At 46.7% G+C, this 134,493-nt stretch overlaps 6 protein-coding genes across 14 annotated transcripts in view; 2 read left to right on the top strand and 4 right to left on the bottom strand.

Annotated features, from left to right (window-relative positions):
* LOC110496962 (vacuolar protein sorting-associated protein 8 homolog) overlaps positions 1-27,813 on the bottom strand; it is a 118,858-nt gene extending 91,045 nt beyond the window's left edge. For 5 of the 8 annotated variants that reach the window (XM_036981974.1, XM_036981978.1, XM_036981977.1 and 2 more), the window contains exons 1-16: positions 27,629-27,813; positions 27,188-27,256; positions 26,870-27,000; positions 26,079-26,175; positions 25,839-25,871; positions 24,940-24,994; positions 24,736-24,741; positions 23,783-23,994; positions 23,611-23,678; positions 15,674-15,827; positions 8,858-8,917; positions 5,252-5,359; positions 5,048-5,128; positions 2,405-2,575; positions 1,495-1,569; positions 1,342-1,377 (exon numbers count right to left, since the gene is read on the bottom strand). In XM_036981974.1, coding sequence (XP_036837869.1) covers positions 1,342-1,377; positions 1,495-1,569; positions 2,405-2,575; positions 5,048-5,128; positions 5,252-5,359; positions 8,858-8,917; positions 15,674-15,827; positions 23,611-23,678; positions 23,783-23,994; positions 24,736-24,741; positions 24,940-24,994; positions 25,839-25,871; positions 26,079-26,175; positions 26,870-27,000; positions 27,188-27,256; positions 27,629-27,700 — 1,428 coding nt within the window. In that variant the 5' untranslated portion in view covers positions 27,701-27,813. The remainder of the gene's footprint in view (positions 1-1,341; positions 1,378-1,494; positions 1,570-2,404; positions 2,576-5,047; positions 5,129-5,251; positions 5,360-8,857; positions 8,918-15,673; positions 15,828-23,610; positions 23,679-23,782; positions 23,995-24,735; positions 24,742-24,939; positions 24,995-25,838; positions 25,872-26,078; positions 26,176-26,869; positions 27,001-27,187; positions 27,257-27,628) is intronic. The other 3 variants (XM_036981975.1, XM_036981980.1, XM_036981976.1) reach the window with 2 other exon arrangements.
* A 1,827-nt stretch (positions 27,814-29,640) lies between these two features.
* LOC110518202 lies at positions 29,641-30,943 on the bottom strand. Its single transcript, XM_021595879.2, has 3 exons — positions 30,811-30,943; positions 30,412-30,517; positions 29,641-30,324 (listed from the first exon to the last, which is right to left on the bottom strand). The coding sequence occupies exon 3, from the start codon at positions 30,292-30,294 to the stop codon at positions 29,737-29,739; it is 558 nt and encodes a 185-aa protein (XP_021451554.1). The 5' UTR covers positions 30,295-30,324; positions 30,412-30,517; positions 30,811-30,943; the 3' UTR covers positions 29,641-29,736.
* Positions 30,944-33,330: 2,387 nt separating this feature from the next.
* LOC110517159 (E3 ubiquitin-protein ligase MARCHF4) lies at positions 33,331-46,547 on the top strand. Of its 2 annotated transcripts, XM_036981973.1 has the most exons (5): positions 33,331-34,490; positions 34,708-35,080; positions 44,730-44,885; positions 45,529-45,721; positions 46,037-46,547. In XM_036981973.1, the coding sequence occupies exons 2-5, from the start codon at positions 34,745-34,747 to the stop codon at positions 46,525-46,527; spliced, it is 1,176 nt and encodes a 391-aa protein (XP_036837868.1). In that variant the 5' UTR covers positions 33,331-34,490; positions 34,708-34,744; the 3' UTR covers positions 46,528-46,547. The 2 variants fall into 2 exon arrangements, with proteins under 2 accessions (XP_036837868.1, XP_036837867.1); XM_036981972.1 differs by having other exon boundaries at positions 33,332-35,080.
* Positions 46,548-57,576: 11,029 nt separating this feature from the next.
* Positions 57,577-107,907, bottom strand: LOC110495360 (propionyl-CoA carboxylase subunit alpha). The gene is made up of 21 exons (XM_036981971.1): positions 107,839-107,907; positions 107,121-107,198; positions 103,608-103,655; positions 103,330-103,398; positions 97,156-97,269; positions 96,988-97,041; positions 79,375-79,506; positions 77,706-77,742; positions 77,328-77,406; positions 76,954-77,151; positions 76,527-76,677; positions 76,230-76,373; positions 75,942-76,016; positions 72,971-73,039; positions 72,791-72,866; positions 72,386-72,599; positions 70,397-70,499; positions 67,112-67,264; positions 61,786-61,926; positions 60,229-60,306; positions 57,577-58,172 (listed from the first exon to the last, which is right to left on the bottom strand). The coding sequence occupies exons 1-21, from the start codon at positions 107,890-107,892 to the stop codon at positions 58,104-58,106; spliced, it is 2,136 nt and encodes a 711-aa protein (XP_036837866.1). The 5' UTR covers positions 107,893-107,907; the 3' UTR covers positions 57,577-58,103.
* Positions 107,908-109,050: 1,143 nt separating this feature from the next.
* LOC110495358 (zinc finger protein ZIC 2) lies at positions 109,051-112,141 on the bottom strand. Its single transcript, XM_021570582.2, has 3 exons — positions 110,556-112,141; positions 109,896-110,059; positions 109,051-109,757 (listed from the first exon to the last, which is right to left on the bottom strand). The coding sequence occupies exons 1-3, from the start codon at positions 111,412-111,414 to the stop codon at positions 109,575-109,577; spliced, it is 1,206 nt and encodes a 401-aa protein (XP_021426257.2). The 5' UTR covers positions 111,415-112,141; the 3' UTR covers positions 109,051-109,574.
* Positions 112,142-113,142: 1,001 nt separating this feature from the next.
* LOC110495363 (zinc finger protein ZIC 5) lies at positions 113,143-118,209 on the top strand. The gene is made up of 2 exons (XM_021570589.2): positions 113,143-113,908; positions 116,048-118,209. Exons 1-2 carry the CDS (start codon positions 113,434-113,436, stop codon positions 116,491-116,493), a joined length of 921 nt encoding a protein of 306 aa, XP_021426264.1. The 5' UTR covers positions 113,143-113,433; the 3' UTR covers positions 116,494-118,209.
* The last annotated feature ends 16,284 nt before the right edge of the window (positions 118,210-134,493 follow it).

Here is a 134,493-nt window from a genome sequence, read left to right as displayed (position 1 = left end):
AAAGAGTTAGAGCACTGAATGTCTCCAGCAGCACAGATCCAATAAATCCCCCTCAGAGAGACACAGGTCCATTAAATCCCCCTCAGAGAGACACAGGTCCATTAAATCCCCCTCAGAGAAACAGGTCCATTAAATCCCCCTCAGAGAGACACAGGTCCATTAAATCCCCCTCAGAGAAACAGGTCCATTAAATCCCCCTCAGAGACACAGGTCCATTAAACCCCCCTCAGAGATACACAGGTCCATTAAGTTCCCCTCAGAGACACACAGGTCCATTAAGTTCCCCTCAGAGATACACAGGTCCATTAAGTTCCCCTCAGAGACACACAGGTCCATTAAGTTCCCCTCAGAGACACAGGTCCATTAAACCACCCTCAGAGACACAGGTCCATTAAACCACCCTCAGAGACACAGGTCCATTAAACCCCCCTCAGAGACACAGGTCCATTAAACCCCCCTCAGAGACACAGGTCCATTAAGTTCCCCTCAGAGACACACAGGTCCATTAAGTTCCCCTCAGAGAGACACAGGTCCATTAAGTTCCCCTCAGAGACACACAGGTCCATTAAGTTCCCCTCAGAGACACACAGGTCCATTAAACCCCCCTCAGATACACAGGTCCATTAAACCCCCCTCAGACACACAGGTCCTTTAAACCCCCCTCAGAGACACAGGTCCATTAAACCCCCCTCAGAGACACAGGTCCATTAAACCCCCCTCAGAGACACAGGTCCATTAAACCCCCCTCAGAGACACAGGTCCATTAAACCCCCCTCAGAGACACAGGTCCATTAAACCCCCCTCAGAGACACACAGGTCCATTAAGTTCCCCTCAGAGAGACACAGGTCCATTAATTTCCCCTCAGAGACACACAGGTCCATTAAGTTCCCCTCAGAGACACACAGGTCCATTAAGTTCCCCTCAGAGACACACAGGTCCATTAAACCCCCCTCAGATACACAGGTCCATTAAACCCCCCTCAGACACACAGGTCCTTTAAACCCCCCTCAGAGACACAGGTCCATTAAACCCCCCTCAGATACACAGGTCCATTAAACCCCCCTCAGATACACAGGTCCATTAAACCCCCCTCAGAGACACAGGTCCATTAAACCCCCCTCAGAGACACAGGTCCATTAAACCCCCCTCAGAGACACAGGTCCATTAAACCCCCCTCAGAGACACAGGTCCATTAAACCCCCCTCAGAGACACAGGTCCATTAAACCCCCCTCAGAGACACAGGTCCATTAAACCCCCCTCAGAGACACACAGGTAGAAAGATATAATAGATAACCTTTAGTTTTAGACTGGTATGGTGGCAAGTCAGAGACAAACTTACCTCCCTCCAGTTCCTCAGAGTCAGGATGTGGGCTGACTGGAGGAGAGAAGGACTCAATTAGACAACGCTTGTGTTTCTACTTCAACTGTACACACACACACACACACACACACACACACACACACACACACACACACACACACACACATCTACCTTGGTCCCCAGTAACACCATCTGTCCTGTGTAGCTGCAGACAGACTGGTAGCAGGCCTTCTCTCCTACTAGGGCCTAAAACACAACACTGTTAGTCTGGAGAGCAGAGGTCAAAGGCCAGGACACTGTTATTCAGAGTGAAAATCAACCATGACTGCTAATTTCTCAATAATACTTTTAGATACAAATGTGGCAAATATATGCCAAGAATCCCGAACAAGACCTTCGTACGGATTCAATTATTATTTCAGGAAGATCCCAAACATCATGGTTATGATTGGTTCATGTTGACTCTGAATGACTCCATGTAGAGGTATGGGAGACAGGTGGGAGGGAATCACTGGTGACCCCCCTGCTCCTTGATTGGACAGCTTCAGTCCCCCTGAAGAGACGCTCTCCTCTCTGGCTGCTTCTGATCCAGTGACGAGGACGTTGGTCCTGTGTGATTGGACAGAGCCAGCTGCTCTACAACGGGTTAGAACTGGTGATTAAAAGGTTTCATTCCAGGTAGTGGTTTGTAACCTTCCTAGCTGGTTTCAACAGTTTGGTGTTTAGTAGTTAAGGTAGCGGAGACTGATTCTTCAGGGGGATAAATTACCTTGTGCAACCTTTTCCCACTAGCCAGCCTAGTCCTGTACTGTCTGACCCTGCTCCATAACCCTTAACCTTTGACCCATAAAACTTACCTGACACCCTCTACTACCACTGACCTCTAACCCCTCACCTGTGACCTTTGCCAATGCCAGGTGATGCCTTCCCCTCTACAGCTACTGACCTATGACCCCTTTTCCATGCCCTTTCACCCCTACCCTACCATTACTTCTCAACCCTCACTATCTATCCTACCCACCGCAACTTCTCTACCGTCACCTCTGACATCTGACCCTGACCCCTGACCCCTGACCCTCACCAGTGCCTGGCTGACGTTTCCCCCCGTTGCCAGCGATTTAAAATGGCTGCTGTTGTAGACCAGCTGCACCTCAGCCACGTCCAAGCTCTCCAGCTCCTCCTGGCTGGGTCGGTCCACCACACGCAGCTTCTCCCCGCTGTCCATCACCACCAGGGTACGACTGTTGATCCACTGTGGAGGGGGAGGGGAAACACAATAGGTGAGTGGGTGTGAAAGAGCAAGAGAGACACAGGGAGAGAGACAAAGGGAGGCAGGGGGTGAAGGAGAGGGATAATAACAGAGAGGCAGGGTGTGAAGGAGAGGGATAATAACAGAGAGGCAGGGTGTGAAGGAGAGGGATAATAACAGAGAGGCAGGGGGTGAAGGAGAGGGATAATAACAGAGAGGCAGGGGGTGAAGGAGAGGGATAATAACAGAGAGGCAGGGTGTGAAGGAGAGGGATAATAACAGAGAGGCAGGGGGTGAAGGAGAGGGATAATAACAGAGGGGCAGGGGGTGAAGGAGAGGGATAATAACAGAGAGGCAGGGGGTGAAGGAGAGGGATAATAACAGAGGGGCAGGGGGTGAAGGAGAGGGATAATAACAGAGGGGCAGGAGGTGAAGGAGAGGGATAATAACAGAGAGGCAGGGGGTGAAGGAGAGGGATAATAACAGAGAGGCAGGGTGTGAAGGAGAGGGATAATAACAGAGAGGCAGGGGGTGAAGGAGAGGGATAATAACAGAGAGGCAGGGGGTGAAGGAGAGGGATAATAACAGAGAGGCAGGGGGTGAAGGAGAGGGATAATAACAGAGGCAGGGGGTGAAGGAGAGGGATAATAACAGAGAGGCAGGGGGTGAAGGAGAGGGATAATAACAGAGAGGCAGGGTGTGAAGGAGAGGGATAATAACAGAGGCAGGGGGTGAAGGAGAGGGATAATAACAGAGGCAGGGGGTGAAGGAGAGGGATAATAACAGAGAGGCAGGGGGTGAAGGAGAGGGATAATAACAGAGAGGCAGGGGGTGAAGGAGAGGGATAATAACAGAGAGGCAGGGTGTGAAGGAGAGGGATAATAACAGAGGCAGGGGGTGAAGGAGAGGGATAATAACAGAGGCAGGGGGTGAAGGAGAGGGATAATAACAGAGAGGCAGGGGGTGAAGGAGAGGGATAATAACAGAGAGGCAGGGGGTGAAGGAGAGGGATAATAACAGAGAGGCAGGGGGTGAAGGAGAGGGATAATAACAGAGAGGCAGGGGGTGAAGGAGAGGGATAATAACAGAGAGGCAGGGGGTGAAGGAGAGGGATAATAACAGAGGCAGGGGGTGAAGGAGAGGGATAATAACAGAGAGGCAGGGGGTGAAGGAGAGGGATAATAACAGAGAGGCAGGGTGTGAAGGAGAGGGATAATAACAGAGAGGCAGGGTGTGAAGGAGAGGGATAATAACAGAGAGGCAGGGGGTGAAGGAGAGGGATAGTAACAGAGAGGCAGGGGGTGAAGGAGAGGGATAATAACAGAGAGGCAGGGTGTGAAGGACAGGGATAATAACAGAGGCAGGGGGTGAAGGAGAGAGATAATAACAGAGGCAGGGGGTGAAGGAGAGGGATAATAACAGAGGGGCAGGGGGTGAAGGAGAGGGATAATAACAGAGAGGCAGGGGGTGAAGGAGAGGGATAATAACAGAGAGGCAGGGGGTGAAGGAGAGGGATAGTAACAGAGAGGCAGGGGGTGAAGGAGAGGGATAGTAACAGAGAGGCAGGGGGTGAAGGAGAGGGATAATAACAGAGAGGCAGGGTGTGAAGGAGAGGGATAGTAACAGAGAGGCAGGGGGTGAAGGAGAGGGATAATAACAGAGAGGCAGGGTGTGAAGGAGAGGGATAATAACAGAGAGGCAGGGGGTGAAGGAGAGGGATAATAACAGAGAGGCAGGGTGTGAAGGAGAGGGATAATAACAGAGAGGCAGGGGGTGAAGGAGAGGGATAGTAACAGAGAGGCAGGGGGTGAAGGAGAGGGATAATAACAGAGAGGCAGGGGGTGAAGGAGAGGGATAGTAACAGAGAGGCAGGGGGTGAAGGAGAGGGATAATAACAGAGAGGCAGGGTGTGAAGGAGAGGGATAATAACAGAGAGGCAGGAGGTGAAGGAGAGGGATAATAACAGAGGCAGGGGGTGAAGGAGAGAGATAATAACAGAGGCAGGGGGTGAAGGAGAGGGATAATAACAGAGGGGCAGGGGGTGAAGGAGAGGGATAATAACAGAGAGGCAGGGTGTGAAGGAGAGGGATAATAACAGAGAGGCAGGGGGTGAAGGAAAGGGATAGTAACAGAGAGGCAGGGGGTGAAGGAGCGGAATAATAACAGAGAGGCAGAGCCAGAGCCAGAAAGCGCAACAGAACAAGGCGACAGAGAGAGACCTTGGCTGTGTTCAAAACCGTGACGTATATCATGAGTAAATTGTGACTGTCTGACAAATAATATCGAGTAGTTATTTATAATGCAAGGTTCTTTGTAGATCAGTCAGTCTTGACTAAAAATGTCAAATCAGCTGCGACGTCAAACACGCCCATTCAGTAAGGATGAGAGGAAGGAACGGAGAAGGGCAGAGGGTTAAAAAGAGAAGAGATGTGGCCTGTAAAGAAAGATCCTGAAGTGACATCATGCGGCACTTACATTCAGACTGATGATGTCACAGTTCAGCTGCAGCTGTCTTTGCTTGATGACATGGATGGTTCCGGTCTCATCCTTCTTCACCTGGACACAAACAGTCAGTCAGTCAACAGGACAGTAGGTTAACAACAACAACAAATCTATTGTTATTGTTTAGTAAACAAGGAATAATGGTAACCAGGAAGTAAACAGGAAGTGAGGTGTTACCAGCAGGAAGTGTACGGTGTCTCCTCTGCAGAATGCCAGGACGGGGTTGACCACCTTCTGAACGGGGACAAACTGCCAGGCCAGCTGGGGAACACTGGTCGGGTCTGTCTGCAACAACAACAATAGACAGGTCTTATTCATCAGTGTCCCAAATGGCACCCTATTCCCTATATAGTGCACTACTGTAGACCAGGTTAAATGGCACCCTATTCCCTATATAGTGCACTACTGTAGACCAGGTTAAATGGCACCCTATTCCCTATATAGTGCACTACTGTAGACCAGGTTAAATGGCACCCTATTCCCTATATAGTGCACTACTTTAGACCAGGGCAAATGACACCCTATTCCCTTTATAGTGCACTACTGTAGACCAGGGCCCTATTCCCTATATAGTGCACTACTTTAGACCAGGGTGCCATTTCTAGCCGTTCCAATAGGGCAGCCAATGCACGGTGAGTACTGTGGTGTATAAAATGGTTGCCAGGGTGTAGTGTGTATCAGCGAGGTGGGTGCTACAGACTGGTGGAGGATGAGGTGAATAACCCTCATACGAAGAACCTAAACAAATGCCCAGGGGCGACGGCTAGGGGCCCAGGGGCGACGGCTAGGGGCCCAGGGGCGACGGCTAGGGGCCCAGGGGCGACGGCTTAGGACCAAGGGTTTGTTGGAAAAATATGTCCTCCAGCATTTACAAAATCAGCGTCCTTTATATTCTCTCTGCCTGCTGTATGTGAACAAAACCTTATTACCGGCACTACCACAGAGTATGATGAAGACTGATGTACTTTAATCAGTTCAGCAAATAGCTGAATCTTTATTCAATGAATAGAAATTACAGGGCCTTTCTCCTGCTCTGTTCCTAGCCAGGCAGCGTCTATTGTGCACCCCCCAAGCCTCCAATCTCCTGTTCTGTTCCTAGCCAGGCAGCGTCTATAGTGCCCCCCCCCCCCCAGCCTCCAATCTCCTGTTCTGTTCCCAGCCAGGCAGCATCTATTCCCCCCCCCCCCCTCCAATCTCCTGCTCTGTTCCTAGCAGTAGCGAGACATGTTATGATTGTGACATTCAATAAAGGGTTAGAGATGCGTTTATAAAAACATTATGGGTCTTTAGCGCCGTTCTACAGTGAGGCAAGAGCCCATTAGCGCAAACAACAGGGATAAGGTCACAGAGAGGGTGGGAAGGAGAGCGGGAGAGGGGGAAGAGAGGTCAGAGAAGGATAACGAGAGAGAGAAGAAGGGTTGTACGGGGGAAGAGAGGTCAGAGAAGGATAACGAGAGGAAGGGTTGTGAGGGAGAAGAGAGGTCAGAGAAGGATAATGAGAGAGAGGAAGGGTTGTGAGGGAGAAGAGAGGTCAGAGAAGGATAATGAGAGAGAGGAAGGGTTGTGAGGGAGAAGAGAGGTCAGAGAAGGATAACGAGAGAGAGGAAGGGTTGTGAGGGGGAAGAGAGGTCAGAGAAGGATAACGAGAGAGAGGAAGGGTTGTGAGGGGGAAGAGAGGTCAGAGAAGGATAACGAGAGAGAGGAAGGGTTGTGAGGGAGAAGAGAGGTCAGAGAAGGATAACGAGAGAGAGGGTTGAGGGAGAAGAGAGGTCAGAGAAGGATAACGAGAGAGAGAGGAAGGATAACGAGAGAGAGGAAGGGTTGAGGGAGAAGAGAGGTCAGAGAAGGATAACGAGAGAGAGAGGAAGGATAACGAGAGAGAGAGGAAGGGTTGAGGGAGAAGAAAGGTCAGAGAAGGATAACGAGAGAGAGGAAGGGTTGAGGGAGAAGAGAGGTCAGAGAAGGATAACGAGAGAGAGAGGAAGGGGTGAGGGAGAAGAGAGGTCAGAGAAGGATAATGAGAGAGAGGGAGGGTTGTGAGGGAGAAGAGAGGTCAGAGAAGGATAACGAGAGAGAGGAAGGGTTGTGAGGGAGAAGAGAGGTCAGAGAAGGATAATGAGAGAGAGGGAGGGTTGTGAGGGAGAAGAGAGGTCAGAAGGATAACGAGAGAGAGGGAGGGTTGTGAAGGAGAAGAGAGGTCAGAGAAGGATAACGAGAGAGAGGAAGGGTTGTGAGGGAGAGGGAGAAGAGAGGTCAGAGAAGGAAAACGAGAGAGAGTGGAAGGGTTGTGAGGGAGAGGGAGAAGAGAGGTCAGAGAAGGATAACGAGAGAGAGAGGAAGGGTTGTGAGGGAGAAGAGAGGTCAGAGAAGGATAACGAGAGAGAGAGGAAGGGTTGTGAGGGAGAGGGAGAAGAGAGGTCAGAGAAGGAAAACGAGAGAGAGGGGAAGGGTTGTGAGGGAGAAGAGAGGTCAGAGAAGGATAACGAGAGAGAGAGGAAGGGTTGTGAGGGAGCGGGAGAAGAGAGGTCAGAGAAGGAAAACGAGAGAGAGGGGAAGGGTTGTGAGGGAGAAGAGAGCTCAGAGAAGGATAACGAGAGAGAGAAGAAGGGTTGAGGGAGAAGAGAGGTCAGAGAAGGATAACGAGAGAGAGAGGAAGGGTTGTGAGGGAGAGGGAGAAGAGAGGTCAGAGAAGGAAAACGAGAGAGAGAGGAAGGGTTGAGGGAGAAGAGAGGTCAGAGAAGGATAACGAGAGAGAGAGGAAGGGTTGTGAGGGGGAAGAGAGGTCAGAGAAGGATAACGAGAGAGAGAGGAAGGGTTGTGAGGGAGAAGAGAGGTCAGAGAAGGATAACGAGAGAGAGAGGAAGGGTTGAGGGAGAAGAGAGGTCAGAGAAGGATAACGAGAGAGAGAGGAAGGGTTGTGAGGGAGAAGAGAGGTCAGAGAAGGATAATGAGAGAGGTGAAGGGTTGTGAGGGAGAAGAGAGGTCAGAGAAGGATAACGAGAGAGAGGAAGGGTTGAGGGAGAAGAGAGGTCAGAGAAGGATAACGAGAGAGAGGTGAAGGGTTGTGAAGGAGAAGAGAGGTCAGAGAAGGATAATGAGAGAGGTGAAGGGTTGTGAGGGAGAAGAGAGGTCAGAGAAGGATAATGAGAGAGGTGAAGGGTTGTGAGGGAGAAGAGAGGTCAGAGAAGGATAATGAGAGAGGTGAAGGGTTGTGAGGGAGAAGAGAGGTCAGAGAAGGATAACGAGAGAGAGGTGAAGGGTTGTGAAGGAGAAGAGAGGTCAGAGAAGGATAATGAGAGAGGTGAAGGGTTGTGAGGGAGAGGGAGAAGAGAGGTCAGAGAAGGAAAACGAGAGAGAGGGGAAGGGTTGTGAGGGAGAGGGAGAAGAGAGGTCAGAGAAGGAAAACGAGAGAGAGGGGAAGGGTTGTGAGGGAGAGGGAGAAGAGAGGTCAGAGAAGGATAACGAGAGAGGTGAAGGGTTGTGAGGGGGAAGAGAGGTCAGAGAAGGATAACAAGAGAGAGGTGAAGGGTTGTGAGGGAGAGGGAGAAGAGAGGTCAGAGAAGGATAACGAGAGAGAGAGGAAGGGTTGTGAGGGAGAAGAGAGGTCAGAGAAGGATAACGAGAGAGAGGTGAAGGGTTGTGAGGGAGAAGAGAGGTCAGAGAAGGATAACGAGAGAGAGGTGAAGGGTTGTGAGGGGGAAGAGAGGTCAGAGAAGGATAACGAGAGAGAGAGAGGAAGGGTTGTGAGGGGGAGGGGGAAGACCTAGATGAGAGAAGAGGTACCTTGCCATAGGGAAATGTCATCCACACTTTGAGAGAAGGCTTCAGTCCGATCACTAGAATCTGAAAGGAACAAACTCGTGTTGGATTGAAAACAGACAAATATTCTCAGTGGAATTGAAGAGTAAGACAAAAATAACATTAACAATGTTAACTGTAGGGTGTCAATGTAGTGTGTAGTGTATAGGGTGGAGTGTATAGGGTGGAGGGTGGAGTGTATAGTGTATAGGGTGGAGTGTATAGGGTGGAGTGTATAGTGTGGAGTGTATAGGGTGGAGTGTATAGTGTGGAGTGTGGAGTGTATAGGGTGGAGTGTATAGGGTGGAGTGTATAGTGTATAGTGTGTAGTGTATAGGGTGGAGTGTATAGTGTGGAGTGTGGAGTGTATAGGGTGGAGTGTATAGGGTGGAGTGTGGAGTGTATAGGGTATAGTGTATAGTGTGTAGTGTATAGGGTGGAGTGTATAGGGTGGAGTGTATAGGGTGGAGTGTATAGGGTGGAGTGTATAGTGTGGAGTGTATAGGGTGGAGTGTATAGGGTGGAGTGTGGAGTGTATAGGGTGGAGTGTATAGGGTGGAGTGTGGAGTGTATAGGGTGGAGTGTATAGGGTGGAGTGTATAGTGTATAGTGTGTAGTGTATAGGGTGGAGTGTATAGGGTGTAATGTATAGTGTATAGTGTATAGTGTGGAGTGTATAGTGTATAGGGTGGAGTGTATAGGGTATAGGGTGGAGTGTATAGGGTATAGGGTGGAGTGTATAGGGTGGAGTGTGGAGTGTATAGGGTGGAGTGTATAGGGTATAGTGTGGAGTGTATAGGGTATAGTGTGTAGTGTATAGTGTATAGTGTGGAGTGTATAGGGTATAGTGTGTAGGGTGTAGTGTATAGGGTATAGTGTATAGTGTATAGGTTGTAGGGTATAGTGTGTAGTGTGTAGCGTGTAGGGTGTAGGGCACATATGTCAGAGTCAAGGCCCGCGGGCCACATCCGGCCCGCAAGAAGGTTTTTTACGGCCCCTGGGATGATCTTGATTTATTATTAGAACCGGCCCGCAGCAAGCCGGCAGCCCGCAGATCTTTTACACGCACCAATACTACATTTCCCACAATGCAAAGGTGACGCACCGAGCAGTAGGCTGCTTCATTTCAATATTTATTGGCACAGCAGTCGTCAGCATCACAGTAAAATTAACTTTCAGATACCCATCAAAAATGGCAAAACGGAAGGTGGATACTGAGAACCGGGGGTTTCAAACAAGGTGGGAGTCGGAGTATATGTTCACGAAGGTAGCTGGAAAACCTGTGTGTCTTCTGTGTGGAGAAAGTGTGGCGGTACTGAAAGAGTATAATCTGAGACGACATTATGAAACGAAACACGCGGACAAAAACAAGAATATGGACATGGAACAAAGGCTACAAAAGGCAGAGGAATTAAAACGAGGCCTCAAATCTCGACAGGCTCTGTTCAAAAAAGCCAAATCACAAGGCCAGGCTGCTGTCAAGGCCAGTTTTATTTTGGCAGAAGAGATCGCTAAATCAGCCCGGCCATTTACGGAGGGGGATTTCATCAAAAACTGCATGATTAAAGTTTGTGACGAAGTTTGCCCAGAAAAAAGGCAACTCTTTTTAAATGTGAGTCTGAGCAGAAACACCATTGCCGAGAGAGTAGACCAGTTGTCCATCAATCTAAAAGAGCAGCTTGTGAAAAAGGGAAAAGATTTTATTGCATATTCCTTGGCTGTGGATGAGAGCACCGACATTTCTGACATTGCCCAGTTGTCAATTTTCATCCGCGGAGTGGACTCCAACCTAAGCGTGACAGAGGAGTTTTTGGCTTTACGTCCTATGCATGGCACAACTACGGGGCATGATTTGTATGAAGAGGTGTCAAGATGTGTAAATGAGATGGAGCTGCCTTGGGAAAAACTTGTGGGTTTGACAACCGACGGAGCACCTGCGATGTGTGGACACAGGAGCGGACTGGTGGCGAAGATACGGGAAAAGATGCAAGAGGAAAACGCGACAGGTGAGCTGACAGCTTATCATTGTATCATACACCAGGAAGCGTTGTGCGGTAAAGCCTTGAAAATGGAGCATGTAATGAGCATCATCACGCGCACAGTTAACTTTATCAGAGCCAAAGGTTTGAATCACCGCCAGTTCAAGGCATTTCTGACGGAGTTAGAAACGGAGCATGGTGATTTGCCTTATCACACAGAGGTGCGATGGCTAAGCCAGGGAAAGGTGCTTCAAAGATGTTTCGAGCTTCGTGAGGAGATTTGTCTGTTCTTGGACAGCAAAGGGAAAGACACAACACAACTCCGAGACGAAATGTTTCTGTGTGAAATGGCTTTTCTGTGTGACATTACGAGTCATCTGAATGCAATAAACTTGCAGCTGCAGGGTCGGGATCGTGTCATCTCTGATATGTACAGTACAGTGAAGGCATTTAAAACCAAACTGACTCTGTGGGAGACGCAGATGCGGAAAGAAAATTTGAGCCACTTTCCCAGCTGCCAGACCATGAAAGAGAAGCTCTCTACCAGTGCGTTCCCGAGCACACAGTTGGCTGATAAAATAGGTATGCTTGCCGCTGACTTTCGACGCCGATTTGCTGACTTTGAAGCACAAAAAAGCAGGTTGGAACTGCTCGGTAACCCATTTGCTGTTGACGTGGAAAGCTCACCACCAAACCTCCAAATGGAGTTGATTGACCTCCAATGCAATGATGCACTGAGGGCAAAATATGCGGCAGTGGGTGCTGCGGAGTTCGCCCGTTTCCTCCCCGGCACAATGCCCCAGCTGCGCATCCAGGCTGCTCAAACGTTGTCTATGTTTGGCAGCACATACCTGTGTGAACAACTGTTTTCTTTGATGAACCTGAACAAAACATCACACAGAAGTCGACTTACTGCTGAACACCTCCACTCAATTCTGAGGATTTCTTCAGCTCAGAGCCTTACCCCGAACATTGATGAACTTGTGGAAAAGATGGGACACCACCAAGTATCACCCTCAACCTCAAACAAGTGAACATTACTGTGCAATCACATATTTAGAGTTTTTACTCAGTTCAAGTTTAAAAGTTAAAATTTAATATTTGTTTTCACTGCATGTTACTTCTCCTTAAACAAAGTGTTGTTTTTGATTAATAGATTTTTGCACTTTATTTTTTTGTATTTCAATCCAATTATATTTTAAAAATATTTCAGTTGAGTGGATGATAGAAAATTGCTATTATTGTTTTTTCTTTAAAGTAAATTTAGCCCACTTTTGCTAAAATAGAAAATATAGTCTACTGATGGTGCCTTGAATACCGGTTTCTTTCATTTAATGTTCATGTTATGGGGATATTTATATAAAGGAAATTTGTCTTTTGTGTCTGTTGAAAATTAAAGATTACTGACAGAGCCATAAGAAAATATTGCTTTATTTATCTGATCATATTGTAATATATTTGTTAGGTTTTCAGTAGGTTCAATTAGGTTCACTAGACTATATGCGTCATTTAAAAAATTTTCAATGAACATTCGAACAGTCCGGCCCTCGTCTTGTAGCTGATTTTTTTATTTGGCCCTCCGTCCATTTGACTTTGACACCCCTGGTGTAGGGTGTAGTGTGTAGGGTGTATGGTGTAGTGTGTAGTGTGTAGTGTATAGTGTTTAGGGTATAGGGTATAGTGTGTAGTGTATAGGGTATAGGGTGTAGTGTATAGCGTGTAGGGTGTAGTGTGTAGCGTGTAGGGTGTAGTGTATAGTGTGTAGGGGGTAGTGTATAGTGTATAGTGTATAGGGTATAGTGTGTAGTGTGTAGCGTGTAGTGTGTAGGGTGTATGGTGTAGTGTATGGTGTAGTGTATAGTGTGTAGTGTATAGGGTATAGGGTGTAGTGTATAGTGTATAGTGTGTAGTGTATAGTGTGTAGGGTGTAGTGTGTAGGGTGTATGGTGTAGTGTGTATGGTGTAGTGTATAGTGTATAGTGTATAGTGTATAGTGTGTAGGGTATAGTGTGTAGGGTATAGTGTGTAGTGTGTAGCGTGTAGGGTGTAGGGTGTAGTGTGTAGGGTATAGGGTGTAGTGTATAGCGTATAGGGTATAGCGTGTAGGGTGTAGTGTGTAGGGTGTAGGGTATAGTGTATAGTGTGTAGTGTGTAGTGTATAGTGTGTAGTGTATAGTGTGTAGGGTGTAGTGTATAGTGTGTAGTGTATAGTGTGTAGGGTGTAGTGTATAGTGTGTAGGGTGTAGTGTATAGTGTGTAGGGTATAGTGTATAGTGTGTAGTGTATAGTGTGTAGTGTATAGTGTGTAGGGTGTAGTGTATAGTGTGTAGTGTATAGTGTGTAGTGTATAGTGTGTAGTGTATAGTGTGTAGTGTATAGGGTATAGGGTGTAGTGTATAGCGTGTAGGGTGTAGTGTGTAGCGTGTAGGGTGTAGTGTATAGTGTGTAGGGGGTAGTGTATAGTGTGTAGGGTATAGTGTGTAGGGTATAGTGTGTAGGGTGTAGTGTATAGCGTGTAGTGTGTAGTGTATAGTGTGTAGTGTATAGTGTATAGTGTGTAGTGTATAGTGTGTAGTGTATAGGGTATAGAGTGTAGTGTATAGCGTGTAGGGTGTAGGGTGTAGTGTATAGTGTGTAGGGGGTAGTGTATAGGGTGTAGGATGTAGTGCATAGTGTATAGTGTGTAGTGTGTAGTGTGTAGTGTATAGGGTATAGGGTATAGGGTATAGGGTATAGGGTATAGGGTGTAGTGTGTAGTGTATAGGGTGTAGTGTAGTGTATAGTGTGTAGCGTGTAGTGTGTAGTGTATAGTGTATAGTGTGTCGGGTGTAGTGTGTAGTGTATAGTGTATAGTGTGTAGTGCGTAGTGTGTAGTGTATAGTGTATAGTGTATAGTGTATAGTGTGTAGTGTGTAGCGTGTAGTGTGTAGGGTATAGTGTGTAGGGTGTAGTGTATAGTGTGTCGGGTGTAGTGTGTAGTGTATAGTGTATAGTGTGTAGCGTGTAGTGTATAGTGTGTAGGGTATAGTGTGTAGGGTATAGTGTGTAGGGTGTAGTGTATAGTGTGTAGTGTATAGTGTGTCGGGTGTAGTGTGTAGTGTATAGTGTATAGTGTGTAGCGTGTAGTGTGTAGTGTGAAGTGTGAAGTGTGTAGGGTGAAGGGTGTAGTGTATAGTGTGTACTGTGTAGGATTCAGCTGCAGGGCTGTTAATTCTTTAGCAGATGGTCAGGGGTCCAGAACATAATTACAAATCATTTCTAGACTGCAAATTGACCGCAAGAAGCCCAAACAGATAACATGACTTAAACATAATCATTTCAAACCTTGCTTACATTTTTAATACGATCACGTACACTCTGTGGCCAGTTTATTAGGTAAACCATCTAGTACTGGGTCAGACCCCCCCCTTTGCCTCCAGAACAGCCTGAATTTTCCAGGACATGGAAACATTGCTCAATTGGTATCAAGGGACCCTAACGCGTGGCAGGAATAGGGACCCTAACGCGTGGCAGGAATAGGGACCCTAACGCGTGGCAGGAATAGGGACCCTAACGCGTGGCAGGAATAGGGACCCTAACGCGTGGCAGGAATAGGGACCCTAACGCGTGGCAGGAATAGGGACCCTAACGCGTGGCAGGAATAGGGACCCTAACGCGTGGCAGGAATAGGGACCCTAACGCGTGGCAGGAATAGGGACCCTAACGCGTGGCAGGAATAGGGACCCTAACGCGTGGCAAGAATAGGGACCCTAACGCGTGGCAGGAATAGGGACCCTAACGCGTGGCAGGAATAGGGACCCTAACGCGTGGCAGGAATAGAGACCCTAACGCGTGGCAGGAATAGGGACCCTAACGCGTGGCAGGAATAGGAACCCTAACGCGTGGCAGGAATAGGGACCCTAACGCGTGGCAAGAATAGGGACCCTAACGCGTGGCAGGAATAGGAACCCTAACGCGTGGCAGGAATACACCACCAGTCTTTACCTTTGACCCCAGGCAGAGGTCATGACTGCTTACACCACATCCTGACTGCCATCACCATGGCGAAACATTCATCAGACCAGGCAGTGTTTTTCCACTACTTAACTGTCAGTGTTGGTGATGGCCTGCCCACTGCAGCAGTGTTGGTGATGGCCTGCCCACTGCAGCAGTGTTGGTGATGGCCTGCCCACTGCAGCAGTGTTGGTGATGGCCTGCCCACTGCAGCAGTTTCTCCTTGTTTGTAGCTGATAGGACCCCGGTGTGGTCGTCTGCTGCGATAGCCCATCCGTGACAAGGAGCGATGAGTTGTGTGTTCCGAGAGGCCGTTCAGATGCCATTATTTGCTTGTTTGTGGCCAGCCTGTTAGTTCCCACGATTCTTACCATTCTCCTTCAACGAGCTGTTTTCTCCCACAGGACTTCGGCTGACTGGATGTTTTGTTTGTCACACCATTCCCGGTAAACACTAGAGCGTCGTGCGTGAAAAGCCCAGGAGGCTGTCAGTTTCTGAGAGTTGCTTAGGTCATTTAGACCATTCTAACGTTCAATCCAACAGTAACTGAATGCCTTGATGCCTGCTTTATATACCAAGCCACATGACTAAACTGTCTGTAGGAGCAAACCATTTTGGTGAACGGGGGGGGGGGGTGTACCTAATAAACTAGGGAACATATTTCCAAAATTAAAATCATTTGGAGCTGATTTGCTGGTGATTTTACAGTTTTTTTTGTCCAACAATAAAATATTTTTATAAAAATAAGTTGTATTTTTTTTTGCTCAGAAAACAAGGGGGGGGGGTCAAATAATTGTCGCCAGTTGGGGAAACCTGGTACAGGGTTTACCTTAGTAAGAGAGGCCATGGCCAGGAGAGAGTACTGTGTGATGGGGTGATCCTTCAGGTCCGGGGCGGTGAGGAGAGGCTCCACATTACACACCTCTCCCTTAGAGCCACTGAACAGACAACGAGACTCACATGTACGCATCCCCATCAACCTCCTACACACAGAGAGAGAGAGAGAGAGGAGGGGGGAGAGAGAGGAGGGAGGAGAGAAGAGAGAGGAGGGGGGAGAGAAAGAGAGGAGGGAGGAGAGAAGAGAGAGGAGGGAGGAGAGACAGAGAGAGGAGGGAGAGCGAGAGGAAAGAGGGGGAGAAGAGGGAGGAGGGGAGAGAGAAGAGGGAGGAGGGTAGAGAGAAGAGGGAGGAGGGTAGAGAGAAGAGGGAGGAGGGAAAGGAGAGTGAGAGAGAACAAAACAACTAAAGATATACAAAAACAAGCTCCTCACAGACTAACAAAATAAACATAACTCCAGTCCCAAAGTAGGACTGTGGTTCATTAGAACAATATTGAATATCCTATTTCCCCTAAAGCCCTCACATTCTGACATACACACACGCAGTACAGAACAGAGTGGATGAGTCCCAAACGGCACCCTATGGGCCCTGGTCAGATGTAGTGCACTTTATAGGGAGCCATTTGGGACACAGCCTTAGAGAAGCCAGAAAACCAAAAAAAGTACTTCTCCCCCCATTTCCATTAATCTGACCTGAATAAGAGAGACAGCTTTGTATAATAATGTCAAACAGAGCAGGGGTCATTCTGTCTCACTGTAATACCTCATTACACACACACACACACACACACACACACCCTGTCTCGCTGTAATACCTCATTAAAATAATGTACTGTTAGACTGTGGTTACAGACAGTGACAGGGGTGCTTGAATGTATAGGAAGACCATGTGAGGGTCCAAAATAAACCAACTACAGAGCCTTCAGAAAGTATTCACACCCCTCGACATCCTACCACATTCTGTTGTGTTACAGCCCGAATTTAAAATGGATTGCTTTTAGATGTTTTTGTCACAATACCACATAATGTCAAAGTGGATTTTTATTTTATTTTATTATTTTTATGAATTAATTGAACATGAAAAGCTGAAATGTTTTGAGTCAATAAGTAATCAACCCCTTTGTTATTGCAAGCCGAAATAAGTACTGGAGTAAAAATGTGCTTAAACAAGTCCCATAAGTTGCAATAGTAGTGTGTACCTCATCTCTGTACCCAACTCATACAATTATCTGTAAGGTCCCTTCAGTAGAGCAAAGAATTTCAAACACAGATTCAACCACAAAGACCAGGGAGGTTTTCCAATGTCTCACAAAGAAGGGCACCTATTGGTAGATGGGTAAAAATAAGACATTGACTATTCCTTTCAGCATGGTGAAGTTATTAATTACAATATGGATGGTGTCACTACAAAGATACAGGCGTCCTTCCTAACTCAGTTGCCGGAGAGGAAGGAAACTGCTCATGGATTTCACCATGAGGCCAATGGTGACTTTAAAACGGTTACAGAGTTTAATGGCTGTGTTGGGAGAAAACTGAGGATGGGTCAACAACATCGTAGTTACTCCACAATAATAACCTCATTGAGTGAAAAGGAAGCCTGTACAGAATACAAATATTACAAAACATGCTTCCTGTTTGCAACACGGCACTAAAGTTATACTGCAAAAAAAAGACACATTACCGAGTACCACTCTCCATATTTTAAAGCATAGTGGTGGCTGCATCATGTTATGAGTATGCTTGTCATCTTTCAGGATAAACCCATTCATGTAATGTAGCTAAGCACAGGCAAAATCCAAGAGTAAAACCTGGTTCAGTCTGCTTTCCTCCAGACACTGGGAGATGATTTCCGTCCACAACCGCCCACACCAGACGTTAACCCTAACCTAACCCGACCCCTAACCTAACCCCACCCTAACTTAACCCCAGCCTAACCCCACTCTAACCCAACCCACTCTAACCCCACGCGACCCTAACCTAACCCCACCCTAACCTAACCTCACCCCTAACCCCACATGACCCTAACCTAACCCTAACCACACCCAACCCTAACCCCACCAGACCCTAACCCTAACCACACCCAACCCTAACCCCACACGACCCTAACCCAACCCTAACACGACCCTAACCTAACCCAACACGACCCTAACCCAAAACGACCCTAACCCCACACGACCCTAACCCCACACGACCCTAACCCAACACGACCCTAACCTGACCCTAACCCAACACGACCCTAACCCAACACGACCCTAACCTGACTCTAACCCAACACGACCCTAACCCAACATGACCCTAACCTGACCCTAACCCAACACGACCCTAACCCAACACGACCCTAACCCAACACGACCCTAACCTGACCCTAACCCAACACGACCCTAACCCAACACGACCCTAACCTGACCCTAACCCAACACGACCCTAACCCAACACGACCCTAACCTGACTCTAACCCAACACGACCCTAACCCAACATGACCCTAACCTGACCCTAACCCAACACGACCCTAACCCAACACGACCCTAACCCAACACGACCCTAACCTGACCCTAACCCAACACGACCCTAACCCAACACGACCCTAACCCTAACCCAACACGACCCTGACCCAACCCTAACCTAACCCTAACCCAACACGACCCTAACCCTAACCCAACACGACCCTAACCTGACCCTAACCCAACATGAATATGTAGGCCTGTTGAACAGTAGACTGATGTATTTAGTGAATATGTAGGCCTGTTGAACAGTAGACTGATGTATCTAGTGAATATTTAGGCCTGTTGAACAGTAGACTGTGATGATGTATTTAGTGAATATTTAGGCCTGTTGAACAGTAGACTGATGATGTATCTAGTGAATATTTAGGCCTGTTGAACAGTAGACTGATGTATTTAGTGAATATTTAGGCCTGTTGAACAGTAGACTGATGATGTATCTAGTGAATATTTAGGCCTGTTGAACAGTAGACTGTGATGATGTATTTAGTGAATATTTAGGCCTGTTGAACAGTAGACTGATGATGTATCTAGTGAATATTTAGGCCTGTTGAACAGTAGACTGATGATGTATCTAGTGAATATTTAGGCCTGTTGAACAGTAGACTGTGATGATGTATTTAGTGAATATTTAGGCCTGTTGAACAGTAGACTGATGATGTATTTAGTGAATATTTAGGCCTGTTGAACAGTAGACTGATGATGTATCTAGTGAATATTTAGGCCTGTTGAACAGTAGACTGATGATGTATCTAGTGAATATTTAGGCCTGTTGAACAGTAGACTGATGTATTTAGTGAATATTTAGGCCTGTTGAACAGTAGACTGATGATGTATTTAGTGAATATTTAGGCCTGTTGAACAGTAGACTGATGATGTATTTAGTGAATATTTAGGCCTGTTGAACAGTAGACTGTGATGATGTATTTAGTGAATATTTAGGCCTGTTGAACAGTAGACTGATGATGTATTTAGTGAATATTTAGGCCTGTTGAACAGTAGACTGTGATGATGTATTTAGTGAATATTTAGGCCTGTTGAACAGTAGACTGATGTATCTAGTGAATATTTAGGCCTGTTGAACAGTAGACTGTGATGATGTATTTAGTGAATATTTAGGCCTGTTGAACAGTAGACTGATGTATTTAGTGAATATTTAGACCTGTTGAACAGTAGACTGATGTATCTAGTGAATATTTAGGTCTGTTGAACAGTAGACTGATGTATCTAGTGAATATTTAGGCCTGTTGAACAGTAGACTGATGTATCTAGTGAATATTTAGGCCTGTTGAACAGTAGACTGATGTATCTAGTGAATATTTTAGGCCTGTTGAACAGTAGACTGTGATGTATTTAGTGAATATTTAGGCCTGTTGAACAGTAGACTGATGTATTTAGTGAATATTTAGGCCTGTTGAACAGTAGACTGATGATGTATCTAGTGAATATTTAGGCCTGTTGAACAGTAGACTGATGATGTATTTAGTGAATATTTTAGGCCTGTTGAACAGTAGACTGATGATGTATCTAGTGAATATTTAGGCATGTTGAACAGTAGACTGATGTATTTAGTGAATATTTAGGCCTGTTGAACAGTAGACTGTGATGATGTATCTAGTGAATATTTAGGCCTGTTGAACAGTAGACTGATGATGTATTTAGTGAATATTTAGGCCTGTTGAACAGTAGACTGATGATGTATTTAGTGAATATTTAGGCCTGTTGAACAGTAGACTGATGATGTATTTAGTGAATATTTAGGCCTGTTGAACAGTAGACTGTGATGATGTATCTAGTGAATATTTAGGCCTGTTGAACAGTAGACTGATGATGTATCTAGTGAATATTTAGGCCTGTTGAACAGTAGACTGATGTATTTAGTGAATATTTAGGCCTGTTGAACAGTAGACTGATGATGTATCTAGTGAATATTTAGGCCTGTTGAACAGTAGACTGTGATGATGTATTTAGTGAATATTTAGGCCTGTTGAACAGTAGACTGATGATGTATTTAGTGAATATTTAGGCCTGTTGAACAGTAGACTGATGATGTATTTAGTGAATATTTAGGCCTGTTGAACAGTAGACTGTGATGATGTATCTAGTGAATATTTAGGCCTGTTGAACAGTAGACTGATGATGTATCTAGTGAATATTTAGGCCTGTTGAACAGTAGACTGATGTATTTAGTGAATATTTAGGCCTGTTGAACAGTAGACTGATGATGTATCTAGTGAATATTTAGGCCTGTTGAACAGTAGACTGTGATGATGTATTTAGTGAATATTTAGGCCTGTTGAACAGTAGACTGATGATGTATCTAGTGAATATTTAGGCCTGTTGAACAGTAGACTGATGTATTTAGTGAATATTTAGGCCTGTTGAACAGTAGACTGATGATGTATCTAGTGAATATTTAGGCCTGTTGAACAGTAGACTGTGATGATGTATTTAGTGAATATTTAGGCCTGTTGAACAGTAGACTGATGATGTATCTAGTGAATATTTAGGCCTGTTGAACAGTAGACTGATGATGTATCTAGTGAATATTTAGGCCTGTTGAACAGTAGACTGTGATGATGTATTTAGTGAATATTTAGGCCTGTTGAACAGTAGACTGATGATGTATTTAGTGAATATTTAGGCCTGTTGAACAGTAGACTGATGATGTATCTAGTGAATATTTAGGCCTGTTGAACAGTAGACTGATGATGTATCTAGTGAATATTTAGGCCTGTTGAACAGTAGACTGATGTATTTAGTGAATATTTAGGCCTGTTGAACAGTAGACTGATGATGTATTTAGTGAATATTTAGGCCTGTTGAACAGTAGACTGATGATGTATTTAGTGAATATTTAGGCCTGTTGAACAGTAGACTGATGATGTATCTAGTGAATATTTAGGCCTGTTGAACAGTAGACTGATGATGTATCTAGTGAATATTTAGGCCTGTTGAACAGTAGACTGATGATGTATTTAGTGAATATGTAGGCCTGTTGAACAGTAGACTGATGATGATGTATTTAGTGAATATTTAGGCCTGTTGAACAGTAGACTGTGATGATGTATCTAGTGAATATTTAGGCCTGTTGAACAGTAGACTGTGATGATGTATCTAGTGAATATTTAGGCCTGTTGAACAGTAGACTGATGATGTATTTAGTGAATATTTAGGCCTGTTGAACAGTAGACTGATGATGTATTTAGTGAATATTTAGGCCTGTTGAACAGTAGACTGATGATGTATCTAGTGAATATTTAGGCCTGTTGAACAGTAGACTGATGTATCTAGTGAATATTTAGGCCTGTTGAACAGTAGACTGATGTATCTAGTGAATATTTAGGCCTGTTGAACAGTAGACTGATGATGTATTTAGTGAATATTTAGGCCTGTTGAACAGTAGACTGATGATGTATTTAGTGAATATTTAGGCCTGTTGAACAGTAGACTGATGATGTATTTAGTGAATATTTAGGCCTGTTGAACAGTAGACTGATGATGTATCTAGTGAATATTTAGGCCTGTTGAACAGTAGACTGATGTATCTAGTGAATATTTAGGCCTGTTGAACAGTAGACTGATGATGTATTTAGTGAATATTTAGGCCTGTTGAACAGTAGACTGTGATGATGTATTTAGTGAATATTTAGGCCTGTTGAACAGTAGACTGATGATGTATTTAGTGAATATTTAGGCCTGTTGAACAGTAGACTGATGATGTATTTAGTGAATATTTAGGCCTGTTGAACAGTAGACTGTGATGATGCAGTTCTCTACTGCCCTTTCATCATGTTGAACCACCATTCTCCTGTCACCAAGTAGAATACAAACATTTACATTTCTGGGCCTGTTACAGTCTGGGCCTGTTATAGTCTGTTATAGTCTGGGCCTGTTATAGTCTGGGCCTGCTATAGTTTGTTATAGTCTGGGCCTGTTATAGTCTGGGCCTGCTATAGTTTGTTAAAGTCTGGGCCTGTTATATTCGGGGCATGTTAAAATATTATATTCTGGGCCTGTTACAGTCTGGGCGTGTTACAGACTGGGACTGTTATAGTCTGTTATGGTCTGGGCCTGTTACATTATGGGCCTGGTATAGTCTGTTATGGTCTGGGCCTGTTACATTATGGGCCTGGTATAGTCTGTTATGGTCTGGGCCTGTTACATTATGGGCCTGGTATAGTCTGTTATGGTCTGGGCCTGTTAAAGTCTGGGCCTGTTATAGTCTGGGCCTGTTATAGTCTTGATGTGTTTGTATTTGGTAGACGTTTGGTTGCTTCTGCCTACTATTGTTCTTTATTTTGATGTTTTGTCCCGTTTGTCTTTTGTGGGCGGCAACAGGCTACACAATGTCCCGTTTGTCTTTTGTGGGCGGCAACAGGCTACAGAATGTCCCGTTTGTCTTTTGTGGGCGGCAACAGGCTACAGAATGTCCCGTTTGTCTTTTGTGGGCGGCAACAGGCTACAGAATGTCCCGTTTGTCTTTTGTGGGCGGCAACAGGCTACAGAATGTCCCGTTTGTCTTTTGTGGGCGGCAACAGGCTACAGAATGTCCCGTTTGTCTTTTGTGGGCGGCAACAGGCTACAGAATGTCCCGTTTGTCTTTTGTGGGCGGCAACAGGCTACAGAATGTCCCGTTTGTCTTTTGTGGGCGGCAACAGGCTACAGAATGTCCCGTTTGTCTTTTGTGGGCGGCAACAGGCTACAGAATGTCCCGTTTGTCTTTTGTGGGCGGCAACAGGCTACAGAATGTCCCGTTTGTCTTTTGTGGGCGGCAACAGGCTACAGAATGTCCCGTTTGTCTTTTGTGGGCGGCAACAGGCTACAGAATGTCCCGTTTGTCTTTTGTGGGCGGCAACAGGCTACAGAATGTCCCGTTTGTCTTTTGTGGACGGCAACAGCCTACAGAATGTCCTGTTTGTCTTTTGTGGGCTGCAACAGGCTACAGAATGTCCTGTTTGTCTTTTGTGGGCGGCAACAGGCTACAGAATGTCCTGTTTGCCTCTGTTTCCACCCATTGGTTTAAATATCCACCTACACCATGTTCACCAGAGTGCAGTTGTAGATAAAACCTTCATGTGGTTGTACTGTATTTGGCCCTAAAAGTGACGCTTACACACTAATGCCAGATAAACACAAGGAAAGATAAAACTCAATGTAGCCGATAGATATGCAAACTAATTATACATTTATGGATTGTTTTGATGCATTGTTTTCCCTTTATTCAACCGGCACGCCACCCACCCGCCCTTCATCCACACAATATTACACGGCCCTAAACCCACCCGCCCACAGTGTCCGCGGGGACTGCATGTTGAGTCAACCAGCACATCACTCCTAGTGTCTGCAGAGCAATACTGCCCCCTGTCAGTCACTGCAGGTAACTTCACACACACACAATCTCTGAGGAGACAAATGAGTATTACCTGAAAGCCAGCTCAAACACAGAGCCACCGCTGTCGTTGCACACTGCCAGCGTAGGGTCATCGGTGAACTGAGAGAGAGAGAGAGAGAGAGGGACAACCGAGGAGTTCAATAGAGACGATCTGAGCAGAAGACACGTTTCAATTCAACTTGACTTGTACACAGACAGACTACCTTGACATGTAAGATGGCGGTGCCGGGTGGGTGGGCGTCGGTAATGGTTCGCAGAAGCTTCCCATTGGCCAGATCCCACATGGTGATATGTCCCTTGGCGAAGCCACAGAGCAGGCGGGTGCAGTCGTGGTTGATGCTGAGGGCGGAGACGGCGCCGTACTCCGCCCCTGTCGCCGTGCTTCCCAAGCACAAACGGAGAGCCTGGTTTAGATCTGAAGGAGAAAAAAAACCGCATTACCCATCAGGCACCGCACTGTGGAGCCAAGCACTATGGGAGAGGCCGCTCTTAACTCTTATACTGTCATAGAACAACAACAGACACTGGGACAGTCCGTCTTTATAAACATATGGAGATCAGTCAAAACACATGTTCTGCTGACAGCATGAACCAAAAACATGCTGCACACAGTAGTGAATGACAACCACACTACATACAACAACACATGTCTGGACCAGCCGGATGAACGACACAGACAAACAACCTTATTCAAAAACCACCCGGAGAAATGAAATAGCACGTGCAGACAATATGACAACATGCCGATGTTGAGCCCAATGTCTACAATATGACAACATGCCGATGTTGAGCCCAATGTCTACAATATGACAACATGCCGATGTTGAGCCCAATGTCTACAATATGACTGTACAGAGAGACAGAGAAAGAGAGACAGAGAGACAGAGATCGAGCCTGAGGTTGAGACAGAGAAAGAGAGAGAGACTGAGACAGAGAGAGAGATAGAGACAGAGAGAAACAGAGATCGAGACAAAGAGAGAGAGAGAGACAGAGATCGAGACAGAGATCGAGCCTGAGGTTGAGACAGAGAAAGAGAGAGAGACTGAGACTGAGACAGAGAGATAGAGACAGAGAGAAACAGAGATCGAGACAAAGAGAGAGACAGAGAGAGAGAGAGAGACAGAGAGAGAGACACAGAGCTATTGGAAGAATGTACCTTTTCCTGTCCATTCAGAGTTAGCCCAGACAGACAGAGAGACAACAACCAACTAAATATATAACAATCTTCAGTTGAATTCAGAGTTCACACAACCTCAACTTAGTTAGTTAGTTACTACCTTGTCCTTAACCATGCATTGCACTGGCTCATGTCAATGATTATATGACTGCAGTACTAATCACTGATATGTTAAGGACTTACCAAACACTAGAGCCAGGCCATGAGACGTTCCCACTACGATCACACCAGACACAGTCTAGAAACAGAGAGAAGACATTGAACTAGAGAACAGGACCAGTCTAGAAACAGAGAGAAGAGGACCAGTCTAGAAAGAGAGAAGACATTTAACTAGAGAAGAGGACCAGTGTAGAAACAGAGAGAAGACAGTGTAGAAACAGAGAGAAGGCCGTGTAGAAACAGAGAGAAGGCCGTGTAGAAACAGAGAGAAGACCGTGTAGAAACAGAGAGAAGACCGTGTAGAAACAGAGAGAAGACCGTGTAGAAACAGAGAGAAGACCGTGTAGAAACAGAGAGAAGACCGTGTAGAAACAGAGAGAAGACCGTGTAGAAACAGAGAGAAGACCGTGTAGAAACAGAGAGAAGACCGTGTAGAAACAGAGAGAAGACAGTGTAGAAACAGAGAGAAGACAGTGTAGAAACAGAGAGAAGACAGTGTAGAAACAGAGAGAAGACAGTGTAGAAACAGAGAAAAGACAGTGTAGAAACAGAGAGAAGACAGTGTAGAAACAGAGAGAAGACAGTGTAGAAACAGAGAGAAGACAGTGTAGAAACAGAGAGAAGACAGTGTAGAAACAGAGAGAAGACAGTGTAGAAACAGAGAGAAGACAGTGTAGAAACAGAGAGAAGACAGTGTAGAAACAGAGAGAAGACAGTGTAGAAACAGAGAGAAGACAGTGTAGAAACAGAGAAAAGACAGTGTAGAAACAGAGAGAAGACAGTGTAGAAACAGAGAGAAGACAGTGTAGAAACAGAGAGAAGACAGTGTAGAAACAGAGAGAAGACAGTGTAGAAACAGAGAGAAGACAGTGTAGAAAGGGTGAAAGCAGCACTACAGTATAGTATGTGATGACTGTACTTACTACTGCAGTTGGCAGTCCAGCATCTACTTTGTCCTGAAGAACAAGGAAGGAAAAAGTACATTTCAGTGATGCATGACAAAATGTACAAATTGAAAGCTGTGTGGTGTTGTGTTGTGCGTGTTGTGTTTGTGTGTGGTGTTGGTTGTGTGGTGTTGGTGGTGTGTGTGTGTGTGGTGTTGGTTCTGTGTGTGTGGTGTTGGTTGTGAGTGTGGTGGGTGTGTGTGTGTGTGTGTGACTCACAGCGGCTGAGACTATCTGAGCAGAGATGCCTTTCAGGATGCTGTGTCGGAGCACAGAGCCATGGACTGTAGTGCTGAGCTCCACTGTCTTCCTCTTCCTACACACACACACACACACACACACACACACACACACACACACACACACACACTTAAGTTAGAATCTCAGTTGTGACGACAAATGTCAGTTAACTGTACCTGTAATGCATAACGTAACCTGCTGAATACAGCCCATCACAGAAGGGTCTCAAAACCTGCCCATTAGGAGTTAGGTTAAGGGTTAAGGTTACATTTAGTGTTCGGGAAAATAGGATGTTGGATTGGGAATCAATTCTTTGGTCCCCACAAGGATAGCGATACAAAACTGTGTGTGTGTTTTACCAGAAGTCCTCACTAGAACAGCAAACCAACTACAATTCAGAGAAGTGAGGACATTTTACCAGTCCTCACTAGAACAGCAAACCAACTACAATTCAGAGAAGTGAGGACATTTTACCAGAAGTCCTCACTAGAACAGCAAACCAACTACAATTCAGAGAAGTGAGGACCTTTTACCAGAAGTCCTCACTAGAACAGCAAACCAACTAAAATTCAGAGAAGTGAGGACATTTTGCCAGTCCTCACTTGTAAAAAGGCTATTTTAGGCTTAGAGGTTAGGTTTAAGGTTAGGATTAGGATTAAGGGTTAGGTTTAGGGAAAATATCATTTTCAATGGGAATTAATTGTTGGTCCCCATAAAGCCCTCACAAGTATAGTAAGACATAGCTGAGAGAGTGTGTGTGTGTGTGTTACCGTTTGAGGTGTGTGCGGTCACCGCTGTCGGAGCTGGCCAGTGAGGAGGTCTCACAGGAGTGGGCGTCGATGTTCTCTGTGTTCAGCAGACACGTGTCCTCCAGGATGAAGGGCTCCTCCTCATCCTCAGGCTAAAACAGGAGACGGAAGTATCACAACTGTTAGCCCAGATATGGATGTAGGGCTGGCTACCCCAATGTGTTGACTTCCTTACACAACATTGTATTGTTCTGTAAGAAGTCGGGGAGCTAGAAGATGTCAGATTCCTGCAGCATTTGAAATGGAATATGTAGTTATTGAAAGATGAGAGCCAGTTACCTCATTCAGGATGCTCTCCAGGGTAGGCGGGGTGTCAACTTGGGGAATGTCAAACTCTTTATCGTCGATCTGAGGAGAATAGATAAGGTATGCAATATGTGTTCAGCACAATGAAGTCTATCGAGCTCCGTGGTCGCTCTAGTCATAGACATCTCATTATATTACTATTCTACCTAATTCTATGGTTCTAGCGATCTTTAATCGGATATTAAACGTATATCGTGGCTGTGCTAAGCCAAAGAAAGGACAACAAAGTAGCCCACTAGCAAGCTACACATTTGACAACCAGCGAAATAAGACTAATGCTAGCTACAGCTTTAATTGCACAAACAAACTCTCATATTTAGCGCATCTATCCCCCCAAAAATGCTAGGTTTAGCTATCTATCGAGAAAACCAAAAACTGTTGAGAAACAGCCATAAGCGCGACAGTCCCACTCACCGTATCTATTTCCATTAAATTGAGCTGGGATGACGCAGAAACCAAACTGCGTGTATCTGGTGATTCTGACATTGTAAGAGGTCAAATATATTAATATAGATACACAACGAAACAATATCTAGATTATTAGCAAGTTAGCGGTATCACATCTCTCCGATTCCACTCTTCCTTGTTGTACCGGAAGAATGGTGTGTCACGTGATGTGTCACGTGATACGTCACGGCTCGAGGGGTGTGTTCAGTGTTCGGAAAGGTTCGGAAACATTTTGTCTTGACCGAATAATACCAACAAAAAGTGTGGATTTTGTATAATAATTCACACCTTTTTTTTGTTGAGTGAAATGAATTAGTTCAGTATTGCCAGTTAGCTTCCCATCTCTATTTCCCAGATATGTTTCACTCTCTCTGGTATTCCAGGAGTCCTCGGCCCGTATTCATAATCTCAAATCTAGGATCAGGTCAAAACTGATCCTCGATCAGCACTCCGAATCTGAAACCATTTAGGAATATGGGCTCTTTGGATGATGTTAATGTGCGGTGGAGGGATGAAGATTCTGTGAAATGCAATTGCAGCTTTTAACCAGCAGGGGGAGTCCGAAACACAGCCTACATAGGCCGACTAACTACAACATGGTGTTGAAATGATCAAGAGTAGCTAAATGCTGCCTCGTTGTGTCCTATTTCAGTAATACAGGGGAAAGTGATGAGTGGGACCAATCTTTTGAGTGTGATCCCAATTAAAAGTCTGTGGTTTGAACAAGATTTTCTTTGATAAAAAACATCTTATCATCTTCAAATGTTTTAGAAGTAGACAGCAAAATAATGACATTCTCATTGTCGTTGACAGAATTTTGTTCCACCTGAGTGAGTCTGATGACAAGTCAGAGACCACTATGACACACCAAATGATGACCACCAATCAGAGACCACTATGATGACACACCAAATGATGACCACCAATCAGAGACCACTATGATGACACACCAAATGATGACCACCAATCAGAGACCACTCTGACGACACACCAAATGCGTTTGATGGATCTTTTTAAGTCTTCTTCTAATGGGGAAATTAATCCCAAAATAGCTGAAAGTAATCAGATTACATGACTGAGTTTTGGTAATCCAAAAGTTACATTACTAATTACAGTGTTGGGCAGGTGACTAGTAACTGTAATAGATTACATTTAGAAAGTAACCTACACAACCCTGGTTGATGATGCCTGTGTCTTGTGCACTTGTGCACTGATGAAGGTCTGACGACCGAATGCTCAGCCTAAATCAATTGAAAGTTGTGCATTGATCCTGAGTGTGCGGAGACTCCTTTTCATTTAAATGTGTCTTGTGGTTAAGGGCGCTGTACTGCAGCGCCAGCTGTGCCATCGGAGTCCCTGGGTTCGTGCCCAGGCTCTGTCGTAACCGGCTGCGACCGGGAGGTCCGTGGGGCGACGCACAATTGGCCTAGCGTCGCCCGGGTTAGGGAGGGCTTGGTCGGTAGGGGTGTCCTTGTCTCATCGCGCACCAGCGACTCCTGTGGCGGGCTGGGCGCAGTGTACGCTAACCAAGGTGGCCAGGTGCACGGTGTTTCCTCCGGCGCATTGGTGCGGCTGGCTTCCGGGTTGGATGTGCGCTGTGTTAAGAAGCAGTGCGGCTTGGTTGGGTTGTGTATCGGAGGACGCATGACTTTCAACCTTCGTCTCTCCCGAGCCCGTACGGGAGTTGTAGCAATGAGACAAGATAGTAGCTACTACAACAATTGGATACTACGAAATTGGGGAGAAAAAGGGGTAAAAAATAAATACAAAATAAATAAATAAAAAATGTGTCTTTTGCACAAATCAATGACAGGCCCCTTGCAAATAATGTTGTGTTTGACACTAAATGTCTACAACAACTACATATAAGCCTAACCTTACGTGTTTCCAAAACACTGATCGTTTTGGTAAGGAAAGCAAAAATGCAAGTAAGCGTTTCATTGGACAGTGTATCCTGCACAGATGACTAATACAACTTGAAATTGAAAGGCTTTACTTGAAACATCTAATGAGGCTGTCACAGAGGTCCGTCAGACACATAGGTACAAAAGCAGATTTGGTCTGGTAGCCCGAAGCTATACTGGTACATCTCTGTTCCTCACAATCCTGGATGCAGGTTGGATTTTACTCTTTACTTTCGCAGATCCAGCTTTAAGCTTCTTGTTCTTGCTGCTTTTCTCAGTCTTTTGCACATCGGGCACAGACTCAGGACTCCAAACGGACTCTATGGGATGCTTTGGATCCATCACAGACCTCGAGGTGGATATCCGTCTGGACAGGCTCTGATTCGATAAACTGGGTGTCTGTGTCTGCATAGACTTCTGTCTGGACAGGCTCTGATTCGATAAACTGGGTGCCTGTGTCTGCATAGACTTCTGTCTGGACAGTTCTGGTGGCGAGAGCAGCACGCTGATCTTGCTGGACCCCAGGATCGGCTGTTCGAAGCACCAGCCACAGCACCAGCTGAATATGACAGCTAGAGTCAGGGTGATGACGATGGTGCAGAAGATGAATACGACGAGGAAGCCACCAATGCTCCACATGTCGTGGAAGCCCTCATCGGACAGCTTGGAGAAGAGCCTCTCATAGAGGTAGGTCCAGTCCTTGGAGATGTTTCTTGCCATGGCTGCCATCTTGGCTCTGGCTCCAGTGTCTTCATTCACCTGTACGGTCATTGAGGTCAATGTCAATTCTCTAATAACCATAGCAATGTGGAAGATACCATTCTGTAAAACATAAATGACACTTACCTCTTGATCACCAGCTATTACTCTGATAGAGAAGAACACAGTTCTATACTATGTGTGAAGCTTCTGGACTACTACATCATTGATGTCCATTTCAGATCCACTTTATCTGTATTAATTCAGAAATAAGAAGAAGATATTGTTGCACGGACATGTAATCTTTGAATGAACAGTAATTCTTTATAATTTCCATCCAGAAAACGAATAATAACGAAGCCAAGTGCCACTGTCAGTACCAATGAACAAACTGGACAGAGGACCTCAGCTAGCTAGCCAGCTAGCTTTAGTTAGCTTGTTAGCTACTACTGTCAAGTTGCAATAATTGAGCCATGACGAAGTGTGTTAACTTAGGCAACTTTCATTATCATAAAATTCCTTCGTGAGAGCGTTACTTCAACTTACCAAAATTGTTAGTAGGACGTTGGCAAACTATATGGCTTTTATTTGAACCGGAGGATCAGCGGTCACATCGGAAATTCTTGGTAACCGTGGTAACGTCGTCATCAACGTTCGCCACGTGTTACATGAAATTGCTCCAAGCCAAACGCCTAGGAATTCTATGTAGAGAGCATGTATCTTCTTCCTAATGTTAGCTAGCCTACTTTATAACTATTCGTTGAGTTACTTTTAAATATGCATGAGGAATTTCGAGATGGTAGACCTACAGGCTTGTGGTAGATAAGTTGGAGTGAGCAAGTGAAATAGTTTTTTTTTTTAACTAACTGAAAAGTTATCCAATATTTAATTGCTCTAGCCTAAACTCATATTCAGTTGCCCCAAGGCAAAGGAATACAGGAAAAGTTAGTACTGTAATTATGGTTACTACATAAACAATTATAATGCTTTTCACAAGTAAAGAGGCCTGATCACTGTATCATTCATGTGCTCTTTTTATACCAACCCTGGTCATTAGGTTCTGGCTGCAAGCTAGTGTTTCATGCTAGACGCTGTGATACCAGCAACACTAATTGGCAGAGATGGAATTCCTCAGGGGCCTGATTCATCTCCTAGTTCCCAGCACGGAGAGGGGCTTATGTAGGGGTCATACAGACGGGTGCTGTGTGCACACACGCGCAGAGGCAGGCACACAGACACGCACTCACACACACACATACACACAGGCAAAATGCTACTGTACTACTGTTGTCTTATACTGCACCAATTTCCTTCGCATAGGCCTCTAAGTACAGGACAGTACAGTATAGTTTGGGTAATCTAGGATATTGTGCCTGCCAGCCTGTCACTTCTCTAGACTTAAGCCCCACTGTAAGACAAGACATCAGACAGAAAACAGTAGTCCCTCTAGCAGTGTAAGCTTTACTGAGAGGATGTACCATGTGTGTGTGTGTGTGTGTGTGTGTGTGTGTGTGTGTGTGTGTGTGTGTGTGTTTTAGCAGAGGATCTGCAGGAAATATGGGATAATCCCCTTTTTAAGATAACTTTCCTTGAGAATAATGTGTTTCTTTCTCTAAAGCCCCAATTGTTACCACATAATCCTCAGAAATATATACATAAACCACGCATCAGTGGGGGAGAGAGAGAGATTCAGCATTCAGCACCACAGACAGCTCAGAGAGAGAAAAGGAGATAGCACATTAGTCTGACATTGATTAAAATTACATTGTTTACAAACAATGGAGTAAAACAAGCTTATATGTTGGGTTCTGATGGGGTACGACAGTTGAACTAAGCTCAATTAAAAGTTACATTCTTCAAGAATCAATGTGTATATAATATATCATTAATTTAGAAGTCTAAAAATGTATGTACCAATCACAGATTTCCCCTTTAAAAGTCCTTGTTTTTGTTATCAGAAAGATAGAGATACTGACAGGCTACATTACAGTAGATGAGGGACACTCATATTCCATCACAGAGCAGGACGTCACACTGACAGTAGCCTACACCCCGAGGTCAGATTGTGTGATGTAACAATGACTTATGTCATATGACAGATAGGATGACCCTCACACCGCACTGGCCATTGCAAGCAGTGTCAAACATACAGTATTGATAAAGAATCATAATTGTTCTGCATTGTCGAGAGAGAGAGCGAGAGAGAGAGAGAGAGAGAGAAAGAGAGCATGGGAGAGAGTGAGAGAGAGATGAGAGAACACGGGCGATTAAGAGAAGTTTCTTGAACAGTGTAAATTGTTTGGGGTTAATGCTAGTGGTGGTGGGAAGTCCTACAACAGTGTGACATATTTCCCTGGGCCTGGGGGAAACTGCAGCAGTGAGTGGGCCACTCCTCTGATTGCATCCCAAATGGCACCTTTCCAAATGGCACTATATAGGGAATAGGGTGTCATTTGGGCCACGCTCACTCAGACTGGCTCACTTGTCTCTTCAGACGCATGTTGAAGAGAAAGGAGATGGAGAGAATTCAACTCTACTGGTGTGTGTGTGTGTGTGTGTGTGTGTGTACTGTCACTTACTGCCAGGGTTCAGCAGGTTCAGGGAAGGCTGTAGTGTGGCACTAAGCACACTAGGCAGACCAGAATATATAAATACCTAGTGTATAGGGGATAGTCTGCTGTGCATTATTCAACAGCCACAGCCCATATAGCATGATAAGGCACCTCCAATTGAGACCTATACATACATCTTTTGTATTTGTTTAAGCAACTTGTTTGCTAAATGTGAACAGCCTACGTTCCCCAATATATATATATATTTTTTAGATATACCATTTTCGTTGTTGGACATAAAAGACTGTAAAATCACCAGAAAATCATCTCAAAGTATTTTTAATTTTATTTATTAAATCTGTTACCAAGTCTTCCCACACGCAAATAATGGGACGTGTGATCTTATCCCAATGTAATCAAGGTTTGACATTATTCTGTTTTTGTCAAATACTATATCTGTTTGGGATTCTTGTTTAATCTATTATTTCATCTCATTCATCCCAAGTGTTATCTTGTTGCTATCCGAGATGAGACGAGCCAGCCCATGCTCGCCCCCTTTCTTGCATCACGCTGGTGTTCCAGACGGGCCCGCGCCTGGGAGCTGTCCCATCCTTAATGGTGCTGAACCCGCGGCGAGAAAAGAACCATCGAGTCGAATGGATTTCAAAAGCACAGAGACAACGGCCACATCAACCACTTCTCTCCGGTTTCGCTGCTCCTGTCGATCCAAAGGCATGACACCAACCGTTTTGGGGTGAATTAAAGCACTGTTATGTCGTTAAAATATGTGGATTACCCGCTTGTAAAGAGGATGCTCCGTGTGAGAGAAAATGACGGTAGGAGGCTAGGCTCTGTGGAAGCGAAGCCCAGGGCATGTTCGTGACATCCCTAAATGATCTTGTAGGCTTTTGTTGTGGGAATAGCCTCAACCTCCTCAGACATACCGTTGAATTGACAGGCGACGAACGCAAACTACCGTGGAAACTATACTAGACTACAGCCGAGGACCTAACCTTTAAAGCATCCATCAGGATAGAGTATAGAGAAAGAACGATTTAAACAGGGCTCGACTGGTCAACGGGGTGGGGGGTGGCGGTTATATCAAGGACCACTGGCCACATAGCGACTGTTATTACAACATGTAATGGGACATTGTTGGTAGAAGGGCCGTAAAGAAACAAAGCTGTTGGATTAATGGAACCAGATAGGCTACAACACAGGATTGATAAAGGGCAACGGGAGAGTAGGCTAAATAATAAGAATGAAAAGATGGCAATAGTATAGTCTTGTTCCCAAGATTCGGTTTGTGATGCCATTGGAAGGAAATGGGAAGATGCTCAGCTATGTGCCTGCCCGTTTTCTCTAAGGTATATGAGACACGTAAGTCTATTTGTTTGATATGTAGTCAGGGTTTTCCTGTAACCTGAGCAATTACTTAGTTACAGGCATAAGCGAGCTCCAAGGCTAGTGCACGATAGGGTTATCTGACAAGGCTGAGAAATGATGTGTGGTGGTGCGCGCACACCAACTCATTCGATTTATTCCGGCTGATTCGAGTTTAGAATTCAGAGCTAAATTGAAAATAGCTGTTGAGAGAAAGAATGTCATTCAACCCAACTGGAAAACACACAACAGAGGAGACTCCTCTTTCCGATCATCCTCGACGAAATAACAGTAAGCTTTTCCTTTTCTCTTCATGTGCTCTGCACGTTTCTGAATAGAAATCTACACCTGTATCCTCCTATAGAAACAGACACATGTTGTTGTCTCTCGGGGTGGTTGTATGGTGCTGGGGATTGTTGAGCCGGAGACCGATGCTGCTCCGCCGCCAGGGCATGTCCAAAGGCCGCTGTTGCGTTTTGTTCAGTGACCTGAAGGTTTTCTTACTCAGACCGCCGGTCCCGGCTCCGCCACCGGTGATCATCTCCATGAACGGACAATACACCGACAGCAATGGGTCCGGCATCGGCATTGATGTTGCCATCGACAACAGAAACTCTGCAGCGAGTGCACCTTCACCAGAGGCGGATGGTTATGCTACCCCTGGCCCGCCGACAGGAGAGCCTCCTTCTGCCGGGACAAACGAGCCTAAAGCGACAGAGGAATGGCAGCATGCTACGGGACAGACTGGACCCCTGGACTATGGCAGCTCCGAGGAGGACTGCTCCAAAGAGAAGTGTGAGGAGAGATTCTCCCAGAACAGTCGCACAGACAGTGGTGTTAGGACTCCCCAGTGCAGGATATGTTTCCAAGGTCCAGAACAGGTGAGTGGCCTTACAGGTAGACAATAGACATATAGGTAGACCTATGGTCAGACATTGACTGTATATGACTAATTGTTGCTAACAAGGATGTTTTTCAAAGTGTTTCAAAAACAATGGTGCTGTCCATGGAGCTGAAGGGCTGAAAAATTCTCTCTCTCTCTGTCTCTCTTTCTTTCTCCCTCCCTCTCAACACTGTGCATGTTGTGGATCCCAAACACGCAGGAGCAATTATATGCTTGAGAACAGAAATAATGATTTTCTAACTTACTCACTTCCCATGGCCATGTAAAAGGTAGGAAGGAGTACTAGAATTCACAGAGCAAGGCCTGTCTTAGAAGAGATAGGAACAGAACATGACAGAGGAAGCCCTGTCTTAGACAGAAGAGATAGGAACAGAACATGACAGAGGAAGCCCTGTCTTAGACAGAAGAGACAGGAACAGAACATGACAGAGGAAGCCCTGTCTTAGAAGAGATAGGGACAGAACATGACAGAGGAAGCCCTGTCTTAGACAGAAGAGATAGGGACAGAACATGACAGAGGAAGCCCTGTCTTAGACAGAAGAGATAAGGACAGAACATGACATAGGAAGCCCTGTCTTAGACAGAACAGACAGGGACAGAACATGACAGAGGAAGCCCTGTCTTAGACAGAAGAGATAGGAACAGAACATGACAGAGGAAGATCTGGGGAAGTAGTGGATTCAAGTAACACAGGGTACATCTCAATAGTCTAAAGGGGATTCCTCTCCTAAAATCTCCAGTTCCAGGTGTTTTCTTTCCACCTGTCCTGGTCTTTGACATCATCAGATGGAGCCAAGGAGAGGGAAAGGAAAGGACACCACTTTAGAATATTGAGATCCGGCCAGGGACTGTAGCTAGGACCACATGGCCTTGGATTACCTGACTCAGAAGAACTCCCATCTGCAAAGTATCCGGCCCACGTAGACCATTCAGTGTGAAGGTGGGTTGATGATTGAATAGGTGCTGGTGCATCAGGGCCAACATGGTGAATGTGCTGCACATACCTTTCACATCCTGATCCTCTCACCTCTAAGGAAGTCAATGGGGTTGCTCCTCCTCCTCCTAATCCTCCTCCTCCTGCTCCTCCTCCTAATCCTCCTCCTCCTAATCCTCCTCCTAATCCTCCTCCTCCTCCTAATCCTCCTCCACCTCCTAATCCTCCTCCACCTCCTGCTCCTCCTCCTAATCCTCCTCCTCCTCCTAATCCTCCTCCTAATCCTCCTCCTCCTCCTAATCCTCCTCCACCTCCTAATCCTCCTCCACCTCCTAATCCTCCTCCTAATCCTCCTCCACCTCCTAATCCTCCTCCTCCTCCTCCTCCTAATATTCCTCCTCCCGCTCCTCCTCCTCCTCCCCCTCCTCCTCCTCCTCCTCCTGCTCCTCCTCCTCCTAATCCTCCTCCTAATCCTCCTCCTAATCCTCCTCCACCTCCTAATCGTCCTCCACCTAATCCTCCTCCTAATCCTCCTCCACCTCCTAATCGTCCTCCACCTCCTAATCGTCCTCCTCCTGCTCCTCCTCCTAATCCTCCTCCTCCTGCTCCTCCTCCTAATCCTCCTCCCGCTCCTCCTCCTCCCGCTCCTCCTCCTCCTGCTCCTCCTCCTCCTCCTCCTAATCGTCCTCCTCCTGCTCCTCCTACTAATCCTCCTCCTCCTGCTCCTCCTCCTAATCTTCCTAATCCTCCTCCTCCCGCTCCTCCTCCCCCTCCTCCTCCTCCTGCTCCTCCTCCTCCTCCTCCTCCTAATCCTCCTGCTCCTCCTCCTGCTCCTGCTCCTCCTCCTCCTGCTCCTGCTCCTCTCCTCTCCTCCTGCTCCTCCTCCTCCTGCTCCTCCTCCTCCTCCTGCTCCTCATCCTCCTCCTCCCGCTCCTCCTCCTCCTTCTCCTGCTCCTCCTGCTCCTCCTCCCCCTCCTGCTCCTCCTCCTGCTGCTCCTCCTCCCCCTCCTGCTCCTCCTCCTGCTCCTCCTTTAATTTGTGGCCAAGTCCTGTGCATCAACTAGCCCAGGGGTATTCAACCCAGGGTCCGTGGTTCTTCAGGGGGTCCGTGAAAATATATATTTTTTAATAGCTATTTAATAGTTGTTATGAATATCGCTAACAACAACAAGATAAACACCTTTTGAATTACATACCTACAGTAGAAAAGATGAGAATATAATATAATGATGACAAATTTATTTCTCAACTCATAATATTGAGCAAATGACATTCACTGAAGTATCAACCAATGGTCGCGCTCCCCTGCTCAGACTTTGCATGCATCAACCAATGGCTGCGTGCCACGTCATCGACAGTGCTGTAGGGCACATGTTGCTGTAACATCTGATGCGATTAGCTGATAGTTAAATATCTATCCAGGCGTTGTAAGAGCCGACATGCGTCAGCAACGCCTGGGCAGAGCAGCGCGGCCATAAGCTTTGAAAGAGCACCGCGGGTGCCGCTGGCTGCTGGTAAGCTTTCTTGACACATTTTGGCCAACACATGGCTCACCTTTGTTTAACCAGCGAAACAGCTGCTATTAGCAATTCGTGTTTGGAGTGACCTGCCTAGCTAATAGGTAGAGTTCCACTTCCTCTTCCTGTTATAATGTGGGAGGTCAAAATCATATAAAACCATCTACCAAATCTATTCATTTCAAAATGTTGATGACTGAACCTTGTCATTCACCTGATGATAAGACAAGTCGTGAACATATATATTTTTTGCTAACATCTGATGGGGGTCCATGGGTCACCGGTTTGTCTGGGCGGAGGTCCATGGGTCACCGGTTTGTCTGGGCGGAGGTTCCTGGGTCACCGGTTTGTCTGGGCGGAGGTCCATGGTTCACCGGTTTGCCTGGGCGGAGGTCCATGGGTCACCGGTTTGTCTGGGCGGAGGTCCATGGTTCACCGGTTTGCCTGGGCGGAGGTCCATGGTTCACCGGTTTGTCTGGGCGGAGGTCCATGGTTCACCGGTTTGTCTGGGCGGAGGTTCCTGGTTCACCGGTTTGTCTGGGCGGAGGTCCATGGTTCACCGGTTTGTCTGGGCGGAGGTCCATGGGTCACCGGTTTGTCTGGGCGGAGGTTCCTGGGTCACCGGTTTGTCTGGGCGGAGGTCCATGGTTCACCGGTTTGTCTGGGCGGAGGTCCCTGGGTCACCGGTTTGCCTGGGCAGAGGTCCATGGTTCACCGGTTTGCCTGGGCGGAGGTCCATGGTTCACCGGTTTGTCTGGGCGGAGGTCCATGGTTCACCGGTTTGCCTGGGCGGTGGTCTCTGGGTCGCCAGTTTGCCTGGGCGGGGGGTCTCTGGGTCGCCAGTTTGCCTGGGCGGGGGGTTTTTGGGTCGCCAGTTTGCCTGGGCGGGGGGTCTCTGGGTCGCCAGTTTGCCTGGGTGGGGGGTCTCTGGGTCACTTGTATGCCTGGGCGGGGGTCCTTGCGTAACAAAAAGTTGAAGACCCCTGAATTTGCCCCATCTTCACCCAGTCTCTCAGTGATGAAGACATCCTCATGGTCTGTCCCTGTGTTGACATTTAGGTAGACACTAGTCTAGTGTCTGATGATGCCCGTTGGAGAACACTAGAGAGCATCTCTCTCTCTCTCTGCTCTAAATGACATCACATTATAGAGCACTACTGCCTGGAGTGGTAGTTGCAGTCAGCCTGTCTCTGGGTGGCAGGCTGCTGAAAGCTTTTTGGCGCTGAGGATAAATTAATATGTGTCCCAAATGGCACCCTAGTTGCTATCTAGTGCACTACTTTAGACCAGGGCCCATAAGGTGGCCCCTAGGGTGCCATTTGAGCTGCATCCTCAGTATAAAGAGTGTGTTAAAGCTTTGGCTCAGTCTGGGAGCAGGAGGAGGAAATAAAACACATTCAGGAGAACCAGTGATGCTGTCTGTCAATCTGAAAGGTCTCCTATTCATTCATACTCTCTCCTCCCTCCTCTCCCACCCCCCTCTCTCTCCTCCCTCCTCTCTCTCCTCCCCCCCTCTCTCTCTCCTCCCTCCTCTCTCTCCTCCTGACCTCTCTCTCCTCCACCCCTTCTCTCTCTCCTCCTCCACCCCTTCTCTCTCTCCTCCTCCCTCCTCTCTCTCCTCCCCCCTCTCTCTCTCCCCCCTCTCTCTCTCCCCCCCCCTCCCTCTCTCTCCCCTCTCTCTCTCCCCCCCCCCCTCTCTCTCTCTCCCCCCCCCTCTCTCTCCCCCCCCCCCCTCTCTCTCCCCCCCCCCCCCCTCTCTCTCTCCCCCCACTCTCTCTCTCTCCCCCCACTCTCTCTCCTCCCCCCCTCTCTCTCTCTCCTCACCCCTCTCTCTCCCCCTCTCTCTCTCCCCCCTCTTTCTCTCCCCCCTCTTTCTCTCCCCCCTCTCTCTCTCTCCCCCCCTCTCTCTCTCTCTCCCCCCTCTCTCTCTCTCCCCCCCCCCCCCCCCCTCTCTCTCTCCTCCTCCCCCCTCTCTCACTCAGCCTAGTCTAATATGTTATTGAATGTAAACCCTGTTTCAGACACTTGTTGAACCTACTCTGCTACTCTGATTCCTGTCACAGACAGTACAGGACAGTTGGTTCCCCGGGCGGTTTAGGTTGAATTAGGTTGGATAACCAACGTACCGGTTCAGACCTCTTTTCAACTCACGTTGTTGTAGCCTAACTACCAGACAGCAGGCTGCTCTGGGTACACATACATTTATCTGCCAGCCAGGGCCAGCTTTTCTATGTCTTTATTGTGTAGTATCCACCTGTTTGTATTACATAGATAGTGTGAAATTGAGTCTAGATAATTGCCTGTCTTTCTCTGAAGAAAGGAACAGGAGAGATGTCATTATAGATGTTTGGCTTTAGAAAAGTGCTCTTCTGGGTGTTTGTGTTAACAACTGAAACATGAAAGCAAGAGAATGACCTTCTTGAAAGGCTGTTTCCGCCCTCTCTGTGTCTCTCTCTCTGTGTCTCTCTCTCTGTGTCTCTCTCTCTGTGTCTCTCTCTCTGTGTGTCTCTCTCTCTGTGTGTCTCTCTCTCTGTGTGTCTCTCTCTCTGTATCTCTCTCTCTGTGTCTCTCTGTGTCTCTCTCTCTGTGTCTCGCTCTGTGTCTCTCTCTCTGTGTCTCTCTCTGTGTGTCTGTATCTCTCTAATAAAATAGGTTGCATGGGTCCTTAGGAAAAACAACATTTGAGCCTGGATATGGTGAGCCTGGATATGGTGAGCCTGGATATGGTGAGCCTGGATATGGTGAGCCTGGATATGGTGAGCCTGGATATGGTGAGCCTGGATATGGTGAGCCTGGATATGGTGAGCCTGGATATGGTGAGCCTGGATATGGTGAGCCTGGATATGGTGAGCCTGGCAGATTCAAGACTACCCACCATCACTGCTGACCCTTTAAATAGTTGATCCTGCTTCTTATTAGAGAAGATCCTGGTGAAGGATTCATCTGACCAGAGAGGATGTGGCCTGGTCATGATAACCATGGTAGCTGTGAGATGTCTGGAACCAGAGAGGATGTGGCCTGGTCATGATAACCATGGTAGCTGTGAGATGTCTGGAACCAGAGAGGATGTGGCCTGGTCATGATAACCATGGTAGCTGTGAGATGTCTGGAACCAGAGAGGATGTGGCCTGGTCATGATAACCATGGTAGCTGTGAGATGTCTGGAACCAGAGAGGATGTGGCCTGGTCATGATAACCATGGTAGCTGTGAGATGTCTGGAACCAGAGAGGATGTGGCCTGGTCATGATAACCATGGTAGCTGTGAGATGTCTGGAACCAGAGAGGATGTGGCCTGGTCATGATAACCATGGTAGCTGTGAGATGTCTGGAACCAGAGAGGATGTGGCCTGGTCATGATAACCATGGTAGCTGTGAGATGTCTGGAACCAGAGAGGATGTGGCCTGGTCATGATAACCATGGTAGCTGTGAGATGTCTGGAACCAGAGAGGATGTGACCTGGTCATGATAACCATGGTAGCTGTGAGATGTCTGGAACCAGAGAGGATGTGGCCTGGTCATGATAACCATGGTAGCTGTGAGATGTCTGGAACCAGAGAGGATATGGCCTGGCCATGATAACCATGGTAGCTGTGAGATGTCTGGAACCAGAGAGGATGTGGCCTGGTCATGATAACCATGGTAGCTGTGAGATGTCTGGAACCAGAGAGGATGTGACCTGGTCATGATAACCATGGTAGCTGTGAGATGTCTGGAACCAGAGAGGATGTGGCCTGGTCATGATAACCATGGTAGCTGTGAGATGTCTGGAACCAGAGAGGATGTGGCCTGGTCATGATAACCATGGTAGCTGTGAGATGTCTGGAACCAGAGAGGATGTGGCCTGGTCATGATAACCATGGTAGCTGTGAGATGTCTGGAACCAGAGAGGATGTGGCCTGGTCATGATAACCATGGTAGCTGTGAGATGTCTGGAACCAGAGAGGATGTGGCCTGGTCATGATAACCATGGTAGCTGTGAGATGTCTAGAACCAGAGAGGATGTGGCCTGGTCATGATAACCATGGTAGCTGTGAGATGTCTGGAACCAGAGAGGATGTGGCCTGGTCATGATAACCATGGTAGCTGTGAGATGTCTGGAACCAGAGAGGATGTGGCCTGGTCATGATAACCATGGTAGCTGTGAGATGTCTGGAACCAGAGAGGATGTGGCCTGGTCATGATAACCATGGTAGCTGTGAGATGTCTGGAACCAGAGAGGATGTGGCCTGGTCATGATTACCATGGTAGCTGTGAGATGTCTGGAACCAGAGAGGATTTGGCCTGGTCATGATAACCATGGTAGCTGTGAGATGTCTGGAACCAGAGAGGATGTGACCTGGTCATGATAACCATGGTAGCTGTGAGATGTCTGGAACCAGAGAGGATGTGGCCTGGTCATGATAACCATGGTAGCTGTGAGATGTCTGGAACCAGAGAGGATGTGGCCTGGTCATGATAACCATGGTAGATGTGAGATGTCTGGAACCAGAGAGGATTTGGCCTGGTCATGATAACCATGGTAGCTGTGAGATGTCTGGAACCAGAGAGGATGTGGCCTGGTCATGATAACCATGGTAGCTGTGAGATGTCTGGAACCAGAGAGGATGTGGCCTGGTCATGATAACCATGGTAGCTGTGAGATGTCTGGAACCAGAGAGGATGTGGCCTGGTCATGATAACCATGGTAGCTGTGAGATGTCTGGAACCAGAGAGGATGTGACCTGGTCATGATAACCATGGTAGCTGTGAGATGTCTGGAACCAGAGAGGATGTGACCTGGTCATGACAACCATGGTAGCTGTGAGATGTCTGGAACCAGAATAAATACATTATATTGGTAATACTGATGATAAAAATACACTTTTTAATGAGTGTCACACACTAACGTGTCATCTCACTCTCTCTCACTTTCTCTCACTGAGCTGATAAATCTCTATCACTCTCTCTGAGAGGATTATAAATGACAAGTTCACGGTAGAACGCACTGATGTGAGAATCACACACGCTCACACACACGCACTACACACACAAACTTTCACACATAACAAGATAAGAGCGTTAAGGATTCATCTCTGAGGAGGTCTCTGTTCAAACAGATTACATGAGCTTTGGGAGGTAAGAAAGCAGAAACCACAGCCCTGTCTATCTGTCTGGAGGAAACACGCTGTAGAATCCACACTGTGACAGATACAGAGTCAGTGGGGACATGTAGGTGTGGAACTGAAGGGCACGTTACTGGTAACTCTAGAGACAAGGCTCCAGATCGACTGTTCTCCAGAGCTGGGGTGCACAGGACATGTAGGTGCAGAACTGAAGGGCACGTTACTGGTAACTCTAGAGACAAGGCTCCAGATCGACTGTTCTCCAGAGCTGGGGTGCACAGGACATGTAGGTGCAGAACTGAAGGGCACGTTACTGGTAACTCTAGAGACAAGGCTCCAGATCGACTGTTCTCCAGAGCTGTGGTGCACAGGACATGTAGGTGCAGAACTGAAGGGCACGTTACTGGTAACTCTAGAGACAAGGCTCCAGATCGACTGTTCTCCAGAGCTGTGGTGCACAGGACATGTAGGTGCAGAACTGAAGGGCACGTTACTGGTAACTCTAGAGACAAGGCTTCAGATCGACTGTTCTCCAGAGCTGTGGTGCACAGGACATGTAGGTGCAGAACTGAAGGGCACGTTACTGGTAACTCTAGAGACAAGGCTCCAGATCGACTGTTCTCCAGAGCTGTGGTGCACAGGACATGTAGGTGCAGAACTGAAGGGCACGTTACTGGTAACTCTAGAGACAAGGCTCCAGATCCACTGTTCTCCAGAGCTGGGGTGCACAGGACATGTAGGTGCAGAACTGAAGGGCACGTTACTGGTAACTCTAGAGACAAGGCTTCAGATCCACTGTTCTCCAGAGCTGTGGTGCACAGGACATGTAGGTGCAGAACTGAAGGGCACGTTACTGGTAACTCTAGAGACAAGGCTCCAGATCCACTGTTCTCCAGAGCTGTGGTGCACAGGACATGTAGGTGCAGAACTGAAGGGCACGTTACTGGTAACTCTAGAGACAAGGCTCCAGATCCACTGTTCTCCAGAGCTGTGGTGCACAGGACATGTAGGTGCAGAACTGAAGGGCACGTTACTGGTAACTCTAGAGACAAGGCTCCAGATCGACTGTTCTCCAGAGCTGTGGTGCACAGGACATGTAGGTGCAGAACTGAAGGGCACGTTACTGGTAACTCTAGAGACAAGGCTTCAGATCGACTGTTCTCCAGAGCTGGGGTGCACAGGACATGTAGGTGCAGAACTGAAGGGCACGTTACTGGTAACTCTAGAGACAAGGCTTCAGATCGACTGTTCTCCAGAGCTGTGGTGCACAGGACATGTAGGTGCAGAACTGAAGGGCACGTTACTGGTAACTCTAGAGACAAGGCTTCAGATCGACTGTTCTCCAGAGCTGGGGTGCACAGGACATGTAGGTGCAGAACTGAAGGGCACGTTACTGGTAACTCTAGAGACAAGGCTTCAGATCGACTGTTCTCCAGAGCTGGGGTACACAGGACATGTAGAGATAAGGTGGCTCCCTATTCTCTACATTGTGCACTACTCCTGCTCTGGCTAAAAGTGACGCACTATACAGAGAATACGGTGCCAGATTAACCCTGTGGCAGCGCCAATTATGTACATAAACCCTGGATTGCTGATGCTACGTATTGGCCAATGAGAGGCTTTGAAGCCATGTGTCGGCCATATTGGTGCTCCCCAGTAGGAACAGACGTCCATAAGAATGAAGGGAAGTCTACAGTATTTCAATGAGGACAAAATTACATGTATATAAGTAGTTTTTGTTTTAGTAATGTAACAAATATATACTTTAAGGAAAATGTTTTTATATATGATATGTTTATCTCACATAATATCATTTAAAAGTCTGCATTAAGGCTGTGATAGAATAAACATGGTAAAACTAATGTAGACATTAATACATGCATTTCTTTAGATTCCACAATATTTTTGACACCGGTGTCGGAGTGTCAAGATGGAGGGGCGATGGCTTCAATACAGCGCCCCCTGTTGTTCATCTAGTGGATATGTAAATCACTGGTCAGCACCCTGACCGACACTCAGCTGGCTCACTGTAAGACAAACCAATAGCAGCATTTTCCTTTGTGTCCCACAGGGGGAGCTGCTGAGCCCGTGTCGCTGCAGTGGGTCTGTCCGCTGCACCCATGAGCCCTGCCTCATCAAGTGGATCAGTGAGAGGGGCTCCTGGAGCTGTGAGCTCTGCTACTACAAATACCACGTGGTAGCCATCAGCACCAATAACCCGCTCCAGGTAGGGACAGCTGTGATGGGACTCGCCAGCTCTTGGACTTGAGTCAGGGGGGAGGGTTTTAGGGGATGAAGAGGAGAGCTCTAATTGGGTGTATATCACACAGCACTGCAGAGAGAGAGAGAGAGAGGGTTAATACTAGTGTATAGTGTGTATGAATAGTATGGGATGATGATGTACTCTCTCTTCCTCCCTCTCTCTCCCCCTCCCTCCTCCCTCTCTCTCCCCCTCCCTCCTCCATCCTCCTCCCCTCCCTCATCCACCTCTCTCTCCCTCCCTCCCTCCCTCCCTCCCTTCTCTCCCCCTCCCTCTCCCCCTTCCTCCCTCTCCCTCTCCCCCTTCTCTCCCCCTCCCTCTCCCTCTCTCCTCCCTCCCTCCCTCTCTCCTCCCTCCCTCTCCCTCTCTCCCTCCCTCCCTCTCCCTCCCTCCCTCTCTCTCTCCCCCTTCCTCCCTCTCCCCCTTCCCCCTACCTCCCTCCCTTCTCTCCCTCTCCCTCCCCCCCCCTTCTCTCCACCTCCCCCTCCCTCCCTCTCCCCCCTTCCTCCCTCTCCCCCCTTCTCTCCACCTCCCTCCCTTCTCTCCCTCTCCCTCTCCCTCCACCTCCCCCCCCTCTCCCTCCTCCCCATCCCTCCTCCTCTCCCTCCAGTGGCAGGCCATCTCTCTGACAGTGATAGAGAAGGTCCAGATAGCAGCGGCCGTGCTGGGCAGCCTGTTCCTCATGTCCTCTATCTCCTGGCTGGTGTGGTCGTCCCTCAGCCCCTCGGCCAAGTGGCAGCGCCAGGACCTGCTCTTCCAGATCTGCTACGCCATGTACGGATTCATGGACCTCGTCTGCATCGGTGAGGCCGGCACACAGAGGAACTCCTCCTCCTCTTCTTCTTCCTTGGTTGATTTATTGGGGGGGAAAAGATACACAAGCCAGGGGATTCTACTTGTTTGCACCGTAGTCCCCTATGGAATACACCTCCCTCCTCCTCTCGTCTTCCTTCATTCCCTCTTCTCCAATCAGGACACTTGAGGTGGGACATATATGACTCCCCAGACAGAGCTCTGGAGGACTCACTGTTTGATTAACCAACACTACCAACATGTTGGATTCAGGATGTATTCATGTGTAACTGACAACCTCCCCCTCTTCTTCTCTCTCGTTCAAGCGCTGATCGTCCATGAAGGCCCTGCAGTGTTCAGGATCTTTAACCGCTGGCAGGCAGTGAACCAGCAGTGGAAGGTGCTCAACTACGACAAGATCAAAGACACTGAGGACCACCAGAGATCCAGGCTGACGCCCAGGCACCTGGCCCTGCCCAACCCCAGGACGAGTGCTCCTCCCGGGGCAGAGCCGGGGGATGACATGGTCTCCCCCTCCACCTCCTCCCTCATGGCCGCGGTGGCCGCCTCCGCGCCTGGCTATACCGTGACCACAGCCGCAACCGCCAGCCTGACGACGGTGACGACGCAGGACTCAATGTCGGAGCAGGGGCCACCATCCCTGCCAGACCACCACTGTGCGTACAACATCCTCCACCTGCTCACCCAGCACCTCTGGACAACGCAGCAGGAGTCCCGCCCCACTCAAGTCCATCCCCAGCCTCCGCAGCCCAGCAACAGCAGCCGGGAGCTGGTCATGAGAGTCACTACGGTCTGAGGCTTCAACTGAGGCCTAACTTTGTTATGTTACAACAACGAGAGAGACCGACATAAGAGAGAGAGGGTTGTGTGGCCTCGTTTTGTGAGTTTGAATGGAGGACTGGGAGACGTTGCTGTGTGTAAATGTGTGGGTGAGGGGTAGAGTGTGGGTGAGGGGTAGAGTGTGGGTGAGGGGTAGAGTGTGGGTGAGGGGTAGAGTGTGGGTGAGGGGAGAGTGTGGGTGAGGGGAGAGTGGGTGAGGGGTAGACGATGGACAGGGGGTGAGGATGGAGAGCAAGAGAGAGGGAGAGATTTGCCAGTTTCCTGTGTTTTGACAGCCTTGATGTAATAAAACGAGATTTCCAGATCTGTGTGTGGTGGTCTGATGTAGCAGGAAGGATGTGTGAGGCACAGCCATTTCTCTATATATATAGGACTCTGCTTACAGGGAGCTGTGATAGATGGCACTGATCTGATGTGATCTACTATGTAGCCTGGAGCAACACTCCTGTCAGGAAGCTGCAGTCCTCACAGTCGGGATAAATAGACCTTTCTAATTACTATGATGACAGACAGGAGCACAGTTCAGTACAGTGACAGTCCATAACACTAATACCTTCTTACATTAGCTGTTCACAATGACAATTCCGCCTGCATCCCAAATGGCACCCTATTCCCTACATAGTGCACTACTTTGGACCAGAACCTGATGGGCCCTGGTCAAAACTAGTGGACTGCACAGGGAACAGGTTGCTATTTGGGATGCAGACTGAGATCAAGTTTCAATACAAAACACAAGCCGTCTCCTTCTGAAGAGCTTGAATAGTACGCCACTGACCCGTGGTTAGTTTGGAGTAGCCTAAAGTATGTGGTAACGCATTAACAGTTGAATTATTCATATTGGAATAGGATTCCTTCCTGTCAACTCTGAGACATGGCAGAGGCATCACAGACAGCTTTACATCTTCCCAGAGTCATTTATAAACAGCTTTACATCTTCCCAGAGTCATTTATAAACAGCTTAACATCTTCCCAGAGTCATTTATAAACAGCTTTACATCTCCCAGAGTCATTTATAAACAGCTTTACATCTCCCAGAGTCATTTATAAACAGCTTTACATCTCCCAGAGTCATTTATAAACAGCTTTACATCTTCCCAGAGTCATTTATAAACAGCTTTACATCTCCCAGAGTCATTTATAAACAGCTTTACATCTTCCCAGTCATTTATAAACAGCTTTACATCTTCCCAGAGTCATTTATAAACAGCTTTACATCTTCCCAGTCATTTATAAACAGCTTTACATCTCCCAGAGTCATTTATAAACAGCTTTACGTCTTCCCAGGGTCATTTATAAACAGCTTTACGTCTCTCAGGGTCATTTATAAACAGCTTTACATCTTCCCAGAGTCATTTATAAACAGCTTTACATCTTCCCAGAGTCATTTATAAACAGCTTTACATCTTCCCAGAGTCATTTATAAACAGCTTTACATCTTCCCAGAGTCATTTATAAACAGCTTTACATCTTCCCAGAGTCATTTATAAACAGCTTTACATCTTCCCAGAGTCATTTATAAACAGCTTTACATCTTCCCAGTCATTTATAAACAGCTTTACATCTTCCCAGAGTCATTTATAAACAGCTTTACATCTTCCCAGTCATTTATAAACAGCTTTACATCTTCCCAGTCATTTATAAACAGCTTTACATCTTCCCAGAGTCATTTATAAACAGCTTTACATCTTCCCAGTCATTTATAAACAGCTTTACATCTCCCAGAGTCATTTATAAACAGCTTTACGTCTTCCCAGAGTCATTTATAAACAGCTTTACATCTTCCCAGTCATTTATAAACAGCTTTACATCTTCCCAGAGTCATTTATAACAGCTTTAATCTTCCCAGAGTCATTTATAAACAGCTTTACATCTTCCCAGTCATTTATAAACAGCTTTACATCTTCCCAGAGTCATTTAAACAGCTTTACATCTTCCCAGAGTCATTTATAAACAGCTTTACATCTTCCCAGAGTCATTTATAAACAGCTTTACATCTTCCCAGTCATTTATAAACAGCTTTACATCTTCCCAGAGTCATTTATAACAGCTTTAATCTTCCCATAGTCATTTATAAACAGCTTTACATCTTCCCAGAGTCATTTATAAACAGCTTTACATCTTCCCAGTCATTTATAAACAGCTTTACATCTTCCCAGAGTCATTTATAAACAGCTTTACATCTTCCCAGTCATTTATAAACAGCTTTACATCTTCCCAGAGTCATTTATAACAGCTTTACATCTTCCCAGTCATTTATAAACAGCTTTACATCTTCCCAGAGTCATTTATAAACAACTTTACATCTTCCCAGAGTCATTTATAAACAGCTTTACATCTTCCCAGAGTCATTTATAAACAGCTTAACATCTTCCCAGAGTCATTTATAAACAGCTTAACATCTTCCCAGTCATTTATAAACAGCTTTACATCTTCCCAGAGTCATTTATAAACAGCTTTACATCTTCCCAGAGTCATTTATAAACAGCTTTACATCTTCCCAGAGTCATTTATAAACAGCTTTACATCTTCCCAGAGTCATTTATAAACAGCTTTACATCTTCCCAGAGTCATTTATAAACAGCTTTACATCTTCCCAGAGTCATTTATAAAACAGCTTTACATCTTCCCAGAGTCATTTATGAACAGCTTTACATCTTCCCAGAGTCATTTATGAACAGCTTTACATCTTCCCAGAGTCATTTATAAACAGCTTTACATCTTCCCAGCATGATAAACACAAAGGTTAAATCATGATGTGTGTCTAGTAGAACACTGTCTCTCCTGTCAGGTCCATCCATTTTAGTACAGGTTGGCATCTCTATGAGAAGTGAATCCATATGATCTTTGATAACACCACCGATGGCAGTAAAAGGGCTTCATGTGTGACAGCAAGTAGCCTGAGAGAAAACTGAAGAGCAGCAAGTAGCCTGAGTGAAAACTGAAGAGCAGCAAGTAGCCTGAGTGAAAACTGAAGAGCAGCAAGTAGCCTGAGTGAAAACTGAAGAGCAGCAGAGGGTGTTGTTAGGGTGAAAACTGAAGAGCAGCAGAGGGTGTTGTTAGGGTGAAAACTGAAGAGCAGCAAGTAGCCTGAGTGAAAACTGAAGAGCAGCAAGTAGCCTGAGTGAAAACTGAAGAGCAGCAGAGGGTGTTGTTAGGGTGAAAACTGAAGAGCAGCAGAGGGTGTTGTTGGAGTGAAAACTGAAGAGCAGCAGAGGGTGTTGTTGGAGTGAAAACTGAAGAGTAGCAGAGGGTGTTGTTAGGGTGAAAACTGAAGAGTAGCAGAGGGTGTTGTTGGAGTGAAAACTGAAGAGCAGCAGAGGGTGTTGTTGGAGTGAAAACTGAAGAGCAGAACAGGGTGTTGTTGGAGTGAAAACTGAAGAGCAGCAGAGGGTGTTGTTGGAGTGAAAACTGAAGAGCAGCAGAGGGTGTTGTTGGAGTGAAAACTGAAGAGCAGAACAGGGTGTTGTTGGAGTGAAAACTGAAGAGTAGCAGAGGGTGTTGTTGGAGTGAAAACTGAAGAGCAGCAGAGGGTGTTGTTGGAGTGAAAACTGAAGAGCAGAACAGGGTGTTGTTGGAGTGAAAACTGAAGAGCAGCAGAGGGTGTTGTTTGAATGGAACATAACGAGAGAAGAGACTGCTTTTCAGATGCTTCCTGATGTTTTTGGTTCTGAGTGAAGTACCTCCAATCAAAACAGTGTGCATCTGGTAACCATGACGATGCCCCCCCCCCCCCCCCCCCAGCACCTACCTGACCCCTGAGTTAAGCCAACCACAGTGCTCTGTGAAAAGGACACCACATGCCTTCAGTCACTGAATACATTGTTCCACGGGGACATGCCTTCAGTGACTAAATACATTGTTCCACGGGGACATGCCTTCAGTCACTGAATACATTGTTCCACGGGGACATGCCTTCAGTCACTGAATACATTGTTCCACGGGGACATGCCTTCAGTCACTGAATACATTGTTCCACGGGGACATGCCTTCAGTCACTGAATACATTGTTCCACGGGGACATGCCTTCAGTCACTGAATACATTGTTCCACGGGGACATGCCTTCAGTCACTGAATACATTGTTCCACGGGGACATGCCTTCAGTCACTGAATACATTGTTCCACGGGGACATGCCTTCAGTCACTGAATACATTGTTCCACGGGGACATGCCTTCAGTCACTGAATACATTGTTCCACGGGGACATGCCTTCAGTCACTGAATACATTGTTCCACGGGGACATGCCTTCAGTCACTGAATACATTGTTCCACGGGGACATGCCTTCAGTCACTGAATACATTGTTCCACGGGGACATGCCTTCAGTCACTGAATACATTGTTCCACGGGGACATGCCTTCAGTCACTGAATACATTGTTCCACGGGGACATATTTAGTTTATGATTAGTAGAAATATGTTGAAGAAAACTGTTGAAATGTAAAAGAATGAATTTTATTCTGTGGTTCAGCTTGGGTACATCTGCGTCAGACCGTGTCGTTCAACATCGTTCCAATCATCTCTTTTTTTTATTACAAAATGAGCTCCAAACAACAAGTAGAAACACATCATGATTTAGAGGTGTAGGTCTACATTCCTTAAAGCCTGGCGTCTCATTCAGAGCTCTGCTGTACTGCGAGTCCTGATCTTTGAACTTTGACACCGAGCAGCCAATCTACTCCTTATATAGTGGACTACTTTGGGACAGGGCCGTCTCAAGCTGTTCTGCCTTCAACAGGAGGTCATCAGTAGACTGAGTCCCAGATCTGTTTAGTCAACTACACATGACATGATGCCAATAGGAGTTGGCTTTACAGCACAAAACAGATCTGGGACTTCTGGTCGGGGGTTTCACCATTACAGTACATGTATCATCCTCAGTATGGGATGGAAGCACCACACGCTGACAAGCAGCATCCTATGAAGTGCACTACTTTTGACCAGGGCCCATAGAGTGCCATTTGGATCATAAGCACAGGCAGAACCAAAACCGATCTATAAAGACCCACTGGGGTGTATGAGGGAGAGCGAGTGTGTGGGGAGAGAGATCGATACATCCAGCTCCTCTACCAGTCCCTACAGTACGCCCAACCCCTCTACCAGTCCCTACAGTATGTCCAGCCCCTCTACCAGTCCCTACAGTACGTCCAGCCCCTCTACCAGTCCCCACAGTACGCCCAGCCCCTCTACCAGTCCCTACAGTATGTCCCTCTACCAGTCCCCACAGTACTTCCAACCCCTCTACCAGTCCCTACAGTACGTCCAGTCCCTCTACCAGTCCCCACAGTATGTCCAGTCCCTCTACCAGTCCCCACAATATGTCCAGTCCCTCTACCAGTCCCCACAGTACGTCCAGCCCCTCTACCAGTCCCTACAGTATGTCCCTCTACCAGTCCCCACAGTACTTCCAACCCCTCTACCAGTCCCTACAGTACGTCCAGTCCCTCTACCAGTCCCCACAGTACGTCCAGTCCCTCTACCAGTCCCCACAGTATGTCCAGTCCCTCTACCAGTCCCCACAGTACGTCCAGCCCCTCTACCAGTCCCTACAGTATGTCCCTCTACCAGTCCCCACAGTACTTCCAACCCCTCTACCAGTCCCTACAGTACGTCCAGTCCCTCTACCAGTCCCCACAGTACGTCCAGTCCCTCTACCAGTCCCCACAGTATGTCCAGTCCCTCTACCAGTCCCCACAGTATGTCCAGTCCCTCTACCAGTCCCCACAGTACGTCCAGCCCCTCTACCAGTCCCTACAGTACGTCCAGCCCCTCTACCAGTCCCTACAGTACGTCCAGCCCCTCTACCAGTCCCTACAGTATGTCCCTCTACCAGTCCCCACAGTACTTCCAACCCCTCTACCAGTCCCTACAGTACGTCCAACCCCTCTACCAGTCCCCACAGTACTTCCAACCCCTCTACCAGTCCCTACAGTACGTCCAGTCCCTCTACCAGTCCCCACAGTACGTCCAGTCCCTCTACCAGTCCCCACAGTACGTCCAGTCCCTCTACCAGTCCCCACAGTATGTCCAGTCCCTCTACCAGTCCCCACAGTACGTCCAGCCCCTCTACCAGTCCCTACAGTATGTCCCTCTACCAGTCCCCACAGTACTTCCAACCCCTCTACCAGTCCCTACAGTACGTCCAGTCCCTCTACCAGTCCCCACAGTACGTCCAGTCCCTCTACCAGTCCCCACAGTATGTCCAGTCCCTCTACCAGTCCCCACAGTATGTCCAGTCCCTCTACCAGTCCCCACAGTACGTCCAGCCCCTCTACCAGTCCCTACAGTACGTCCAGCCCCTCTACCAGTCCCTACAGTACGTCCAGCCCCTCTACCAGTCCCTACAGTATGTCCCTCTACCAGTCCCCACAGTACTTCCAACCCCTCTACCAGTCCCTACAGTACGTCCAACCCCTCTACCAGTCCCCACAGTACTTCCAACCCCTCTACCAGTCCCTACAGTACGTCCAGTCCCTCTACCAGTCCCCACAGTACGTCCAGTCCCTCTACCAGTCCCCACAGTACGGCCAGTCCCTCTACCAGTCCCCACAGTATGTCCAGTCCCTCTACCAGTCCCCACAGTATGTCCAGTCCCTCTACCAGTCCCCACAGTACGTCCAGTCCCTCTACCAGTCCCCACAGTACGTCCAGTCCCTCTACCAGTCCCTACAGTACGTCCAACCCCTCTACCAGTCCCCACAGTACGTCCAACCCCTCTACCAGTCCCCACAGTACGTCCAACCCCTCTACCAGTCCCCACAGTACGTCCCTCTACCAGTCCCCACAGTACGTCCAACCCCTCTACCAGTCCCCACAGTACGTCCAACCCCTCTACCAGTCCCCACAGTACGTCCAGCACCTCTACCAGTCCCTACAGTAAGTCCAACCCCTCTACCAGTCCCTACAGTGTGACCAGCCCCTCTACCAGTCCCCACAGTACGTCCCTCTACCAGTCCCCACAGTACGTCCAACCCCTCTACCAGTCCCCACAGTACGTCCAACCCCTCTACCAGTCCCCACAGTACGTCCAGCACCTCTACCAGTCCCTACAGTAAGTCCAACCCCTCTACCAGTCCCTACAGTGTGACCAGCCCCTCTACCAGTCCCCACAGTACGTCCCTCTACCAGTCCCCACAGTACGTCCAGCACCTCTACCAGTCCCTACAGTAAGTCCAACCCCTCTACCAGTCCCTACAGTATGTCCAGTCCCTCTACCAGTCCCCACAGTACGTCCAACCCCTCTACCAGTCCCCACAGTACGTCCAACCCCTCTACGAGTCCCCACAGTACGCCCAGTCCCTCTACCAGTCCCCACAGTACGTCCAACCCCTCTACCAGTCCCCACAGTAAGTCCAACCCCTCTACCAGTCCCTACAGTGTGACCAACCCCTCTACCAGTCCTCACAGTATTTAAAGAGTAACTTTCAAGACAAAAAACAGGATGTTTTAGGCTTAGTTATAGTGAAACACATCAACCCTGGTCTTCATTTTGACAGTTTGTTGCAAAAGTGATATATTCAGGTCTTTCAGTAATAAATCTAGCTCCTTGTCCCTAGTGGTTCAACTCTACCATCGACATGGTGATGTAGAGGCGCCCCTACGTCATCAAAGGGAGGGGTTCAGTATGAAATCCACTCCCTTCTAGATGCAGGTTGTGGAGTGGGCCAATATATTTAGCATGATGCTTCCTTGAATACTGACGCTACACAACATACAAAAGGCAGTGAAGGCACATACCCGCACATGACCAAATTCAACGTTTTAGCTTACCGTTTCAAACACATCAATCTGGTATACCAAGAAAAAATACAAAATGATACGTATGTACAGTTGAAGTCGGAAGTTTACATACAATTAGGTTGGAGTCATTAAAACTCGTTTTTCAACCACTCCACAAATTCCTTGTTAACAAACTAAAGTTTTGGCAAGTCGGTTACTACATCTACTTTGTGCATGGCAAGTAATTTTTTCCAACAATTGTTTACAGACAGATTATTTCACTTATAATTCACTGTATCACAATTCCAGTGGTTCAGAAGTTTACATACACTAAGTTGACTGTGCCTTTAAACAGCTTGGAAAATTCCAGAAAATTGTCATGGCTTTAGTAGCTTCTGATAGGCTAATTGACAACATTTGAGTCAGTTGGAGGTGTACCTGTGGATGTATTTCAAGGTCTACCTTCAAACTCAGTGCCTCTTTGCTTGACATCATGGGAAAATCAAATGAAATCAGCCAAGACCTCTGAAAAAAAATTGTAGACCTCCACAAGTCTGGTTCATCCTTGGGAGCAATTTCCAAACGCCTGAAGGTACCATGTTCATCTGTACAAACAATAGTACGCAAGTATAAACACCATGGGACAACGCAGCCGTCATACCGCTCAGGAAGGAGACATGTTCTGTCTCCTAGAGATGAACAAACTTTAGTGCGAAAAGTGCAACTCAATCCCAGAACAACAGCAAAGGACCTTGTGAAGATGCTGGAGGAAAAGTATCTATTTCCACAGTAAAACGAGTCCTATATCGACATAACCTGAAAGGTCGCTCAGCAAGGAAGAAGCCACTGCTCCAAAACCTACATAAAAAAGACAACTTCACATGGGGACAAAAATCGTACTTTTTGGAGAAATGTCCTCTGGTCTGATGAAACAAAAATAGAACTGTTTGGAGGAAAAAGGGGGAGGCTTGCAAGCCGAAGAAGATCACCCCAACCATGAAGCACGGGGGTGGCAGCATCATGTTGTGGGGGTGCTTTGCTGTGGGACGGACTGTTGCACTTCACAAAATAGATGGCATCATGAGGCAGGAAAGTTATGTGGATATATTGAAGCAACATCTCCAGACATCAGTCAGTTAAAGCTTGGTCGCAAATGGGTCTTCCAAATGGACAATGACCCCAAGCATACTTCCAAAGTTGTGGCAAAATGGCTTAAGGACAACAAAGTCAAGGTATTGGAGTGGCCATCACAAAGCCCTGACCTCAATCCTATAGAAAATGTGTGGCCAGAACTGAAAAAGTGTGTGTGAGCAAGGAGGCCTTACAAACCTGACTAAGTTACACCAGCTCCGTCAGGAGGAATGGGCCACAATTCACCCAACTTGTGGAAGGCTACCCGAAACATTTGACCCAGGTTAAACAATTTAAAGGCAATGCTACCAAATACTAATTGAGTGTATGTAAACTTCTGACCCACTGAGAATGCGATGAAATAAATAAAAGCTGAAATAAATCATTCTCTCTACTATTATTCTGACATTTCACATTCTTAAAATAAAGTGGTGATCCTAACTGACCTAAAAACAGGGAATTTTTACTAGGATTGAATGTCAAGAATTGTGAAAATCTGAGTTAGAATGTATTTGGCTGAAGGTGTGTGTAAACTTCCCACTTCAACTGTATTCGTAGCTACATCCATTGTAACAAGAAATAGATGACAGTGGTCATGTTAACTTGACTGATTGGTGACTCTGCTACAGTTGGCTCCATAGTTCAATGGTTGTGAGTTCTAATCCCAACTGGGGAAGATAGATGTTTTTCTTCAAATCCTTTATTTCCTATATTCATCCCGTGACCACACACACACACTTCTAATTCTGAAAAGTGAAAGCATACCTGTGAGAGGGGTCGCTCTGGTAGTAGTTGCAGGTTTTCATACAGTACCCAAGACCAGTGTGTGTTAATTTGACCATTGGAAAAAAGAGATACTGTGTAAATACTGCAATGTGGTTTGGATTGAGTTGAGCCCCTTCATTTACAAGGTGATGACTGCCCTTTCCTCCCAACACAATACCGCAGTAAATATGAGTCCACATTTCAACTACCCCCCCCCCCAATAAGGGATTCGAACTTACACTGCAAGTGGCAATAGATGTCAGGAAGTCAGCACATAACAACTGTGAGCTAACTTTCCAGAGCCGTATTTGTTCGCGATGCACATCATTTTATTATCAGAGCGTGTCAGTGGACTTCTGGTCAGGGAGAGAGTGTTGGGATCAGGTACAACTACATTAACCCACCCCCAAAATGAATATTTATGAGCAAGTCCCCCCCCAGTGAGAGAGTGTTGGGATCAGGTACAACTACATTAACCCACCCCCAAAATGAATATTTATGAGCAAGTCCCCCCCAGTGAGAGAGTGTTGGGATCAGATACAACTACATTTACCCACCCCCAAAATGAATATTTATGAGCAAGTCCCCCCCAGTGAGAGAGTGTTGGGATCAGATACAACAACATTTACCCACCCCCAAAATGAATATTTATGAGCAAGTCCCCCCCAGTGAGAGAGTGTTGGGATCAGGTACAACTACATTTACCCACCCCCAAAATTAATATTTATGAGCAAGTCCCCCCCAGTGAGAGAGTGTTGGGATCAGGTACAACTACATTAACCCACCCCCAAAATGAATATTTATGAGCAAGTCCCCCCCCAGTGAGAGAGTGTTGGGATCAGATACAACTACATTTACCCACCCCCAAAATGAATATTTATGAGCAAGTCCCCCCCAGTGAGAGAGTGTTGGGATCAGGTACAACTACATTAACCCACCCCCAAAATGAATATTTATGAGCAAGTCCCCCCCAGTGAGAGAGTGTTGGGATCAGATACAACTACATTAACCCACCCCCAAAATGAATATTTATGAGCAAGTCCCCCCCAGTGAGAGAGTGTTGGGATCAGGTACAACTACATTAACCCACCCCCAAAATTAATATTTATGAGCAAGTCCCCCCCAGTGAGAGAGTGTTGGGATTAGGTACAACTACATTAACCCACCCCCAAAATGAATATTTATGAGCAAGTCCCCCCCCAGTGAGAGAGTGTTGGGATCAGATACAACTACATTTACCCACCCCCAAAATGAATATTTATGAGCAAGTCCCCCCCCCATCCACAACTTCTCACCTGAATGCATTGTTTTCTTAACAATGTCAAGGGGTTGGACAAAGGCTGAAATTGGGGTTGAGACATATCCTTTAAAAAAGGCAAACGTAACTCCACCTAAGAGAGTAGCGTTTTACTATAACCAGGTTTCTAAACTCTGATACACAAGTGTTTCATTACGTTGAAATGAGAGGCGCTAGCCTGGTCCCAGACGTCCTGGCAAAATGGCACAAACAGATCTGAGACCAGGCTGGTGAGGAAGAACATTACACATGATTAGTGACATGTAGCTAAGTGATATATACAGTATTCATCATATTTAACAGGACAATCCTCTTTTCAGAGGCTGAAGGCACTAAAACAGGTCCACGGCGTCCATCTTGTTTTTCAGTTTTTTTCAGAGGAAAATTCCTAGAACGAGCGAATCCCAGAAGCCAATACTGGAGAGTGTAGCCTACTAGTACCACAGGAAGACCAAAACATCAGACCAAAACAACAAGGACAGACTGGGGAACGGTCCATCTAGTCTACTAGTATCCTGTTCATTCCTTTGTCCCAGAATTCCTTCAACCGGACTTCGAAGCCAATCCCTGGCGAGCGAGGTCAGAGGTGGGAGGGCAGAGGTTAGAGGTCGTAGGTTAGATCCTACTCCAGTTGGACCAGAAGGTCTCCCTCTCCAACCGTCTCTCCTGCTTTACAGTGGACACTCTTCACCTGGGAGGGAAGAACAGAAAGGTCTGTTGTCATAGAAACTAGCCGTCTGACTGCCGTCTGACTGTGGTGATGTGTAGAGGAAAGTAATTCAGTGTGTGTGTGGTAATGTAGTAGAGTGTGGTAATGTAGTAGTGTAGGTTAGTGTAATGGGGGGGTGTGGTAATGTGTTGTAGTGTGTGGTAATGTAGTAGTGTAGGTTAGTGTAATGGGGGGGTGTGGTAATGTGTTGTAGTGTGTGGTAATGTAGTAGTGTAGGTTAGTGTAATGGGGGTGTGGTAATGTGTTGTAGTGTGTGGTAATGTAGTAGTGTAGGTTAGTGTAATGGGGGGGTGTGGTAATGTGTTGTAGTGTGTGGTAATGTAGTAGTGTAGGTTAGTGTAATGGGGGGGTGTGGTAATGTGTTGTAGTGTGTGGTAATGTAGTAGTGTAGGTTAGTGTAATGGGGGGGTGTGGTAATGTGTTGTAGTGTGTGGTAATGTAGTAGTGTAGGTTAGTGTAATGGGGGGGTGTGGTAATGTGTTGTAGTGTGTGGTAATGTAGTAGTGTAGGTTAGTGTAATGGGGGTGTGGTAATGTGTTGTAGAGTAGGTTAGTGTAGGTTAGTGTAATGGGGGTGTGGTAATGTGTTGTAGTGTAGGTTAGTGTAATGGGGGGGTGTGGTAATGTAGTAGTGTAGGTTAGTGTAATGGGGGGGTGGTAATGTGTTGTAGTGTAGGTTAGTGTAATGGGGGTGTGTGGTAATGTGTTGTAGTGTAGGTTAGTGTAATGGGGGGTGGTAATGTAGTAGTGTAGGTTAGTGTAATGGGGGTGTGTGGTAATGTGTTGTAGTGTAGGTTAGTGTAATGGGGGTGTGTGGTAATGTGTTGTAGTGTAGCTTAGTGTAATGGGGGTGTGGTAATGTGTTGTAGTGTAGCTTAGTGTAATGGGGGTGTGGTAATGTGTTGTAGTGTAGGTTAGTGTAATGGGGGTGTGTGGTAATGTGTTGTAGTGTAGGTTAGTGTAATGGGGGGGGTGTGGTAATGTGTTGTAGTGTAGGTTAGTGTAATGGGGGGGGGGTGGTAATGTGTTGTAGTGTGTGGTAATGTAGTAGTGTAGGTTAGTGTAATGGGGGTGTGTGGTAATGTGTTGTAGTGTAGGTTAGTGTAATGGGGGTGTGTGGTAATGTGTTGTAGTGTAGGTTAGTGTAATGGGGGGGTGTGGTAATGTAGTAGTGTAGGTTAGTGTAATGGGGGTGTGTGGTAATGTGTTGTAGTGTAGGTTAGTGTAATGGGGGTGTGTGGTAATGTGTTGTAGTGTAGGTTAGTGTAATGGGGGGGTGTGGTAATGTGTTGTAGTGTAGGTTAGTGTAATGGGGGTGTGTGGTAATGTAGTGTAGGTTAGTGTAATGGGGGTGTGTGGTAATGTGTTGTAGTGTAGGTTAGTGTAGGTTAGTGTAATGGGGGGGTGTGGTAATGTGTTGTAGTGTAGGTTGGTGTAATGGGGGGGGTGGTAATGTGTTGTAGTGTAGGTTAGTATAATGGGGGGGTGTGGTAATGTGTTGTAGTGTAGGTTAGTGTAATGGGGGGGTGTGGTAATGTGTTGTAGTGTAGGTTGGTGTAATGGGGGGGGGGGGTAATGTGTTGTAGTGTAGGTTAGTGTAATGGGGGGGGGGGGGGTAATGTGTTGTAGTGTAGGTTAGTATAATGGGGGGGTGTGGTAATGTGTTGTAGTGTAGGTTGGTGTAATGGGGGGGAGGTGTAATGGGGAGGGGTGGTAATGTGTTGTAGTGTAGGTTAGTGTAATGGGGGGGGGAGGTGGTCATGTGTTGTAGTGTAGGTTAGTGTAATGGGGGTGTGGTAATGTGTTGTAGTGTAGGTTAGTGTAATGGGGGGGGGAGGTGGTCATGTGTTGTAGTGTAGGTTAGTGTAATGGGGGTGTGGTAATGTGTTGTAGTGTAGGTTAGTGTAATGGGGGGGTGTGGTAATGTGTTGTAGTGTAGGTTAGTGTAATGGGGGGGTGTGGTAATGTGTTGTAGTGTAGGTTGGTGTAATGGGGGGGAGGGTGTCCATTGGCCTGACCTTGGCAGCTTTAGCAGCAATCAAGCTGTTCTGCATCTTCATGGCCTCGATCACACAGATCTCCTGGCCTTCAGCCACCTGGGGAACAACAATACATCATTACTACATACAATGATGTAGCGTCTATAGCATGACTCACTCCACACAGACAGACAGATGCATTGACTCACTCCACACAGACAGACAGACAGATGCATTGACTCACTCCACACAGACAGACAGACAGATGCATTAACTGGCGCCAGACGCCACATGCAATATTGATAAACCAGCATTCCATCTCCATCATTGAGTGCTGATTTACAAGGTTAAATCATTGATGGATGAGGAGGTGAAACTAATATCCAGCAACAACATGTATGTAACAACTAATGTCCAGCAACATGTATGTAACATGTAACAACTAATATCCAGAAAAATGTGTGTAACATGTAACAACTAATATCCAGCAACATGTATGTAACAACTAATATCCAGCAACAACATGTATGTAACATGTAACAACTAATATCCAGTAACAACATGTATGTAACAACTAATGTCCAGCAACATGTATGTAACATGTAACAACTAATATCCAGCAACATGTGTGTAACATGTAACAACTAATATCCAGCAACATGTATGTAACAACTAATATCCAGCAACAACATGTATGTAACATGTAACAACTAATATCCAGCAACAACATGTATGTAACATGTAACAACTAATATCCAGCAACATGTATGTAACATGTAACAACTAATATCCAGCAACAACATGTATGTAACATGTAACAACTAATATCCAGCAACATGTATGTAACATGTAACAACTAATATCCAGCAACATGTATGTAACAACTAATATCCAGCAACAACATGTATGTAACATGTAACAACTAATATCCAGCAACATGTATGTAACATGTAACAACTAATATCCAGCAACAACGTGTATGTAACATGTAACTAATATCCAGCAACATGTGTGTAACATGTAACAACTAATATCCAGCAACATGTATGTAACATGTGACAACTAATATCCAGCAACATGTATGTAACAACTAATATCCAGCAACAACATGTATGTAACATGTAACAACTAATATCCAGCAACAACATGTATGTAACATGTAACAACTAATATCCAGCAACATGTATGTAACATGTAACAACTAATATCCAGCAACAACATGTATGTAACATGTAACAACTAATATCCAGCAACAACATGCATGTAACAACTAATATCCAGCAACAACATGTATGTAACATGTAACAACTAATATCCAGCAACAACATGCATGTAACAACTAATATCCAGCAACAACATGTATGTAACAACTAATGTCCAGCAGCAACATGTATGTAACATGTAACATGTCCTCCACATCATCTCCAGGCTTGACAGACACCACAAAGTCACCACAGATCCAGGCATGACGCTACCGCTCTGTTCAGGATGCTCTGTTCAGGATGCTCTACGTACCAGGCATGACGCTACCGCTCTGTTCAGGATGTACTAGTGTCTCGGATCTATGTGGATTCTATGTAACATGTACGTTCTTACCACGTCTCCAGGTTTGACAGACACGGCGACCACGGAGCCAGGCATCGGAGAACGCAGGATGCTGCTGGTGTCTTCTGGAACCTTCTCAGGCATGTGAGCGCTCAGTGTGGATACCAGCTGACTGAGAACACGCACCTTAAACTGAACACACAAGAGACAGAGGTCGGGGGTCAATTCACAGTTATCAATTCATTACATATACAAGTCCACAAAGTAGGCCCATGTTGTAAAACTAATGAAAGAAAAATAAAGATGAACACACTCCACATTCATTATTCTGAAACTCCTATTGTGTTGATGCTGTTCTCCTTGGGTCCACCGGGTGGCAGCACCCAACATCATTCGTGTCAGTCTATATCCCTGTCCCTGGCTTAGTGAATCAATACTACTGCTACTACTGCATTACTGCTACTACTGCATTACCGTCAGTGGGTTCATTCATCAGGCTATTTCATGCCAATCCTTTAATTAGCTCATGAGGCTAATTTATGTCTTACACATAGCTAGCACTGAGTGGCTGGTTTCTCCCTCGTTAAGAGTTGAAACTTCACGAAGCAGCAGGCCTAATAAATATAACAGCCAACAGTCGCTTGGCGCCGGGCAACGAGGTGAGACCGGAGAGTGGTAGGGAGGAGGGAGGGAGGGAGAGGTACAATACATATTTGCTGGTAGATATCTGTTGTGTGGTGCGATTCAATGAGCAGCTGGATACTGAAGTTTGATAACAGCTTGATAACAAAATACCTTCCTAACTCAGTCCTTTTATACAGAACAAAAATATAAACACAACATGTAAAGTGTTGGTCCCATGTTTCATACGCTGAAATAAAATATCCCAGAACTGTTGCCAGAGTGTTCATTTCTCTACCATAAGCCGCCTCCAACATCATTTTGGAGAATTTGGCAGTACATTCTACATTTTTTTACTTTTGAGTAATTTAGCAGATGGTCTTATCAGAGCGACTTACAGTGAGTGCATACATTTCCATATTCTCCGTGGGAATTGAACCCACAACCCTGGCGTTGCAAGCGTCATGCTCTACCAAATGAGCCACACGGGACACAGCAGTACGTCCAACCTGCCTCACAATCGCAGACCATGTGTAACCACGCCAGCCCAGGACCTCCACATCCGGCTTCTTCACCTGCGAGATCATCGGAGACCAGCCACCCGGACAGCTGATGAAAATGTGGGTTTTGCACAACCAAAGAATTTCTGCTCAAACTGTCAGAAACCGTCTCAGGGAAGCTCATCTGTGTGCTCGCCATCCTCACCAGGGTCTTGGCCTGACTGCAGTTTGGCGTCGTCACCGACTTCAGTGGGTAAAACGCTCACCTTCGATGACCACTGGCATGCTGGATGAATCCCGGTTTCAATTGTACCGGGCAGACGGCAGACCGGATGGCGTTGTGTGGGTGAGCAGTTTGCTGAACATTGTGAACAGTGTGCTCCATGGTGGCGGTGGGGTTATGGTACGGGCAGGTTTAAGCTACGGACAAAAAACACAATTGCAATTGCAACACAATGCAACACAATTGCATTTTATTGATGGCAATTTGAATGATACTGTGAGGAGGTCCTGAGGCCCATTGTCTTCCATTCATCCGCCACCATCACCTCACGTTTCAGCATGATAATGCAAACTCCGTGTCGCAAGGATCCGTACACAATTCCTGGAAGCTGAAAATGTCCCAGCATTGTCCTGGTTTATCACTGGTCTAGGCTAGGGGGGGCATTGCCCTGGCTTAACACTGGTTTAGGCTGGGGGGGGGCATTGTCCTGGTTTATCACTGGTCTAGACTAGGTGTAGCATTGTCCTGGCTTAACACTGGTCTAGGCTAGGTGGAGCATTGTCCTGGTTGACTTGGTAGGTCCCAGTCACACTACTAGTAGCCGGTCCCAGTCACACTACTAGTAGCCGGTCCCAGTCACACTACTAGTAGCCGGTCCCAGTCACACTACTAGTAGCCGGTCCCAGTCACACTACTAGTAGCCGGTCCCAGTCACACTACTAGTAGCCGGTCCCAGTCACACTACTAGTAGCCGGTCCCAGTCACACTACTAGTAGCCGGTCCCAGTCACACTACTAGTAGCGGGTCCCAGTCACACTACTAGTAGCGGGTCCCAGTCACACTACTAGTAGCTGGTCCCAGTCACACTACTAGTAGCCAGTCCCAGTCACTGACCTGTATATGAAGGTCACAGTACAATAACATTAGGAAGCCACCCACCATGTTAATGACCTCATGCATCCTTGTTTGTTTACCTTCCTCACCCCCTGGAACCCTGCCCTCATAAGACTGTATTTAGCAGAGACACACACACACACACACACACACACACACACACACACACACACACACACACACACACACACACACAATACTCTTCACAACACCATCAAAGTGACTAAAATAACCCCTGGCCGGGGTACCCCCAAAGGACACCCCCAAACAAACAGCCATTGATTCCCAAGGCCGACAATCCCTTGTTGGAAAACCAGGAGTGGGGAGGGAAAACCAAGCTGGACTCGTAAATCAGGGCAGGAATCCGGAGCGTCAGGAGTGTGGGGAATGGGAGCGTTGGGATGGCCTGGGGAAATGAAGGCTTCGACAGGATTTCTTTCCAGGAAACAACAGTAACTAACAGCCCTCATATTGCCCCCGTTGACTGTCACCCCAGTTCAGATACAGGTCAACCAACCAGGTTAACTAGGTGTTGATCTGTAACCAGCCTGGTAACTAGGTGTTGTTCTGTAACCAGCCTGGTAACTAGGTGTTGTTCTGTAACCAACCGTACTAAAGGTCTATTCAACTCCAGCCTGGTAACTAGGTGTTGTTCTGTAACCAGCCTGGTAACTAGGTGTTGTTCTGTAACCAGCCATACTAAAGGTCTATTCAACTCCAGCCTGGTAACTAGGTGTTGTTCTGTAACCAGCCTGGTAACTAGGTGTTGTTCTGTAACCAGCCTGGTAACTAGGTGTTGTTCTGTAACCAGCCTGGTAACTAGGTGTTGTTCTGTAACCAGCCTGGTAACTAGGTGTTGTTCTGTAACCAGCCGTACTAAAGGTCTATTCAACTCCAGCCTGGTAACTAGGTGTTGGTCTGTAACCAGCCTGGTAACTAGGTGTTGGTCTGTAACCAGCCTGGTAACTAGGTGTTGTTCTGTAACCAGCCATACTAAAGGTATATTCAACTCCAGCCTGGTAACTAGGTGTTGGTCTGTAACCAGCCTGGTAACTAGGTGTTGTTCTGTAACCAGCCTGGTAACTAGGTGTTGTTCTGTAACCAGCCTGGTAACTAGGTGTTGTTCTGTAACCAGCCGTACTAAAGGTCTATTCAACACCAGCCTGGTAACTAGGTGTTGGTCTGTAACCAGCCTGGTAACTAGGTGTTGGTCTGTAACCAGCCTGGTAACTAGGTGTTGGTCTGTAACCAGCCTGGTAACTAGGTGTAGTTCTGTAACCAGCCATACTAAAGGTATATTCAACTCCAGCCTGGTAACTAGGTGTTGTTCTGTAACCAGCCTGGTAACTAGGTGTTGGTCTGTAACCAGCCTGGTAACTAGGTGTTGGTCTGTAACCAGCCTGGTAACTAGGTGTTGTTCTGGTAACCAGGTGTTGTCCTGTAACCAGCCTGGTAACTAGGTGTTGTTCTGTAACCAGCCTGGTAACTAGGTGTTGTTCTGTAACCAGCCTGGTAACTAGGTGTTGTTCTGTAACCAGCCTGGTAACTAGGTGTTGTTCTGAAACCACCCGTACTAAAAGGCCTATTCAACTCCAGCCTGGTAACTAGGCGTTGTTCTGTAACCAGCCTGGTAACTAGGTGTTGTTCTGGTAACCAGGTGTTGTTCTGTAACCAGCCTGGTAACTAGGCGTTGTTCTGAAACCAGCCTGGTAACTAGGCGTTGTTCTGAAACCAGCCTGGTAACTAGGTGTTGGTCTGTAACCAGCCTGGTAACTAGGTGTTGTTCTGGTAACCAGGTGTTGTTCTGTAACCAGCCTGGTAACTAGGTGTTGGTCTGTAACCAGCCTGGCAAGTAGGCGTTGTTCTGAAACCAGCCTGGTAACTAGGTGTTGTTCTGTAACCAGCCTGGTAACTAGGTGTTGTTCTGAAACCAGCCGTACTAAAGGTCTATTCAACTCCAGGCCTGGAGGGCAACAGGAGACCTACGTCTGGTTTCTTTTCCAGATGGTTATTAATGTTATTGAACCCTGTACTACTGAGGGACTCCATGTCCCCAGCTAGACTAGAACATACCCAGGATGAGCTAGACTAGAACATACCCAGGATGAGCTAGACTAGAACATACCCAGGATGAGCTAGACTAGAACATACCCAGGATGAGCTAGACTAGAACATACCCAGGATGAGCTAGACTAGAACATACCCAGGATGAGCTAGACTAGAACATACCCAGGATGAGCTAGACTAGAACATACCCAGGATGAGCTAGACTAGAACATACCCAGGATGAGCTAGACTAGAACATACCCAGGATGAGCTGGACTAGAACATACCCAGGATGAGCTGGACTAGAACATACCCAGGATGAGCTGGACTAGAACATACCCAGGATGAGCTAGACTAGAACATACCCAGGATGAGCTGGACTAGAACATACCCAGGATGAGCTGGACTAGAACATACCCAGGATGAGCTGGACTAGAACATACCCAGGATGAGCTAGACTAGAACATACCCAGGATGAGCTAGACTAGAACATACCCAGGATGAGCTAGACTGGAACATACCCAGGAGGAGTGAGAGCTAAGGGATACAGGGGGACACAGTGGTCTTCTATGTCCTCAGGAGAGGAAGCCTGGAAGCAGCTCAGCAGGGGTGTCTCCTCCTCTCCAACACAAATACAGAATCCTCCAGCTGACGCAGCAGTGGACAGGACAGAGGTACTTACTGAGCCACTCATCAACCTCCTCCCAACCCCCCCCATGCCCGATCAGACCCCCACGGCCCAGCCCCAGGTCCCTAAAGGAGGAAAGGGAAGTGATGTCGCCCCGTGACAAGTTCCTGTGGAGCCCACCCCCCCAGGGTGTGAGCAGCACAGAGCCGTTTATAGCTGGCTCCTTTCAAAGCCTCTGATACATAACGGATGGTCTTCTCTTCCTGACATTCTGTGTAGTGCGGGGGTCTGGGGGGTATTGGGGGGTCTGGGACTAGGCTGGATGGGGATGTGTAGGCGGGGAACTGACGACGACTTGGATCGACAGATAAGAGGAACGTCACTAAATGTGTGTACATACACGAAAAACATACACACGACCACTAAGACACAAGATTCATACATTCACCAGAATGAATGACTCACCTGTGTGCCCAGGTACTGTAGAGTGATGTCTCCTCCTGCGTCTCTAGACAGACACTGTAGAACCCTGGGGGTTCTGTTGATGGTGACAGGCAGCAGGGCTGAGGCCAGGTTCCACTCTCCACTAACCTCCACCGTAACTCCATCCACCTCCACCTGCCAGGGGGGCCAGAGGGTCATTTCATTACTACACTCTACTTATTATTCTGATACAAGACATTTGCTTCCCATGTGGAGAGACTGCAGTTTGATATGCTGGAAGAGACAGTCTGCAGCCTGACAGCAGGAGGAGCAGCTATGTTGAACCACTTGGGAAAATAACAGCATCAGATAGTACTGTTGGGCAGAGGAGACACCCAGTATCCACTACTAGAGGACAGGGGAGAGACCCAGTATCCACTACTAGAGGACAGGGGAGACACCCAGTATCCACTACTAGAGGACCAGGGAGACACCCAGTATCCACTACTAGAGGATAGGACCAGGGAAAGACCCAGTATCCACTACTAGAGGACCAGGGAGAGACCCAGTATCCACTACTAGAGGACCAGGGAGAGACCCAGTATCCACTACTAGAGGACCAGGGAGAGACCCAGTATCCACTACTAGAGGACCAGGGAGAGACCCAGTATCCACTACTAGAGGAGAGGACCAGGGAAAGACCCAGTATCCACTACCAGAGGACCAGGGAAAGACCCAGTATCCACTACTAGAGGAGAGGACCAGGGAAAGACCCAGTATCCACTACTAGAGGAGAGGACCAGGGACAGACCCAGTATCCACTACTAGAGGAGAGGACCAGGGACAGACCCAGTATCCACTACTAGAGGAGAGGACCAGGGACAGACCCAGTATCCACTACTAGAGGAGAGGACCAGGGAGAGACCCAGTATCCACTACTAGAGGACCAGGGAAAGACCCAGTATCCACTACTAGAGGACCAGGGAGAGACCCAGTATCCACTACTAGAGGACCAGGGAAAGACCCAGTATCCACTACTAGAGGACCAGGGAGAGACCCAGTATCCACTACTAGAGGAGAGGACCAGGGAAAGACCCAGTATCCACTACTAGAGGACCAGGGAGAGACCCAGTATCCACTACTAGAGGACCAGGGAGAGACCCAGTATCCACTACTAGAGGACCAGGGAGAGACCCAGTATCCACTACTAGAGGACCAGGGAGAGACCCAGTATCCACTACTAGAGGACCAGGGAGAGACCCAGTATCCACTACTAGAGGACCAGGGAAAGACCCAGTATCCACTACTTGAGTACCAGGGAAAGACCCAGTATCCACTACTAGAGGAGAGGACCAGGGACAGACCCAGTATCCACTACTAGAGGAGAGGACCAGGGACAGATCCAGAATCCACTACTAGAGGACCAGGGAGAGACCCAGTATCCACTACTAGAGGACCAGGGAGAGACCCAGTATCCACTACTAGAGGACCAGGGAGAGACCCAGTATCCACTACTAGAGGACCAGGGAGAGACCCAGTATCCACTACTAGAGGACCAGGGAGAGACCCAGTATCCACTACTAGAGGACCAGGGAGAGACCCAGTATCCACTACTAGAGGATAGGACCAGGGAAAGACCCAGTATCCACTACTAGAGGACCAGGGAGACACCCAGTATCCACTACTAGAGGACCAGGGAGAGACCCAGTATCCACTACTAGAGGACCAGGGAGAGACCCAGTATCCACTACTAGAGGACCAGGGAAAGACCCAGTATCCACTACTAGAGGACCAGGGAAAGACCCAGTATCCACTACTAGAGGACCAGGGAGAGACCCAGTATCCACTACTAGAGGAGAGGACCAGGGAGAGACCCAGTATCCACTACTAGAGGAGAGGACCAGGGAGAGACCCAGTATCCACTACTAGAGGACCAGGGAAAGACCCAGTATCCACTACTAGAGGAGAGGACCAGGGAGAGACCCAGTATCCACTACTAGAGGAGAGGACCAGGGATAGACCCAGTATCCACTACTAGAGGAGAGGACCAGGGAGAGACCCAGTATCCACTACTAGAGGAGAGGACCAGGGAGAGACCCAGTATCCACTACTAGAGGACCAGGGAAAGACCCAGTATCCACTACTAGAGGACCAGGGAGAGACCCAGTATCCACTACTAGAGGACCAGGGAGAGACCCAGTATCCACTACTAGAGGACCAGGGAGAGACCCAGTATCCACTACTAGAGGACCAGGGAAAGACCCAGTATCCACTACTAGAGGATAGGACCAGGGAAAGACCCAGTATCCACTACTAGAGGACCAGGGAGAGACCCAGTATCCACTACTAGAGGATAGGACCAGGGAAAGGACACAGCACCCAGCACCAGTCGTTCCTCTCCTGGGGGGTACTGGCCCCTAGTTTGATGTGTGGTTCAGTGGTTCTGGGTGACCAGGAGAGGCTGATTAGGAGCACATGTTATCATGGTTCAAGGAAAACAACCCACCAGACCAGGGACTGCAGGTGTCTAAACACCCAGCCACCGAGTGATGTCTGTCGGCCAGGACAACCCCTCCTCCCCCCCACCACCTGGACCTCAGCTCCATTCAAGCCCCCTCACAGAGAGAAGGCCGGCAGCCTTCATTCTCTCTACCAAACCACAGGGATATATAGTGGGGTCCCAAATGATTGACACCATGATAATTTATCAGCAAAAATGACTGTATAAAACATATAACTCTGAGTTATATTGTTTGCTCAAATAAATGGGAAAAGTATATTATTTTATACTAATACAATAGTTTTTTTTATTAACAAGTACTTTTTTTAATCTCTAAAAAGGTTAGGGGTCAAGATGATTATACACCTCTGTTTTCAATACTTCACCTTGCGAGGATAACAGTAACGAGCCTTTCTCTAAAATGTTTTAGGAGAACACATTAGGAGGGATCTTGGACCGTTCCTCCATACAGAATCCTTCCAGATCTTTGATATCCTTCGTCTGGTCTTATCAAAACTGCCCTCTTCAAGTCAAAAGGTTTTCACCGGGTTTGGAGGAACGGTATTGGAATGCATTAAAAACAGTCCATAATGTTGATCCCTACCTTTGAGTAAAAAACTAAAAATAACTTGTTAAACAAAATGTCTTTCTCTGAGTAATTATATTAGTATAAAATAATATAAATTCCCCTTTTTGTTGCAGAAAATAGATCTCAGTATTTAAATAATTTACCTTATACAGTTTTTTGCTCCTCTTTATCAAGGGTGTCAATAATTTTGGACACCACTGTGTGTGTGTGTGTGTGTGTGTGTGTGTGTGTCGCTCACAGTGAACGTGGATCCAGAGCGTGACACAGCGACCGTGTGGCTTCCCTTCTCCAACTCCACACACAGCTCCCACTGCCTCTGCTCCTGGGGGGTGGTGGACACCCTGAAACACACACACACACCACTTTCCCATTAGTATCAGTCTCAGAGAGCTATTCTCTGAGGGTCAGAGGAAGCTGTATAAACAGAGTCAGCTCCTCCACTGACTGACAGCTGCCTCCTCTCTCTCCCTACACCAGAGACCAGTCTGCTGCTCTGTTACAAAGCTGAACCAAGGAGATCCCAGCCAGCTGACCTCTCAGCCAACCTTCCGAATACAACTTCTATTAACAAAGACACTTGAAATGAGCATGGTATAAATTAACATAATCAACAGCTCCAAAACATACAAGTTTAGCTTTTGAACCAGAAATTCAAAATATATAAATGTTTATAAAATGTTGATGGCTAACTATAGTGTTGAGGCTTTACTGATCCTGCTCTCTGGAACACTCCACTGTAGAAGGATCTGTCTGGTTTATCCCTGCTCTGAGAGAGAGGAAGGGGGGAGGGAGGAGGGAGGAGGGGTGAGGGAGGAGGAGACAGGAGGGGTGAGGGAGGAGAGAGGAAGGGGGAGGGGGGAGGAAGGGAGGAGACAGGAGGGGTGAGTGAGGAGAGAGGAAGGGGCGGTGAGGGAGGGAGGAGACAGGAGGGGTGAGGGAGGAGAGAGTGAGGGAGGGAGGAGACAGGAGGGGTGAGTGAGGAGGAGACAGGAGGGGTGAGAGGAGGAGGGAGGGAGGGGGGGTGAGGGAGGGAGGGAGGGAGGGAGGGAGGGAGGGAGGGAGGGAGGAGACAGGAGGGGTGAGGGAGGAGGAGACAGGAGGGGTGAGGGAGGAGAGAGGAAGGGGGGGTGAGGGAGGGAGGAGACAGGAGGGGTGAGTGAGGAGAGAGGAAGGGGCGGTGAGGGAGGGAGGAGACAGGAGGGGTGAGGGAGGAGAGAGTGAGGGAGGGAGGAGACAGGAGGGGTGAGTGAGGAGAGAGGAAGGGGCGGTGAGGGAGGGAGGAGACAGGAGGGGTGAGGGAGGAGAGAGTGAGGGAGGGAGGAGACAGGAGGGGTGAGAGGGAGTGAGAGGGAGGGAGAGTGAGTGAGTGAGTGAGTGAGTGAGTGAGTGAGTGAGTGAGTGAGTGAGTGAGTGAGAGAGAGAGTGAGAGAGAGAGTGAGTGAGTGGGAGTGAGTGAGTGTGAGTGAGTGGGAGTGAGTGAGTGTGAGTGAGTGGGAGTGAGTGAGTGGGAGTGAGTGAGTGGGAGTGAGTGAGTGAGTGGGAGTGAGTGAGTGGGAGTGAGTGAGTGGGAGTGAGTGAGAGGGAGTGAGAGGGTGGGTGAGTGAGTGAGTGAGGGAGGGCGGGCGGGAGGGAGGGAGGGAGTGAGGGAGTGAGGGAGGGGAGGAGTAAGAGAAGGGAGGGAGGGGGCCTCTACCACTGACTGCAACTACAAAGACCGACCCCCGGCGGTTCATGAACAACGAAAGGAAACCATCCGAAAAAGAAAGAAGAAAATGTGGCCAGATGTTTAGACAGATGGCAGGGCTGACAGAGAGAATCAAGTCTAACAGTTTGACCAGCAGACTGCTACACCACGCTAGGATACAGCTCTGTTAACTGGTGACATATTGCAGAACTGAGCCGGTGCTACAAACAATGGAACATGTAAAACACTGGTTTAAACACACAACACAATAATAACCTCTGTAAAAACAGACAATGGACATTCAGACACAGTGAAACAGCACAATAATTAACACATGAGGAACAATGAGAGCTCTAGCTCTTTCTGATGTCAACTAGAACCTCTTGGTGTTTTTACCTCCTCTCCGTTTGATTTAACCAGGTTAAATCTTTTAAAACATATTTTATAGTATCAACCTGACCAAGATGGTGCTTTATCTATGTGCTGTTCCAGCACCAATTCTTACAAGAAGTTCCCACAGTTATTTGAATTGGTTTAATTTACCTGAGATTACCCAGGAACCTCTGGGAGCGGAGCTGTGCGGAGACGTAGAGAGCGGCTGCGGTGGCGACGAGCTCCCTGCGACCCTCGGAGGTCAGCTGGTGACCTTTGAACCCCTCTGGGTATTCCTCTGGCAGGAAGTTAGTGGTGATGTCACCAGAGATGAAGCGAGGGTGGGTGATGATCTCTCTGAGCAGGGGGATGTTGTGGGTCACACCTGGACAGTCACACACACAGGAACAACAGACAGAGACCAGTAGAGATCAGAACCTCTACATGTGTGTAGCTATACAGAAAATGTCAGAGTCTTGAGGTACTGAAGATGCTTCCAGAAAGCTCTAACACCCAACACAGAGTGAGTGAGTGAGTGAGTGAGTGAGTGAGTGAGTGAGTGAGTGAGTGCCTTACCTCTGATGACATAGTTATCGAGAGCCGCCTCCATCCTCTGCAGGGCTTCAGCGCGCGTGGCGCCATAGGTCACCAGCTACGGCGAGCACAGAGGGACATTCACGTTATAGATCAGTAAAACATATTGGAAAGGGCAATGTGATTGTGTTGGGCAGTTTGAGGGAGAACACAGCAGCTGACCTTGGAGATCATTGGGTCATAGTAGATACTGATGTCACTTCCTTCTTGGATGCCACTGTCCACACGCACCTGATAGAGAGGAGACAACATGTCAGTGTGACTACATGTCAATAAGACTACATGTCAATAAGACTACATGTCAGTGTGACTACATGTCAGTGTGACTACATGTCAGTATGACTACATGTCAGTATGACTACATGTGAATATGACTACATGTCAGTATGACTACATGTCAGTATGACTACATGTCAGTATGACTACATGTCAGTGTGACTACATGTCAGTATGACTACATGTCAGTATGACTACATGTCAGTATGACTACATGTCAGTATGACTACATGTCAATATGACTACATGTCAATAAGACTACATGTCAATATGTGACTACATGTCAATATGACTACATGTCAGTATGACTACATGTCAATAAGACTACATGTCAGTATGACTCAAGTCTTCCAGGAAGATAGAAATAGGACATGTAGTATGTATTTCCATGTTGTTTCATGTTTACATAACATATCAATAACAATTAAAGCCATTTCAAAAGCAATAGTTTTGACATCAGGGGGAGGACAGGAAGATGTAAATATGACACTATTATTAGTAGTCATAACAACAAGCATTGTGATGCTGTACATCTGAGGCCTGACGAGAACAGCAGCAGTGTTCCGTGGAAATATCCTGTCAGGTTCAGAGAGGTCAACACACATCACGTCTTCAGCAGAAATAACAGAGGTCAACACACATCACGTCTTCAGCAGAAATAACAGAGGTCAACACACATCACGTCTTCAGCAGAAATAACAGAGGGGTCAACACACGTCTTCAGTAGAAATAACAGAGAGATCAACACACATCACGTCTTCAGTAGAAATAACAGAGAGGTCAACACACATCATCAGCAGAAATAACAGAGAGGTCAACACACATCACGTCTTCAGCAGAAATAACAGAGGGGTCAACACACGTCTTCAGTAGAAATAACAGAGAGATCAACACACATCACGTCTTCAGTAGAAATAACAGAGAGGTCAACACACATCATCAGCAGAAATAACAGAGAGGTCAACACACATCACGTCTTCAGCAGAAATAACAGAGAGGTCAACACACGTCTTCAGTAGAAATAACAGAGAGATCAACACACATCACGTCTTCAGTAGAAATAACAGAGAGGTCAACACACATCATCAGCAGAAATAACAGAGAGGTCAACACACATCACGTCTTCAGCAGAAATAACAGAGAGATCAACACACATCACGTCTTCAGTAGAAATAACAGAGAGCTCAACACACATCATCAGCAGAAATAACAGAGAGGTCAACACACATCACGTCTTCAGTAGAAATAACAGAGAGGTCAACACACATCACGTCTTCAGTAGAAATAACAGAGAGGTCAACACACATCACGTCTTCAGCAGAAATAACAGAGAGGTCAACACACATCACGTCTTCAGTAGAAATAACAGAGAGGTCAACACACATCACGTCTCCAGCAGAAATAACAGAGAGGTCAACACACATCATCAGCAGAAATAACAGAGAGGTCAACACACATCACGTCTTCAGCAGAAATAACAGAGAGGTCAACACACGTCTTCAGTAGAAATAACAGAGAGATCAACACACATCACGTCTTCAGTAGAAATAACAGAGAGGTCAACACACATCATCAGCAGAAATAACAGAGAGGTCAACACACATCACGTCTTCAGTAGAAATAACAGAGAGGTCAACACACATCACGTCTTCAGTAGAAATAACAGAGAGGTCAACACACATCACGTCTTCAGCAGAAATAACAGAGAGGTCAACACACATCACGTCTTCAGTAGAAATAACAGAGAGGTCAACACACATCACGTCTCCAGCAGAAATAACAGAGGTCAACACACATCATCAGCAGAAATAACAGAGAGGTCAACACACATCACGTCTTCAGCAGAAATAACAGAGAGGTCAACACACATCACGTCTTCAGCAGAAATAACAGAGAGGTCAACACACATCACGTCTTCAGCAGAAATAACAGAGAGGTCAACACACATCACGTCTTCAGCAGAAATAACAGAGAGGTCAACACACATCATCAGCAGAAATAACAGAGAGGTCAACACACATCACGTCTTCAGTAGAAATAACAGAGAGGTCAACACACATCATCAGCAGAAATAACCGAGAGGTCAACACACATCACGTCTTCAGTAGAAATAACAGAGAGGTCAACACACATCATCAGCAGAAATAACAGAGAGGTCAACACATCATCAGCAGAAATAACAGAGAGGTCAACACACATCATCAGCAGAAATAACAGAGAGGTCAACACACATCATCAGCAGAAATAACAGAGAGGTCAACACACATCATCAGCAGAAATAACAGAGAGGTCAACACACATCATCAGCAGAAATAACAGAGAGGTCAACACACATCATCAGCAGAAATAACAGAGAGGTCAACACACATCATCAGCAGAAATAACAGAGAGGTCAACACACATCATCAGCAGAAATAACAGAGAGGTCAACACACATCATCAGCAGAAATAACAGAGAGGTCAACACACATCATCAGCAGAAATAACAGAGAGGTCAACACACATCATCAGCAGAAATAACAGAGAGGTCAACACACATCATCAGCAGAAATAACAGAGAGGTCAACACACATCATCAGCAGAAATAACAGAGAGGTCAACACACATCATCAGCAGAAATAACAGAGAGGTCAACACACATCATCAGCAGAAATAACAGAGAGGTCAACACACATCATCAGCAGAAATAACAGAGAGGTCAACACACATCATCAGCAGAAATAACAGAGAGGTCAACACACATCATCAGCAGAAATAACAGAGAGGTCAACACACATCACGTCTTCAGTAGAAATAACAGAGAGGTCAACTCAGAGCATATGCACACAAGCAAAAAGTGTACATGCATGTGACTCACCTTTGGGAGGTTGATGGGTTCCTGGTACTGTGACAGGCGTCCAATGGAGGGCAGGCCAAAGGACTTGTAGGGGTCCTGGAGAAGGAGAAACATGCTTTATAACGGGTTATAACTGCCTAATTAAACTCTCCATAACCTCTATAACACACGGGAAGTGTCCAGCAGACAGTGGGGACCCAGAAAGCGCTTCATAGAGAGAACTGACACATTCACAAGGCAGCAGAAGGGCCACGGTTGACCGGCTTCACTCTACGGTACAGAGCAGAACAAGTGTTCAGTGAAGCCCACCTCAGCGTAGACTCGGCTCTCTATAGCCCAGCCGTTGATGGGGATGTCTTCCTGTTTGTGTAGCAGAGGGAAACCCTTGGCCACACGGATCATCTGCTGCACCAGGTCCAGACCAGTGATGCACTCTGTGATTGGGTGCTCCACCTGAAGGGGGCAAAGGTCAGCGGTCAGGTCAACCACTCAGAGGGGAGGACTGGGTTGGTTACAGGAAGTCACTTGGTTCAAGTGTCTGGACTTGTCATGTCACAGAAAAACACACACAGAGAGTAAACTACGGCTTTCTTCCCATCGCCCCACCTGGAGGCGAGTGTTCATCTCCAGGAAGTAGAAGTTCTTGTTGGAGTCCACCAAGAACTCTACGGTCCCGGCAGAGGAGTAGTGGACTGCTTTAGCCAGCTGTACCGCTTGCTCCCCCATCGCACGACGCGTCTCTGGGTCCAGGAACGTACTGCAGAGAGGAGGACAGAAATCACATAACTTAGAAACCAAGACATTTATTTAATGTAACCTTTATTTAACTAGGCAGTTTAGAACAAATTCTTATTTACAATGACCACCTATAAGGGCCAAACCCAGACGACGCTGGACTCACAATCACGACCGGATGTGATGCAGCCTGGATTCGAACCAGGTACTGCAGTGACTTAGACCGCTGCTCCACTCGGGAGCCCACCTGGGACTTACACCAATGAATAAGTTAAAGGTGAAAACATTGACCCCTGACCTTGGAGCCTCCTCCACCACCTTCTGGTTCCTCCTCTGGATAGAACACTCCCTCTCGTTCAGCCACAGAGCATTACCATGCTTATCAGCCAGGACCTGGATCTCAATGTGTCTGGGGTTGTCTACAAACTTCTCTATCAGCAGACGGTCGTCTCCGAAACTAGACGCAGCCTCCTGTGAGGACAAACGAAAACCTTCCCTGGGAAAGACAGAATGGAAGCGGTTTATTCAAGTCTAATTAAATGTCTTAATAAAGTCTATAAATATCTTATTGCCATTTACTACACAGTGTAGAGACGTATAAATAATTGTATAATTGAAATGTTTTTATTATTATATTTTAATTGCATTTATTACAGTAATAACGAATGTCACCTGGTCTCATCATCGTTCCAGGCGATCCTCATGCCTTTTCCCCCTCCTCCTGCTGAGGCCTTGATCATCACCGGGTAGCCTGATCAACAACACAATATGACCCGGGTAGCCTGATCAACAACACAATATGACCCGGGTAGCCTGATCAACAACACAATATGACCCGGGTAGCCTGATCAACAACACAATATGACCCGGGTAGCCTGATCAACAACACAATATGACCCGGGTAGCCTGATCAACAACACAATATGACCCGGGTAGCCTGATCAACAACACAATATGACCCGGGTAGCCTGATCAACAACATATGAAAATTCTGCATGGAGGCCAGGCAAATATTTTTTTAATTAATGAATGGAATTTTGATTCACTTACCGATGTCTCCTGCAATCTTCACAGCGTCCTCCACGTTCTGAGACAGGAGACAGATTTGTAAGTTCCACCAACCACCAGCAGAGGGAGGGCTCACCCTCATCTCCTCAACCATCCCTTTGTTCCTCTGTGTCTCCCTGCCTGTCTGTGTCTCCCTGCCTGCCTGTCTCCCTGCCTGCCTGTCTCCCTGCCTGCCTGCCTGCTTGTCTGTCTCCCTGCCTGCCTGCCTGCCTGCTTGTCTGCCTCCCTGCCTGCCTGCCTGCTTGTCTGCCTCCCTGCCTGTCTCCCTGCCTGCCTGCCTGCTTGTCTGTCTCCCTGCTGCCTGCCTGCTTGTCTGTCTCCCTGCCTGCCTGCCTGCTTGTCTGTCTCCCTGCCTGCCTGCCTGCTTGTCTGTCTCCCTGCCTGCCTGCCTGTCTGTCTCCCTGCCTGCCGGCCTGCCTGCCTGCCTGCCTGCCTGCCTGCCTGCCTCCCTGCCTGCCTGCCTGCCTGCCTGCCTGCCTGCCTGCCTGCCTGCCTGTCTGTCTGTCTCCCTGCCTGCCTGCCTGTCTCCCTGCCTGCCTGCCTGTCTCCCTGCCTGCCTGCCTGTCTCCCTGCCTGCCTGCCTGCCTGTCTGCCTGCCTGTCTGTCTGCCTGTCTTCCTGCCTGTCTGCCTGTCTCCCTGCCTGCCTGTCTCCCTGTCTCCCTGCCTCCCTGCCTGCCTGCCCGTCTGTCTCCCTGCCTGCCTGCCTGTCTGTCTGTCTGTCTCCCTGCCTGTCTGTCTGTCTGTCTGTCTCCCTGCCTGTCTGTCTGTCTGTCTCCCTGCCTGTCTGTCTGTCTGTCTCCCTGCCTGTCTGTCTGTCTCCCTGCCTGTCTGTCTGTCTCCCTGCCTGTCTGTCTGTCTGCCTGACTGTCTGAATCCCTGCCGGTCTGCCTGACTGTCTGACTCCCTGCGGGTCTGTCTGTCTAGCCCATCAATCATGCCCTGGGGGCAGCATAGGTAGAAGAGATCACCCCATCAGAGCTGTTGTTGCCCCCCTGGCCTGTGACAGCTACGTGACAACAACCATCTGTATCTATTTATCTACTAGCCATCAGCAGGAGAAGTGTTAAACATGGCCCACACAGCTCTATTAGGACCATCACTGTATACAGAGGAGGGGAAGAGCAGGAGAGGAGAGAGGGGGGAGAGGAGAGTGGAAGAGCAGGAGAAGAGAGGTGGGAGAGGAGAGAGAGAGAGAGGTGGGAGAGGAGAGAGAGAGAGAGGTGGGAGAGGAGAGAGAAAGGTGGGAGAGGAGAGAGAGAGAGGTGGGAGAGGAGAGAGAGAGAGAGGTGGGAGAGGAGAGAGGAAGAGCAGGAGGAGAGAGAGGGGGAGAGGAGAGTGGAAGAGCAGGAGGAGAGGGGGGAGAGGAGAGTGGGAGAGCAGGAGGAGAAAGAAGGGAAGATTGAGAGAGACCGAGAAAGGCAAATGGCTGAGGAAAGAGGGGGCAGAGGAGAGAGGGGGTAGAGGAGAGAGGGGGTAGAGGAGAATAGAGATGGAGGGGGGAAACAAATGCCTGTGTGTAGAATGAGGGATAATGAAGACCAGATCTGAGTGGTACTGTTAAAATGTAGATCCAGTTTGATTTGTTGCCAGGACGATCCTAAGCTTCCTGAAAGTTGTTGCCAGGACAACCATGTTGACAGTATAGCTCACCTCGACGACCCCGTCAAACCCAGGGATGACGTTGACATTGGCTGCCTTGGCAAGGAGCTTGCTCTCGATCTTGTCGCCCATGGCATGGATGGCGTGGGTGTCCGGTCCTATGAACACCACGTCTTCTGCTGCCTGTAGGAGACCAACAACATCATCACCACATCAGAGAACAACCATACACCAGAACCACTGAGACAGACAATCACACCTGGGACAGCCTGTAGGAGACCAACAACAACATCACCACATCAGAGAACAACCATACACTGGAACCACTGAGACAGACGATCACACCTGGGACAGCCTGTAGGAGACCAACAACAACATCACCACATCAGAGAACAACCATACACTGGAACAACTGAGACAGACGATCACACCTGGGACAGCCTGTAGGAGACCAACAACAACATCACCACATCAGAGAACAACCATACACTGGAACCACTGAGACAGACGATCACACCTGGGACAGCCTGTAGGAGACCAACAACAACATCACCACATCAGAGAACAACCATACACTGGAACAACTGAGACAGACGATCACACCTGGGACAGCCTGTAGGAGACCAACAACATCATCACCACATCAGAGAACAACCATACACCAGAACCACTGAGACAGACGATCACACCTGGGACAGCCTGTAGGAGACCAACAACAACATCACCACATCAGAGAACAACCATACACCAGAACCACTGAGACAGACGATCACACCTGGGACAGCCTGTAGGAGACCAACAACAACATCACCACATCAGAGAACAACCATACACTGGAACCACTGAGACAGACACCTGGGACAGTAGAGATTCTACCTATACCAACCTACATAATGAACAGACCTGGGTCAGTATAGAGATGCCACCTATACCAACCTACATAATGAACAGACCTGGGTCAGTATAGATCTGCTACCTAAACCAACCTACATAATGAACAGACCTGGGTCAGAATAGAGATCTGCTACCTATACCAACCTACATAATGAACAGACCTGGGTCAGTATAGATCTGCTACCTAAACCAACCTACATAATGACTAGACCTGGGTCAGTATAGAGATGCAACCTGAACCAACCTACATAATGAACAGACCTGGGTCAGTATAGAGATGCAACCTGAACAGACCTGGGTCAGTATAGAGATGCAACCTGAACAGACCTGGGTCAGTATAGAGATCTGCTACCTATACCAACCTACATAATGACCAGACCTGGGTCAGTATAGAGATGCAACCTGAACAGACCTGGGTCAGTATAGAGATCTGCTACCTATACCAACCTACATAATGAACAGACCTGGGTCAGTATAGATCTGCTACCTATACCAACCTACATAATGAACAGACCTGAGTCAGTATAGAGATGCCACCTATACCAACCTACATAATGAACAGACCTGGGTCAGTATAGATCTGCTACCTATACCAACCTACATAATGAACAGACCTGGGTCAGTATAGAGATGCCACCTATACCAACCTACATAATGAACAGACCTGGGTCAGTATAGATCTGCTACCTATACCAACCTACATAATGAATAGCCCTGGGTCAATATAGATCTGCTACCTAAACCAACCTACATAATGAACAGACCTGGGTCAGTATAGATCTGCTACCTATACCAACCTACATAATGAACAGACCTGGGTCAGTATAGATCTGCTACCTATACCAACCTACATAATGAACAGACCTGGGTCAGTATAGAGATGCTACCTATACCAACCTACATAATGAACAGACCTGGGTCAGTATAGAGATGCAACCTGAACAGACCTGGGTCAGTATAGAGATGCAACCTGAACAGACCTGGGTCAGTATAGAGATGCAACCTGAACAGACCTGGGTCAGTATAGAGATGCAACCTGAACAGACCTGGGTCAGTATAGAGATGCAACCTGAACAGACCTGGGTCAGTATAGAGATGCAACCTGAACAGACCTGGGTCAGTATAGAGATGCAACCTGAACAGACCTGGGTCAGTATAGAGATGCAACCTGAACAGACCTGGGTCAGTATAGAGATGCAACCTGAACAGACCTGGGTCAGTATAGAGATGCAACCTGAACAGACCTGGGTCAGTATAGATCTGCTACCTATACCAACCTACATAATGAACAGACCTGGGTCAGTATAGAGATGCAACCTGAACAGACCTGGGTCAGTATAGAGATGCCACCTATACCAACCTACATAATGAACAGACCTGGGTCAATATAGATCTGCTACCTATACCAACCTACATAATGAACAGACCTGGGTCAGAATAGAGATCTGCTACCTATACCAACCTACATAATGAACAGACCTGGGTCAGTATAGAGATGCTACCTATACCAACCTACATAATGAACAGACCTGGGTCAGTATAGATCTGCTACCTATACCAACCTACATAATGAACAGACCTGGGTCAGTATAGAGATCTGCTACCTATACCAACCTACATAATGAACAGACCTGGGTCAGTATAGAGATGCCACCTATACCAACCTACATAATGAACAGACCTGGGTCAGTATAGAGATGCCACCTATACCAACCTACATAATGAACAGACCTGGGTCAGTATAGAGATGCCACCTATACCAACCTACATAATGAACAGACCTGGGTCAGTATAGAGATGCCACCTATACCAACCTACATAATGAACAGACCTGGGTCAGTATAGAGATGCTACCTATACCAACCTACATAATGAACAGACCTGGGTCAGTATAGAGATGCCACCTATACCAACCTACATGATTATAGTGGTTGAATTGGTTCCATTGTACCAGGCAGCTCAAGAATTTAAACGTGTTCAACATTTTTCACCAATTTCAGTATTTATCACAAATGTGTCATTTAGCAGACACTCTTATTCAGAGAGACTTACAGTTTATCTCCCCTAAACATAGTGAGGTGGGACAACCACATCTCAGTCATAGTGAGGTGGGACAACCACATCTCAGTCATAGTGAGGGACAACAACATCTCAGTCATAGTGAGGTGGGACAACAACATCTCAGTCATAGTGAGGGACAACCACATCTCAGTCATAGCGAGGGACAACAACATCTCAGTCATAGTGAGGTGGGACAACAACATCTCAGTCATAGTGAGGGACAACCACATCTCAGTCATAGTGAGGTGGGACAACCACATCTCAGTCATAGTGAGGGACAACCACATCTCAGTCATAGTGAGGGACAACAACATCTCAGTCATAGTGAGGGGGGACAACCACATCTCAGTCATAGTGAGGGACAACCACATCTCAGTCATAGTGAGGGGGGACAACCACATCTCAGTCATAGTGAGGGGGGACAACCACATCTCAGTCATAGTGAGGGGGGACAACCACATCTCAGTCATAGTGAGGGACAACAACATCTCAGTCATAGTGAGGGACAACCACATCCCAGTCATAGCGAGGGACAACCACATCTCAGTCATAGTGAGGGACAACCACATCTCAGTCATAGTGAGGGACAACCACATCTCAGTCATAGTGAGGGACAACCACATCTCAGTCATAGTGAGGGACAACCACATCTCAGTCATAGTGAGGTGGGACAACCACATCTCAGTCATAGTGAGGTGGGACAACCACATCTCAGTCATAGTGAGGGACAACCACATCTCAGTTATAGTGAGGTGGGACAACCACATCTCAGTCATAGTGAGGTGGGACAACAACATCTCAGTCATAGTGAGGGACAACAACATCTCAGTCATAGTGAGGGACAACAACATCTCAGTCATAGTGAGGTGGGACAACCACATCTCAGTAATAGTGAGGTGGGACAACCACATCTCAGTCATAGTGAGGTGGGACAACCACATCTCAGTCATAGTGAGGGACAACAACATCTCAGTCATAGTGAGGGACAACAACATCTCAGTCATAGTGAGGGACAACAACATCTCAGTCATAGTGAGGGGGGACAACCACATCTCAGTTATAGTGAGGTGGGACACCCACATCTCAGTCATAGTGAGGTGGGACAACCACATCTCAGTCATAGTGAGGTGGGACAACCACATCTCAGTCATAGTGAGGGACAACAACATCTCAGTCATAGTGAGGGACAACAACATCTCAGTCATAGTGAGGGACAACAACATCTCAGTCATAGTGAGGGACAACAACATCTCAGTCATAGTGAGGGACAACAACATCTCAGTCATAGTGAGGGACAACAACATCTCAGTCATAGTGAGGTGGGACAACCACATCTCAGTCATAGTGAGGGACAACAACATCTCAGTCATAGTGAGGGACAACAACATCTCAGTCATAGTGAGGGGGGACAACCACATCTCAGTCATAGTGAGGTGGGACAACCACATCTCAGTCATAGTGAGGTGGGACAACCACATCTCATTCATAGTGAGGGACAACCACATCTCAGTCATAGTGAGGGGGGACAACCACATCTCAGTCATAGTGAAGGGGGACAACCACATCTCAGTCATAGTGAGGTGGGACAACCACATCTCAGTCATAGTGAGGTGGGACAACAACATCTCAGTCATAGTGAGGTGGGACAACCACATCTCAGTCATAGTGAGGGACAACCACATCTCAGTCATAGTGAAGGGGGACAACCACATCTCAGTCATAGTGAGGTGGGACAACAACATCTCAGTCATAGTGAGGGACAACAACATCTCAGTCATGGTGAGGGACAACCACATCTCAGTCATAGTGAGGTGGGACAACAACATCTCAGTCATAGTGAGGTGGGACAACAACATCTCAGTCATAGTGAGGGACAACAGCATCTCAGTCATAGTGAGGGACAACCACATCTCAGTCATAGTGAGGTGAGACAACCACATCTCAGTCATAGTGAGGGGGGACAACCACATCTCAGTCATAGTGAGGTGGGACAACCACATCTCAGTCATAGTGAGGTGGGACAACCACATCTCAGTCATAGTGAGGTGGGACAACCACATCTCAGTCATAGTGAGGTGGGACAACCACATCTCAGTCATAGCGAGGTGGGACAACCACATCTCAGTCATAGTGAGGTGGGACAACCACATCTCAGTCATAGTGAGGGACAACAACATCGCAGTCATAGTGAGGTGGGACAACAACATCTCAGTCATAGTGAGGTGGGACAACAACATCTCAGTCATAGTGAGGTGGGACAACAACATCTCAGTCATAGTGAGGTGGGACAACAACATCTCAGTCATAGTGAGGTGGGACAACAACATCTCAGTCATAGTGAGGGACAACAACATCTCAGTCATAGTGAGGGACAACAACATCTCAGTCATAGTGAGGGACAACAACATCTCAGTCATAGTGAGGTGGGACAACCACATCTCAGTCATAGTGAGGTGGGACAACCACATCTCAGTCATAGTGAGGTGGGACAACCACATCTCAGTCATAGTGAGGTGGGACAACCACATCTCAGTTATAGTGAGGTGGGACAACCACATCTCAGTTATAGTGAGGTGGGACAACTACATCTCAGTCATAGTGAGGTGGGACAACCACATCTCAGTCATAGTGAGGTGGGACAACCACATCTCAGTCATAGTGAGGGACAACAACATCTCAGTCATAGTGAGGGACAACAACATCTCAGTCATAGTGAGGGACAACAACATCTCAGTCATAGTGAGGGACAACAACATCTCAGTCATAGTGAGGTGGGACAACAACATCTCAGTCATAGTGAGGTGGGACAACCACATCTCAGTCATAGTGAGGTGGGACAACCACATCTCAGTCATAGTGAGGGGGGACAACCACATCTCAGTCATAGTGAGGGGGGACAACCACATCTCAGTCATAGTGAGGTGGGACAACCACATCTCAGTCATAGTGAGGTGGGACAACCACATCTCAGTCATAGTGAGGGGGGACAACCACATCTCAGTCATAGTGAGGTGGGACAACCACATCTCAGTCATAGTGAGGTGGGACAACCACATCTCAGTCATAGTGAGGGACAACCAAATCTCAGTCATAGTGAGGGACAACCACATCTCAGTCATAGTGAGGGACAACCACATCTCAGTCATAGTGAGGGACAACCACATCTCAGTCATAGTGAGGGACAACAACATCGCAGTCATAGTGAGGTGGGACAACAACATCTCAGTCATAGTGAGGTGGGACAACAACATCTCAGTCATAGTGAGGTGGGACAACAACATCTCAGTCATAGTGAGGGACAACAACATCTCAGTCATAGTGAGGGACAGCAACATCTCAGTCATAGTGAGGGACAACAACATCTCAGTCATAGTGAGGGACAACAACATCTCAGTCATAGTGAGGTGGGACAACCACATCTCAGTCATAGTGAGGTGGGACAACCACATCTCAGTCATAGTGAGGGACAACCACATCTCAGTTATAGTGAGGTGGGACAACCACATCTCAGTCATAGTGAGGTGGGACAACCACATCTCAGTCATAGTGAGGTGGGACAACCACATCTCAGTCATAGTGAGGTGGGACAACCACATCTCAGTCATAGTGAGGGACAACAACATCTCAGTCATAGTGAGGGACAACAACATCTCAGTCATAGTGAGGTGGGACAACCACATCTCAGTCATAGTGAGGGGGGACAACCACATCTCAGTCATAGTGAGGGGGGACAACCACATCTCAGTCATAGTGAGGTGGGACAACCACATCTCAGTCATAGTGAGGGACAACCATATCTCAGTCATAGTGAGGGACAACCACATCTCAGTCATAGTGAGGGACAACCACATCTCAGTCATAGTGAGGGACAACCACATCTCAGTCATAGTGAGGGACAACAACATCGCAGTCATAGTGAGGTGGGACAACAACATCTCAGTCATAGTGAGGTGGGACAACAACATCTCAGTCATAGTGAGGTGGGACAACAACATCTCAGTCATAGTGAGGTGGGACAACAACATCTCAGTCATAGTGAGGGACAACCACATCTCAGTCATAGTGAGGTGGGACAACCACATCTCAGTCATAGTGAGGGACAACAACATCTCAGTCATAGTGAGGTGGGACAACCACATCTCAGTCATAGTGAGGTGGGACAACCACATCTCAGTCATAGTGAGGGACAACCACATCTCAGTCATAGTGAGGTGGGACAACCACATCTCAGTCATAGTGAGGTGGGACAACCACATCTCAGTCATAGTGAGGTGGGACAACCACATCTCAGTCATAGTGAGGTGGGACAACCACATCTCAGTCATAGTGAGGGACAACAACATCTCAGTCATAGTGAGGGACAACAACATCTCAGTCATAGTGAGGGACAACAACATCTCAGTCATAGTGAGGGACAACAACATCTCAGTCATAGTGAGGGGGGACAACCACATCTCAGTCATAGTGAGGGGGGACAACCACATCTCAGTCATAGTGAGGTGGGACAACCAAATCTCAGTCATAGTGAGGGGGGACAACCACATCTCAGTCATAGTGAGGTGGGACAACCACATCTCAGTCATAGTGAGGTGGGACAACCACATCTCAGTCATAGTGAGGTGGGACAACCACATCTCAGTCATAGTGAAGGGGGACAACCACATCTCAGTCATAGTGAGGTGGGACAACAACATCTCAGTCATAGTGAGGGACAACAACATCTCAGTCATAGTGAGGGACAACAACATCTCAGTCATAGTGAGGGACAACAACATCTCAGTCATAGTGAGGTGGGACAACCACATCTCAGTCATAGTGAGGTGGGACAACCACATCTCAGTCATAGTGAGGGACAACAACATCTCAGTTATAGTGAGGTGGGACAACCACATCTCAGTCATAGTGAGGTGGGACAACCACATCTCAGTCATAGTGAGGTGGGACAACCACATCTCAGTCATAGTGAGGTGGGACAACCACATCTCAGTCATAGTGAGGGACAACAACATCTCAGTCATAGTGAGGGACAACAACATCTCAGTCATAGTGAGGGACAACAACATCTCAGTCATAGTGAGGGACAACAGCATCTCAGTCATAGTGAGGGACAACAACATCTCAGTCATAGTGAGGGGGGACAACCACATCTCAGTCATAGTGAGGTGGGACAACCAAATCTCAGTCATAGTGAGGGGGGACAACCACATCTCAGTCATAGTGAGGTGGGACAACCACATCTCAGTCATAGTGAGGTGGGACAACCACATCTCAGTCATAGTGAGGTGGGACAACCACATCTCAGTCATAGTGAAGGGGGACAACCACATCTCAGTCATAGTGAGGTGGGACAACAACATCTCAGTCATAGTGAGGGACAACAACATCTCAGTCATAGTGAGGGACAACAACATCTCAGTCATAGTGAGGGACAACCACATCTCAGTCATAGTGAGGTGGGACAACAACATCTCAGTCATAGTGAGGTGGGACAACAACATCTCAGTCATAGTGAGGGACAACAACATCTCAGTCATAATGAGGGACAACCACATCTCAGTCATAGTGAGGTGAGACAACCACATCTCAGTCATAGTGAGGGGGGACAACCACATCTCAGTCATAGTGAGGTGGGACAACCACATCTCAGTCATAGTGAGGGGGGACAACCACATCTCAGTCATAGTGAGGTGGGACAACAACATCTCAGTCATAGTGAGGGGGGACAACCACATCTCAGTCATAGTGAGGGACAACCACATCTCAGTCATAGTGAGGTGGGACAACCAAATCTCAGTCATAGTGAGGGGGGACAACCACATCTCAGTCATAGTGAGGTGGGACAACCACATCTCAGTCATAGTGAGGTGGGACAACCACATCTCAGTCATAGTGAGGTGGGACAACCACATCTCAGTCATAGTGAAGGGGGACAACCACATCTCAGTCATAGTGAGGTGGGACAACAACATCTCAGTCATAGTGAGGGACAACAACATCTCAGTCATAGTGAGGGACAACAACATCTCAGTCATAGTGAGGGACAACCACATCTCAGTCATAATGAGGGACAACCACATCTCAGTCATAGTGAGGTGAGACAACCACATCTCAGTCATAGTGAGGGGGGACAACCACATCTCAGTCATAGTGAGGGGGGACAACCACATCTCAGTCATAGTGAGGTGGGACAACCACATCTCAGTCATAGTGAGGTGGGACAACCACATCTCAGTCATAGTGAGGTGGGACAACCACATCTCAGTCATAGTGAGGTGGGACAACCACATCTCAGTCATAGTGAAGGGGGACAACCACATCTCAGTCATAGTGAAGGGGGACATCCACATCTCAGTCATAGTGAGGTGGGACAACAACATCTCAGTCATAGTGAGGGACAACAACATCTCAGTCATAGTGAGGGACAACAACATCTCAGTCATAGTGAGGGACAACCACATCTCAGTCATAGTGAGGGACAACCACATCTCAGTCATAGTGAGGTGGGACAACAACATCTCAGTCATAGTGAGGTGGGACAACAACATCTCAGTCATAGTGAGGGACAACAACATCTCAGTCATAGTGAGGGACAACCACATCTCAGTCATAGTGAGGTGAGACAACCACATCTCAGTCATAGTGAGGGGGGACAACAACATCTCAGTCATAGTGAGGGACAACCACATCTCAGTCATAGTGAGGGACAACAACATCTCAGTCATAGTGAGGGGGGACAACCACATCTCAGTCATAGTGAGGGACAACCACATCTCAGTCATAGTGAGGGACAACCACATCTCAGTCATAGTGAGGGGGGACAACAACATCTCAGTCATAGTGAGGGACAACCACATCTCAGTCATAGTGAGGTGGGACAACAACATCTCAGTCATAGTGAGGTGGGACAACAACATCTCAGTCATAGTGAGGTGGGACAACCACATCTCAGTCATAGTGAGGGACAACCACATCTCAGTCATAGTGAGGGGGGACAACAACATCTCAGTCATAGTGAGGTGGGACAACCACATCTCAGTCATAGTGAGGGACAACCACATCTCAGTCATAGTGAGGTGGGACAACAACATCTCAGTCATAGTGAGGGGGGACAACCACATCTCAGTCATAGTGAGGGGGGACAACAACATCTCAGTCATAGTGAGGTGGGACAACCAAATCTCAGTCATAGTGAGGTGGGACAACCACATCTCAGTCATAGTGAGGTGGGACAACCACATCTCAGTCATAGTGAGGTGGGACAACAACATCTCAGTCATAGTGAGTACATTTTTCTTCAATAAAGCAGCTATAAGCAAAGTCAAAGCTGGCGAGGACAAAAATAAGTCAAATGTGAAATAGGTAAAAGATACAGGAAGAGACTCCATCACAGACATTTCTTGTCAGTCAAAACAGTGCCGTCTTGGGAACTCAACACAAACCCCTTCAGGCTGTAATAGTTGAGGCCTAGTCTCCTGATGTCACATCTACCCCTCCTACATTACCCACTAGCCCTGGACACATGACAGTACTTAAGGCTTATAAACAGGGAAAGAAAGAGGGACGAGAAGAAGGGCGCTTGTTCTCTCTCTCGTTGTCTTTGTGTTGTATAGAGCCCGTTGGATATTGCTTCCTGCCTCACACACAGTGGCAGAGCCTCAGGGCCCATCGTCAGGCCTACAGCTGGGCAGTAATGCTGTGGTACAAATGGCAACCTATTCCCTATGAAGTGCATCACCTTTGACTGGGCACTGGTCAAAAATAGTGCACTATATAGGGAATTGGGTTCCATTTGGGTCGTAGCTTAAGGGCCTGTTATTAGTATGGAGATTCACCCTCAATGACTCCCAATTCAGCACCATTAAAGTGAATGGGCCCTGGTTCCCATAGCATGACACACAAGACAAAGGCAGAGAAGGAGAAGAGGGGGACTCGACCCAGAGATAATTATGCTGTTTGTAAATAATAAGCTTAGCTGAGAGGGACAAAGAGAAGAGTGGTGAAGAGAGAAAACAGATGAACAAAACCACTACTTTAGTGAAATTAAATTATAGTTTTACACAAAAAGGTACCTTCATTCTCATTTCATCAGTAGGCTTCCTTGTTAGACTTTAACCTGGTTGTAGAGATCACTGTTTGAACAATATATACAACTCCTCCATCTTGGCTCCAGATCACTGTTTGAACAATATATACAACTCCTCCATCTTGGTTCCAGATCACTGTTTGAACAATATATACACAACTCCTCCATCTTGGCTCCAGATCACTGTTTGAACAATATATACACAACTCCTCCATCTTGGCTCCAGATCACTGTTTGAACAATATATATAACTCCTCCATCTTGGCTCCAGATCACTGATTGAACAATATATACAACTCCTCCATCTTGGTTCCAGATCACTGTTTGAACAATATATATATATATATATACACAACTCCTCCATCTTGGCTCCAGATCACTGTTTGAACAATATATACACAACTCCGCCATCTTGGCTCCAGATCACTGTTTGAACAATATATACACCTCCTCCATCTTGGTTCCAGATCACTGTTTGAACAATATATATATATATATATATATACACACAACTCCTCCATCTTGGTTCCAGATCACTGTTTGAACAATATATATAACTCCTCCATCTTGGCTCCAGATCACTGTTTGAACAATATATACAACTCCTCCATCTTGGCTCCAGATCACTGTTTGAACAATATATACACACAACTCCGCCATCTTGGCTCCAGATCACTGATTGAACAATATATACACAACTCCGCCATCTTGGCTCCAGATCACTGATTGAACAATATATACACAACTCCGCCATCTTGGCTCCAGATCACTGATTGAACAATATATACACAACTCCGCCATCTTGGCTCCAGATCACTGTTTGAACAATATATGCACAACTCCTCCATCTTGGCTCCAGATCACTGTTTGAACAATATATATAACTCCTCCATCTTGGCTCCAGATCACTGTTTGAACAATATATACAACTCCTCCATCTTGGCTCCAGATCACTGTTTGAACAATATATACACAACTCCGCCATCTTGGCTCCAGATCACTGATTGAACAATATATGCACAACTCCTCCATCTTGGTTCCAGATCACTGTTTGAACAATATATATAACTCCTCCATCTTGGCTCCAGATCACTGTTTGAACAATATATACAACTCCTCCATCTTGGCTCCAGATCACTGTTTGAACAATATATACACAACTCCGCCATCTTGGCTCCAGATCACTGATTGAACAATATATGCACAACTCCGCCATCTTGGCTCCAGATCACTGTTTGAACAATATATACAACTCCTCCATCTTGGCTCCAAATCACTGTTTGAACAATATATATAACTCCTCCATCTTGGCTCCAGATCACTGTTTGAACAATATATACAGCGCCTTAGGAAAGTATTCATACCCCTCTGCATTTTGTTGTGTTACAGCCTGAATTCAAAATTGATTAACACATCTACACACATTATCCTGTAATGACAAAGTGAAAACATGTTTTGCTAATTTATTGAAATACAAAAACACACAAGTATTGACTCACACCCCTGAGTTAATACTTTGTAGAAGCACCTTTGGCAGTGATTACAGCTGTGAGTCTTTCTGGGTAAGTCTATACGAGCTCTAAATTCTTCAAGCTCTGCCAAGTTGGTTGTTGATCATTGCTAGGCAGCCATTTTCAAGTCTAGCCATAGATTTAAGTTGACTGAAGGGGTGTGAGTCAGGAACAGTCAATGTCTTCTTGGTAAGCAACTCCAGTGTAGATTTGGCCTTGTGTTTTGGGTTATTGTCCTGCTGAAAGGTGAATTTGTCTCCCAGTGTCTGGTGGAAAGCAGACTGAACCAGGTTTTCCTCTACTGTGACTGTGCTTAGTTGTATTCTGTTGATTTTTATCCCTCCCCCCCAAAAAACTCTGTAGTCCTTGCCGATGACAAGCATACCCATAACATGATGCAGCCACCACCATGCTTGAAAATATGAAGAGTGGCACTCAGTAACGTATTGGATTTGTCTCAAACATGACACTTTGTATTCATTTTTTACTGTTTTACTTTAGTGCCTTATTGCAAACAGGATACATGTTTCAGAATATGTATTTTGTACAGGTTCTCTTTTCACTCTGTCATTTAGGTTAATAATGTAGAGTATACAATGTTGATCCATCCTCAGTTCTCCTATCACAAACATTAAACTCACCATTGGCCTCATGGTGAAATCCCTGAGCAGTTTCCTTCCTCTCCAGCAACTGAGTTAGGAAGGATGCCTGTATCTTTGAAGGGACACCATCTAAAGTGTAACTAACAACTTCACCATGCTCAAAGGAATATGTCATGTCTAATTATTTTTATTTTTTTTACCCATCTACCAATAGGTGCCCTTCTTTGTGAGGCATTGGAAAACTTCCCTAGTCTTTGTGGTTGAATCTGTGTTTGAAATTCTTTGCTCTACTGAAGGGGCCTTACAGATAATTGTATGAGTTGAGTACAGAGATGAGGTAGAAACTGCTATTGCACACAGAGTCCAAGCAATTTATTGTGACTTGTTAAGCACATTTTTACTCCAGTACTTATTTAGGCTTGCCATAACAAAGGGGTTGATTACTTATTGAGTCAAGATTTAATCTTAAATTAAATCTTCATTTTTAATGAATGAAAAAAATAACCTACTTTGACATTATGGGGAATTGTGTGAAGGCCCTTTCAAGGCACTTTCAATGTAAAAATCTATTTTAAATTCAGGCTGGAACAACAAAACATGGAAAAAGTCAAGGGGTGTGAATAATTTCTGAAGGCACTAAGTATTCACAGCTGAGTCAATACTTTGTAGAAGCACCTTTGGTTGGGATTACAGCTTTAAGTCGTCTTGGGGGATGTCTGGATCAGCTTTGCCTTGCAGATTTGGATCAGCTTCTTCCTTGCAGATTTTCTCAAGCTTTGTTAAGTTAAATGGGGAGTGCCGGGGAACAGCAATCTTCAAGTCTTTCCACAACATTTCAATGGGATTCAAGTCTGGGCTTCTGCTGGGCCACTCAAGGACTTTCATATTCTAGTTCTGAAGACATTCCAGCGTTGCTTTGGCTGTATGCTTGGGGTCATTGTCCTGTTGGAACATAAATCTTCGCCCCAGTCTAAGGTTGTTTGCACTCTGAAGCAGGTTCTCATCAAGGGTTTTCCTGTATTTGGCTCCATTCATTGTTTTCTCTATCCTTACCAGTCTCCTCATTTTAGTCTGATCAGACCACCAAACCTTTTGCCGCATGCTCTGTCTTTCACAGGCCTTTATGCAAACTCCAGGCGTGGAGAGCTACAGTAGTCTACAGAGTAGTCTACAGAGCTACAGTAGTCTACAGAGCTACAGTAGTCTACAGAGCTACAGTAATCTACAGAAGTCTACAGAGCTACAGTAGTCTACAGAGCTACAGTAGTCTACAGAGCTACAGTAGTCTACAGAGCTACAGTAATCTACAGAAGTCTACAGAGCTACAGTAGTCTTTCAGCCAGATGTGTAATGCAAATATTCAAATGAATATTCACACCCGCGGCCCAACGATGGTACTGGACCTGAAATGATTGGCTGTTTTTTGGAATCTTAATGCTAAAATCAGTTCTTTAAAATACATTTTCAGATGTTCCGAGCTAGCCCTCCTGATGTCGTTTGACCCCACATGGACTACGACAATGTCAGCTCCCGGCATCTGTGGTAGAACAGTTTGAATCAGCCTTATGTCCTGTACTCGTGCTCCTGTGGTAGAACAGTCGGAAGCAGCCTTGTTATGTCCTGTACTCGTTCTCCTGGGTAACACAGGGTTTTTGCCTTGGGGACTGAGATGTTTCTCACCATAGCGCTGGTGATGTTGAATGGACCGGTTTCTCAGGCAGCCTCACGGTCTGTTGAGGGTGGGAGCTCCGAGGATCTGAACCTGAGATAGGAGCCACCGGTGAGGTAGACGGGACCGAGGACGAAGATGCAGGTACCTCCGGATCCGATCTCGAATGGGAAGCCCTCAAGGAAGAAGGCGCCGGAACCTCTGGATCCAGTGCGGCAAAGCTGTTCCTGGTCTGTGTCAGTTCTGGGCTCAACATCTCCATGGAGACCCCCGCTGCCAGAGGACGCCTCCTTCGACTTCCACGGCGAGTGACGTACCTCCGTGGCTGGTTGGTTGGGTCGAGAACAACTTCGTTCTCCAGGGAAGGGGGAGACCCTTCAGAGAAGGAACCCTGCGGAGCACTGGCCTATCGGCTGTGGAGAGCCGACACGGCGGCGATACTTCCACTCGAACAAAGTGGCGTCCGGCTAATGGGGTGGAAGAAAATGGAAAAGTAGGTGGGCGTGGGTTCCCCAGTAGCTTGTGTTGGTTTGCCACTTGATTAAAGTAGCTACTTTGCTGCTGTAGTCTTCCACAAGCAGTTACTCCATTGAAAGTCACCCTGGTCCACATCGTCCCGGGAACAAAGTAAACACAGCTCCCTGCAGCGCTGGAAACTTTCAATACCGGCCTCCATTTGAGACCGCCAAGACAGTGAGGCTAGCTGGGCTTTGGTGTCTTGAGACCGCCAAGACAGCGAGGCTAGCTGGGCTCTGGTGTCTTGAGACCGCCAAGACAGCGAGGCTAGCTGGGCTTTGGTGTCTTGAGGCCGCAAAGACAGCGAGGCTAGCTGGGCTCTGGTGTCTTGAGACCGCCAAGACAGCGAGGCTAGCTGGGCTTTGGTGTCTTGAGACCGCCAAGACAGCTGGGCTTTGGTGTCTTGAGACCTCCAAGACAGCTGGGCTTTGGTGTCTTGAGACCGCCAAGACAGCGAGGCTAGCTGGGCTTTGGTGTCTTGAGACCGCCAAGACAGCGAGGCTAGCTGGGCTATGGTGTCTTGAGACCGCCAAGACAGCTGGGCTTCGGTGTCTTGAGACCGATAGCAGCGCTCACAGCAATTTAGCCCAACAGAGTCGCAGGATCCAAAATAAAATAAATGGATATAAAACAACACTGTCCGATTTTAAACCGATGTTTTTAGTTTAACAACAACAGGCATCTGTCCTTTAGACGAGGACACAATGAAAAACACACAACCTATCATCCTCTAAATCAGTGTTTCCCCAACTCAGTCCTGGGGCCCCTCCCCCGGGTGCACGTTTTAGTTCGTTACGCTGATTCCAATAACCAACTCATCATCAAGCGTTGATTATTACCAAACGTTCACCCGGTGGGGGCAGGACGGAGTTGAGGAAACACTGCTCTAAATGAAGACACAATGACAAACATCGATCCTCCCTCCCTCTGGTGCCATGTTGTGACATCTCACTATTTACATCATAATAAACCTGGCTGAGCCTTTTCAGACCTGCCTCATCCTCTCACGTCCAAACGGCTGTTCTTAACACACTGGTGAGCGGAGCACCACACGCCATTTTGCCAGGCGCAAACAAATGAGTCTCCAACAATAAGAGGAGGTGTAATCGGACCCCTGAGTTAAGTGGGTGCACGTGTCCTAGAGTGCTCAACACAAGTGTGAAATGCTTGTGTTCGTCTGCAAAAGTCCCAAAAAATAATTACACATTTATTTTGAAACGGGGGGGGGATCCACCGACGCATTGAGGGACAATACATTCTACTATACTCCATCCATCCCCCATATCCCTCCAGCTCTATTCAGCCTGAGGTTCTTTCTCATGCTAACAGAACCCTTACCCTAATCCCCCCCCCCCGGCTTTACCCCGAGCCCAGAGGCATACGGACATTGCCCCCACTCCCAGAGGGTTTTGCAATGCGTAAATCTGGCACTAACTATTCACCCACTGTTACAGGAGGGGGAGGTCCTTTGAGTTGCTAATGTAATGACATCTCCATTTCCACAGCAGGCTCCCATAAGGCAGCGGACGGCCGAGCGGACGGCCCACTCACATACCGAGCAAGAGCCTTGCTCCAGGGCAACACAATAGGAGTCGGGGACACTGGGCATTGCGGTTGATCCAAATCATGGGAGTGGGTACGACATCTTTTAGTTCCAATGAAGGAAAATAGGCCATTTATACCTGTGGGATTAGCTTCAATGTACTACAGCCCACCTCCGGGTGCCTTGCATGATATGCCACAACAGGAAGGGAAAAGGGGGAATACCTAGTAAGTTGTACAACTGAATGTATTCAATGGGAGGGAGAGATGTCAGGGTTGTTTTAGGACATTGAATGATGGTGGGAGAGGTACTTAGTTAACCATGAGGTAAATAAGCATGTTGTTATTTACCTGTGGAACTAGGTGAGTTTTAGATTTGCAGTACTAACACAGCCTTGCATCACGGCATGGTTCGACTAAACGTCGGAGGGGTCTTGTATTTTTAAATTTTTTATTTAACCTTTTATTTAAGTTGTCAAGTCTTGTGTCTGTCTGCAGGACTTTGGGGCCATGTAATGTGGAGGTATAACTGAGAAAACATTTTCCTTTAAAGTAAATGACTTAAAATAATTTTGAAAGATGTTACATTTTCTTATCATGAAGTGAGTCTTTTGGCGTCTGTGTGTTAAGTTTTCATATCAGGTTTTCACCCGGAGAATCACACCCTTAATAAAATTAACTTCAGGGGGTTCCCGAAGCCTGTTGATAAGGGAAACAGAGGGGGATATACAGAGAGAGGTGTGTGTGTGTGTGTTCCCAACAGTTGTAAATCCCAGCACGACTCACCAGTCTCTTGGCAAACTCTTTATTTTCAGACAGAAAACCGTAGCCTGGATGCACCTTCAGAGACAGAAGAGATAAGGTCTCAAAACACATCAGCAAACACAACCGTGTGTGTGTGTGTGTGTGTGTGTGTGTGTGTGTGTGTGTGTGTGTGTGGGGGGTAAATCTCACGGCCTGGGATCCAGTCTTCCTGATAGCGTCCATGATGGCGTCCATGTTGAGGTAGCTCTTGTTGGTGGGGGCGGGGCCTACACACACTGCCTCGTCAGCCATCTTCACATGGACCTGAGGCGGCACAGAGAAAAACAAGTATTTATTAAAATGAGGCCAAAGCGTCAAGCCACAATCATATGGTACGCAGCTACTACCGCAGACACAGGCACTACCGCAGACACAGGCACTACCACAGACACAGGCACTACCACAGACACAGGCACTACCACAGACACAGGCACTACCACAGACACAGGCACTACCACAGACACAGGCACTACCGCAGACACAGCTACTACCGCAGACACAGCCACTACCGCAGACACAGCCACTACCGCAGACACAGACACTACCGCAGACACAGCCACTACCGCAGACACAGCCACTACCGCAGACACAGGCACTACCACAGACACAGCTACTACCACAGACACAGCTACTACCACAGACACAGCTACTACCACAGACACAGGCACTACCACAGACACAGGCACTACCGCAGACACAGGCACTACCGCAGACACAGCTACTACCGCAGACACAGCCACTACCGCAGACACAGACACTACCGCAGACACAGGCACTACCGCAGACACAGGCACTACCGCAGACACAGCTACTACCGCAGACACAGACACTACCGCAGACACAGGCACTACCGCAGACACAGCTACTACCGCAGACACAGACACTACCGCAGACACAGGCACTACCGCAGACACAGCTACTACCGCAGACACAGCCACTACCGCAGACACAGGCACTACCGCAGACACAGGCACTACCGCAGACACAGGCACTACCACAGACACAGGCACTACCACAGACACAGGCACTACCACAGACACTACCACAGACACAGGCACTACCGCAGACACAGGCACTACCGCAGACACAGCTACTACCGCAGACACAGACACTACCGCAGACACAGACACTACCGCAGACACAGCCACTACCGCAGACACAGCCACTACCGCAGACACAGGCACTACCACAGACACAGCTACTACCACAGACACAGCTACTACCACAGACACAGCTACTACCACAGACACAGCTACTACCACAGACACAGCTACTACCACAGACACAGCTACTACCACAGACACCGGAGGCACCACAGACACCGGAGGCACCACAGACACCACAGACAGAACGGGATCTTAAGCACTTTGTTTTTTTGCAGGACCCAACGCATCACACAAAATGGATGACGTTTTGGCTCGAGCGCTACTTTCAACTACTGGCTGAAATTATACAAAATCTCTGTAGCATCATTTTAAATAACTAAATATTAAAGAGGACAAACTAGCCAAAACATCAACTGCGGTCCATTCATCTGACACAGACATTTTCTGTTCAATTAAACAGGCTGTAAAACAAGAAATACATTATTCATTGGGTGAGAGTGGTATTTTGAAAACCACATCAAGGCCAGGCAGCCATATCATCTTCTAAATCTCACATCACCAGCCCCCCCCCGTCCTCCCACAGAGCCAGACCCTCAGCAGATTGAGTGACAGACACTGTCACCACCAGGACACATTCCACGGGATTAACATCAACATCTGGATCAACAAGGTGGCAGAAGGAGTGTGTGTGCGTGTGTGTGTGTGTGTGTGTGTAGGTGTGTGTGTGTAGGTGTGTGTGTAGGTGTGTGTGTGTAGGGGGGGGGGGGGGGGGGGGGGTTACAGGCCAGTTGGTTCCCTGCGTCTCTTAACAAAGAAGTGCTAAGGGAGGCATCATGTCTGCTCCACAGCTAAACACCACTTCAAAACCTGTCCAACACATCCACAGGTCAATGGGACCTCACTATTACGTGGGCCATCTTACCTCTGGCTGTACTTGGTCCATTGACCTACAACAATATTAACATCAACCGTAGAGCCTCCGGAGCACATTTTGGTGGGTACTCAACAGTCCCCCATCTACCCCCTGTATCCTGGTCAACGTCAAGGTGGGTACTCAACAGTCCCCCATCTACACCCTGTGTCCTGGTCAACGTTTAGGAATGTTACTCAGCTTGGCAACTAGAGGAGCCCAATAAACAACCGTGTCTACCCACCCGTCTGACCAATAGAGGAGCTCAGTGCTGGAAAGTCACTTTCACACCCAGTTAAAGGCCTACTATGTCATTAAACCAGCCTGTAAATACAACTAACCTTCTCATGTAGCGGTCATTATAACACAATCCCTCTGGCTGTATGGGGTCATTATAACACACCACCTCTGGCTGTATGGGGTCATTATAGCACACCCCCTCAATACCTCTGGCTGTATGGGGTCAATATAACACACCACCTTAATCCCTCTGGTTGTATGGGGTCATTATAACACACCACCTCAATACCTCTGGCTGTATGGGGTCATTATAACACACCACCTCAATACCTCTGGTTGTATGGGGTCATTATAACACAATCCCTCTGGTTGTATGGGGTCATTATAACACACCACCTCAATACCTCTGGCTGTATGGGGTCATTATAACACACCACCTCAATACCTCTGGCTGTATGGGGTCATTATAACACACCACCTCAATACCTCTGGTTGTATGGGGTCATTATAACACACCACCTCAATACCTCTGGTTGTATGGGGTCATTATAACACACCACCTCAATACCTCTGGTTGTATGGGGTCATTATAACACACCACCTCAATACCTCTGGTTGTATGGGGTCATTATAACACACCACCTCAATACCTCTGGTTGTATGGGGTCATTATAACACACCACCTCAATACCTCTGGCTGTATGGGGTCATTATAACACACCACCTCAATACCTCTGGCTGTATGGGGTCATTATAACACACCACCTCAATACCTCTGGTTGTATGGGGTCATTATAACACAATACCTCTGGCTGTATGGGGTCATTATAACAATACCTCTGGTTGTATGGGGTCAATATAACACACAACCACAATGCCTCTGGCTGTATGGGGTCATTATAACACACCACCTCAATACCTCTGGTTGTATGGGGTCATTATAACACACCACCTCAATACCTCTGGCTGTATGGGGTCATTATAACACAATACCTCTGGCTGTATGTGGTCATTATAACACACCACCTCAATACCTCTGGTTGTATGGGGTCATTATAACACACCACCTCAATACCTCTGGCTGTATGGGGTCATTATAACACACCACCTCAATACCTCTGGTTGTATGGGGTCATTATAACACAATCCCTCTGGCTGTATGGGGTCATTATAACACACCACCTCAATACCTCTGGTTGTATGGAGTCATTATAACACACCACCTCAATACCTCTGGCTGTATGGGGTCATTATAACACAATCCCTCTGGCTGGATGGGGTCATTATAACACACCACCTCAATACCTCTGGCTGTATGGGGTCATTATAACACAATCCCTCTGGCTGTATGGGGTCATTATAACACACCACCTCAATACCTCTGGCTGTATGGGGTCAATATAACACCACCTCAACACCTCTGGTTGTATGGGGTCATTATAACACAATCCCTCTGGCTGTATGCGGTCAATATAACACAATCCCTCTGGCTGTATGGGGTCAATATAACACACCTCAATACCTCTGGCTGTATGGGGTCATTATAACACAATCCCTCTGGCTGTATGGGGTCATTATAACACACCTCAATACCTCTGGCTGTATGGGGTCATTATAACACACCACCTCAATTCCTCTGGTTGTATGGGGTCATTATAACACAATCCCTCTGGTTGTATGGGGTCATTATAACACAATCCCTCTGGCTGTATGGGGTGATTATAACACACCACCTCAATACCTCTGGCTGTATGGGGTCATTATAACACAATCCCTCTGGTTGTATGGGGTCAATATAACACACCACCTCAATACCTCTGGTTGTATGGGGTCATTATAACACACCACCTCAATACCTCTGGCTGTATGGGGTCATTATAACACACCACCTCAATCCCTCTGGCTGTATGGGGTCATTATAACACACCACCTCAATCCCTCTGGTTGTATGGGGTCATTATAACACAATACCTCTGGCTGTATGGGGTCAATATAACACACCACCTCAATACCTCTGGCTGTATGGGGTCATTATAACAATACCTCTGGCTGTATGGGGTCATTATAACAATACCTCTGGCTGTATGGGGTCATTATAACAATCCCTCTGGCTGTATGGGGTCATTATAACACACCACCTCAATCCCTCTGGTTGTATGGGGTCATTATAACACAATACCTCTGGCTGTATGGGGTCAATATAACACACCACCTCAATACCTCTGGCTGTATGGGGTCATTATAACAATACCTCTGGCTGTATGGGGTCATTATAACAATACCTCTGGCTGTATGGGGTCAATATAACACACCACCTCAATACCTCTGGCTGTATTGGGTCATTATAACAATACCTCTGGTTGTATGGGGTCAATATAACACACCACCACAATACATCTGGCTGTATGGGGTCATTATAACAATACCTCTGGTTGTATGGGGTCAATATAACACACCTCAGTACCTCTGGCTGTATGGGGTCAATATAACACACCACCACAATACCCCTGGCTGTATGGGGTCATTATAACACACCTCAATACCTCTGGCTGTATGGGGTCATTATAACAATACCTCTGGCTGTATGGGGTCAATATAACACACCACCACAATACCTCTGGCTGTATGGGGTCATTATAACACACCTCAATACCTCTGGCTGTATGGGGTCAATATAACACACCACCACAATACCTCTGGCTGTATGGGGTCAATATAACACAATACCTCTGGCTGTATGGGGTCAATATAACACACCACCACAATACCTCTGGCTGTATGGGGTCATTATAACACACCTCAATACCTCTGGCTGTATGGGGTCATTATAACAATACCTCTGGCTGTATGGGGTCAATATAACACACCACCACAATACCTCTGGCTGTATGGGGTCAATATAACACAATACCTCTGGCTGTATGGGGTCAATATAACACAATACCTCTGGCTGTATGGGGTCATTATAACACAATACCTCTGGCTGTATGGGGTCATTATAACACAATACCTCTGGCTGTATGGGGTCATTATAACACAATACCTCTGGCTGTATGGGGTCATTATAACACAATACCTCTGGCTGTATGGGGTCAATATAACACACCAGGTTAGTAATGGAGATCCATCTACTTTACTTTCCATCTACTACTAGACATCAACATCCCCCACACACCAACATCCCCTACACACCACCTCTACAGAACAGACAGACTTACCCCCACACACCACCTCTACAGAGCAGACAGACTTACCCCCACACACCACCTCTACAGACCCGACAGACTTACCCCCACACACCACCTCTACAGACCAGACAGACTTACCCCCACACACCACCTCTACAGACCAGACAGACTTACCCCTACACACCACCTCTACAGAGCAGACAGACTTACCCCCACACACCACCTCTACAGAGCAGACAGACTTACCCCCACACACCACCTCTACAGACCAGACAGACTTACCCCCACACACCACCTCTACAGAGCAGACAGACTTACCCCTACACACCACCTCTACAGAGCAGACAGACTTACCCCCACACACCACCTCTACAGAGCAGACAGACTTACCCCTACACACCACCTCTACAGAGCAGACAGACTTACCCCCACACACCACCTCTACAGAGCAGACAGACTTACCCCCACACACCACCTCTACAGAGCAGACAGACTTACCCCTACACACCACCTCTACAGAGCAGACAGACTTACCCCCACACACCACCTCTACAGAGCAGACAGACTTACCCCCACCTCTACAGAGCAGACAGACTTACCCCCACACACCACCTCTACAGACCAGACAGACTTACCCCTACACACCACCTCTACAGAGCAGACAGACTTACCCCTACACACCACCTCTACAGACCAGACAGACTTACCCCCACCTCTACAGAGCAGACAGACTTACCCCCACACACCACCTCTACAGACCCGACAGACTTACCCCCACACACCACCTCTACAGACCAGACAGACTTACCCCTACACACCACCTCTACAGAGCAGACAGACTTACCCCCACACACCACCTCTACAGAGCAGACAGACTTACCGCGCTGGCGTCGACATCACTGTGCACCGCCACTGTTTTGATACCCATCTTCTTACATGTTTTCATCACCTGCCAGAGACAATGAAGAAGACGTGTGATCAGCTTCTATTCAATACATCAATAATAATAATAATAGTCTATAATGTTTACTAGGTGCTATAGACCTGCTATAGGCGCAGTAGAGAGATGAGACACGGTGTAGCTTAGGAGGGCTTTCATCCTGTCTCTCTGTCTTTTAACCTGAGAACCGGTGATGCTTAGTTAACACACAGTCTTACCCTGCAGGCGATCTCTCCTCTGTTTGCAATAAGGATCTTATCAAAGGTCTAGTAGGGTGAAAGGGAAGAAAGAGATTAGTTTGGGAACTCATTGTCACAACAAATCATTTGCTCCTGTGTGTGTGTGTGTGTGTGTGTGTGTGTGTGTGTGTGTGTACCAGTAAACACGTAGAAACACAGTAAGTGAAAGCGTCTGGTTCTGTCAGTCTTTCCGTTCCTCTGGTCTGAACACCTTATTAAATGAAACGTCTTTCCTCTGTCCCCTCTCCCCCCCCACTCACAGCTCAACCCCCTGCCTGTCCTACTGCTAAACACTATGGCCAGAGGCAAGGTTGGCGGTTTGAAGATGAAAGGACAAAGCTAGGAGGATGTGACATGTTGTTTATATTGGGGATGGAGGGAAATTAAGGTTTCCCCTTGTAACATTTAGAGAGAAAAGATAATACTCTGCTAGCAACAAATAAAATACATTCTGTGTGACTCAGGTTCATGTTGACAAACCTCCACAAGTCATGACAAAGTACTGTTTTTAAATCAGAGGTCTGTCAACAAAAATTACTGCTTTTAATCAGAGGTCTGTCAACACAAAGTACTGTATTTAATTTCAATACAGAACTACTCCTATCCTTCCTGGCATCATGTGACAACCCTGCACCCAGTGAGCCATACTACTCCTATCCTTCCTGGCATCATGTGACAACCCTGCACCCAGTGAGCCATACTACTCCTATCCTTCCTGGCATCATGTGACAACCCTGCACCCAGTGAGCCATACTACTCCTATCCTTCCTGGCATCATGTGACAACCCTGCACCCAGTGAGCCATACTACTCCTATCCTTCCTGGCATCATGTGACAACCCTGCACCCAGTGAGCCATACTACTCCTATCCTTCCTGGCATCATGTGACAACCCTGCACCCAGTGAGCCATACCACTCCTATCCTTCCTGGCATCATGTGACAACCCTGCACCCAGTGAGCCATACTACTCCTATCCTTCCTGGCATCATGTGACAACCCTGCACCCAGTGAGCCATACCACTCCTATCCTTCCTGGCATCATGTGACAACCCTGCACCCAGTGAGCCATACTACTCCTATCCTTCCTGGCATCATGTGACAACCCTGCACCCAGTGAGCCATACTACTCCTATCCTTCCCTGCATCATGTGACAACCCTGCACCCAGTGAGCCATACTACTCCTATCCTTCCCTGCATCATGTGACAACCCTGCACCCAGTGAGCCATACTACTCCTATCCTTCCTGGCATCATGTGACAACCCTGCACCCAGTGAGCCATACTACTCCTATCCTTCCTGGCATCATGTGACAACCGTGCACCCAGTGAGCCATACTACTCCTATCCCTCCTGGCATCATGTGACAACCCTGCACCCAGTGAGCCATACCACTCCTATCCAATGTTCCCTCTATACTCCAGACGCTGACGCAAGAGACTAAACTACACTGAGTTCACCCCATTAGTTTGCACTACAGGGCCTTTGGAAAGTATTCAGACCCCTCGACTTTTTCCACATTTTGTTACATTACAGCCTTATTCTAAAATGGATTCAATAAGATTTTTTTAAATCCTCAGCATCTACATGCATTGCCCCATAATGAAACAGAGAAAAAAGTTTTTGAAATGTTTGCAAATTTATCATTTATTTTAAAAACAAATAGCTTATTAGTATTCAGATCCTTCGTTATGAGACTCGACATTGAGCTCAGGTGCATCCTGTTAACATTGATCATCCTTGAGATGTTTCTACAACTTGAGTGGAGTCCACCTGGGGTAAATTCAATGCATTGGACATGATTTGGAAAGGCATATACCTATTTATATAAGGTCCCACAGTTGACAGTGCATGTCAGAGCAAAAACCAAGCCATGAGGTCGAAGGAATTGTCCGTAGAGCTCCGAGACAGGATTGTGTCGAGGCACAGATCTGGGGAAGTTAACCAAAACATTCCTGCAGCAATTAAGGTCCCCAAGAACATAGTGGCCTCCATCATTCTTAGCCTCCATCATAGATCTGGCCGCCCGGCCAAACTGATCAATCGGGGGAGAAGGGCCTTGGTCGGGGAGGTGACCAAGAACCCGATGGTCACTCTGACAGAGCTCCAGAGATCCTCTGTGGAGATGGGAGAACCTTCTGGAAGGACAACCATCTTTGCAGCACTCCACCAATCAGGCCTTAATGGTAGAGTGGCCAGACAGAAGCTACTCCTCAGTAAAAGGCACATGACTGCCCACTTTGAGTTTGCCAAAAGGTACCTAAACACTTTCAGACCATGAGAAACAAGATTCTCTGGTCTGATGAAACCAAGATTGAACTCTTTGGCCTGAATGTTAAGCATCACTTCTGGAGGAAACCTGGCACCATCCCTACAGTGAAGCACGGAGGTGGCAGCATCATGTCTGGAGGAAACCTGGCACCATCCCTACGGTGAAGCATGGAGGTGGCAGCATCATGCTTTGGGGATGTTTTTCAGTGGCAGGGACTGAGAGATTCTTCAAATAGCCACTTTTTGCCTCAATGACAATACCACCCATACCTTATCACAACACAACTGACTGGCTCAAACGCATTAAGGAAAGAAATTCTACAAATTAACTTTTAAGGCGGCAAACCTGTTCATTGAAATGCATTCCAGGTGACTACCTCATGAATCTGGTTGAGAGAATGCCAAGAGTGTACAAAGCTGTCATCAAGGCAAAGGGTGGCTACTTTGAAGAATCTCAAATATAAAATCTATTTTGATTTGTTTAACACTTTTTCGGTTACTACATGATTCCATGTGTTATTTCATAGTTTTGATGTCTTCAATATTATTCTACAATGTAGAAAATTGTCAAAAATAAAGAAAAACCCTTGAATGAGGCGGTGTTGTACAACTTTTGACCAGTAGTGTATGTAAATGTGATTTCAGTTTCTTTATTTATTTTTTAAATTAGCAAAACAAATTCTACTGTTTTTGCTTTGTCATTATGGGGTATTGTGTGTATATTGATGGGGGGGGGGGATGATTTAATCCATTTAGAATATGGTTGTAATGTAACAAAATGTGGAAAAAGTCAAGGGGTCTCAATACTTTCCGAAGGAAAAAGTATTTTTCTGTGATCGAATCAACATTATATCAGCCCCTTTTCAACGCAACAAGCCAAAACAAATCTAACTTTGCAAGATTTAGTCTGTGATGTTGTAGGCAGAGCTGGAGCACATCGGAGTAGAATTCTATTGGCCCATGAGCCGTCTTTCAATCCCCTGTAGGATATATATCAAAAGCTATTTGCATGTTTAAATGTTATGGGATTTGCTCCATTGGTTTTGTCGGTAGGCCTACATTATGCTCCAATAGCATGTCTGTCTAAAACTGTAAGGGTACAGCCTCTGTTCACTGTAAACGCTCGCCGGACGCTCGCCTGAAATGTGCTCAGTGCCTCCCCATTGGTCCTAGCCTTCCATGCATCCTTGTGACAGCCCTGCACCCTGTGAATCATATGTTACCTTCTCATTGGAATCATAAACAGTGGAGTACTGGACTCGACTGGACGCCACACAGCATCTGGACTGGAAAGAGGCATGCTGCGGGGAAACATTTCAGAAACATGAACGTTATAGTACCATCATAAACACCACTCTTCGCTATTCTTTATAATGGACACATGCCGAACATCACAAAGAGGTGAAGGTTAAACGTGATGGCAGCGGTGTTGTTTCTATTACACCAACAGCGCCCAGTATTGCTGAGCTGGAACGAAGGCATATCCCGATATTACGATTGCTGTTCAGGTCACAACGTTACATTCAAGGACAGTTTTTCATTCAAAGACGGTTATATTTAGTCATGTGGTGAAGGTTCGACCAGTTCAGGATTGTGTTATATTTACGCTTTGACATTGACAGAGGAGGAACGGACGAAGCTGTACATTCTCTAATACGAATAACTTAAACATTTATACCGCGAAATTAAACATTTAAATGTCAGAGTAGAGAATGCTTACATCTTACAAACTTCAAAAGAAGAGAGACGGCTTGAGAGAAGGTGTGTGAGTGACAGGCAGACTTGCTAGCTTGGCAGGCTAGCGAACAGATGTCCGATTGTGTGGTGCTAGAAACTTGCATTAAAAGGCATAGATTGTCGGATGTTTCGGTTTTGCAAGAGCTCTTCGTGAATTTCAAATAACTAGCTACAAGATTAAGTTTACAATAACTGACAGCTCACCTTAGCAACAAGCAAAACTCTTCGCAGGGTTGAAGTGATCATGTACGCCGCCATGTCTGTCCGGGTTGAGGGGAGTAGTGACGTATGTAGTGACGTATGACAGGGGAGTGTGCTCCGTCTTCCAATCAAATCGAGTAACCGGACGTAGAAGTACGTACGTAGAAGGACGTCGGTAGAGCTTGAGGGTTTTCAATGTATTTAGACTGAATGGACCATACAGTAGAGCCTACTTTTATAATGCAAAGCCTCGTCTTACTTCTTTGTCCATCTGTTTTCTCACCTTCTCGCCTGTTTTCCTACCTTTTCAAATGATATGAACAACAATGATGTTGAATATTATCAACATAGTAGGTATTTCGAGTGACATTTGGAATTTGTGGACTTGTACAGAGATAAGCCTAGAAGAAATCCATTATTCCTATATTTTCATAATGTAATTGTAGTGTCATACAGTAGAATACAGTCATGTACAATATCAATGTATCTTCATTATTCTCTGGAAATGGGGAAGAAATCTATAAAAACTGAAATGATGGAATTAGGTCTATATCTGGGTTGGCCTATAGACTTCTTTCCCCAACTCTTTAACCGTTCTTTCCTGTTGTATCGTCTCTCGTTATTGTCCACTGCAATGACAGGAATAAAATCAGAACACAGCAGGCCGTGTAAACTCCAACCTGTAAGAAATGACTGGCGCGGTGTTAAAATACTCATGCGATGTAAATTTAGTGTCAGGTACACGGTATGTTATCCTCGCTGATTTTACTCGTGTAAAATACAGTCATGTACAATATTTTTTGGTTTGTTTTTAAAATGGTCGAATTAATAAACTAAAGGGGTCTCATTTCAATGACCTTTTTTTTAAACGAACAAACATGAAATAACAAAACAAGTTGTATTTCTCATTAAACAATAGTTTGGTGGCGATCAATCCAAGTTGTCCAGCCATATTAAGGATAAAGTAATCCCTTCTCCACATAAATAATGAATCATTGAATTGATGATTCTGAACAATAGACGCATGATAATTTATGCATAAATGTAATTTATTATCTTACATATCAGTAGGGCACATATACAATTTAGACTTGTATACATTCCATATCATACTTGTTGGTGCAGGGAGCGTTCAAACTGAACTTTCTTTTAATGCAAAACATTTACAGAGAGACACGAATTTAAAAAAGGAATTAAGACAGGCATTTTTAAACATCACATTCATTTTACTAACACGTTTGTTAACATAATATAGACTTACAGAAAAACAACACAGCAACTTTATTTTTTATATAAATTATGTCTCAACGGGGCATCTCAAGAGGTCGTTCATGGAGGACAACGCATCAACCTGTTCAACTTCAACAAAAAACTTGTTTCCAATTTTTTTTTTTTTATGTGCACAATTAAACTAAGGTTAACTTTGGCACTTATTTAAAATACTTTTAAATATGTCATGTTCAGTCTCAAAACTCCCAATCAACTATAAAAATAACCGATCTCAAAATGACAACGAAAGACTGATAATTAAACAACCATCGAAAGAAAAATAACGTTTGTTTTTTATATAAGAGATTTTCTTCTTTGGCTTCCAATGTTTTAGTGCAACGTTCTTGATTCATATTTCAATCGCGCGTAAAAGCGTCCATTTAGGCCAGTCAGATGCTCATTGTATTTGTTGCCTGTTTTTCCTTCATTTTTTTTTGCCGTCGTTTTCCCGTTAGTCTTGAGTGTGGTCCTCAGACATACCACTCACTGAAGTTGGACGAGAGGTTGCTGTGTCCGCTACCGAGGACCGCAGAGTCCGGGGACATGGTGCTCTGGGTCTCCGAAGCTGGGGACACTAAACTCGGGGGCGTCGAGGACTCATATCCGCTGCTGGCTCCGGGCGAAGTGTCTGCTACTGACAACGAATCATGCACCTAAAATAAATCAAAACAAATCTGTCAAAAAACACTCCCTAAAAGATGACCACAATTTCGGCACAAAAGTCCCCACAATTTTGTCACAGAACAAAGTTGTCCAGGACAAGTATATTTTGGTAAAGACAGAAAACTGACCTTCATATGTTTTCTCAGAGAGCTGGGGTGTGTGTAGGACTTGACACACTTCTTGCACAGATAGGGCTTGTCAGACGTGTGAACGTGCAGGTGTTTCTTGCGGTCACTGCTGTTGGCGAAGCGTCTGTCGCAGCCGAAGAAATCACACATGAACGGTTTCTCCCCTGGAGGAGAACAGAAGGAGGGGATTAGTTGAAATGTGTTTGTTGGTTTAAATACAGTCACAGTTGTTTTCAAATATCTGATACGATTTAGTTATAGGCCCCGCCGATAAAACCCTAAGCACATCAACAAATAAAAACATGGGAGAGTTATGAATCCTTTTTGAAGGACACAGGCAGTACACCAGCCTGGGGACACTTACCTATACACTTTATAAACAACCTCACTTCATACAAAACTCAAATCAGATGTCTAAAACTGACGTTTATATCCATGAGATATTCAACCTGCAGACATCAAATCAAAATTAAATCAAACTTTATTTGTCACATACAACAAGTGTAGACTTTACCGTGAAATGCTTACTTACAAGCTCTTAACCAACAGCGCAGTTCAAGAAGAGTTAAGAAAATATTTACCAAATTAACTAAAGTAAAACAAATATATAAAAAGTAAAACAACATAACAATAATGAGGCTATATTTCGTTTTAAATTACCTGTGTGAGTTCTCTTGTGTATCTTCAAGTTCTCAGAGCGCGCAAAGACCTTGCTGCACGCGGGGAACGGACACGCGAAAGGCTTCTCTCCAGTGTGCACCCGAATATGATTCACCAGCTTGTATTTGGCCTTGAACGATTTGTTCTCGCGTGGGCACTCTTCCCAGAAGCAGGTGTGGCTACTCTGCTCGGGCCCACCGACGTGCTCCACGGAGACGTGCGTAACCAGCTCGTGCATGGTTCCGTAAGTCTTGCCACAGCACCGGCTCGCCCCGCCGGGCTGGTCCGGGTCTATCCACTTGCAGATCAACTCTTGCTTGATGCACTGCTGCCGCATGAAGCGGAAGAACGCGGCTGGGTGATGATGGTGGTGAGCTGCCATGCCCATGTTGTGACCCATGGCCCCATATTGGCCGTAAGGATCGCTCCTTGGACCGGAAACTTGGTGATACTGGTCCGCTCTCCCGAATACCTCCCCTGGTAGCCCCAACCGGCCGCCCAGCACGTTAGCAGAGCTGTGGTGCTGGTCGTGCATCCCGGGAAAGAGGAGGTGTCCATGCCCGTGGCCCTGGCCCTCTACGTGTGAGTGATGGATAGACCCAGCCATAGTCCTAAGGAGAGAGTGCTGATCGCTAGCAGGGGAAGAGTCTCCGAATCCCCGGTTACGCAGGATAAAGTCCCGTGTGGAGTTGGCGTAGGATGGGCCATACCCGGGTCCCTGGCTGGCGATGTGGACCGACTCCATAAAGCTGGGGTCTCTCTCCTGCATCTCGACTGGTGAATGCGCTGAGTGGTGCCTTTGGAACGCGCTCGCACTGACCCCTGAGCCTGATTGCTGGTGACCTCCCTCCAACAGCATCACAGCACGAGCCTGGGCTCAAAGTAAATATGTGAACTGTAGGCGTGCGTAGAAAGCGGTTGAAGAAGTGTCCAAAAGCTCTAAATAAAAATATGTTTCTTTCTCAAATGAGGACTCAATATCTTGCCGCAAAACACATTCCAGATAATTCCTCAGCACCCCAAGGAGAAAAAACTTCCCCAAGCTGTGAATGAATAGTTTTGCAGGAGTCTCAACAGGAATGTGGCAGGTCATTTACCCGGGAATGAATAAAGGTCTTGTGGTAAATGTTCAGAATGCTGTTTGTAAGTATGACTGTTCACTACAACGTGAAAATGCTTATCCCGGGGTCTTCAAAGGGCACTTCTTACCTCCCCTTTTTACAGAACCCCGGGTGTTCACCAAACGCACTCTAATTGGCCACTGCAGCTCATCCCGATCCCAGCCATTCCACCAATTACAGGCAAGCGTCTCATGACTAATCGATGTTTGCTCCGCCCATGTTTTATTACTTTGGAAAGTCTTAACGGGAAAATGACAAATGTTAGGTGAAATCCTGAAAGTGAAACCAGTCACTTCCTTTACGTTGCTTGAATGCTGAATAGTGACGGGGGAAAAAATATGCATTCAGTTGTGTGGAAAGTATATATTTTCACTCACACAACACACACACAAGCGTTTATTAATAGATTTTGCAAGCTAACCATATGTTATGTCAGATCAAAGCTAACATCTGTTTTAACTGATGCACCTCAGCCAAACAATTTCATTAGGCCTAAATAAACCCCCCCCAGGGAGATTTATGTTTCAAGTGAATAAAATGGATTTACAGCAAGGAGAAGAATGACCCCCCCCCCCCCCCAAAAAAAAAAAAAAAGTTCCATTGCTCCATGGTTACAGTTACGCACGGCCCTACCTCTTTTGTCCCGCTGGAAACACCACAGGAGTGAGTCGAGTTCAAATGCAGCCCTGCAGCCCTGGGTTGGAGGGAAAAAACAACCTTTCAGTCTTAGAGAATGAAGTGTCTCTGTGGAAACGTAAAACATTAACCCTGTCCTGTTAGAGGCGCGGAGGAAGATACAACAAAACAGCTATATAGGACCAAAATACAATTGCAAATGTTTGAAATCCGATTCCAAATTATTAGCAGAATCTTCAAGACTTTTCATTTTGGAACCTGACATGGCATCCCATGTCCCTTACTATCCACTGAATGTGTCAAACCATATATAGAATGAAAAGTGGATATTCTAAATAAATATTTGATATTCTATTGCGAATTCAATTATGTGACAAATGCCCAAGGAAAAGTTTAATTTCTTACAATTCCACGTTTTACATTTAGTAAATATATGGTTGTGGCCACAACTATCAAATTATTTAGATAGAAAGGATACAGTTTATAACAAAATCAAACGTGGCAAAAGAAAACAACGTTTATTTTTGCTAATCGGCGGAGGAAAAAACCCATCAACCAACATGGATTAAATTTGAAGTAAATCTGTCTTCTCATGATAGGCTATAGAGGGCATTGACATTATGCATATGTAGTCCCGGCCTATAGATGCCACAGATGTTCACTTGGCGAGCGTCCTCGTGCTTACCACTGGGGGGCGCATCTCAATAATTCCGAGTATATTCCCATCTCCTTTCCTTCGAATCCACTGATCTGAAAAGACTGGAGTGAGGAAATAAATCACCTTCATCCGCCATATTGCTTTCTTCTGTTTTCCAAATCAGTGCCGCCTGAGCTGAAGGAATAGGTGATGAAGAGAGGACGCCATTTTACACCATTGGGATACGGTCATAGATCTGCCAGTTTTTCCTTACAACTATGTGGGGACGGACCACCTGGTTCTAACCGGGTTTACGGCCAATTTGCAGAATATGCCTCATGCTCCTCGGTAGTCCAAAACCTGGGCGGACCGCGTTAAGATCAACGTGGTTTCCCCAAATCAGCGCAGTTTCTATCTGCAGCTGCAGGAAGCATAAAGGACATAGAAAGGCAAGACAGCCAGCCCGAGGCCCGTCTCTACTACCATGCAGCGGCCGGGTGGTCGCCATCGCCACAATGGCCACTCTCTGCTCCGCAATAACAATTCCATGATCTCATACATCGCTTCTCCTTCACCGCGCGCTTCCACCACGGGCGCCTATGCGGAATACTCCACCAACAACAACAGGCCGATAAAGCCCGAGCTCGTCTGCAAATGGACGGACCACGAGCACCGTGACCGAACTTCAAAACAAAGGATATGCGACCAAACTTTCAGCTCCATGCACGAGCTGGTGGACCACGTAAGCACCGAGCACGTCGCTGGGCTCGAGCCCCTGAGCCATGTTTGTATGTGGGAAGAATGCCTGAGAGAAGGAAAGGCGTTTAAAGCCAAATATAAACTGATAAACCACATCAGGGTACACACTGGGGAGAAACCGTTCTCCTGCACTTTCCCAGACTGCGGGAAAGTGTTTGCTCGGTCGGAAAACCTCAAGATTCACACGCGCACGCACACAGGTATGTAGATTATGTTCCATAAAGGACACTGGGAATGCCAACAAAGAACCTACCCTTTCGTCTGCTTCATTCCATAGTGAAAGGTTATGCTATTCTACATGGCGTCATTGGGCCTATACTAAAAGTAAACAATGGGACAACATTTCAGATGTATATACAGTAGGTTAGTCACTGCTTGCCAGACAGGCAGAGCACGTCATCATGTTGACATGTTCCACACACAGTCCTATTCAGGAAGTAGCCTGTTTGTGGAGTAGTAGACTACACTGTGTGGTGAGGTTTGGCCATTGACAAGAAGTGAAGGTCCTTTTGAAGGGAAGGTCCAGGGAAGCCAGCTGTAGAAAAGGGACATTGTTCTCAGTCAGTGAAGTGACACTGTTTGACATATTTCATGCAGCTACATCAACTTGAGGTTGACAGATGGAGCACAGTACACAGGGTAGGGTGGAGCACGGTACACAGGGTAGGGTGGAGCACGGTACACAGGGTAGGGTGGAGCACGGTACACAGGGTAGGGTGGAATGCGGTACACAGGGTAGGGTGGAGCACGGTACACAGGGTAGGGTGGAACGCGGTACACAGGGTAGGGTGGAATGCGGTACACAGGGTAGGGTGGAGCACGGTACACAGGGTAGGGTGGAATGCGGTACACAGGGTAGGGTGGAGCACGGTACACAGGGTAGGGTGGAACGCGGTACACAGGGTAGGGTGGAACGCGGTACACAGGGTAGGGTGGAATGCGGTACACAGGGTAGGGTGGAGCGCGGTACACAGGGTAGGGTGGAACGTGGTACACAGGGTAGGGTGGAACGCGGTACACAGGGTAGGGTGGAGCACGGTACACAGGGTAGGGTGGAGCACGGTACACAGGGTAGGGTGGAGCACGGTACACAGGGTAGGGTGGAACGCGGTACACAGGGTAGGTTGGAGCACGGTACACAGGGTAGGGTGGAGCGCGGTACACAGGGTAGGGTGGAGCGCGGTACACAGGGTAGGGTGGAGCGTGGTACACAGGGTAGGGTGGAGCGCTGTAATCACGGTAGGGTGGAGCGCGGTACACAGGGTAGGGTGGAGCGCGTAATCACGGTAGGGTGGAGCGCGGTACACAGGGTAGGGTGGAGCGCGGTACACAGGGTAGGGTGGAGCGCGGTACACAGGGTAGGGTGGAGCGCGGTACACAGGGTAGGGTGGAGCGCGGTACACAGGGTAGGGTGGAGCGCGGTACACAGGGTAGGGTGGAGCGCGGTACACAGGGTAGGGTGGAGCGCGGTACACAGGGTAGGGTGGAGCGCGGTACACAGGGTAGGGTGGAGCGCGGTACACAGGGTAGGGTGGAGCGCGGTACACAGGGTAGGGTGGAGCGCGGTAATCATGGTAGGGTGGAGCGCGGTACACAGGGTAGGGTGGAGCACGGTACACAGGGTAGGGTGGAGCACGGTACACAGGGTAGGGTGGATGGGTAGGGTGGAGCGCGGTACACAGGGTAGGGTGGAGCACGGTACACAGGGTAGGGTGGAGCGCGGTACACAGGGTAGGGTGGATGGGTAGGGTGGAGCGCGGTACACAGGGTAGGGTGGAGCACGGTACACAGGGTAGGGTGGAGCGCGGTACACAGGGTAGGGTGGATGGGTAGGGTGGAGCGCGGTACACAGGGTAGGGTGGAGCACGGTACACAGGGTAGGGTGGAGCGCGGTACACAGGGTAGGGTGGATGGGTAGGGTGGAGCGCGGTACACAGGGTAGGGTGGATGGGTAGGGTGGAGCGCGGTACACAGGGTAGGGTGGAGCGCGGTACACAGGGTAGGGTGGAGCGCGGTACACTGGGTAGGGTGGAGCGCGGTACACAGGGTAGGGTGGAGCGCGGTACACAGGGTAGGGTGGAGCGCGGTACACAGGGTAGGGTGGAGCGCGGTAATCACGGTAGGGTGGAGCGCGGTACACAGGGTAGGGTGGAGCGCGGTACACAGGGTAGGGTGGAGCGCGGTAATCACGGTAGGGTGGAGCGCGGTACACAGGGTAGGGTGGAGCGCGGTACACAGGGTAGGGTAGAACTTGTATGTTGTGTTGAAGATGTTTAGTCATGTGACTGATGTCATCATTCTATTTCCTCCCCCATAACACCTTTCACCTCTCTTTCTAGGTGAGAAGCCATTTCAGTGTGAGTTCCCCGGCTGCCTGCGGAAATTCGCCAACAGTAGTGACCGTAAGAAGCACTCGCAGGTTCACACCAGCGCCAAACCGTACGACTGCAAGTCCCACGGCTGCTTCAAGTCCTACACGCACCCCAGCTCCCTCAGAAAACACATGAAGATCCACCTCAACGCACTCAAGTCCTCTCCTACCTCCGAACCCATAGACCTGTCGTTCACAGGGATTCTTGGGAAACGTAGTTCCCGGGATTACGTAGCTTCACGGACTAACTGCTCGTCCTCCAGACTCTCGCTGGCTCCGACGGTGTCCAACATGAAGGAGTGGTACGTGTGTACCAGGACCACAGGTCAGGGACAGAACTACCTCCAACTCACAGCAGACCAGATCAAGTCAGAACCGTGCGGTGCTGATGAGGAGTATTATAACCCCACGTAGCAGGAGGCTTTGCATTAGGGACCGTGTCCACTACAATGGATCCTAAACACTAAGTATCAATATGGCCATGTGATTATTTAAAACTCTTATTATTATTATTATTATTATTTTAACCTTTTATTTAACTAGGCTAGTCAGTTAAGGACGAATTCTTATTTACAATGACGGCCTACCCCCGGCCCAAACCCGGACGACACTGGGCCAATTGTGCGCCGCCCTAGGGGACTCCCAATCACGGGCGGATATGATACAGCCTGGATTCGAACCAGGGACTGTAGTGACACAACTCCATGCACTGAGATGCAGTGCCTTAGACGGCTGCGCCACTCGGGAGCGATGAGCACAGCACACTTCCCCTGTCAATATGGAGATGGACAGATGTAATGGAGACTTACTGTATGTGTGAATGTCTGGGCCAGTGTTCATAATGAAGTGCCGTGTAAGAGTGCTGATCTGGGATCAGGTTAGCCTTTTAGATCATAATGAATACTAGAGAGAGGACCAGATCCAAGTGCTGATCTGGGATCAGGTTAGCCTTTTAGATCATAATGAATATTAGAGAGAGGACCAGATCCTAGTGCTGATCTGGGATCAGGTTAGCCTTTTAGATCATAATGAATACTAGAGAGCGGACCAGATCCTACTGCTGATCTGGGATCAGCACTCTGAGGCTCTTTATGAGTACAGGCCCTGATGTCCGTGTGTTATCTAATGAGAAGCCGTAGCCGTGAAATGTATTGCCATAAGAGATTAAAGACAACACCCCTCTGATTGACACCCAGGGGCCCGTATTCACAGAGCGTCTCAGAGTAGGAACGCTGATCTAGGATGTAAAAGACAAAACTGCTTTGTAAATACGGGGCCTGATCCGAGTTAGATTCTTAAAGATATTTGAGCTGCGCTTGATTTACTTATTGATGGAGTTGGCTCTTTTCTGATTGGTCCATTGGTTCCTGTTGATTGACTGTTTTTGGAGTTGGCACTTTTCTGATTGGTCCATTGGTTCCTGTTGATTGACTGTTTTTGGAGTTGGCTCTTTTCTGATTGGTCCATTGGTTCCTGTGCACCAGGCAAACTAAATCAAGCGCATCTCAAGTATTTGACAAATGTAATGGACTCATGTCTGGTTGTATAGCTACGCTACTGAAGCAGAGCGTTCGGTGTAGTAATGTAAACATGAAGGTACCTCCGAGACGGTTTGCTCCGTTCCAGTAACTGTCAGACAGGATCTCTAAAGACTACTTCCAATGGAAGAAATGGTTAACGTCCCCTTGACAGCAGCTCCGGCCCTATAGAAGCCATGTTATGATGTACTTAATGACTTGGGTGTAAAACCGTGATGGAGTTTCGTTGAATTCTGAATGTGAGAAACGTTGCCAGAACCTCACGATGAGTCACTCTGTTTACATGTGACTGTGCTGATCAGTGTGGTGGTCGTTGCTGTGTTGACTTACAGCGACGAGGTTTATTATATTTTCTGAACATTTTTATTATTGTGTTTTTAAATCTATTTTCTCAGCCTTTCATAGTGCCTCATTAAACCCTATTCCCACATTGATATGTCTATTGGTGAGCTGTTAATTACCACACAACAGATTCATCCTCTTATCTATGCTAATAACAGCTGATTTCAGTCAGACAAATATGTGTTCTATGTGGTCAAAGTGAATAGAAACTGTGTGTATAAATAATAATAAATACTCATAATTTCCCCCAGAAATAACACGTTGTCATTGCTTGTTTTTAAGCAGTATTGACAAGTGAATTCTATTGACTATATAAGGGGCTTCATCTTTTGTTCTGGGAAGCACCATGAATGGCCTTTCTCTGTTTCTATTCACTTTGAAAGTTGAAAATGCTACTTTCTCGTTTGCATTATATACAGGAAGTGCCTTTGTGAATGGTAGGAATCAACCAGATGAAGAGACTTGAGGAAAATAGTCCAACCTGACAGACCAACTCCAGCCGGTTGCAAGGCGCCTGTGGACCACAAGGCAGCTGCCAGTGGATGAGTAAGAGAGGGGCTTTTAACGTGGAACCTACCAGGGGAACCGCGTTCTGTTGTCCTAACAACACTGCTGAGATGAGTAAGAGAGGGCTTTTAACATGGAACCTACCGGGGGAACAGTGTTCTGTTGTCCTAACAACACTGCTGAGATGAGTAAGAGAGGGCTTTTAACATGGAACCTACCGGGGGAACAGTGTTCTGTTGTCCTAACAACACTGCTGATATGAGTAAGAGAGGGCTTTTAACGTGGAACCTACCGGGGGAACAGCGTTCTGTTGTCCTAACAACACTGCTGATATGAGTAAGAGAGGGCTTTTAACGTGGAACCTACCGGGGGAACAATGTTCTGTTGTCCTAACAACACTGCTGAGATGAGTAAGAGAGGGCTTTTAACATGGAACCTACCGGGGGAACAGTGTTCTGTTGTCCTAACAACACTGCTGAGATGAGTAAGAGAGGGCTTTTAACGTGGAACCTACCGGGGGAACATCGTTCTGTTGTCCTAACAACACTGCTGAGATGAGTAAGAGAGGGCTTTTAACGTGGAACATCGTTCTGTTGTCCTAACAACACTTCTTCCCCATTGTCTTATGTGGCTGATTGGAACGCTGACTGCAGATAAAGGGACATTCTTAGACCCGGTGACGCCACTCTGTCTCAGTGGACATAGTCTGGATCCTAAATCACACCTCCTTCCCTATACAGCCCATAGGAGTGGTTGAAAGTAGTGTACTATATTGGGGGCCATCTGAGATGAGCCCACAGCCTGCAAAGTGGGAAAGAGAAAATAGCATGTCCTTTAGTCCCCTATCAATTCTCCATCAGATAGCATGTCCTTTAGTCCCCTATCCATTCTCCATCAAATAGCATGTCCTTTAGTCCCCTATCCATTCTCCATCAAATAGCATGTCCTATAGTCCCCTATCCATTCTCCATCAAATAGCATGTCCTTTAGTCCTATCCATTCTCCATCAAATAGCATGTCCTTTAGTCCCCTATCCATTCTCCATCAAATAGCATGTCCTTTAGTCCCCTATCCATTCTCCTATCCATTCTCCATCAAATAGCATGTCCTTTAGTCCCCTATCCATTCTCCATCAAATAGCATGTCTTTAGTCCCCTATCCATTCTCCATCAAATAGCATGTCCTTTAGTCCCCTATCCATTCTCCATCAAATAGCATGTCCTTTAGTCCCCTATCCATTCTCCATCAAATAGCATGTCCTTTAGTCCCCTATCCATTCTCCATCAAATAGCATGTCCTTTAGTCCCCTATCCATTCTCCTATCCATTCTCCATCAAATAGCATGTCCTTTAGTCCCCTATCCATTCTCCATCAAATAGCATGTCTTTAGTCCCCTATCCATTCTCCATCAAATAGCATGTCCTTTAGTCCCCTATCCATTCTCCATCAAATAGCATGTCTTATAGTCCCCTATCCATTCTCCTATCCATTCTCCATCAAATAGCATGTCCTTTAGTCCCCTATCCAAAATCGATTCTCCTGTTACCATAGGGCCTAAGATACTCCTGTTGCCATAGATTCTACTGTTACCATAGGGCCTCAGATTCTCCTGTTACAATAGATACTCTTGTTCCCATAGATACCGCTGCTACCATAGGGCCTCAGATACTCCTGTTAGCATAGGGCCTCAGATACTCCTGTTAGCATAGGGCCTTAGATACTCCTGTTACCATAGATACTCCTGTTACCATGGGGCCTCAGATACTCCTGTTACTATGTGGCCTCAGATATCCTGTTACCATATATTCTACTGTTACCATAGGGCCTCAGATACTCCTGTTACCATGGGGCCTCAGCTACTCCTGTTACCATGGGGCCTCAGCTACTCCTGTTACCATGGGGCCTCAGCTACTTCTGTTACCATGGGGCCTAAGATACTCATGTTACCATAGATACTCCTGTTACCATAGAGCCTAAGATACTCCTGTTACCATAGATACTCCTGTTACAATAGGGTCTCAGATACTCCTGTTACCATAGATACTCCTGTTACCGTAGGGTCTCAGATTCTCCTGTTACCATAGATACTCATTTTACCATAGGGTCTCAGATAGTCCTGTTACCCTAGGGACTCAGATACTCCTGTTACCATAGATACTCCTGTTACTGGATGGCCTCAGATTCTCCTGTTACCATAGCTACTCCTGTTACCATAGAGCCTAAGATACTCATGTTACCATAGATACTCCTGTTACCATAGGGTCTCAGATACTCTTGTTACCATAGATTCTCCTGTTACCATGGGGCCTCAGATATTCCTGTTACCATAGATACTCCTGTTACCATAGGGTCTCAGATACTCTTGTTACCATAGATTCTCCTGTTACAATAGGGTCTCAGATACTCCTGTTACCATAGATACTCCTGTTACCATAAGGCCTCAGCTACTCCTGTTACTATGTGGCCTCAGATATCCTGTTACCATATATTCTACTGTTACCATAGGGCCTCAGATACTCCTGTTACCATGGGGCCTCAGCTACTCCTGTTACCATGGGGCCTCAGCTACTCCTGTTACCATGGGGCCTCAGATATGCCTGTTACCATAGGGCCTAAGATACTCATGTTACCATAGATACTCCTGTTACCATAGAGCCTAAGATACTCCTGTTACCATAGATACTCCTGTTACCATGGGGCTTCAGCTACTCCTGTTACAATGGGGCCTCAGATATGCCTGTTACCATAGGGCATAAGATACTCATGTTACCATAGATACTCCTGTTACCATAGAGCCTAAGATACTCCTGTTACCATAGATACTCCTGTTACCATGGGGCTTCAGCTACTCCTGTTACAATGTGGCCTCAGATATGCATGTTACCATAGGGCCTAAGATACTCTTGTTACCATAGGGTCTCAGATACTCTTGTTACCATAGATTCTCCTGTTACCATAGATTCTCCTGTTACCATAGATACTCATTTTACCATAGGGCCTCAGATACTCCTGTTACCATAGACACTCCTGTTACCATAGAGCCTCAGATACTCCTGTTACCATAGATACTCCTGTTACCATAAGGCCTCAGCTACTCCTGTTACCATAGATACTCCTGTTACCATAGATACTCCTGTTACAATAGGGTCTCAGATACTCCTGTTACCATAGATACTCCTGTTACCGTAGGGTCTCAGATTCTCCTGTTACCATAGATACTCATTTTACCATAGGGTCTCAGATAGTCCTGTTACCCTAGGGACTCAGATACTCCTGTTACCATAGATACTCCTGTTACTGGATGGCCTCAGATTCTCATGTTACCATAGCTACTCCTGTTACCATAGAGCCTAAGATACTCATGTTACCATAGATACTCCTGTTACCATAGGGTCTCAGATACTCTTGTTACCATAGATTCTCCTGTTACCATGGGGCCTCAGATATTCCTGTTACCATAGATACTCATGTTACCATAGATACTCCTGTTACAATAGGGTCTCAGATACTCCTGTTACCATAGATACTCCTGTTACGGTAGGGTCTCAGATTCTCCTATTACCATAGATACTCATTTTACCATAGGGTCTCAGATAGTCCTGTTACCCTAGGGTCTCAGATTCTCCTGTTACCATAGCTACTCATGTTACCATAGATACTCCTGTTACCATAGGGTCTCAGATACTCTTGTTACTATATATTCTCCTGTTACCATGGGGCCTCAGATATTCCTGTTACCATAGATACTCATTTTACCATAGGGTCTCAGATACTCCTGTTACCATAGATACTCATGTTACCATAGAGCCTAAGATCCTCCTGTTACAATAGATACTCCTGTTACCATAGGGTCTCAGATACTCCTGTTACCATAGATACTCCTGTTACCATAGGGTCTCAGATACTCCTGTTACTGTAGGGCCTCAGATTCTCCTGTTACCATAGATACTCCTTTTACCATAGGTACTCATTTTACCATAGGGTCTCAGATAGTCCTGTTACCCTAGGGTCTCAGATACTCCTGTTACCATAGATACTCCTGTTACCATAGGTACTCCTGTTACCATAGATACTCCTGTTACCATAGGGTCTCAGATACTCCTGTTACCATAGATGCTCCTGTTACCATAGATACTCCTGTTACCATAGGGTCTCAGATACTCCTGTTACCATAGATACTCCTGTTACCATAGATACTCCTGTTACCATAGATACTCCTGTTACCATAGGGTCTCAGATACTCTTGTTACCATAGATTCTCCTGTTACCATGGGGCCTCAGATATTCCTGTTACCATAGATACTCCTGTTACCATAGATACTCCTGTTACAATAGGGTTTCAGATACTCCTGTTACCATAGATACTCCTGTTACCATAGGGTCTCAGATACTCCTGTTACCATATATACTCCTGTTACGGTAGGGTCTCAGATTCTCCTATTACCATAGATACTCATTTTACCATAGGGTCTCAGATAGTCCTGTTACCCTAGGGTCTCAGATACTCCTGTTACCATAGATACTCCTGTTACTGGATGGCCTCAGATTCTCCTGTTACCATAGCTACTCATGTTACCATAGAGCCTAAGATCCTCCTGTTACAATAGATACTCCTGTTACCATAGGGTCTCAGATACTCCTGTTACCATAGATACTCCTGTTACCATAGGGTCTCAGATACTCCTGTTACTGTAGGGCCTCGGATTCTCCTGTTACCATAGATACTCCTTTTACCATAGGTACTCATTTTACCATAGGGTCTCAGATAGTCCTGTTACCCTAGGGTCTCAGATACTCCTGTTACCATAGATACTCCTGTTACCGTAGGGCCTCAGATTCTCCTGTTACCATAGATACTCCTGTTACCATAGGTACTCATTTTACCATAGGTTCTCAGATAGTCCTGTTACCCTAGGGTCTCAGATACTCCTGTTACCATAGATACTCCTGTTACCGTAGGGCCTCAGATTCTCCTGTTACCATAGATACTCCTGTTACCATAGATACTCCTGTTACCATAGGGTCTCAGATACTCCTGTTACCATAGATACTCCTGTTACCATAGATACTCCTGTTACCATAGGGTCTCAGATACTCCTGTTACCATAGATACTCCTGTTACCATAGATGCTCCTGTTACCATAGACACTCCTGTTACCATAGACACTCCTGTTACCACGGATACTCCTTTTACCATAGGTACTCATTTTACCATAGGGTCTCAGATAGTCCTGTTACCCTAGGGTCTCAGATACTCCTGTTACCATAGACACTCCTGTTACCATAGATACTCCTTTTACCATAGGTACTCATTTTACTATAGGGTCTCAGATAGTCCTGTTACCCTAGGGTCTCAGATACTCCTGTTACCATAGATACTCCTGTTACCGTAGGGCCTCAGATTCTCCTGTTACCATAGATACTCCTGTTACCATAGGTACTCATTTTACCATAGGTTCTCAGATAGTCCTGTTACCCTAGGGTCTCAGATACTCCTGTTACCATAGATACTCCTGTTACCGTAGGGCCTCAGATTCTCCTGTTACCATAGATACTCCTGTTACCATAGATACTCCTGTTACCATAGGGTCTCAGATACTCCTGTTACCATAGATACTCCTGTTACCATAGATACTCCTGTTACCATAGGGTCTCAGATACTCCTGTTACCATAGATACTCCTGTTACCATAGATGCTCCTGTTACCATAGACACTCCTGTTACCATAGACACTCCTGTTACCATAGACACTCCTGTTACCATGGGGCCTCAGATATTCCGGATCGGTGGAGTTAAATACCTGTCTATATGTGCTGCTGGTACCTCTGTTCTGACCTGGGATTTAATTACATCACAAAGGTTCATCAAAAATAGTATCAAGAAAGCACACAAAACAAAAAGAAATCCACGTTGAGTTTATCTAACTCGCTAAGATCGTCTCAGAGAGAGACATGTTTCATGCTCTGTCACAGTATTTCTCAGAGGTCTGTGTGTGTGTGTGTGTGATTTGCTCAGCAAGAATTTGGAGAAGGAGGGGTGTGTTGGAGGTTGACTAATGCTTATTATCAGTCAATAAACCCTTCAGTAAAACAAGAGACAGAGACACAGAGAAATAGAGAGACAGAGACACAGAGAAAGAGAGAGAGAGACACAGAGAGAGAGACACAGAGACAGAGACAGACACAGAGAGAGAGAGACAGAGACACAGAGAGAGAGACAGAGACACAGAGAGAGAGACAGAGACACAGAGAGAGAGACACAGAGACACAGAGAGAGAGAGACAGAGACACTGAGAGAGACACAGAGATAGACACAGAGAGAGAGACAGAGAGAGAGAGACAGGATAATGAAATACTTAGATTGAGGAGAACAGGAGAGCTCCTCCATTAGAGTCAAGCCAACCATGACACCCCTCTCCAGAGAGATGGAGAGAAGAGGAAATCAAAGAAAGAGGGGTTAACAGTGGTGGGAACAGTCCCAGTTGACCCCTCAACCCTCTTATTCTTTAAAGGAGAACACTTGTAATCCACAGGTCAGCGTTCGTGTCTTCATTTGGGATTATCCAAAACCTTAAAGACATTGTGATAAAGACACCCCAGAAACAAATAAACACCAGACATGACAACTGAAGTTGGTAGGAATCGGGCCGGGCACGAACTGGCCACCGGGCCGGGCACGAACTGGCCACCGGGCAGGGCACGGACAGGCCACCGGGCAGGGCACGGACTGGCCACCGGACAGGGCACGAACTGGCCACCGGGCAGTTGTGGGCCTGTCTACATTGTATTTTTTTTTGCGCAGAATGACTAGGACCTGTGTGTTATCAATATCTGGGCTGATTTCTGGTCCCAGTCGGACCCTGGATCGGGCGTCTCATTGAATCTGCATCTGAGTGTGGAAGACAGAAACGTTGCCGCCTCTCTACCGGTAATGAATGTTGTTAAGAAATACCTCTCCCTAATGGCTTCCACCTTTCTCCTATAAAACACCAGCATCAGAAGGCTGTGGCGGACACACACACACACACACACACACACACACACACACACACACACACACACACACACACACACACACACACACACACACACACACACACACACACCTTCCCCCTTCCCCGTCACAAGGCTCACAGTCAGACCCATACCTCCCAGAGGACTTGGTTGTGTGTGTGTGTGTCTGTGTGTGTGTGTGTCTGTGTGTTTCTCCCAGAGGACTTTGTTGTGTGTGTGTGTGTGTCTCCCAGAGGATTTTGTTGTGTGTGTCTGTGTGTGTGTGTGTCTCCCAGAGGACTTTGTTGTGTGTGTGTGTGTCTCCCAGAGGACATTGTTGTGTGTGTGTGTGTGTCCCAGAGGACTTTGTTGTGTGTGTCTGTGTGTGTGTGTGTGTCTCCCAGAGGACGTGGTTGTGTGTGTGTGTACCTCCCAGAGGACATGGTTGTGTGTGTGTACCTCCCAGAGGACGTGGTTGTGTGTCTGTGTGTGTGTGTGTGTCTCCCAGAGAACGTGGTTGTGTGTGTGTGTGTGTGTGTGTGTGTGTACCTCCCAGAGGACTTTACTAGCTATAAAACATCAGTGAAACAATAAGAGCCGTGCTACAGCAGCGTCCTGGGGCAGCAGCAGGCCTTGCTGAACTCCACTATAATCAGGGGAAACAGGCAGGCTGTGTGACGACTACACACTGATGTGAAACAGTCAGGGATCTGTTTAGGGAGGTAGTTAGTCAGGGCTCACAGGGACCTCTGTGTGTTCACATAGGTAGGTAGTTAGTCAGGGCTCTGTGTGTTCACAGAGGTAGGTAGTTAGTCAGGGCTCACAGGGATCTCTGTGTGTTCACATAGGTAGGTAGTTAGTCAGGGCTCTGTGTGTTCACAGAGGTAGGTAGTTAGTCAGGGCTCACAGGGACCTCTGTGTGTTCACAGGGGTAGGTAGTTAGTCAGGGCTCTGTGTGTTCACAGAGGTAGGTAGTTAGTCAGGGCTCACAGGGATCTCTGTGTGTTCACATAGGTAGGTAGTTAGTCAGGGCTCTGTGTGTTCACAGAGGTAGGTAGTTAGTCAGGGCTCACAGGGACCTCTGTGTGTTCACAGAGGTGGGTAGTTAGTCAGGGCTCTGTGTGTTCACAGAGGTAGGTAGTGAGTCAGGGCTCACAGGGATCTCTGTGTGTTCACAGAGGTAGGTAGTTAGTCAGGGCTCTGTGTGTTCACAGAGGTAGTTACACTGATCTGAGGTAGGTACAGAGGTAGTTACACTGATCTTACACTGATCTGAGGTAGGTACAGAGGTAGTTACACTGATCTTACACTGATCTGAGGTTGCTTGCATCTGGGTTCCAGGAAATGAGTGCCTTTTGCATCCCTTTGCTATGTTAAGTCAAAAGTGTATTTATTCTACAAGCCTGTTATATTAAATGAAGAGCCCTTTACTGACGACCCCCCTGAAGACATGTTAACTCACCTCTCCCCACACTGTGTCCAGGTGTTCTCCATCATGGGAAAGCCCTGTCTCCAGGTGTTCTCCATCCTGGTAAAGCCCTGAAGACATGTTAACCCACCTCACCCCACACTGTCTCCAGGTGTTCTCCATCATGGTAAAGCCCTGTCTCCAGGTGTTCTCCATCATGAGAAAGCCCTGTCTCCAGGTGTTCTCCATCATGGTAAAGCCCTGTCTCCAGGTGTTATCCATCATGGGAAAGCCCTGTCTCCAGGTGTTCTCCATCATGGTAAAGCCCTGAAGACATGTTAACCCACCTCACACTGTCTCCAGGTGTTCTCCATCATGGTAAAGCCCTGAAGACATGTTAACCCACCTCACACTGTCTCCAGGTGTTCTCCATCATGGTAAAGCCCTGAAGACATGTTAACCCACCTCACACTGTCTCCAGGTGTTCTCCATCATGGTAAAGCCCTGGAGACATGTTAATCCACCTCATACTGTCTCCAGGTGTTCCCCTCTCCTCCCCTCTAACTCTACTCCCCTCTCCTCTCCTCTAACTCTCCTCTAACTCTCTCCTCTCCTCTAACTCTCTCCCCCCCTCTCCTCTCCTCTAACTCTAACCCTTATAACACATGACACCATTATTAATGAGGTTATTATAACACACAACACCATTATTAATGAGGTTATTATAACACGACACCATTATTAACAACAGGTTATTATAACACACTACACCATTATTAACAACAGGTTATTATAACACACAACACCATTATTAACAACAGGTTATTATAACACACTACACCATTATTAACAACAGGTTATTATAACACACAACACCATTATTAACAACAGGTTATTATAACACACAACACCATTATTAATGAGGTTATTATAACACATGACACCATTATTAACAACAGGTTATTATAACACACTACACCATTATTAATGAGGTTATTATAACACACAAACACCATTATTAACAACAGGTTATTATAACACACTACACCATTATTAACAACAGGTTATTATAACACACAACACCATTATTAATGAGGTTATTATAACACATGACACCATTATTAACAACAGGTTATTATAACACACTACACCATTATTAATGAGGTTATTATAACACAATACACCATTATTAATGAGGTTATTATAACACATGACACCATTATTAATGAGGTTATTATAACACACTACACCATTATTAATGAGGTTATTATAACACACTACACCATTATTAATGAGGTTATTATAACACACAACACCATTATTAATGAGGTTATTATAACACATGACACCATTATTAACAACAGGTTATTATAACACACTACACCATTATTAACAACAGGTTATTATAACACACTACACCATTATTAACAACAGGTTATTATAACACACTACACCATTATTAATGAGGTTATTATATCACACTACACCATTATTAACAACAGGTTATTATAACACACTACACCATTATTAATGAGGTTATTATAACACACTACACCATTATTAATGAGGTTATTATAACACACTACACCATTATTAATGAGGTTATTATAACACACGACACCATTATTAATGAGGTTATTATAACACAATACACCATTATTAACAACAGGTTATTATGACACACTACACCATTATTAACAACAGGTTATTATATCATTGTAAGTACTGTTTTGTCGAACAAATGTATTGATAGCAAGATTCAAACAATTTTGAGAACAGGTAGCAAGACAGAAGCTTTCTCCCCCAGCTCTGTCTGTCTGTCTGTCTGTCTGTCTGTCTGTCTGTCTGTCTGTCTGTCTGTCTGTCTGTCTGTCTGTCTCTGTCTGTCTGTCTGTCTGTCTGTCTGTCTGTCTGTCTGTCTGTCTGTCTCTCTCTCTCAGCTGTAAGCACATTTGTCTCGTCTCCTTTCTAACTCTCTAATACAAAACATTTCCTATCAAACAGCCAGTTAGTTACACACATTGATCAGAAATAACAGAGAAGGTAAAGAGAAAGGAAGAGATTAAAGGGCCTGAGAGTGTTTGTGAGAGGATTCAGTGGAACGAGGGCACCGGGGTCAGCTCTTCAAAGTGAACTGCTTAAATTGACTTCAGGAAAACCCAATAACCAGATTGAGAAATCTGCTATGGAACACAGTGGCGTTCCGGAACCCCCATGGTGCTTCACGGAGCTTCATGAAGCCCCCCTAGTGTGGACAAAGAGACACCCCACACTCTGGAATCTGCTCTGAACACCCCCAGAACAGAGGGCCCAACTGTTCCCCGTCTGGGAGATTGGAGAGGGGGCCTGGGAGGAGAAAGGGCCTGGGGGGGAGGTTTGGGGGAGGGGGTAAAAGGGGTGAGGCAGACAGGCGTCTTTGGGGACTGGGGTGACCCTAAAACAATGATGTCCCCTGGATAGGCTGACGGAGAGGTAATAGACTGGTCTGTTGTTGTCTGAGTGATGGAGGGTCGAACCAAGGGGCTCCAGCTCAATACAGATAGCAGTGTTGAAGTCTGAGACTCAAGCCATTCCACACAGGTTGTATCTCTCTGGTCTCAACAACATAACCGTGGGGCAACACAGCTGTACAGTCACTGGGTTTCTACCTGATTCTCCTGAATGGAGACCTCTCCTCCCTTTCTAATGGCAACATGCCACAGTAGAACGTTAGCAATATTTATTTGCAGACATTCCTCCGTGCTAATTTCATCAGACGGATGGCAGGTTTCTAAGCAATCTGTAAAGAATGAATGTGGGTGTAAAAGTGACAGAGGGTCAGCTGTGTGACTGATCAGCAGGCGAGGAGAAAGAGGAGGAGTTAATACCGAGCTCAGAACAAGTAATGAGGAGCTGAGACAAAAGGAGCTTGAATAAAACCACAGAGCAGGAGAAAGGAGGAGGGAATGGCCTGGAGCTCCAGGAGTCATCAAAGATGAGACAGTCACACACAAAGAGATGAATGCTCTCTCTCTCTCTCTCTCTCTCTCTCTCTCTCTCTCTCTCTCTCTCTCTCTCTCTCTCTCTCTCTCTGTCTGTCTGTGTCTGTCTCTCTCTCTCCCTCTGTCTGTCTCTGTCTCTCTCTCTCTCTCTCCCTCTGTCTGTCTCTATCTCTCTCTCTCCCTCTGTCTCTCTCTCCCTCTGTCTCTATCTGTCTGGCTCTGTCTCTCTCTCTATCTGTCTGTCTCTGTCTCTCTCTGTCTCTATCTGTCTGTCTCTGTCTCTCTGTCTCGCTCTCCCTCTGTCTGTCTGTCTCTCTGTGTCTGTCTCTCTCCCTCTGTCTCTCTCCCTCTGTCTGTCTCTATCTGTCTGGCTCTGTCTCTCTCTGTCTCTCTCTCTCTGTCTCGCTCTGGCTCTGTCTCTCTCTGCCTCTGTCTCTCTCTGGCTCTGTCTCTCTCTCTGTCTCTGTCTCTCTCTGTCTCGCTCTGCCTCTCTCTCTCTGTCTCTGTCTCGCTCTGGCTCTGTTTCTCTCTGTCTCTCCCTCTCTCAAAATACCATCTCACCAGGAGGTTTTCATTCTTTAGAAATCATCAGTCAGTCAGCCATGACAGGAGCTTCTGTGGGAAGATGGCTGCCGTCTGTCCACCCTCGTTAAAAACGACCCATAAAACAATGACTGGTGTCTGTTGTTCAAATAAAGCTTCATCATCATCATCATCACCATCTTCATCATCATCACCATCGTCCTCTTCATACATCATCGAAGGTGTTTTCCCCCCAGTGAAATACAATGTGTGTGTGTGTGAGTGTGAGTGTGAGTGTGAGTGTGTGTGTGTGTGTGTGTGTGTGTGTGTGTGTGTGTGTGTGTGTGTGTGTGTGTGTGTGTGTGTGAGTGTGTGTGTGTGTGAGTGAGTGAGTGTGTGTGTGTGAGTGAGTGTGTTTGTATGTGTTGTGGAGCCTAAGCTCACAGCAGAATGAGTCACCTCCATGTTTCCATATGAAGAGGAAAACCAACCAGGTCTTCATACATCAGACATACTGTGAGGCAAAGCTGTTTTTCCCCATGGAAATGCAATGTGTTTTATTCCCCATGGAAATGCAATGTGTTTTTTCCTCATGGAAATGCAATGTGTTTTTCCCCATGGAAATGCAATGTGTTTTTTCCTCATGGAAATGCAATGTGTTTTTCCCCCATGGAAATGCAATGTGTTTTTCCCCCATGGAAATGCAATGTGTTTTTCCCCCATGGAAATGCAATGTGTTTTTTCCTCATGGAAATGCAATGTGTTTTTTCCTCATGGAAATGCAATGTGTTTTTCCCCATGGAAATGCAACGCGTTTTTTCCCCATGGAAATGCAATGTGTTTTATTCCCCATGGAAATGCAATGTGTTTGTGTTGTAATTTACAGCCATATGAGTCACCTCTGTCTCAGTCAAAAGAGGTGAACCAACCAAGTGGACAATTACAACCTTTTACTTCCTTTCCACTTCACCCAGAGAACACTGACTCAAGCCCCTCTGTTCTACACACAGCCCCAGTTACACAGACAAGACTTCAAATCCCATTCAGTAAAACCCTAGATTCTCCCTCCTTCCTCTCTCTCTTATAAAGCTCTGGAACTCAATAACATTGAGAGGTGCTGAATCAGCAGCTGATTCACTGCTGAGAGCCCCAGCGGATCCTCCATGTGTGACTCTGACAAGCAGAATGTTCTGGACAATCCACCATTCTAAAGAGAATCCCGGAACAGAGTGCCATCACAATGACATCGATCAGCCAGTGTCTCTGCACGGACAATGGGTGACAGGAGTGGAGGAGGGGTTAACATGGCGGGAGGCTTTGAAGAGACCTGTGTCCTTAAAGCCTTTGAATGGATGAGTGAAACAGACTAAAGGCTGTCCACCCCTTTCATTAGCTGTGTGTGTAGAAACACCGTGGAGCATGTGAATACAGACTGTGACATGTTGATGATAACCTATAGGGGAATGGGCCATAAGGGAAGTCTCTTTGGCAGTTCTGTAACCTAACTGATCTTCAGTCAGTTTTCACTGATACTACAATTCTGTTTGACCTTGTAGACTGAGGGTAGGTGGGGATGACCTGCAGGGATTTCCTGCACATTCAAAGGAAGTTTTTCTATATAATGTTTCAAGATCAATGGGATGCCTCCTAAGCACACAGCCAAGACAACACAGGAGTGGCTTTGGGACAAGTCTGAATGTCCTTGAGTGGCCCAGCCAGAGACTGGACTTGAACCCGATCGAACATCTCTGGAGAGACCTGAAAATAGCTGTGGAGCGACGCTCCCCTTCCAACCTGACAGATCTTGAGAGGATCTGCAGAGAAGAATGGGAGAAACTCCCCAAATACAGGTGTGCCAAGCTTGTAGCGTCATCCCCAAGAAGACTTGAGGCTGTAATCGCTGCCAAAGGTGCTTCAACAAAGTGCTGAGTAAAAGGGTCTGAAAGTTACGTAAATGTGACATTTCCATTTTTAATACATTTCAAAAAATCTGTTTTTGCTTTGTCATTATGGGGTATTGTGATGTCATTATGGGGTATTGTGATGTCATTATGGGGTATTGTGTGTAGATTGATGAAGGAAAAAAACGATTTAATCAATTTTAGAATAAGGCTGTAACGCAACAAAATGTGGAAAAAGTCAAGGGGTCGGAATACTTTCCGAATGCACTGTGGAAACTGAAGCAGTGTGGATGTCTATCTCCCAAACATCTTTGTACTCCAAACCCCCCTTCCCTAAAAAAAACTACCTAAAGCACACTTAACCAGCCTGACCGCTGTGATCATTATAACCAGCCTGACCATTATAACCAGCCTGATCATTATAACCAGCCTGACCGCTGCGATCATTATAACCAGCCTGACCATTATAACCAGCCTGACCACTGAGATCATTATAACCAGCCTGATCATTATAACCAGCCTGACCGCTGAGATCATTATAACCAGTCTGATCATTATAACCAGTCTGATCATTATAACCAGCCTGACTGCTGTGATCATTATAACCAGCCTGGCCGCTGTGATCATTATAACCAGCCTGATCATTATAACCAGCCTGACCGCTGTGATCATTATAACCAGCCTGACCCCTGTGATCATTATAACCAGTCTGATCATTATAACCAGCCTGACCACTGTGATCATTATAACCAGCCTGACCACTGTGATCATTATAACCAGCCTGACCACTGTGATCATTATAACCAGTCTGACCGCTGAGATCATTATAACCAGCCTGACTGCTGTGATCATTATAACCAGTCTGACCTCTGTGATCAATATAACCAGTCTGATCATTATAACCAGCCTGACCACTGTGATCATTATAACCAGCCTGACCCCTGAGATCATTATAACCAGCCTGACCTCTGAGATCATTATAACCAGCCTGACCACTGAGATCATTATAACCAGCCTGACCTCTGTGATCATTATAACCAGCCTGACCTCTGTGATCATTATAACCAGCCTGACCTCTGTGATCATTATAACCAGTCTAATCATTATAACCAGCCTGACCACTGTGATCAATATAACCAGTCTGATCATTATAACCAGCCTGACCACTGTGATCATTATAACCAGCCTGATCATTATAACCAGCCTGACCACTGTGATCATTATAACCAGCCTGACCGCTAAAATCATTATAACCAGCCTGACCACTGTGATCAATATAACCAGTCTGATCATTATAACCAGCCTGACCACTGTGATCAATATAACCAGTCTGATCATTATAACCAGCCTGACCACTGTGATCAATATAACCAGTCTGATCATTATAACCAGCCTGACCACTGTGATCATTATAACCAGCCTGATCATTATAACCAGCCTGACCACAGTGATCATTATAACCAGCCTGACCACTGTGATCATTATAACCAGCCTGACCACTGTGATCATTATAACCAGCCTGACTGCTGTGATCATTATAACCAGTCTGATCATTATAACCAGCCTGATCATTATAACCAGCCTGACCGCTGTGATCATTATAACCAGCCTGACCGCTGAGATCATTATAATTAGCCTGATCATTATAACTAGCATGACCACTGTGATCATTATAACCAGCCTGACCGCTGAGATCATTATAACCAGCCTGACCACTGTGACCATTATAACTAGCCTGATCATTATAACCAGCCTGACCGCTGCAATCATTATAACCAGCCTGACCGCTGTGACCAATATAACCAGCCTGACCACTGTGATCATTATAACCAGCCTGACCATTATATCCAGCCTGACCACTGTGACCATTATAACCAGCCTGACCGCTGTGCTCATTATAACCAGCCTGACCACTGTGATCATTATAACCAGCCTGACCGCTGTGATCATTATAACCAGCCTGACCACTGTGACCATTATAACCAGTCTGACCACTGTGACCATTATAACCAGTCTGACCGCTGTGATCATTATAACCAGCCTGACCACTGTGATCATTATAACCAGCCTGACCACTGTGATCATTATAACCAGCCTGACCACTGTGACCATTATAACCAGCCTGACCACTGTGACCATTATAACCAGCCTGACCACTGTGACCATTATAACCAGCCTGACCACTGTGACCATTATAACCAGCCTGACCGCTGTGATCATTTT

The sequence above is a fragment of the Oncorhynchus mykiss genome, chromosome 7, assembly GCF_013265735.2.
Source record: "Oncorhynchus mykiss isolate Arlee chromosome 7, USDA_OmykA_1.1, whole genome shotgun sequence".
Lineage (NCBI taxonomy): Eukaryota > Metazoa > Chordata > Actinopteri > Salmoniformes > Salmonidae > Oncorhynchus > Oncorhynchus mykiss.
Note: the sequence above shows the minus strand (reverse complement) of the source record. Positions and strands in the feature narration are given on the sequence as shown.

Coding starts and splice junctions, on each gene's coding strand:
- LOC110518202 (XM_021595879.2), bottom strand. CDS start 30,294: ATGGCAGCCATGGCAAGAAACATCTCCAAGGACTGGACCTACCTCTAT.
- LOC110517159 (XM_036981972.1), top strand. CDS start 34,574: ATGTTGTTGTCTCTCGGGGTGGTTGTATGGTGCTGGGGATTGTTGAGC. Junction 44,886..45,528: donor GCACCAATAACCCGCTCCAG/GTAGGGACAGCT, acceptor CTCTCCCTCCAG/TGGCAGGCCATCTCTCTGAC. Junction 45,722..46,036: donor CATGGACCTCGTCTGCATCG/GTGAGGCCGGCA, acceptor CTCTCGTTCAAG/CGCTGATCGTCCATGAAGGC.
- LOC110495360 (XM_036981971.1), bottom strand. CDS start 107,892: ATGGCGGCGTACATGATCACTTCAACCCTGCGAAGAGTTTTGCTTGTT. Junction 103,399..103,607: donor GAGGAGAGATCGCCTGCAGG/GTAAGACTGTGT, acceptor TGTCTCTGGCAG/GTGATGAAAACATGTAAGAA. Junction 79,507..96,987: donor AAGAGTTTGCCAAGAGACTG/GTGAGTCGTGCT, acceptor GGTCTCCTACAG/GCAGCAGAAGACGTGGTGTT.
- LOC110495358 (XM_021570582.2), bottom strand. CDS start 111,414: ATGCTGTTGGAGGGAGGTCACCAGCAATCAGGCTCAGGGGTCAGTGCG. Junction 110,060..110,555: donor ACACAAGAGAACTCACACAG/GTAATTTAAAAC, acceptor GTTCTCCTCCAG/GGGAGAAACCGTTCATGTGT. Junction 109,758..109,895: donor CTCTGAGAAAACATATGAAG/GTCAGTTTTCTG, acceptor GATTTATTTTAG/GTGCATGATTCGTTGTCAGT.
- LOC110495363 (XM_021570589.2), top strand. CDS start 113,434: ATGCAGCGGCCGGGTGGTCGCCATCGCCACAATGGCCACTCTCTGCTC. Junction 113,909..116,047: donor TCACACGCGCACGCACACAG/GTATGTAGATTA, acceptor CTCTCTTTCTAG/GTGAGAAGCCATTTCAGTGT.